Source organism: Monodelphis domestica, chromosome 2 (genome assembly GCF_027887165.1).
Source record: "Monodelphis domestica isolate mMonDom1 chromosome 2, mMonDom1.pri, whole genome shotgun sequence".
Taxonomy (NCBI): domain Eukaryota; kingdom Metazoa; phylum Chordata; class Mammalia; order Didelphimorphia; family Didelphidae; genus Monodelphis; species Monodelphis domestica.
The window spans coordinates 458,529,180-458,651,075 of record NC_077228.1 but is presented as its reverse complement, the minus strand read 5'-3'; the positions used below and the strand labels follow the sequence as shown (position 1 = coordinate 458,651,075).

General features: G+C 41.2%; 3 protein-coding genes, 1 long non-coding RNA gene, 1 other non-coding gene and 1 pseudogene across 6 annotated transcripts; 4 read left to right on the top strand and 2 right to left on the bottom strand.

Annotated features, from left to right (window-relative positions):
• The first annotated feature begins 740 nt into the window (after positions 1-740).
• GCLM (glutamate-cysteine ligase modifier subunit) lies at positions 741-30,697 on the top strand. Its single transcript, XM_003340459.4, has 7 exons — positions 741-1,282; positions 10,015-10,080; positions 13,730-13,814; positions 16,907-16,963; positions 18,120-18,322; positions 19,552-19,666; positions 27,474-30,697. Exons 1-7 carry the CDS (start codon positions 1,157-1,159, stop codon positions 27,641-27,643), a joined length of 822 nt encoding a protein of 273 aa, XP_003340507.1. The 5' UTR covers positions 741-1,156; the 3' UTR covers positions 27,644-30,697.
• Positions 10,454-13,782, top strand: LOC103098747 (ubiquitin domain-containing protein 2-like; annotated as a pseudogene).
• An 8,356-nt stretch (positions 30,698-39,053) lies between the features above and the next one.
• Positions 39,054-40,550, top strand: LOC130457493 (cold-inducible RNA-binding protein-like). The gene is given in 2 exon segments (XM_056819096.1): positions 39,054-39,552; positions 39,555-40,550. Coding segments are annotated over 2 exon segments (516 nt in total). The 5' UTR covers positions 39,054-39,149; the 3' UTR covers positions 39,668-40,550.
• A 965-nt stretch (positions 40,551-41,515) lies between these two features.
• Positions 41,516-55,327, top strand: DNTTIP2 (deoxynucleotidyltransferase terminal interacting protein 2). 2 transcript variants are annotated; one of them, XM_007484991.3, is made up of 7 exons: positions 41,516-41,757; positions 42,472-44,066; positions 45,311-45,449; positions 47,643-47,738; positions 49,185-49,349; positions 51,933-52,042; positions 55,154-55,327. In XM_007484991.3, the coding sequence occupies exons 1-7, from the start codon at positions 41,680-41,682 to the stop codon at positions 55,245-55,247; spliced, it is 2,277 nt and encodes a 758-aa protein (XP_007485053.2). In that variant the 5' UTR covers positions 41,516-41,679; the 3' UTR covers positions 55,248-55,327. The 2 variants fall into 2 exon arrangements, with proteins under 2 accessions (XP_007485053.2, XP_007485055.2); XM_007484993.3 differs by lacking the exon at positions 41,516-41,757 and adding an exon at positions 42,024-42,202.
• A 12,928-nt stretch (positions 55,328-68,255) lies between these two features.
• LOC130457492 (uncharacterized) lies at positions 68,256-85,747 on the bottom strand. Its single transcript, XR_008916736.1, has 2 exons — positions 84,925-85,747; positions 68,256-76,815 (listed from the first exon to the last, which is right to left on the bottom strand). It is a non-coding gene; the product is annotated as an uncharacterized LOC130457492 (long non-coding RNA).
• On the bottom strand, positions 76,288-76,372 carry TRNAR-UCU (transfer RNA arginine (anticodon UCU)). Its single transcript is given in 2 exon segments — positions 76,288-76,323; positions 76,336-76,372. It is a non-coding gene; the product is annotated as a tRNA-Arg (tRNA).
• Positions 85,748-121,896: the final 36,149 nt, after the last annotated feature.

Genomic DNA, 121,896 nt, shown 5'->3' with positions numbered 1-121,896 from the left:
ACTGAGCAAGGTTAAGAGGGTATAAATATAAAGTGAGGAAGCCAGCCCCTACCCTTAAGGAGCTTGCATTCTGGAGAGATTCAACACAGATGAGTCAATACAAGGTATATACAAGAGAACCAGAGACTGGGTTTGGAGAGGGCATTAGGAACCCAATGAGAGGGCTGCCTAGGTGGATGTGGAAGGGAAATGAGGCAGGACAATATTCCAGGGCTGAGTGCAGAGTGGTGCTGGAAGAAAGGAGAAGCTTGAACACAATGTCCTCCAAGGGAAACCTGCTTACACTCCTCCGCTAGGTCAAGATTCTTTGTCTCTTTTTCCCTCCCTCCCGGAGTCCTAACCTGAGACTAGGCCAGGATGGGAAGGCTGAGGCTGGGTTTTGATAACATAAATTTAAAAACAAACAAAAAAAAATCACGCGAATAAACAGGAAAAACCTTAGGTTTGACAGGAAGAAATATTCGTCAATACATTCATCCATCTGACGTCCCTCGGATACAAGCCTGAAGCCATACTGGCCACGCGCTGGGGACAGTCTCCCACCTGATCCCAAGACTTGCTAGACCCCATTCTGGACAGGAGGTGACCTCCCCCTCACACTTCCACTCTGGCCACGCCCCCGACCCTGCCACGGACTAGACTCCGCCTCTTTCCAGCCCAGCTCCACCTCACGGCCCAGCCCCTGTCAGGCTCCGCCCAGTCCGCCTTTGCCCCGCCTTCTTATGGTCGGGCTCCGCCTCCTCTCCGCCCCCAACGCGTCTCGGGTCCATCCCCAGTGAGGCTCCGCCCTCCAACCCAACCCGATCGGGCCCCCCTTCGGCGGGTGACTGGTAACGGTTACAAAGCATTTTCTCCCGCCGCCGTTTTTGCTTAGTCATTGCCTTCCAGGAAATAGCAGCTCCCCCGAGCCGGGCCCAGACTCCCGGCGGTCACGGTCACGGTCACGGTCACAGTTCCTGCGGCTACTGCAGCCACTCCCGCCTCCCGACCCGGCCTCCCAGCAGACCCTCCCCTCGCTCCCATCCCCTCCCGCGGTTCCTCTCTACCGCTCTCGCAGACCCTCCCTCTTCCCTCCCTCCCCTCCCTGGTGGCCAGAGTTCCGCCCGCCCCTCACTCCGGCGGGCCCGAAGCCGCCGCCGCCGCCGCCGCCGCCGCCATGGGCACAGACAGCCGAGCTGCCGGGCTCCTACTGCGCCGAGCCAGCACCCTGCACCTGCAGACCGGCAACCTGCTCAACTGGGGTCGCCTGCGGAAGAAGTGTCCGTCCAGCCACCGAGAGGAGGTGAGTGCCTTTCCGCCGCCAGGGTACCGGCCCGATAGGGGCGGGAGGAGGTGGCCGAAGGCCTCCCGGCCCCGCCTCTGGCTGTGGGGATGCTGGCTGCTACCCGGGCACGTCTCGGAAGGGCACGACCGCAGCGAGAAGCCAAGGCTGCCTTCCTTCTCCATCTTCTCTTATTCCCTTCTTCAGTAAGGCTCAAGAGTTCCCTAGAAGTGCCCGGACCCGAGCGTGAGAGTGTGCATGCGCGTGTATATGTGTGTGCATGCGTGCGTGTGTGTGCATGCACGGAAGGCGCAGGAAATGCGAAAGAATTTCTAGCGATCTTTAAAGGTGACAACCCCCACCCCCACTCCCACCAACCGCGCTGTACGGCGGGGAATTCAGGGATTCTGCCAACTGGTATTAGTTAAACGCTGCTTATCGCCCCGATTGGTCCTTTATGCGACTCCTTAAGGTTGGCAAAGCGAACTCCTTTCTTCTAAGACTTTTGCCCCCCCCCCCCCTTTCCCGCAACGGCTGTCTAGCCCCCTAAATAGACTACAACTGCCCACCTTTTCGGTAGGGCTGGTAAAACAAGTCCTCACCTCCACCCGGGAGTAAAAGGGAGGAAAAGAATTTAGGTATGCCAACGGCTTTGCAAACCCTGGAGGCATAGGGACTGCACCCGTAAGGTCTTCTTAGGGAATTCCCTCCCTCCCAGGAGCCAACTCTGCAACAGACTTCAGATCAGCGGAAAGAGTTCACCCAGGTAATTTACCTGGTCGTAGTTCCAACGCCAGCCTGCCTACCTCGTGTGCCCCTGTTAGCCACTGCCCTTGCGAGGCATTGCCTGGTGGTAGTGTCATTATGGTGCAAATGAGGAAAATGAGACTCCCCAGAATGGGACTTGCCTGCAGGGTCACAGCGCTGCTGTGTTCAGAATTCACACCCAGGACCACCCAGTTCCAAAACCAGGGCTCTTTATGTCCTACTACCTTTATGAGCTAGGCACACAAATATGATACTGTTTTTGCCCAGAACCCAGAAGATTGAGCATCAAAACTTGGGACTCCGATCAATCCCAGAGCCAGAGAGAGACCTGGAGTAAATGGAAGTGCTGCAGGTATAAGGCGATTGGCACTTTTTATAACAGGGCTTAATGTTTTGGGAAGTAAAACACTTCCCTATAGCCTCATTTTAATGCAGTACAAAAAAGGTGTGTGTTGTCTTTGGTTTAAAGGTGAGCTTCTCTGGAGCCTTTGTCAGTCCAGGTTTAAAGTAAATAAGAAAAAGACCATCCTAGCTGCCTTGCCCACATTAAAACATGCAAATGTGTCAACCCTAATCTCTGGTGGTGATGGCCTTGAAAGCAGATCTTTCCTACTTTTGTAGGCTTCCTGTTGAGTAAATGAAAGGGGGAAAGCCCTCAAAGCTCTAAAAAACCCTTCAGATGTCAGTTTTAAGCATATTTGTTAATTTTCATTGTTTCAAATATGATCTGTTTGTTCTTTCCACCAATTAGGATTCTTTACTATGGTTTAAAAAAAAATTATTACTTGGTGCCAAACTGGGTATTGAGCATTTCTGAACTTTGAGATTAGCAGGTAGTTGGCTGCTTCCACTAAGCCTTTAGCTCTGCAGGACCCACCAGAGCCTATCATTTTTTAAAAATATATGTATTTATTTATTTTAAGGTGTTTTTCCAAGTTAACATGATTCATGCTCTCTCCCCCCTCCCAAAGCTGACAAGCAATTCCACTGGGTTATATGTATAATATCACTCAAAAAACTTTCCATATTATTCATTTTTATAATAATCTTTTAAAACCTAAACCCCAAATCCTATGCCCATATATACAAGTGATCAAGCAGTTGTTTTTCTTGTGTTTCTGCTCCCACGGTTCTTTCTCTAGATGTGGATAGCGTTCTTTCTCATAAGTCCCTCAGAATTGTCCTGGATCATTGCATTGCTGCTAGTAGCAAAGGCAATTACATTTGATCATCCCATAATGTTTCGGTTTCTATGTACAATGTTCTGGTTCTGCAGAGCCTATCATCTGTTGGCATAACTACCCAGGGCACAGGCTCATCACCTATCCTTGATGAGACACTGGAGTAGAACTTTTTAATAGGTACCTGGTGACTCGAAAGAGTTCTGCTTCACATTTAGCATATAAAATGATTGTCCAATTAATGATCTTTTTCCATTACACAGTTTGATGCTTTAAAAGTTATTCTGTCCCATAACAGTGCAGGAAAGCTATAGAATAATAGTAAAGGGTTAAAATATATACATACACATATATATTGTTTTATAATGAATCACACTTAAATAGACATTTAAGTACTTGCTATTTGCTTTGCCAAGTCTTAGAGATATACAAAGAGATAAAGGACAGTCCCCACCCTCAAGGAGCTTCATATCTAATGGGGGAAACAAACAAACAAATAAAAGGATGACAAACCTCTATATGGGATAATAAGAAATAATTAACTCAGAGAAGGTACTAGAATTCAGAGGGACTCAGAACGGCTTCCTGTAGAACATGGACTGTTAGCTGGAATGAAAGAAATAAAAGAAAGTCCATAAGTGAAGTTAAAGAGAAAGAACATTCTGGGCTTGGGGGACAGGCAGAGAACATGGCCAGAGCCAAGAGATGGAGGGTCTTGTTCTGAAACTGCCAGGAGGCCAGGGTCACGGAATTGGAGTGCTTATTGGAGAGTAAGATTATGACAAGACTAGGAAGGTCTGAGGGGCAAGTTAGGAAGGACTGAATGCCAAGCAGTATTTTGCATTTAATCCTGGAGGCAATAGGGAGCCTCTGGAGTTTATAAGAGTAGGGGCATTACCTGGTCAGACCTGAACTTGAGGGAAATTATCAGGATGCATGGGAGAGAGGAGAGAGCCTACCCAGGCTGGACCAGAGATGTTGGGGGTGCAGGGGAAGGGAGGGGAGATGTGAAGGTGAAATTGACCAGCCTAGGCCAGAGACTAGAAGGGGGAATGGAGGAAGGAGGAGTCTAGGGAAACGCCCAGCTTTGAGCCTGAGCCTGAGGGATGGGCTTGCTCTCTACTGTAATCAGGAATATAGAGGTGGGGAAAGATTTGGGGAAAAGGCAATGGGTTCATTTGGACTTAGTGAGTTGAAGATGTCTCCCTGATGTACAGGTACAGTTCAAGATGTCTGAGAGGCAGTTGGAGATTCAAGATTTGAAGTCAGCAGCAGAAAAATTGGGGAGGTGAGAAAGGCTGTCATCTGGGTATGGAAGGCATTGAGGAGGGAAGGAAAGGGGTCTCTAGACAGCACTTACGGAGGGAGGAGAACCTAGAAATGGCCACTGGGAGCAAGCAAGCTTCCAGATCCTCCACCCCAGCTGCTGGGCTGGGAAAATGAGAGAAGGCACCGCCCTCAAGGGTGGCCAGAGGGCCTGTGCCTTGGGGCAGAGCCAGGCTTCTGGAAGAATGCAGGATAAAGGATTGTGGCCTAAATTACAGGCCTTCTGCGGGGAGGTCAGGGGTTGGACTCTTGAGAGGTGAGAAGTTGGAAAATGAGGGTTGTCTGATGAGCTCAGGTGTTCAGGATCCCCAGGATGGGACTGTGCTGTCCCGGAGTGATGGCCCTTCCCCTCTTTCCAAAGAGCATGGGAATTCCAACCATGCCATGGGTGATGGGAGACCCAGGGCAAATGGCCAGCAGGAGGCCTTGCTTCACCTCTTCCCTCTAAAGGGTGGAGATTGGGCACGAAAGGGTTCAGTGAGAGATGAAAGTTGAGCTTAGGTACATACTGAGGGAGTGAGTCCACCATTAGAATTTGACTATGGATAATCAAGACCCCATATATAAATGTTGAGGCTGTCAGAGGCTGTTAAATGAATTGTCAGAAATCACATTAGAGTACATATATGAAAGAAGGGAAGCTGACCCCATTACTGGACACCCCTCTTGTGTGTTCCCAATCCATACCTACTTCTTGTTGGACCCAAATCACCAATTGTATCTTTCCATTCTTTGTGTCTATAACTGATCAGATTGTTCTCCTGAAACAACCTCCGTTTGTTATGCTCCCTATAAAACTTCAGGTCCTTGGTATTCAGATCCAAATGTTTACACCCTCCAGTTGATTATGGATAATCTCAGAAGAGTCAAAAGACTTCTAGGACGGCTCATTGCAGGAGCTATCACCCTAGTGATCCTTATTGCCACTTCAGTCACATCCACAGTAGTGCTCCCCAACACTATACACACAGCCACTTATGTTAATAAAATGCCAGAAAATGTTTCTCATGCCTTAGAGTACAAGAAATTATAGACTCAAAATTACAGGCCCAACTTGATACTTTAAAAGGTACAATTTTTTATTTAGGAGAACAGATAACAGGTATAAAAATGAAAAATCACCTCCAATGCTATGGAGAATACAAATCAATTTGTGTCACTCCACTCCCCACCAGTTCCTCCCAATACAGGTGGAATAGCATTGTACAACATTTGTTAGGAGTATGGCACCACAAGAATATTAGTTTAGTCCTACATACCTTCCACCAAGAAGGAGTGGCTGTCCCAAACACAACTTGCCCTCACCTCACCAGAGGACGCTACAGCACAGTTCACAAGTGCTTTAAAAGAATTAGCCCCACACTCAAGTTGTTTTTTCCCTAATAGGAATTGGAGTATTCATTCATTCTTAGTCTCTCTCTTTCATTTTTAGTCGTCATCAAGTGCATTCAACTCAGAAAGCAAAAACTGATCTCAAGCATACTTACCTCTCATCTTACATACTTACATCTCACACTCCAGCTTCGTTTGTCTGATTTGATTAAAAAAGGAGCAGATGTGGGAACAGCATAAGAAGATCAGGGACTTCCATGCCCAGTGCACCGCAGAACACAAAGCTTCCGGGTAGTTTGTTATAGAAAGATCTAGGGCTTTCCATTCAGCAAAGCTATGTGGAAAAATGCCCAGTGCACAAGGCCTCTGGGTAGCCACAGTATAAGAATTGCCAAACACATAGCCCGCTCCTCAGCATGAGAAAAGCAAACTTTTCCCCTTCACAAATACTGTATGTTCTTCCAAGAAATCACTGGTGCAGGAATCCTATGAGAAACTTAGCCAGGTAGTTACACATTGACATATTGAAATATCACCTATAGAAAACTATTTAGAACCACTGAGTTAATCTGCATCCATTGTCTCTGTCTTGTAAATCATTGCTAACTATTGTCTCTGCAAAAGCTTACCGAATTCCTTAGCCTACGCCATTTTCCTATAAAGTATGTACCCCAAATCATTAAACGTTGTCACTGATCAGCAGGATGATCCTACGTGTCTGTCTGTCAGTTTGACCCACCTGTAATCCCAGAATCATTTCTCTCATCCCGGTTCATTGACCTATGAGTAATTTGTCGAGCAGGTCTTGTCAATGGACATGTAAGCCCTTACTGCCTTTTAAAAAGGAAAAAAAGCAAATTTTATACTATATTATTTCTTAGTATGATCCTACAAGGTAGGTAGTTCTAGTCATTGCTAAGGGACATCTACCAAAAATGATTGATTCTGAAATTGCCATATTCCACATTTGGGCCGGGGTTGAACCTAGCTAAGCTTAGTTCTGGTATTCAGTGCACTCTTAAGATTTTTTTGTATGTAGCTTTAATAGCCATAAGTGATCAAAACCTATACCTTCTTTCTTAACTAGTGTATGCTTATCTCAATAGTTAACTTTTTTTCTTAAATGAATATGTATCTCTAGATTCTAGTTTTGATAAATATTTTCATATTTTCCCATATTTGAGAAAATGTTATAAGATGAAAAAAGTTACCCTGTAAGTCTCATTGTTGTAAACTTCTGGGGACTCTGTTTTCTTTTGTTTTACTAGTGTGTAGTTTGATCTAATATTACATGAAATAAGTGGACCGAGATATGTGAGACTTTGAAATCCTTTTTTTTTTCCTATCCAAATTTTTTGTCGAAATGGAATTTGGCTAGTTGAAGCATGTCATTAGTTATGCATCAAAAGATCTCTAATTCAGTTTCTACACTTTAACAGATGTGCTTTTTATGTTTATGTGTTGTTTGAGGCAAAAAAAAAAAACCTTCATCTGGCAGCTAGCTTTCTCCATGATGAACTTCCCCGAATTTAACCAAGAAGGCTCTTAGATAATGGGTGCATAACTTAGCACCATCCTCACCTAAAAAAACCCAGGAGGAAAGTCTTCTGCATACAAAGAGTGGTATCTCTGATAGTATAGGCACCCTTTCTGGAATAGTTGGAGACTTTCTAATTCCACAGTCTAATCTTAATTAGACTGGGAACTCCTTGAAAGCAGGGACTGTTTGGGGGCTGTCTTTATATCCCCAGGATCTGGCACAGTGCCTGGCATAACAGTGCTCCCCAGAAAGCCATACCTACACCTCTTGAATTTTTAATAGGATTATGGTTTGGAAGAGAGATCTTTAATCTCTATTTTATAGACAAGAAAATAGAAGAACAAGCTCACAAAAAGAGTAATTGGCAGAAGCAGGATTTCACACACACACTTTCTACTGCATTATGTTCACCAAAGTACTCACAGATGAGCATGTAAACTTCCCTCAAAAACCTGTTGTGGTTGGCAAGTAAATAAATTATATACACTTTAAAAAAAATGATTAAACAATCATTTTTTCCTAAAACATTAGGAAATAATGTGATATCAACCAAGATTTTGGTCATGTGCAATCTCAGTCCAGATAATGAGAGTGAGGAACCCCCTATTCCTGGCTATACAATTGCTATCAAAAAAGGTGTCATATATCAGGACCTTAAGTCTAGTTTCACCTAACAACTAGTTATTGAGATCCTTCTCTGCTAGTGGGCATGAAACAAATTACAAAGATGAACAGGACATAGTCTTTGCCTTCAAGAAGTTTGTAATTCATTAATTTCAATGCTTGTATCTTTTTTTTCTGTGTATTGATTCCAGAAGTGGGTAAAGGCTAGGCAATGAGGATTAAGTGACTTAGCCCGGTTCACACAACTCAGTTGTGTCTGAGGTCACATTTGAACCCAGGACCTCCCATCTCTAGGCCTGGCTTTCTATCCATTGAGCCACCAAGCTGCCCCCAGTTGTATTTATTTTTAGGCATCAGTAGGAACATCATGTAGGAGTTTGTGTTTTTTGTTGTAGTTGTTTGGTAATTGTTTGAAATGCTGCCTTAATAGTGTAAACCTTAAAATTTCTTAGACTTATAAATGTTGGAAATTTCACCATTGGGAAATTTCATACTTGAAAAATTTCCTACTGAGAGTGGGAACTCTATTGGAATGTGAACCCCATTGACATGGGAGGTTCCTCCTCCCTTCTTAAGATTACTTTAGGACAGAAACCTTTTGCTGAACAATGGAAAGGGCTTTGACCTATGCTTAAGCATAGAACAGGAATTTCTTTGAGTCATGATTGATTTTAGAATTGATACAATAGAGATACTTGGAATGACAGAACCAGGTCTTAGAAAATACAATTTCCACCCCACTCAGTCCTAACAGGATTTAGGAAGAGCTGCAGCAAAGGATCAAGATTTAATTATTTGAGAATATGACCTTCAACAGACATGTGCAAAGCCACAGACCTCTGGGCGGTCCCGGGTTAAGCTAGAGCCACCATTGGCACAGTGAAGACATGGACAGTGATTGGTAGATGTGAGAACTGAGGGGAGGGAACTTGGATGGTTTCCTTAAAGATAGAGGGGTCTGAGGACTGAGGGGGGTTGGTTGGAGAGGTTTTTGGTCTGAGAGGTGGTGCTTTGAGAGTTGGCTCTGAAGGAAGCTGGAGGTGGAGGCCCTGAGACTGTTTCTCCATTTTGGTCACGTGAGTGATAGAGACTGATCTCTTTTCTTTGCCTCAGCTAACTAAGGGCTTGGGCCTTTTGGCCCAGCCTAAACAGAAGGGGTATTTAAGCCCTATTCCCTTCTCTCCCCTTTCTCTCTCCCTCTCCCTCTCTCTCTCTCTATCTCTAATACCTTTCTTCATCCTGTTTGTAATTAAACTCCATAAAAAGTTGACTGCTGACTTGAGTTTTCATTTAGGAATTACATAGCTGAATTCCTTGGCGACCTTAAATTAATATATATCAGTCTTTTAAAGTGATTTCCTTGTCACAATAGTCAGTGAATGACTCATACCTATTACCATGTATTATTCAAGTTGATTCCTCCATTTTAAATATTCCTATACAAAACTACAAAAAATATAATTTAACTAAATTCCCCACTTCTGATTCTAAAGTTATTCAATTTTAAGATGTTTAAAATATAATCTACTTGAATGCATTTACATATTTGAATGAGGTTTTTAAAAATTAGACATTTTAACTAGCATTGTTTAGTCTTTAAAAATAAAATGTCACAACTTCAATTCTAGAATGGTTTGTAAATAGGTACAGATTTGATTTGTATTGAAGGGAAAGAATCTTTAGATAAGATAAAGTCTGAGTTTATGGTTGCTTTTTATTCATCTTTTATTATTAAGCTTATTATTTTTCTGTCCGGACCCATAATTCCCTTTACTAGCTCAAGGAGAAATTTCTGCAGCCGATGATCTTCAGTAATTGTCTTGGGGGCACCAAGCTCACACAGCCCCGGTGTGACAAACAGGTCTCAGACCCAAAACTTGTGAGACCTATTCTCTTTATAAGACAAGGCTGCCTGATAGCTGATTTTTCTTTATATTTAAATATAGAATAATAATTTTAATGCCCAATGCATTACTTTACAGCTACGAGATTGTATTCAAAAAACACTGAATGAATGGAGCTCCCAAATCAGCCCTGATCTCATTCGGGTAAGTGAAATGACTTTTTAAAAGTTTAATTATATATAACTAAATATCAGTTCTGTGGTTGTTCACATCTTGTTCATATAAAGTGACAATAAGCATGAAGTTCATTATGTCTTTTGACTGAATTGCTTCTCATTATTTATAAGGAAGTCACAGTAAATTAACATAATACCAATTGATAATTTGTAATGACAGTTTCTTTTACTAGACTACCGTGGAGCAAAAGATCAACTAATCCAAAAATGTTTCACTAGAATTTGTGGTAAAATAGAACTCTTCAAAGGATATTCTAATGATGATATGGGAGTTTTATTTAATAGGAAGGATGTGTATGGGCAATGACTGAGGAGGGAGGTAGAGGCAAGCAGGCAGATGAGACCGCCCCCATGGGCAGGTGTGTGGGTGCCCAGCGAGAACTTGGAGGGCGCTGGAGGGCAGTGCTTTAGGTCATAATCAGCCTCTGAAGAAAGAGAAACCAAAATGGAAAAGGGATTATCCCATGACAGATGGACAATGGCGCAGCAAGAGAGATGAATTTTGGGATATGGCACCAGCCTTTGAAGGCCATAAAGAAATTTGGGACGCCCAGAAGGCTGCTGCACATGCCTTTGGGAGCAGTGATCCTGAACTGGCACAAGCAATCATCGATGGTGCACATAGGCCATTACCACATGGTGTCCTTACACAGTGTTAGGATGAACTGGGAGACAGATATCAACTTCTGGTCTAGTGATCTGGAGTCTCCGGATAGTCCCGACCCACCACCGAATCCTCGATATGAATGTCAACTCTGTTGACGTCTTTCCACAGGCAAAGACCACAAACTTTTGGCTTGTAGTACAGACACAGAATACCACATGGAGAGGAGGTTGAATGCCGTGGAAGGAGTGGAACCATGTGGTCAGTGCTGGTTCTTTTCAGGCAGGCCACTCACTGACAAAACAAAAGTGGAAGAATTGAAGATCCCAAAGGACTGTAGTACAGGTTATTGTGAACCAGCCCTTGCAAAATCCAACACCAGTGGAGAACTGAACTGGTTTTGTTGGCTGGTTTTCTCTTCCTTTGGTTTTTCTTCTTTTATGACATGAAATGTATTTCCACTGCCCTTATTTGCCCATGAATGTATTTAGTTCTGAGGAATGACCAATGAAAAATTCCATCTGTGATGGAGATCAATACAAAAAACAAAACACAAAGAGCTAGCCCTTGAGACTCATGTGATTGCCATTTCAAATGCAAGAATCAACAGATAAAATAGATAATCATTTATTAAGAAAACAAAACAAAACAGAAATCCAACATAAATGACTTTGTTTAAATGATTTGGACTTTGAATAAAGCAGCCTTCCATGAAGAACAGCACCTTTGGAATTTAGAATAATTTTTAAAAACAAAACAAATTCTGCTGTTTCAAAAAATGCCTACTGGGTAATTTGTCCCCAAATGCTGCTTCTTTGATGGCAATGGAAGTACAGTATTTATGATATTTCTGTTCTGTCTTTAACTGCTGTTATTGATAACTCATCCATCAAGAGGGAAAAGGGGGAAATATCCCTAGCATTGTGTTTAGCATTGCTTTCCCTTTCTCTGTTTGTTGAGTTTTTTTGTTTGTTTGTTTGTTTTTAATGTTCATACCAACCATTTTTGGTGCTATTTATCAAGCTGGTGGTGGGCAGACTTATGCTGTTACTAACTTCTGGAGCACTAGGCAATAATTTAGTAAGTATAATGAAATCTCACAAAAAAAAAAGATGTGTATATATGTATTCATGTGCACATATATGTGTATTTATGCATGTGGGGAAGGATGGAGAGAATGTAGACCTGTAGTTTCATTGGTATAGGGAATTAATAAGTAAGGAAGCTGTCCCTACCAGTGCAGTTTGGTATCTTCTCTCCTACTAATAGGCTTAGAGCCCTGAATGGAACACTGAGAGTTTAAGGGATTTGCCCAAAAGTCACACAGTGAGGGTAGGTCAGAGGCGAGCCTTGGATCGAAAAGATGTGCTCTTGGCCAGAGGCTGACTCTGCACCATAACATGATGCTTTAAGTCTCAGAAATCAGGGCCCCAAATGACCAGCAGTCCATGGGCTGGCTTCTGGTGGTACAATGACAAGAGGGAGACAGTTCAAGGGGGATATAGTCCATTTTTGAGTCTTATGCATGCATACAGATAAAACTTGTTTAAAACTACATGTATGTAGACATATGGCTATAGAGGGTATTCCAGTTTTAAGCTATTGAAGTCTAAGACTTCATTAAGACTTCTGGAATGCCCTGGATCTAACCATTTTAAACATTCTACCAGTCCACTAACCACAGCCAGAGGCCCTTGGAATATAAATTATAGGAGGTGTAGAAGAGGAAATGAATGGACCATAAGTCAGAAGAACTTATGAGTAATTGTATATGTTTCTTCTGGTTACTTCTAATTATGCCATTAATTGAACACTACTCATCATTTAATTTTTTTTACCTCTGATTCCGAGACCACATACAGTTTTCTGTGTGATCTATAAAGCAGATATAAATCTTAGCTCTCACTAGAAGAGGCCTAGGCTTGGTTGGGCCATATCTGGAAGGTGAGATTCAGTTCTAGGTGTCTCATTTTTGGAGGAGCACCGATGAGCCAGAATGTCTCATCTATGGGAGAACAAGCAGATTGGCTAAGAGCCTCAGATTCATCAACTCTAGATCAGTTGAAGAACCTGGAAATGTTTGGCCCAAGAGGGAAAAGATTTGGTGGCTATCTTCAAGTGTTTGGAAAACTATCAATGGGACAGGAAAGGAACTACACTTGTTTTTCTTGGTGTCAGAGGGCAGAACTAAAAGGGAAGGTTAGAAATTTCTGAGAAGTTAATTTAGATTTGATGGAAAGAAAAATTTCCTATCCAAAAGTGAAGTGGGCTGCTTTGGAAAGTAGTGGGTTCCATTTCCCTTGAGACATTCAAATGATCGTCCAGTCTTTCCCTGATGAGTCTGTTGTCCAGTGCTAGAGGTCAGGCTGTGGTTTCTTAGTTGGCCTCAGATATTTCCCAGTTCTGAAATTTGACTCAAATTTCAAATTTGACTTGAATCTGTGATTTGCAAAAAGTCTCCATATATGCAAGACACCTTCAAAGGTAAATGTTAAAAGTGTAAGCTGAGTGTGTTAAATCCGTGTTTGCCAACAATTTATTCCTATCACCTCATTTTAAATTACAATAAGATTACTTATTTTTATGAGCAGGATTTAGCATGAATGATTTAGCATGTCCAAGAATGTTAGAGGCACAATAGAACTTAAAACTCTTTTATGAGTTATACTATGTAAATGGTAAAAATAATAATAATAATATTGCTTTAAAGTTTCAATATATTTTATAGAGGATTTTCATACAGAATATATCTTTCCCCCCAAATAGCTTTAACCTAATGTGCCTATTTTGAAAAATACACAATTATTGAAAGGCTATTACTTTGCCTATGAATTTTTTTAGGTAAGTATAATACTTTAGTCAAGCTTTTCCATTTATTTTCATTTTGTAGTGATAAATTATTTGCTTATGGTACCTTGATTCTAAAGCAATTGACCTTAAGGAGGAAAAGCAGAATGATTCATTAATAATCATCTTCTGAACTCAACTCTCAAACCTACTCTCTTTGTTATAGGAGTTACCAGATGTTTTGGAATGTTCCGTAGCTCATGCAGTAGAAAAAATAAATCCGGATGAAAGAGAAGAGATGAAAGTTTCTGGTAAAGTCCATTCTTTAAAATCCATCTTACTGTTCCATTATACAGTGCCTGTCATGGCCAGATCTTTGTCAGGAACAGAATGAGCCCCTATTGCTTGCTTGTAGGATGCGAATCAGTCCACACATGCAGGTCATTCAGATGAATGGGGAAGCTGTGCACCGCCAGGGAGAAATGGGAAAATGAAATTTGCTGAAGACTTGGATTAATCGAGGGTCAAAAAGAGTTGTCTGAATTGGGTCTCCTATAAGGCCAGGCAGGGAGCACTCTGTGGGTGTGGGGATGCGTCTCAGTGTTGTGGATTTTAGGCTGCAGCTTAGCCCTGGATAATCAGGGAAGAGGGAGTTGGAGCAGAAGAAAGAGAGGTGAAATGGAAACTCCGTGTTCCTTTTCAGAGGAGCTAAAATCTGCCCTTCCTGTCCCTGTTGGGAGGCTGTCTGGAAGTCAGGCTCTGGGGAAGGAGCACCCAACATAGGATCATACCTATTTGGAGCTACAGGAGTCCTTAGAGGCCATTGAGTACAACCTCCTCATTTAACAGATGAGGAAACTGAGGCACAGAGACATTTGAGTGACTTGCCTAGAGTCAAATTAAATACGATTAGTAATAAATGCTCTTTGATTGATTTGCTAGGAGGCTGCTCTTCTGGCTTTGTCTTTTACTCACACGTTGAAAAGTTGAATAAGTAAATCACTTTACTTTAAATCATGAAAACAGCCTCAAAATCAATCAGTAACCATTTATTGAGTGCCTACTGTGTACCAGTCATAAGAACTAGGAATACAAAACCAAAAATATGAAACGGCTCCAGGTCTCGGGAAGGCTCCGTTGTGTTGGAAGAGCCTTATGCCTGCGACGGGATGTGCAGGGGAGCTGCTGGGGCCTTGCAGGTGCCAGAGGAGGGGGCTGCGGGCTCCAAGGCTGGGGCAGGGGGAGTGTGTGCCCAGCATGAAAGCCGATGGAGACAGGCCGAGACGTGGAGGATGGAGAGCGGCTGAGGGGAGCATGGCAGAGGGGCAGCGACCAGACACGCACAGCGATGCTGGAGGGATGGCTGGGAGCCAGTCTGGGAGGAGTCGGTCAGGGCACAAGCCGAGGAGACAGCTTCCCGAGCGTCGCTCCTGTGGGTTCCAGGCCCCAGCCAGCTCTGCCCCTTCCCTGGGGGTTCTGCATTGTTCCCGCCCTGACAGAGGCTGTAGGGAGTGTGAGAAAAGAGCTTCCCCCTTCCAAGCCTCCTTCTCTTCATTCTCTGCCTTTCGGGTCTAAAGCAGCCCTCAGCAACAGGGCTGAGGCCGGCACAGCAGTGGGACCAGCGGCCTGCACTTGCTGCTTGGTCTTTGGGGAGATGCCGGCCTCCCTGCTGGAGCATCTCAGCGGTCACAGGCCGGCCTCCGTGCCATGCATTGAAGGGCTGTATTCGAGCAGGCGCTCATGAGGACCTCCTGCGTGTGGGGAGGTGGAGGGTGAGGAGGGCTCCAGCCCTCAGGGCTCACCCAGACGGGCAGAGCCAGGGTGGGGGATCCCTGAGCCAGGCATGCAGGGATCCAGAGCTCGGATAGAACGAGGTGAAAGTCCTGGAAAAGTCTAGTTTCACTGGAACAAGAGCAGCGCCTGCTGGGAGGCCCGGGGGCCGGTGTGGACGGGTCATCAGAGCTGCTTTGGCTGTCCTGGAGAATGCTCTGCTAAGAAGGGAAGCTCCCAGCTAACACAGAGAGACTCCCAGGAGCCGGACCAGCCAGACCTGGACTCCCTGCAGCGCTGGGGCTGCCACCATGGATGCTGCCACACAGACACTTCCTGCACGCTCTTCCCTGAGGCCGACCAAATGAGGGAAGAGGTTCTGGTGCCCCGCAGAGGGGCCGAGCATGTAGTGATGGGCTCAGGAAAGCTGTGTGAATTGAATTGTGATCAGCTGGATACTTCCATATCAAAGGGTTAGTCATCACTTAAAGAAATTCTGCAGACGTTTTAAAATCAAAACTCTAATTTGTACCTAGGACTGTTAGTTAGACACATCGTTCCTGCCTTGGGGGAGCTGACCGTCCCCTTGGGAAAGGAGGTCCCTGCAGGAAGACATTAAGTGTGAGAACATGGTGGGAATTGTTGTTGAGAGTACTGGAGGGGGTCCCAGGCCTGGTGCCAGCCGGCAGAGCCTGCTTTCAGGATGGGCACCGGAACGTCAGCACGTGGTTATGGGAATGCTTTTCAGGCTGAGAAAGCCCTCTGTGTGGTTAGAGGCAAACAGGAAGGAAGTGTCAGAGAGAGAGACATTCAATAATGCTGGCCGGAGAACCGGGACCAGAGGAGAATGGACTAGATCACGCCTAAGAATGTGGATCTCTCTTCTCTTTCTTTCCTTCTTTCCTTTCTCAGTGGATCCCTTGAATAAATCTAGATTTTTTTATATCAGGTTTACTGAAAGTGAAGCCTATTGGTGATATTTTTATTGAGCTATTGAAAGACACAGACCTTGTAGAGTGAAAATAGCAGCCACTCTAGAGTAAATAAAAACCATTCCTCCAAAGAGTTTTTAACATTTTTTTCTCCCTTACTACTACTACTACTACTACTACTACTACTACTACTAACTTAAAATTAAATCTCAAGTAAACAGGTCTCCTCTTCCCTGGCTTACAAGCAAATTTTCCTGGTTTTAACTAAATTGAAAGTCAATGTCAAAAACTTTACCAAATCATTGAAATATAAAACTGAGTACCAATAGAAGCTGCTGATGACTTGTTCTTATCAAATAAAATCTAACTCTCATGATCTGAATTATTTGCTTAATCTGCCTTGTTCCAACTAATATAAAGGGAACCAACTTTTTTAATGAGAAGATTTCTTTTGATGTGACCTATCATTAAGGAATCATGTTATGGATGTAAAATTTATAATTAAAAAAACTAAATTCATTAAAGCGGTTAATGTGAAGTGAGGGTTGAAGTGAGGAAAACGGAAGAAAATTTCCTTCTATACTATTTAGAAAAGTTCTGGAGAACTTCAGGGTGTATTAATTTTTAAAAAGGTACTTTTTGTATTTAGCATTAAAAATTGAATACTTACTAACTTCTTTTGTTTTTTATTTGGCGGACAGCAAAACTGTTTATTGTAGGATCAAACTCTTCCTCCATGAGAAGCGCCATTGAAATGGGTAAGCAAGAACAGAGCTGCTTTTTTCCTTCATGTTGGGCTTTACAGGAATGTGGCCTTTACGTTGTTGCTGGCTGACATCAAAGAAAGGGCACTGATCTTGAGGGAAATCGTTTTCTCTTCTAAAGGCCTAGATAGATGGCAGGTGCAGGGAGCACAAATCGTTCTAATCCATAAGATCGAGAATGGATGCTTTTTTTGGCATATTAAAAAGGTACTCGGTCTCTTTTGCAAGTGAGTACGTGACGGCTCCTGATGGCCGGAGAAGCTGCCCACTGCGTGTGGCTCTCTGCATTCTGGCCCCACAGCTGCGTGACCACACGGGCACCTGGTGTAGACACGAGTAGTTTTCCCCATCACTAACAAAACGAGATTGATGTGGACACCAGAGAGAAGCAGCTTATACATTTCTGTTTCTGGAGTGAGCGGTCGGCTCTAAAAACATGCCGATCCGTTCTTAGGCCTTACGGCACCGTCACTTGCCTGTTTCTGGAAATGTAGATCCACTTGCCATATTCCTGGCTTCAAATAAGGCGGCTCAGCCCATGGAGTGCCAGGCCTGGAGTCAGGAAGACCTGAGGTCTGAGCCAGCCTCAGACTTCCCAGTGATGGGCCCTGTTTGCCTTCATCCCTGGGGGAAGGAGATGGCGCCCCACTCCAGGGTCTGTGCCAAGAAAGCCCTCAGGCAGCATTGGAGGGCCGGGGCCCACGGGGGGGCCAAGAGTGGGGTGTGAATGACCAAACAACAGCCACTCACTCCCAACAAGAAAGACTCAAAATATTGGGAGAAGAGCCACCGGGGGGCTCAGTGGTTAGAGAGCCAGGCCCGGAGACAGGAAATCCTGGGTTCAAGTGTGACCGGAGACCCTGAGCAAGTCACTTAACCCCCGCACCTTAGGCCTCCCCTGCTCTGCCTTGGAGCTGCTCCTTGTTGTTGATTCTGAGACAGAAGGGAAGGGTTTTTTATATATATATATATACATATATATGTAGGCACACCCTGGGGGTCGCCCCGGGAAGGGAGAATTTTTGTCCATTCTCCCCTGGCAGCAAGAGCAGCGATAACCGGGAGGCCTCGAGGAGGCCGGGGGGAAGTCCGGGCTGCAGGGTCCTGAGCCGCCTGAACCTCACACCTCACGCGCTCTCTCTGCCGCCAGCCTGCTCCGCCCTGGGCATCGCGCAGCTGGACTCGGTGATCATCGCCTCGCCGCCCGTGGAAGACGGCGTGAATCTCGCCCTGGAGCACCTGCAGCCTTACTGGGAGGAGCTGGAGAACCTGGTGCAGAACAAGAAGGTGGTGGCCATCGGCACCTCCGACCTGGACAAAGCGCAGCTGGAGCAGCTGTACCAGTGGGCGCAGGTAACGGGCGGCTCAGAGCGGACCGGGAGGCTTAGTCAGGCGACGTCAGGCCCGATTCACGTCAGGGATGCACATGTTTGTGAATGCACGTACAAGTGCTCCTCGAGGAGCGGCGAGAGCTCCAGGGCCAGCCTCGAAGGGCCCGGGTTCCAGTGCGGACACCGAGGCAGGAGAGCGGGGTAGCATGGGCCGCCGTCTCGTGCCCTTTACGTGGAGGTTACGTTAGACCGAAGAGCGTTCTTCATGACGCCCTTTGTGGGGCGCGGCCCTTGTCATTCCTGGTAGAGTCGGATACGGGAGGGCCCTTAAGCCACACGTGTCAGCAGGAGAGCCGTGTTCCGGGGCGACTCCCTTACTCGCGTCCATCCTGCCCCTTTCCAAGGTTTTAGACTTCTCGCGGCTCAGAGAGCCCAGCCGGACGTGCCGTCCCAGAAGCCGAGGCCCGGGCTCTGCCCCTTCTGGCCAGTGTGACGTTGGGAGCGACGCCGCCTTGTTGGGCCCCGTGTCCCCTCTGGGCTGGATGGGCCCCTTCCACCTCCAGCATTCCATGCCTCGGTGTCCTCTTCCTTCCTTGAGAGGTTACTGCTTGCTAGAGCGTGGTTTATTGAAAACAAATGGGGCGTTCTCTCAGCGGGGCCTGCGGAGAGCCTCCTTAGCCACGGCTCATGAGCACCGTCTCCTTTCCTGGCCGTTTCCCCTGACTCGGTTATCTTGAACACAGACCAGGGGATATACTCACAGTTTTGACATTTGAAAACTTTGTGAGGAAGTGATTGCTTTTGTAGCTCAGATTTGGTGGGAAAGAACTCACTAGCCACTATAGAGGGCCATTGGTGTCGCTCCTTTTATTTTTCTGCAGCATTTGTAAACTTTTGGGAGATCTGGACATTTTTTTAAAAAAACGGATCGGGGTTCCCCTTTTTTTGCTGCTGCAACATTCTTGTACGGTGATAATCCTAGAGGGTGACAAGCAAGTCTGCGACGGTCCTGATCTTCCCATTTTGATTTGCACTTTCCCACTTTAGAAACGAAGCGTGTCTGTCGTTTGAGTTTTGGTGTCTTTGTGAGGCGAATGTTGACGTGCACCGGGGGCCTGAACTAGAACCTAAACAAAGCCCCTTGGCTGGGGGACAGGGGCATGTGTGATTGGCAGCCAGGACGCGGCCATGCCAAAGAACTTGAGCGGATCTAGGAAGTCACCAGTAAATGAAGATTCTTTTCATCCCTAGGTAAAACCAAACAGTAACCAAGTGAATCTTGCCTCCTGCTGCGTGATGCCGCCCGACCTAACAGCATTTGCCAAGGAGTTTGACATACAGCTGCTGACTCACAACGACCCCAAAGGTAAGCCGGACAGTTCCTGTAAGGACAGACGGAAATCTTGCATTTTTCTCACCCAGGAGACCCCAGAGAACACACTTAGGGCTATCTAAATGCGGCCTAACTAAAGATGGGTATCTGGCAAAAGTACTCGTAATTTAATCATAATTTAAGTCATTAAAAACTTAATACTTAGACCTACTACTAGAGAAGGTAGGTTTGTTGTGTCAGAGAAATAACGCTTCATGGAGCAATGAGGGCAGACATGGAGGAGAGAGCCACCCCCTGCCCTTAGGAACATGCCTACACGGATGGAATCACATACCAAGTATTCATTAGATGATAAAAATAAATCCCCTTTGAACTCATACTGACTCTTCTCTGTCCTCTATGAGTGTTTAAAATATAATCTAAACTTCCTACTTAAGAGAGTGATGATTTGACTTCATCACTTTTAAGTATGCTTCTGGATAATATCCTAAGATTAATTCATATTCATTCCCATCATTCAGTTAGCATTTATTTTTTTTAAGCCCTTACTTTATACTTTAGAATCAATACTTTGTATTGGTTCCAAGACAGAAGAGTGGTAAGGGCTAGGCAATGGGGGTTCAGTGACTTGCCCAAGGTCACACAGCTAGGAAGTGTCTGAGGCCAGATTTGAACCTAGGACCTCCCATCTCTAGGCCTGGCTCTCAAGCCACTGAGCTACCCAGCTGCCCCCAGTATTTATTATTATTATAATTTATTTATTACTCTGTGCCGGACACTGCTAGGAATGGAGAGGTATAAAGACAAACATCAAGTCACTTCTATCAGGGAGACACCCTAAACATGTAAAAGTAGATTTAATAGAAATAAATACAAAACAGTTAGCATAGACAGATTTATTTCTATTGAATATAGGTTTTTTTTTTATTTAAATTAATTTATTTAGTCAATTTAGAGCATTATTCCTTGGTTACAAGAATCATATTATTTCCCTCCCTTCCCTCCCCACCACCATTCCCACAGCCAACACGCAATTTCATTGGGTATTACTTGTGTCCTTGATCAAAACCTATTTCCATGTTGTTGGTGTTTGCATTAGGATATTCATTTAGGGTCTATGTCCCCAACCATATCCCCTTGACCCATGTAGTCAAGCAGTTGTTTTTCTTCTGTGTTTCTACTTCCACAGTTTTTCCTTTGAATGTGGATAATGTTTTTTCTCGTAGATCCCTCTGAGTTGTTCAGGATCACTGCAATGCCACTAATGGAGAAGTCCATTATATTCGATTGTACCACAGTGTATCGGTCTCTGTGTACAATGTTCTCCTAGTTCTGCCCCTTTCACTCTGTATCAATTCCTGGAGGTTGTTCCAGTTCCCATGGAATTCCTCCACTTTATTATTCCTTTGAGCACAATAGTATTCCATCACCAACATATACCACAAATTGTTCAGCCATTCCCCAATTGGAGGGCATCCCCTCATTTTCCAATTTTTTGCCACCACAAAGAGCGCACCTATAATTTTCCTTATTATCTCTTTGGGGTACAAACCCAGCAGTGCTATGGCTGGATCAAAGGGCTGACAGTCTTTTATCGCCCTTTGGGCATAGTTCCAAATTGCCTTCCAGAATGGTTGGATCAATTCACAACTCCACCAGCAATGCATTAATGTCCAGACTTTGCCACATCCCCTCCAGCATTCATTACTTTCCATTGCTGTCATGTTAGCCAATCTGCTAGGTGTGAGGTGATACTTCAGAGTTGTTTTGATTTGCATTCTTTGCAAATTTGATTTGATTCTTTGCTTATTCTGTCAAATAGTTTGTATAATATTAGGATTAGTTGTTCTTTGAATGTTTGATAGAATTCATTTGTGAATCCATCTGGACCTGGGGATTTTTTCTTAGGGAGTTCTTTGATGGCTTGTTCAATTTCTTTTTCTGTTATGGGCTTGTTTAGGTAGTCTATTTCTTTCTCTATTAGTCTAGGCAATTTATATTTTTGTAAATATTCATCCATATCACCTAGATTACCATATTTATTGCATATAACTGGACATAATAATTTTTAATGATTGCCTTAATTAACTCTTCATTAGAGGTGAGGTCTCCCTTTTCATCTTGGATACTATCAATTTGGTTTTCTTCTTTCCTTTTTTTAAATTAGATTGACCAGTACTTTGTCTATTTTATTTGTTTTTTCAAAGTACCAGCTTCTAGTCTTATTTATTAAATTAATAATTCTTTGACTTTCAATTTTATTAATTTCTCCTTTGATTTTTAGGATCTCTAATTTAATCTTCATCTGAGGATTTTTAATTTGTTCACTTTCTAGTTTTTTAATTTGCATGTCCAATTCATTGACCTCTGCCCTCTTTAATTTGTTAACATATGAACTCAAGGATATAAATTTCCCCCTGAGTACTGCTTTGGCTGCATCCCATAGAGTTTGAAAGGATGTCTCATCATTGTCATTTTCTTCAATGAAAGTATTGTTTCTATGATTTATTCTTTAACTAACCAATTTTGGAGAATCATATTGTTTAATTTCCAATTAATTTTTTATTTGCTTCTCCATGTACCCTTACTAATTATTATCTTCATTGCATTGTGATCTGAGAAGGTGGCATTTATTATTTCTGCTCTTTTGCACTTGTTTGCAATGTTTTTATGCCCTAGTACATGGTCAGTCTTTGTGAATGTGCTCCTGAAAAGGTATATTCCTTTTTTGTCCATATTTATTTTTCTCCACATATCTACTAACTGTAATTTTTCCTAAGATTTCATTCACTTCTCTTACCTCTTTCTTATTTATTTTTTTTTTTTTGGTTTGATTTATCTAGTTTTGATAAAGAAAGGTTCAGGTCTCCCACTAGTATAGTTTTTCTATCTATTGTGAGTCTTGAAATTTCTCAGACTTGTGAATGTTAAAAAAATTCCCCAATGGGGAATTCTCCATTGGAACAATTCCCTACTGGGATATTCCCCACTTGGAAAGTGAGAACTCTACTTGGATCAGAAATGGAAGGACCTCTACTCCACCCGTACTTAGGACTGCTTTAGGGGAGAAAACTCCTTGCTGAACAATGAGAAATGCTTACACCCATACTTAAGTCATGCCTATTTTTAGAATTAATATAAAGGGGTGCTAAGTACCTATTAAAGGTCAGGCAACTTGTAAACTTGCCAGGACAAAAAGGTGAGAAACTTACTCAAAGATTCTAACCTACTCAGGTGTGGATTGATAAAAGGATTAATCTACTCAGCTGTGAATTCAGAATGGGCTGTCCTTTGGAAAACGTCTATTGTGATTGGTAGATGGAAGAACTTAGGGGAGGTGACATAGGAGAAAACCCCCTATATAAGAAAAAAGATCTCTTGAGATGAAAAACAAGCTCTTGAGATATACAGGCTCTTGAGAGACAATCTCTAATGAGGTCTTTCAAGGGAGGCTGACTCTGGCTGGAACTCCCTCTGGGGAGACTCTGTCCCCCTGAATCCTCGCTTGAACAGATCTTATGGTGAGTGATTAAGGACTGACTGATCTCTCTCTCTTAAGACTCAGGTCTAGGACATGTTGGCTTAAGGCCCTTCATACTTATTCCTTTCTTACTCTTTCTCTCTTTAATTTCTCATTTTATTATTAATTAAAATCTCTATAAAACCCAGTTAACTTGGTTATATTTCATAATTGAGAATATTTCCCTGGCGACCACCTTATATATTTGATTTAAAAACAAAACACTGTAGTGAAAACATATTTCCTGCGGTCACAATTTACTCACCCACTCTTATATCTACTACAATTTATATCTTCCACTATTTTAATCACTACAGTTTACAACCTCAACCATTTTAACTCTTATAATTTATGGCTCCCACTCTTTTAAATGCCACACTATTTCATCCTTGAGCTCCTAGTTTCTCCTTTAGAAATTTGGATGCTATGCCATTTAGTGCATACATGTTGAGTACTGACATTTCCTCATTATCTCTACTGCCTTTTATCAGGATGTAATTACCTTCCCTATCTCTTTTAACTAGACCTATTTTTACTTTGGCTTTGTCAGATATCATGATTGTGACACCTGCCTTCTTTTTATCAGTTGATGCCCAATAGATTTGGCTCCATCCTCTTACTTTTTCCCTATGCGTGTCTACCTTCCTCGTGTGTTTCTTGTAGACAGCATATGGTAGGGTTTTGGTTTCTAATCCACTCTGCTTATTTGCTTGCTTTTTATGGGTAAGTTCATTCCATTCACATTCAGTTATGATTACCAGCTGTGTATTTCCTAGCATTTTGATTTCCACTCCTAGTCCTGCCTTTTCTTCTTTCACTATTTCCTTCTACACCAATGTTTTGTTTTTAATCAGTCCCCTTAATTCCCACCCTTATTTTACTTCCCTTTCTACCACCTCCCTTCTTATTTTCCCCTTATTTTCTTTACAGTCTTTTTAAACTGCGCCCCCACCCTCTCCCTCCATTGTACTGCTCCCCCCCCCCCCCCCATCAGTCCATTTGTTACCCTTCTGCTTCCCTATAGGGTGTAAATCAATTCTCTGCCCCAATGGATTGGATTGTTCTTCCCTCTTTGGGTCAATTTCAATGCACATAAGATTTGAGTATTTCCTATCTCTAACCTCTTTACCCTTCCAGTGTATTGATGTTCTCCCCCCACCCACCATGAGCTTCTTTGTGACATATATGCTTACCCCCTTTTGTTTCTTTTCCCATTTCTTTTAGTATTAACCTCTTTTTTTAGTTCTAGTTGTGTATATACACATATATATATGCCCATATATATGTGTTTATACATACATATATCTATATACATATTTATGTCTTGGCATTTCATCCTATACAGTTTGTCACTGTTCCCTCTAAGTGTAATTCTTCTAGCTGCTCAGGTGATAATAACAATTTTTAAGAGTTACCAATGACCTCTTTTCTTATAGGGATACATATCATTTTAACACATTGGGACTCTTAAAAAAAGTTTTTTGCTTTTGTTTTCCTTTTTCACCTCTTTCTTACTTACCTTTTGGTGATTCTCTTGAGTTCTGTGCTTGGGCATCAAATTTTCTGTTCAGGACTGGTCTTTTCTTTACAAATGTTTGTAATTCTTCTATTTTGTTAAACGATGATACTTTCCCCGTAAGAATATAGTCAGTTTTGTTGGGCATGGATATAGTTTTTAATGAAACTATTAGTTATAAACAGATTGAGCAGCTAGATGGTGCAATAGCTAGGATGCCAGGCCTGGAGACAGGAAGATCTAAGTCTAAATCCAACCTTAGACCCTTACCAACTGTGTGACCCTGATCAAGTCACTTAACCCTGTTTGCCTCAGTTTCCTCTTCTGTAAAATAAGCTGGAGGAGGAAGTGGCAAACCACTCTTTGGCAAGAAAACCCTGAAAGGGGGCCTGACTGAAGTGAACGAACAACAGATTATCTTGGCTTGGGAGCATCTGTCAGAGTCTGCCTGTCATGTTATTGGCCAGCTTTTATTTATCAAATCAATAAACATCCATCGAAGCCTCTGAAGGGAAAAGGCTGTGCCAGCAGAGCCCAGGCTCCCAGGACCTTCCTTTCTGGGCATGGGGACAAAATACATGGTCTTTATTGGTGTAATGAGGATTCTCTATTGAAAAAGTCACAGATCCTTGAGGTATTCAATAATTTTTAGATTTTCCAATAAATAATCCCTATTTTTTCAGTGATTCCTCTACCTTCACCTGAAAGTATGTCAATCAAAAAAACATGTACTCTTTCATAAAAGTTATATCTAAATGATAGAATCATAGCATTGTGAGCAACAAGAGAAAATAGCTCGTGTGGAAAAATTAGTATTTTCTACATTGGAAACTTAAAGAGGGAGTTTATCAGAGAATTAGTTTTAGAGATTTGAACAGACTTAATAAGTTGACCTTTCAGTAGAATACAAATAGGAACAAACACACACTACTCTTGCTGGTACAGTGCTTCCATATGACATTTTTTTCCTGTGACATTTAGTTTCAATTGTCATTCCATTATTATGGCAAAATAATCAGTTACTCTTAGAGTATGCATGTATGTGTGCGTGTCTGTATGGAAGGTCATTTTATATGTACAAAGCTGTGCAAACAAAAATACGGAGAGACGATCTGATCGTGTTGTTGGTGTATCTCCCATAGTGTGCTAGTGTGTGGCCTTGCACATAAATGTTTAATACATATATGGATGGATAAATGGAGTGTCTCTTATTGACATTCAGGCACCATGTTGTCTTTACATAATTTAAACCTTTAGGCTATAATTCTAAAACTTTGTCTAGACCATTTCTGGATACATTACTTAAAAATTCAGAAATTCTTCCCTTAAAAGGAATGTTAAAAATAGTTATTTTAGTCATTCCTGAGGAGTCAATGAAGAGTATAGTAATGAATAGTATAGCTCTTTGATGAAGATAATGTTCATTTTGTAACTTAGTTCCCACCCTGATGACATCACAACTTGAAACATTGAAAATTGGTTCATAAGCTTACTATACAAAATGAATTTTAGAATCCTGAGATTAGTTTAGATAAAGGCTAACTGCACTGTTGCAAATTATATAAAGGAAAAATCAATAGACCACAAAGACCATTTTGGTTTGGAAGCCGATTTTTTACTGACTTTATCATTAATTGATCTTGTACTTAGGAAAATACAGGTTCATTTGATGATTAATGTAAGTAATTTAGGAAGGTGGTTTGTCTGCTTTCAAAGAATATACAAAAATGTATATGTGAGTCAAAAGGGTTTTTTTTAATTAACTATAGTTTTAGCAATAACAATAACATTTGACATTTATACAGTACATTAGGTTTTACAAAATCCAAAGAGTCGGTATGAAGTAGTAGAAAGCTTGCTGGCCTTGGACCTGGGTTCACATCCAGTTCTGCCCTCTTCGCTGCCTGAGCTGGGGCAAAGCCTCTCTGGGGCTTCTGTTTCCTCATCTAAAAAAAAAGGAGGTTGAACTCAGTCTCTAAGATCGCTTCCAGTGCTAAAGCTATGACGGAGGATCCTGTCAACGTCATCCCCATTTATTAGACGGGGAAATGGCAGCTTAGCAGAAGCGAGAGTAGATCCACTTGCCGAGGTCACTTGGGCCAGGCACTCCTAGGCACCAGCCTGTGACGCCCAGAAGCAGGCCTGCCCGGCCACCGTACCCCCTGCCGCGTTCCCTTCCAAAGTCCAGGTGTGGCCGCGCCTCCGGGAGCGCACGCTGCGAGAGCTCTCATTTGGCCTTTGGTTCTGGAGTCTTTTCAGCCTCGCTCTTGTCTGTATTTTGAAATGATACGAACGTGGCTTGGGGCCCTCTCGGCAGCCGTCTTTGGCTCCGAGGTGGGTGTGCTTCGGTGTTTCTTCCCTGTTGGCTTCGAGCCTCGGTTTCCCTAGGACCGCCCCTTCAGAGGAGTCGTCCTTACGGGCAGTAAGCGGGGTCAGGGCTGCCTCTAAGGGCAGAGGTGTCACTTCCCCCAGTTTCTTTATCTGGAAAAGGAAGACTACTGTCTACCCTAACGTGGCTCGGAATGCATGGCACTTTGCACAGTCAGTGCTCAGCAGACGCTTAACTAGTTCACGTCGCGTTCTCTGAACTAGGTAATGCAGATGTAAATTGGTTCTCCATCTTTTGGCCTTGCGTAATAACGTACATGTCTACGAGATGTTCTCTAGGAGGCGATTCTGATAGCTGTCATGGCCATGTTCCACTCTACGTCCTTTTATTGTAGGTTTTATGTCACTGTTGCTTGTGTAGAGGCAGACGGGCTCATGTATCACTGCTAATCCTCTGTGATGATTTCTTTCTCTAGAACTGCTTTCTGAATCCAGTTTCCAAGAAGCTCTTCAGGAGAGTCTCCCTGACATCGGAGCAAATGAGTGGGTGCCCCTGTGGGTTCTTCGGTATTCTGTCATTGTGAAAAGCAGAGGGATTATCAAATCCAAAGGCTACATCATACAGGCCAAAAGAAGGGATACTTAAATTTCAGAGGAGGGTGGCCTACTGACTTTATACTGCAGAAAAGTCATTTTTTCCAAGTTGAGAATCCCTAAGATATAAAAACCAAAAGTGAGGCAAAGAGTCTAGTCCTATTTTGACAGTATGTTTTAAGTACTGTATGCTTCCTTCCTTGTCTCCAGACCAATTCATTCATATATGAAACATTGTATTGTTTTAATTAAACTATTGTTTTCTAATAGAAATTGTCTATAAAGAAAATACTTACAACATAGTCTTTATTTTTATGACTAATATAAATCAAGAAAATTGTTGCTAGGTATATTTTGACCATAGGCATCAGGGTGAGATATATAGAGATGGATGTACATATCTATCTCTCTATATATTTTATTTACCAAGAAAAATTGATTAATTACTTCTTAATTCTTAAATAAGGATGTTTAAGTACAGTTGTTAAAACTAAAACACTGGAGAATATTCCTATCATTGATTGAAATTACATCTAAAAGTAAATAGAGAAGTTGGACTCTGCTATATATTATAGGTATTTTTTTCTTTTCAATACATGAATAAAAATTTAACTTTTTCCCTGGCACTCTGATCCTTATAATAAAAATTGCCTTGTTCTTGTGCCATATTTCTTCTTGCTTATGTTTCCTACAAGAACAAACCAATGTAACCAAAAAGAAACTGGTGGCATTCTTAATCACAAGAGACAGCTTTCTTCTGGGGAAACATTCAGCTCCTGATAATCTTTACACCTCTTGAGCCATCTGGAATAATCTGCTGCCCCCAGATGATTTGGGTGCCCAGTCAGCTGAGTGTATTCTGTGCCATTCCCTACTAACGATAACATTACACCATTCGTGTAAATGACTACCTAGAAGAGGTGACTAAAGGCCACAAATGGGATTTTTTAAATGTCCTGAATTCAGAGCCAAAGTCATGTGTAATAACTCTTTAAAATAAGGTCTTACTATTCAAAAGCAAGGAGTCAAGTAATAGCATTTAGAATGGAAAGGACCTAAAAACAATCTAATTACATTTTATTCATTTGCTATTAGTTCTTAAACTAAATTTTTTTCATAGGCAATGCCTATAGCAGTTGGATTTTATTATGACCTAAAACTTTGTATTAATCCAATATTCTTGGAATTGCATTCAATATATTTGACTCAAGAACCCAGGGGAAATTACAGAACTCATTTTGCTTTAGCTTTCTCAGCTTAGCAAAAAAAGACCTACATATAAGTATTTAAAATACCTTATACATCCTTTCTAACCCAAGAATTTTTATGCCAATAGATAACTTATTTGATAATAGTTATTGCTCTGTTGAAATAAGATAACCTAATTTTTATTCCTAGAGATGTAATTGTTATTCTAGACTTTGAACTTGCTTGAAGCCTTATAGCGTTTTTATATTAACTTTTAATATAGTATGTTCTCAAAAATGAAACTAGTTTTAGAAATGCAAAACATTCTTCCCATCTAACATGTCTTTTGAACAAAAAGTTTACAAATAACTGTTTCAACCTGTAAAATGAATTATTCTCAAAATATAAAGAGAAGCTAAATGTTACATTAATTTTTTTAAATCTTGGTCTTGTAAAAATTGAAATTGTTAGGTTTGGGAGTTTTTTTGTTTGTTTTTAGTTGCCTTGCTAATGCTTCTGCTGAACTCTAGGTACATCTTGTCCTCTTTTGCTTTGAGATTTCTAAAGAATATAGACTCATTTTATGAAAGGAGGGATCATGTGTGTCATTTCTTAAATGAGCTTTTTGTTCCTTTTGTTGCTGAATAACAAATCTAGTGTAGCTTATTGAATTTTTTAAAAGCCTTTCTAGTTTTATTGTGCTTTATTTCTATTATCCTTTTTTCTAGAAATATTAGAACATGTGGGTTACCTTTCAATTTTTTTTATATTTAGGACTTGTTAGAGTGACAAAACTCCAACACTAAGAATCATAACACTATTAAAAAACTGGGCTTAAAAAATAGTTATCCATATTATACATGAAGGATTTGTTTCTGTGGGAGATATGGTTAGTGACCAAACATAAATAACTTCTATGACTACTCCCTTCTAATAAACTATAAAAGATGTTAGTTAGCAAGGTGGAAATTGGATTTTTCAAACTACTTTGAAGCTTTATGATAGCATGACTAGTGGAATTGTGGCATGGTGTGTATAATGGGTCTTTCTTGAACATCTTCCAAGAGTTTTTGGTTTCCAGAAGGACCAAAGTGTCATAACATTGATTCTGAAGACCACATTTATAATAAGGCTCCTAGTTAGAGACCTACTGAAAAGAAATGAAGTTAAATAATAATTGGAAGTTGCTATTTCAAACTGTGGTCATCAAAAGTAAGTCATTTGAATGACTAAGTGTAAAAAGATGAGGCATTTTTCTCTAGTGCATGAATGTCTTTTTTTCCTATTTCCTAGTAATGACTGACATAAATAAAACTTTGTTTTTCTAGAAGTACTGATTATGCACAGACCATTCAATTATGTATATTGATAAACAGATTTTCATTTTAGCATTCCTACCTATTAAATATTTTCTATATTTGGGCAATGTAAGCAGGTGATATAGAAGTGACATGCCAACGAGTAACTTTTCCAGTCAAGATGTACATTTAGAAATCATATTAAACTATTTAATTGTGAATTAAAACTCTCATTTTAATAGATTGATTTGTGTTCTTGCTATCATCTAGATATCCATTTTGACCACATTTTTTTCCAACATTAACTGTATAATGTATCAGAGCTTTCTTTTTCTATCAGCAGATTTATTAAGTTGATAAAGGGTAGTTTAGTTTGCTAGTGTGGTATTTAAAAAAAACATGTAACATGGCTTTCATGATATTTTTATAGTTCTTCAGAATGACAAATCTATTTAAGAAGGGGAAATGCTTTAATTTAGATAGTCCTGCATTTTCTTGTTATATATCTCTTTAGAGGTGTGCTATGAAATTAAGGTAAAATAAAACATATTACAATATTTATAATAGTTTTTAATTTTATTTCTTGAATTTAATTAAAATAAAAGTATGAATTGAATGTGTTTGAATTGTCTTGCATTTCAGTCGGGATAATTAGACAGGCCCTAAAGCATAGTTAACATTCATTCAACTGCCTACTGGAATTTAATATACCCCAAACAGATCTCATCTTCTTTTCACCAAAACCCACCACTTCACCAAATTTCCCCGTTTCTCTTAAGGACACCAGTCTCCTTCTAGTCACTTAGATTCTAAACATCACACATAGCCAATCGGGTGCCAAGTTTGGTCAGTGTTACTTCCACTCTCTCTTCCATCCCTCTCCTCCTCTCAGCCACCTCCTGAGTCCAGGCTTCTATGATTGGACTGTTTCAGTAGCCTGGCTGATTGGTTTCCCTCTCACACATGTCTCCACTCCAGTCTATCCTCCACTCAAATGCCAAAATGAGCTTCCACAGCACGGCTGACCATATCACTCCCTTTTGTAATCAGCCTCCAACCTACTGTTCTAGACTCGTCCTTCTCCTTCACAACTCTGCCAGCCAGCCACATCTGGCTTCTTACTATTCTTTGAAAGTCTCTGTGCCTTTGTCCTGGCTGTCCAGGGTCCTGAATGGACTCTCTCCCATCCCCTACCCCCACCCCCACCCCTCCACACACACACACACACACACACACACACACACACACACACACACACACACTCTATCTCTTTGGACTCTGCTTTCCTTCAAAATTAAGCTCAAGAAGTCTTTCTTGATTTCTCCCAGCTGCTACTGCCTTCTCCCCACAGATTATCTTTTATTTTGCATCTACTTCTGTGTCTTATTTATCTTGTCCTTCCCAGTGAAGGGTAAGTCTTCTGAGGATAGAAACTGTTTTACTTTCATCTTTGTATCTCCAAACGTGGCACCTAATGACTGCTTAATAAGTGCTTGTTGACTGACCAATTAGTTCAATCCATGTATTAAATCTGCCTACTAGCGAAGAGAGAAACAGCTTCAAAATCAGGAGATACAAATAAGTCATTGAACTCTCAGTTTCCCAGGCAGTTCTCTGACTATGATTTGTACAATACATATGCCAATTTTCATTGGGGAAAATGGAAGTTTTCCCTTCAACTATGAAATCATAGATATAGGCCAAAAATTGAGAAGAAAATAAAATTATAATAATCATTTGGCTTATGCTTTTAAAGGTTAAATGGAAAAATATTCTCAGAAATTCTAAAGGCAAATAGGGCCAAATAACTTGCCTGGGGTCACACAGCTGAGGCTGGATTTGAACCTGGAAAGATGAGTCTTCCTGGTTCCAAGCCTTGTGCACTATCCACTGTGCTGCCTAGCTGCCCAAATTTAAGATCTTAAAAGTATTCATCATAAAAACTTAAAAATCCTTAGTTGTTGCCTCTAGCAATGATGGCATGCTTAAATTAAACATGTTGAGAAGTCATGTCAAAGTAAAAACAAATGTAGACCTTAAAGACAGGAGACCCGGGCTTGGATTCCTCTTCTTATTAGCTGTGACCATAGGCAAGTTTCTTAGTTTTCTCATTTGTAAAAATGAGGACAATAAATACTTGCAGTGCCTCCCTTATAACATAATTATGAGCTAAATGCTAAGTCCCATATCCATGTCCTTTTGAAAGGGTTAAGCTACATGTAGAGCTATTAGAAGACACTGCTTTCAGTCAGTCAAGCAGCATTTATTGACAACTATGCGCCAGACTGTGCCAAGGTGCCACAGATACAAATGAAAAAATGAAATTTTAGTCCCTCACATTCTACTAGGGGATAGGATCCTTATAAATACACAGGGAGAAGGGCAGGGGCAGCTGGGTATCACAGCGGTTAGAGAGCCAGGCCTGCCTGGAGTCAGAAGGGCCTGAATTCAAATCTGGCCTCAGATACGTTCTAACGATGTGACCCTGGACAGGTCACTTAATCCCAATTGCCTAGCCGTTGCTGCTCTTCTGTCTTAGAATACTAAGACAGACGGTAAGGGTGGGAAAAAAAAAGTCAACTCACAAGGAGTGGGAGACAATAACCACCTGGTGACCCATGTGTTATATGAAGAACAGACTGACCCATTTGGCTGAACTGAAGGAATATTTCATAATCAGCTTGAAGGCAGATTGCAAAATATAGGCCATGTGTTAGCATTTCATCTGAAAGGCAATAGAGACCCACTGAAGTTTCCTGAGCAAGTGAATAAGTCAGACCTGTGTTTTATGAATATCAAGTTGGCCTCAATGTGGATGAATTGGAGAAGGGAGAGGCTGAATGTAACAACAGTCCAGGCTCTTGATGTCAAAAGTTTGCACAAAGGCAATGACCATGTGAGTGGAGACCAACGTGGATATGAGAAATGTTATGGAGATGGTCAATATCTGGCACTTGATTGGTTGGAGAAGGAGGAGTAAGTGAATTACTGAGGAAAGCTACGAGGCTTGTGACAAGGAAATCACTTTAAAAGACTGATTTATATTAATTTAAGGTCGCCAAGGAATTCAGCTATGTAATTCCTAAATGAAAACTCAAGTCAGCCGTCAGCCTTTTATAGAGTTTAATTACAACAGGAGGAAGAAAGGAATTAGAGATAGAGAGAGAGAGAGAAAGAGAGAGAGAAAGGGGAGAGAAGGGAATAGGGCTTAAATACCCCTTCTGTTTAGGCTGGGCCAAAAGGCCCAAGCCCTTAGATAGCTGAGGCAAAGAAAGGAGATCAGTCCCTATCACTCACATGACCAAAATGGAGAAACAGTCTCAGGGCCCCCACCTCCAGCTTCCTTCAGAGCAAGCTTCTCAGAGCACACTCCAACCACTCAGTGCCAAAACTCTCCAACCACCCCCCAGTCCTCAGACCCCCCTATCTTTAAGGAAACCATCCAAGTGCCCTCCCCTCAGTTCTCACATCTACCAATCACTGTCCATCATTTTCCCTGTGCCAAAGGTGGCTCTAGCTTAACCCAGGACCGCCCAGAGGTCTGTGGCTTTGCACATGTATGTTGAAGGTCATATTCTCAAATAATTAAATCTTGATCTTTTGCTACAGCCCTTCCTAAATACTGTTACCCTGAGTAGGGTAGAGATTGGAATAATTAAATTTTTTTTTTTAATTAAAACCCTTACCTTCCGTCTTGAAGTCAATACTGTGTATTGGCTCCAAGGCAGAAGAGTGGTAAGGGCTAGGCAATGGGGGTCAAGTGACTTGCCCAGGGTCACACAGCTAGGAAGTGGCTGAGGCCAGATTTGAACCTAGGACCTCCCATCTCTAGGACTGGCTCTTAATCCACTGAGCTACCCAAATGCCCCCGGAATAATTAAATTTTGATCTATGCTGCAGCCCTTCCTCAATCCTGTTAGGACTGAGTAGGGTGGAGATTGATTCCAAGTATCTCCATTGTATCAATTCTAAAATCAATCATGACTCAAAGAAATTCCTGTTCTATGCTTAAGCATAGGTCAAAGTCCTTTCCACTGTTCAGCAAAAGGTTTCTGTCCTAAAGTAATCTTAAGAAGGGAGGAGGAGGAACCTCCCATGCCAATGGGGTTCACATTCCAATAGCCAAGACCCACTATCAATAGGAAATTTTTCAAGTATGAAATTTCCCAATGGTGAAATTTCCAACATTTATAAGTCTAAGAAATTTTAAGGTTTACAGGCTGTGAACGCTGGGCTGACGGGAAGGGTGTGTGGCAGAGGAGGAGGGTAAGACAAGGAGTCCTCTTTTAGACAAGCAGAATATAAAATGCCTGTGGGATCCAGGTGAGAATATCCAATAGCCAGCTGGAGATTCCAGAGGAGACCTGCAGAGAATAGAGGGCTGCATGTGTAGATTTGAGATTTCTCTTCATAGAGATGATAGTTGAAGCTTGGTAAGATCGCCAAGATGAGGAAGAGGGAAGAGGAGAAAGAAGGCCAAGGGTGGAATCAGTCCTAGAATATATTCATGCAAGAGGGATAGGCTTGGAGAAGGATAAATGGGCATGGTATAAAAAGTATTAATAATAATCTACCCAACAGCAAAGGAAAAAATGAAGACCAGAGTGCCTTGAAAACTGAGGAAAGAGGGTAGATAGCAGGCCGAGAGGCCAGAGGTCCTCGGTTTGAATGTGATGTCAGATACTTCCTCACCAGGTGACCCTGAGCTAGTTCCTTATCCCTAATTGCCTAACCCTTACCACTCTTCTGCCTAGGAACCAATGCTTACTATCAATTCTAAGATGGAAGGGGAGGGTTTAAAAAAAAACCTAGGGAAGAAGCATCCAAAAAGTGAAAGTAGGGACTGACACTACATATTGAATTTAGCAATGGATTGTTGGTGATCTTGGAAAGAGCAGTTTCGTTTGGTAGAGAGGAAATCCCTATTATCAAAGATTAAGAAATGAAGGGAGAATCTAAGTGGAGGCAATAAGTATAAAGAACTTATAAGAGTTTGACTATGAAATGTAGAAAACTTAGGACTGATGTGGGCTGAAATGTCCCTCAAACCCTGCCAACTAGCAAAACACAATCAAAAGAACTAAGAAACAATAATAGCTGGTTGATTAGTATGAGGCTACCTTTTATATAAGACTTATGAGTCGCAATTACAAGAAAACTCTTCACATCAATCTTTTTTAAAAAATTAATTTAATTAATTTTAAATATTTTTCCATCGTTAAATGATTCATGTTCTTTCCCTCCCCTCCTCCCAACCTCCTCCCATAGCCAATGTACAATTCCACTGAATTTTACATGTGTCATTGATCAAGACCCATTCCCATATTATTGATATTTGCACTAGGGTGATTGTTTAGAGTCTATATCCCCAACCATATCCCCATCGAACCATGTGGTCAAGCAGTTGTTTTTCTTCTGTGTTTCTACTCCCACAGTTCTTCCTCTGAATGTGGATAGTGTTCTTTCTCATAAGTCTCTCAGAATTGTCATGGATCATTGCACTGTTGCTAGTAGAGAAGTCTATTACATTTGATTGTGCCACAGTGTATCTGTCTCTGTGTACAATGTTCTCCTGGTTCTACTCCTTTCACTCTGCATCAATTCCTGGAGGTCATTCCAGTTCCCAAGGAATTCCTCCAGTTCATTATTCCTTTCAGCACAATAATATTCCATCATCAACAGTTACCACAATTTGTTCAGCCATTCCCCAATCGATGTACATCCCCTTGTTTTCCAATTTTTTTGCCACCACAAAGAGTGTAGCTATGAATATTTTTGCACAAGTCTTTTTCCTTATCATCTCTTTGGGGTACAAACCCAGCAGTGCTATGGCTGGATCACAGGGCAGACAGTCTTTTAGCACACTTTGGACATAGTTCCAAATTGCCTTCCAGAATGGTTGGATCAATTCACAACTCCACCAACAGTGTGTTAGTATTCCAATTTTGCCACATCCCCTCCAAAATGTATTACTTTCCTTTGCTGTTGTTAGCCAATATGCTAGGTCCTCACATTAATCTTTAGATATTACCTGGGTCTTTGGTTGGGGTCTCTGGACAGCAAGTGCATGTGGTTCAGTTTCCCAGTCACACAGGACTAGGTTCAAGCAATGCTCAGTTTCTGTACTCACTGCCTTTCTTAAGAGTCTGCCCAGAAAAGAGCAAAAGTGAGACCCATTTACATTTCCCCACCTTCCCTCTGTCCCTCCAAGAAAACAGAGTGAACCAAGTGTATAGCCACACAGACCAGAGTTGACCATGGAAAAAAGTGACATTGTTTCCCTGGAAACAGGACAACAACGGCCCAAATGACCCCTTCCTTAGAAATTAAAAGCATTCTTAAGAATCCCTACACACATATTCTTTACTCTCTCACTATCTTTACTTATAACTCCTTACCTTACCTTAATTACTTATATACTAGCTACTCTTACTATATTCCCTTGTAATTAAAGCTTGTTTCCTTGGAATGGAGTCATCAATCAGTTCTTTGGACAAGACCCAGTAAGCATTAACCCGATCAGGATGATAGCTTTATGGAAAGTTGGGCCAAGTGAAGGCTTTTTAATGATGTGGGAGATTTGGACATGTCTGAATGCATCCCAGAAAGATTTATCATTTCAGAAAGAAGAAAAAGAGGCAGCTGTAGGAAGAAAGAGTAGGGCATGAGGTCAAGGTATAAGTAAAGAGATTGGCCTTGGCAAAAAGGCCCACCTCATCCTTTGAGACTGGAACAGAGGAGGAGAGATGGAGTTTGATCCCAAGATGATCCATAGTAGTATGGAATTGGGGAGGAATGCAAAAAGGATAGTCTCACCATTTTTATATGAAGTATAAGCTGATGTCCTCTAATAATGATAGTGTGAGTAGCTTGAGAAATAGTAGTATGAATAGCCTCTATAGTGATTTAATTGCCATATATATGTATTTATAGAGGCATGGAACTCAAACTTAGAAGGAAATTTAGAAATAAACCATACAGTCCAGAAGTGCTTAACTGCAGTCTGTGAACTTGTCTTACCAGTATGTTAGACTCAACACATCCAAATAAAAATTATTCTTTCCTATCCCATTCCTCTAAATGTCTCCATTTCTTCCAAGAACATCATAATCCTCCTATTCCATTACACTTAAAAACATTAATCATCTTTGATTCTTCTCCTTTCACACATCCAATCATTTTCTCTGTCCTTTTGATTCTACATCTCTTGCATGCATTCCCTTTGCTCCATTTACTGTTAAATCTTTATTTTAGATGCTTATCACTAACTTGGACTTGCTTTCAAGTGCTTCCCTATGCAATCCAGGCTCCACACAATTGTGAAAATAATCTTCCTGAGGAACAGGTATTGCTAAGTCACTCCCCTGCTCAAAAACCTTGGATTTAGAGCCAAGATGATCTGGAGTCTAAGCCTTCCAGTGTGTACCAATGGCAAGTGGTCTAACCTTTTTGGGCCTCAGTGTCCTTTTCTATAAAATGAGGAATGTGTGCTAGATTACCTCTAATGTTCCATTTAGTTCTAATATGATGCTATGCTCCTTCACTGGCTCCCTTTTGCTCCTGGAATAGTACAATATCCTAATCTGGTTATTCAGTCAGGCCTTTATGTTCCCCTATACTTTGGCTGTGACCTTCTATATTTCACACTGCTCCTCCTCATGCACCTTTGCATTCTGGAGAAACTAGTCTAGTTAGAACATAAACTTGACATTCCATTCCTCTGTCTCCAGGATTTTGTGTAGGAATTATATAGCCATTTGAGGGCAGTGAGGTGGCTCCAGTGGGTGGAGCCAGGACTAGAGATGAGATGTCCTGGATTCAAATCTTGCTTCAGATACTTTGAAGCTGTGTGACCCTGAGCAAGCCATTTGACCCCCATTGCCTAGCTCTTACCACTGTTCTGCCTTAAAAGGAATACACAGTATTGATTCTAAGATGGATGGTGAAGGTTAAAAAAAAAAAAATAAATAAATAAAGGGAGATGGCTGTATAGCCATCTGAAAATATGACAGTACTCTTAGCTCTCAGCCCATTTTAAAAAAATAGGTCAGATTGGAAATGTTTTAACTGAACATTTTTTTATGAAGCAGCTACTATATGTAAAGTTAGTCATATTAGTAGATATAAAATCAAAAATGAAACTACCAGCTCATAAGTTTACATTCCAGCTGTTATAATTGCATGTTGCCTCTTTTCTTCTTACTGCTATCTTTGTAATTTTGTTTTGACTGTTTATCTTAAATAAATTTGTCTGAATTTACACAAAGATGTGATTCAGAGATATCTCCCTTATTGATAAACAAATATTTCCTGTCAAAATATAGTTAGCTTGATTACTTCTTACTCTGTCTAGATTCTTCTGGTTGTGTTCCTTATGGAGGTATTCATAATATATAGGAATGGCACTATTAAGTAATCTATAAGCTTTTAACATCTGTTTTTCTTGTTGAGTTCTTGTAGGATTTCTCTTCATCCTTGGCAACATACAGTAGTTTATAAGTTGCACTGATCTTTAGATTGGTCTTTTTGCTTATACATAATGAATACAAGAAGAAAGAACCAAGAACATCATGTAATATTTCTTCCCACCTTTGATTGTAGGATGAAACTAATTCTGACAACTCTAATTTGCCTCTCTTGGGAAAATCTGTGAACAATCCTTTTATTTAGCTACGAATGCCTTTTATGTTTTGGTTTCACCTGTAGCAAAAATTTCATATTGATATATAGTTCAATTTCCTTCAATTACATTTTGAAAAACTAAACTGATTTCCTGTTATCCTTGTCTCTTTCTTAATAAGCCAGTTTGAAGGTCTTAAAGAATATGGTATATTGGACTTGGGTGTCAGGAAAATTTTAAAAGTTCAATCCCACCTCAGACATTTATAGTTACATGACTCTGGGCAATTAACCAGCTCTCTCAGCCTCAGTTTCTTCATCTACAAAGGCCCTAAAAAGGCCCTTCCACTTGTAAATCTGTGGTCCTGATTTTCCCGTTAGGAGGCTCAGGTCGTTCTGGTCTTTTCGCTGACACCGCTTATCCTTCCCGTCCTATCCTACACACCGGTCAAGATGGCATCAGATGAAGGAAAACTCTTTGTTGGTGGACTGAGTTTTGATACTAATGAACAGTCATTGGAACAAGTCTTCTCAAAGTATGGACAGATTGCTGAAGTTGTTGTTGTGAAAGACAGGGAGACTCAGAGATCCAGAGGTTTTGGCTTTGTCACATTTGAGAACATAGATGATGCTAAAGATGCCATGATGGCCATGAATGGAAAGTCTGTTGATGGGCGGCAGATTAGAGTTGACCAGGCAGGCAAATCATCAGAAAATCGGTCCCGTGGATACAGAGGGGGTTCATCCAGTGGCCGAGGCTTCTTCCGTGGAGGCAGGGGTCGAGGCCGTGGTTTTTCTAGAGGAGGTGGAGACCGCGGTTATGGGGGGAGCAGATTTGAATCCAGAAGCGGAGGATATGAAGTTCCAGAGACTATTACAGCAGCAGCAGGAGTCAAGGAGGCTATGGTGACCGGTCTTCAGGAGGGTCTTACAGAGACAGCTATGACAGTTATGCTACACACAACGAGTAAAAATCCTTCCTGAATCAAGATCGTCCTTCCAATGGCTGTATTTATAAAGATTTTTGGAGCTTCGCTGAATCGTTATTGTGTAGTACCCATCTACTTGTATTCACTTTTGTAGTATTATCAGTTCTGATCTTGTCAAACACAGCCTGACAGCTTCGGACATGAGATGGCCTAATTAGACTTTTCTTTTAAGAAAGCTCTTGTCTGTTCTCGAGTGTTTTTTTAAAAAAGCATTTTGAAAGCACTTCGGATTTTTTTTTCTTTTCGTCATGAGCCAAGGTGTGGTGGTTTTCTTTATTATTTTTTTGTTTTGTTTTTTTCTTTTGGTTTTGTTTTTAAGAAAAATTTTTTTTAAGCTTTTTACAACAAAACTTGTGAAATTGGGGGCCCTGGTTCGGTTTTCTTTGAGTTAGAAAAGGACCTTAAAATTCATTGTTCACGGGAAGCTGAACAAGCTGTGGAGGTTTGGCTTTTTTTTTGTTTGTTTGTTTTTGTTTTATTTTCTGTTTTATTTTTTTAATTTTTTTTTTTAAGTGCGTTACCTTCAACTTTTTGTAACCTTCCTTTAGTGTAGCAAGGTAGGAATGCAGCCGTGAGGGTTTGTGGAGAGGCAGACCACCTTGGTATATCTAAAGAGAAACTGCTTGTATGTTCACTCTGCATAAAGGTATTTTTACTGTATACTGTAAATTACCCAGAAATAGACTTGCAAACTTTCCATAAAAGAGGTTCTTGAAAATGTTTATTTATATTGTCCTTTTTTTACTGGAAGAAGTATGCATATTCCATTGATATTGTATTTGAAGTGGTTAAGGAATTCTTGTATACAGTTTTCTTTGGCTTTACGAAGCCTATTAAAAGACCGTCTGAAATGAAAAAAAAAAAATCTGTGGTCCTATACTTTTTAACATTAACCTATGTTTCTCTGCAACTTTTAAACATCCTTCTATTGCCCAGCAAAACAAATTCTCTCCTGTTGCATTTCAGGATTTGAAAGTTGAACTAAGGTTTTAAGAAATCTCATAGTCTGGCCCCCTCCGTTTTAAAATGGAGAAAAGAGGAACAACTAAAATGTATAAACATTATACGTAATTTTAGGCCAAGTACTACTAGGAAAAAAAGACAAAACAATTCCTTCCTTGTAGGAGCCTACATTCCATAGGGATAGGGGATAACCATCCAGTTCCACCACTTGTAACCCCTCTTAAGATGCAAGCACTATCTATCTTCTGAATAATACTTTTCCTGATTCCAAATACTAATGACCTCCCTCCCAAACTGCCTTGTATTTTAACTAGTTTGGCGCATGTTTGCTTTATGTTTTCCTACGTTATCTATCTCATTAGAACGTAAGCTGATTTCAAGTAGAAATTGTTTCATTCTTTGTATCTGTAAACCCAGAGCCTAGTCTGACAACATTCAGTTAGTCAATAGAAATGTAAAAAGTGGGGCGGGGGAAAGTGTCTTGACCAAGATCACAAAGCTTAGAAGTGGTCGAGCCAGCATTTGAACCCGAGCTTGCAGATTCAAGTGGCCTCTAACTGCAAGGGTTATCTAGTAAACACTGGGGAATAGGGAGAATTAGAGGCTTGGGGGGGTATGTTGGGCTAAACTTGAGGTGACCGTAGGATGAGGTGAGAGACACTCGTTCTTTCTGAAGGTGTTGCTCAGCACCAGAGTGCAGACTTTCTCTAGAAGTTCACGGAAGTACTCGGGGTGATGGAGCCACCAGGAGGGGCATGCCTTGGGTGATGCTTCTTCGCTCTCCTCCGCCCGCCCAGCTCAGTGACCTCCAACTACGGAAGCGGAACCAAACGGGGAGCAGGAAACTCCTGAGCGAGGAGGCGGGACTTCTGCTCTGCCCTCTCCGGAGTGACGTCACTCCGGAGGGGAAGCTCCGATACTGGAAAAAATGGCCAAGACCGGATTAGAAAACGTATTTCCGGGGCGTCTTAAAAGAAGGAAGTGTCAGAACGTGAAGGCTGCAATAGCTGGTGGGTGAGAGGCCCGGCAGGATGGTGGCAACCAGATCGATGCGGCTGGAGGGGCCACAGCCTAGGCGAATTCAGAAGAATGAATCCCCGAGGCACAGGGTAGGAAACAGGCATTCGCCATTACTCTTCTTTTATCTTTTACTGCCCCCACTTTGCAAACTGTTAGTCCGACCTGAGAAAGTGAGTCTCGATTTGGGGTAAGAGGTATCGGATCAGAGCGCGGAGGGAGACCTTTGAGTGACGTTGCGCGCGCTTGGACCCCGGCCCAACTCGGCGGGCGCGGTGAGAAGCGTGATGGCGTCAGAGCGCATGCGCCGGGAGGAGCGTGGTGGCGTCAGAGCGCGTGTGCAAGAGGCGTGCCGTACGTGGCCCCGCCTTTCCGTTAACCCCACCTCCTTCTGCAGCGTGGCCGGCAGCCAGAGCTGAGAATCTCTTCTCAGCTGAGATCTTTCAGGCTGCTGGGGATCCCAAATTCCCTCAGACCTGAGATCCGGGCTGTGTTTGAGTACCAGAGCTGGCCACGCAGAGAAGATATCCTCTCCAGGTGGGTTTGATGCCTAAACTAGCCCCTAGAGTGGCGGAGTAGCTCTTGAGGGGATCCCAGAGCTCATCTCATCCAACTTCCTCCCTTTGGCACATAAGTAAACTGAGGCCTAGAGCGTCCGGTAAGTTGTTGGGGCTTATCCAGGGAAGTGACTGCAAAACTGGCACCAGAATCCGACTTTGACTCTCATATCTGACCACATTTTTTCATGCCCAATTCCACACGTGTCCCTACATTACTCTAATGGATTTTTATTTCCTGCCTTTCAGGAGTCCCCTCCCGGAGGAGCAAGAAGTGAAAACAAACAGCCAGAAGACATGAAGGACTCAAAGACTGATGATTTAAGTGATGCTGATTCCAAGGCCCTCCTGCAGGATCCTCCCACAGTCAAAGCAGCCAAGAGTAGAAGTAGGAGTAATTTAGTACAAACCATTGATCCAGTGACAGATGGAGAGGTCTCAGAAGCTGAGTCCACTTGTTCTTATATGTCTGGGCTGCAGGAACCAACAGTAAGGGTCACTAGAAGAAGGCGCATCATCATTCCCTGCCAGCCAGAATCCAAACCTAGGAGCAGGCATAAGACTACTCGGAGTGAATCCATCAAATCTGGGGATGAAGGTGAAGTTTCAGAATCTGAGTCCTGCTCCTCAGTTCTTTCTTCCCTTTTGGCATCTCCTGTTAGAACCAGAAGGGCCAGACAGAGAGAAACAAGATTCCACGTAGATTCAAATTCTGCTTTATTGGCTGAAGAAACTTCTGATGCTGAGTCATGGTGCTCAGGTGTTTCATCCATTGGAAGCCGAAGAACTACTAGGAGCAAACAGATAAAATTAAAGAAAGAAGCTGAATCACAATCTGAAGGGGAAGATAATACACCCAAGCCAGAAAATGTAAACCAGAGCGAGCATACAGTTCCTTCCCAACTGGAAATCATCTTTGAATCCACATGTGTGAATACTCAGAGTTCAAATACAGAACAGCCTGCTCCTTCTCTGGGAAATAGGTCCAATCAATGTAAAAATGAAATTCAGGGATTTGGTGATAAATCCTTAGTGAAGAGTTCAGAAGAAAAGCCAGAAGTACAAATGAGAAGAAAGAAAGATGCCATTGCAGAAGAGTTTTCCAAAGGAGACTTAAGTAAATCTTATGTGGTGGAGGAGAAAAAAGAAACAAATAGTAAAGGACTTCAGCAAAGCACCTTTAAAAAATTTTTTACTTCTCAAAGCCAATCAACACCAGACAAAACCAAAGCAGAGCACAAAAAAACAGCTACTGAAAGAATAAGCGAAGCTTTTGTTCTTTTAGATGGATGTTTGGAAGGGATAAATGAACAGAATGAAAAGGCAGAGGATTTAGAGGAAACCAATGATGTTACACTTACAGAAATTACTGATAATGAAAACAGTGACTGCAAAGTCAGTGTCATTGAAGATACTTATGACAAAAAAGAGCATTTAAATGGTAATACCATGGTAAGGTCCCCTTCTGTTACCATGGAGTCTCAAGATAACAATAATTCTGGCTTCTTAGTTCTCAGCAGTGATGAGGAACAGGTGTCTGAAGATAGTGAGAATGAAGAAGATACATTGTGTTTTGTTGAGAGTAGTGAACAAAAGCTTTCATCAGAGAAAAATTCAGAAGATAACCTATCCAAGGATCTCTTATTTGTCATTGACAAAACCCCTGGATTGAATTCTGATAAGAATTATTACTTGGAAGAAGAGGAAGAAAAAACAAGTGAAATAGCCAGTGAGCAGGAAAATGATGAAGAGGAAAGTGAAGAAGAGGAGCCTATAGACAAAGAAGAAAATGAAGAGGAGTTCATAGATGAAGATGACTTACTGAGTAACACCAAGTCTAACCTGTAAGTTTTTATATTTATTTGAAGAATTTGGGTTTCTTGCTATATGTTATATTAAATCCCTTGAATCTTACCTGCAAATGATAGTCTAATGAGTTGGGCAGTGGGTTTACAGGATGAATATTTTCTGCTTCAGAGTTGCTTATTCTGTCTTGTTTCTGGCCTTCCTTGACGTATTGTTTGTAGAGGAAGAGATGTCTGAAGAATGTCCACAGTGACTTGGGGATTTTGAGTATGATTGGAAGGAAGTGTTGTTATTTGTAATGATGATTTTTCTGCTCCAGAGTTAGGACCAACTTAAAAAGAAAGGTAAACTGTTGGGTTTTGGCTCCATTATTGAGTTTGGATTCCTTGACTGCAGTATAAGTTCCCGGAAATAGAGGCAATTAAATAGGAAGCTATACCACTAAGATTGGTGAATTGAAATAGAGAATAAATAGTTCTTTGGAAATTTCCCCCTTGATTATTATTTCCTTCCTTGGTCTCTTGATGCACTCACAAATACCTTAAGGTGTTTACAGTGAGTAAATATTTAGTAACAAATAACTTGATCTCAAAGCAAAGAAGCAGTTTATGCCTGATGGTTTGTGAATACTTTATCTGTTTGTAATTAATGGGTCTGGCCCTGCTATCTCCCAGTCATGAATATGGTATAGGTGCCCAACATTAGGATTTATTGTGAAAGGGATCATGGACTGAGAAAAAGAGGTGGGCCATTGTCTAATTGCATTTTGGAGTCAGCACAGTAAAGTGAAGTGGATTATTTAGAGGTTTTCTTTTTCCCATTTATGTGGTCAGAAAAAAATTAGCTACCTGAAGCTTCCAGGTAAGGTCAAGTATAATCTTCTTAATTTGAAGAATTATAATAAAGCAGAAAGTACCATACTATTCCCAAAGTGGTTATTTTTCCCCCATGGCATTTCAAGGAATAACAATTTCAAGTGTCTTTCAATACAGATGAATTAAGAATTTTAAAAATTGCTAATTCTCTTTAAAGGCATTTGAATTGACATTTTCCAGTAGAATACATTTATTTCAAAAATTCCATTCATGTAGAATTTTGAGACAAACCAATGTAACAAATTTAATTTGCTTGTAATTTGGGAGTAATTTGTGACATTGAAAGTAAAATGGGCAAAAGAAGAGAAAGGCATTTTTTTTTAGCTCTATGCACAGTGCTCTGCCCATCTGTTTCCATATTTCTTTAATGATTCAGTGTTTTAATTAAGTGGCAATTTCTTTTTCAGCTTGAAGTTGTCAAGTAGCAGCATAGATCCTGGTCTGAGTATTAAGCAACTTGGAGGCTTATATATTAATTTTAATGCAGAAAAAATGAACTTCAACAAAAATGCCCTTACACAAATAAAGGAGAAAAATAAAAAAGAGGTGAGTTTCATGACATATGCTCTTATATTTTCACATACCTAAGCCTCTGACTTAACAACAATATTTCATATTTCACTTTTCCTCCACTGATACTAAAAATGTGGGGCTAATTTTCTTTCTCTATGGTATTTAGAATCAGTACTCCAATTTAAATCAACCAGTGTATTGGTTCCAGGTCAGAAGAGCAGTAAGGGTTAGGCAATGAGGGGGCGGGGCAGGGAGGGGGAGAGGAGAGGGTGGGGAGAGTAAGTGACTTGCCCAGGATCACATAGCTAGAAAGTAGTGGTTTGAGACCAGGTTTGAACCCAGGATCTCCTAGCTCTAGGCCTCACTCTCAATCTACTAAGCCACCTAGTTGCCTCTGATATTTATTTTTAAGTTCTAGTGAGAGAGCCTTACTGTTTGCTTTCAGCTTCTTGATACCCTCTGTTCTAGAAAATTGTTATTCCCTTCCTTTCTATATGGAGCCTGGTTTCAACTACCATCTCAATGGAGAAAACTTCCAAATTTATATCTATAACCTTCAAGTTCCAAACCCATATTTCCAATTGTATGCTAAATGAATCTGCCTGGATGTTTCAACTGAAGAAAATTTCACTCTTACCAAAAATTAAGCTATAACTTGTCCTCATTTCCCTGGTTTTGTTCATTCTTCGTCACATGGACACACAGTTTATTTGGTGTGTTATCTTCAGCTTGCCTGTCTGCCTCCCTGAGTCCAGCCTCCACTCTCTCCCTTCTTATTTCCTCTGTCTTTACCAAAAACCTCCAAGAATCTATCTGACTGGATTATTTTAACTAGTGGATTCCCTTCCATTTTCAATTCACACATTGCTGCCAAAGTAATATAAAGCAAATTATTGTATTGCTCCCTTTGCTCAGAAACCTTGAATTAGATTTTTTTGGTCAGTTCAATAATACTCAGATTTTATACACTACCCAAGGCCTTTCCAGAACTTAATCTTTCTAGCTTTCTTTACTTTTCCTCTTCATATGTTGCATGTTAACCATTATTAACTATTCTCCACTTTCTGTTTTTGCTGTGTGTTTTCCTGTCCCCATCTTTTGCTCTTCTGTCTTTTCTCTCTATCTCTATCTCTTCTCTCTTATCTTTCAAGTTCAAGCCCTGAAGTTCTCTCTCATTCCTGTGCCCCAGGTATGCCTTGCTGCAGTTGCCTCTTTACCTCTTGTTTCCCGTTATCTCTGGGACTGCGCTCTCTCTAGCTTCCTTACCGTCACCAAGAATATTAGACTCACAGGCTCTGACCTTTACTCACCCTGACCTGGGACAAGTCTTGGTTCTGAACCTGTACGATGTATATAATGATTATTGTGGTCCGCAAAGCACATGCTCTGTAATGGATAAGTAGGAACTGGGGTGTTTCCCTCATAGCCTTTAGCACAGTATCTTACACAAGGCCTCTTTAAGATATTTTGTTGGGACTTTCCCCCTCTGAATCATTAACTAGAATTCTCTTGTACTTAGGACTTGACGTGTAACATCACATCCACCTTTAGAAGTGCCTGCAAGTTCGTTAGCACTGTCCTCAGATTTGGCCTCTCCTGTCCATCTTTTCTGACTCCTCTTTAGCCATCTGTTGCATTACTCTGAAATTTGGAAAAGCAGAAGGGACTTTATGATGTGGAGCAGTAATACTGTTTATATAATTATGAGTAAATATGTCCAAAGAAACTTTAGACTTTTTTTTTTTGTAAACCCTTACCTTCCATCTTGGAGTCAATACTGTGTATTGGCTCCAAGGCAGAAGAGTGGTAAGGGCTAGGCAATAGGGGTTAAGTGACTTTCCCAGGGTCACACAGCTGGGAAGTGTCTGAGGCCAGATTTGAACCTAGGACCTCCTGTCTCTAGGCCTGGTTCTCAATCCACTGAGCTATCCAGCTGCCCCCTAAACTTTAGACTTTTAAAAGTAAATCAGCTATAGATGGAGAAATAAAATAGTTTAGGCTCTATAAAGAATTCATGGAATTTTTAGAGCTGGAAATAACAGACTCGGAGTCTAAGGTTTACCTGAGTTTACAGCTAGTCAGCAGTAGGGCTAGGACTAGAATCCAAGCCTAGGGATTCCCAGCCTGGAAGATATTTAAATGTCAATTTAAAACACAAAATCTATCTTGGTGTTGTATAGCTTACTCTGACAGCATTCAAGGCCTCATTCATTTTCTTTTTATCAGCTCTTGCAGAAAAGCATTATTACTCCTGATTTTGAAAAAAAAGATTGCATCCCACCATACAAGGAGTCACAATTTCAACTTAAGAAAAAACGCAGGGTAAGTACAGAACTCTTGGTAATATTTTAATTTTAAGACACTGGCCATAGAAGACCACAGGAACATTTCCCAAAAAATTATATTTTATAAAAACCAAGGTGGCCCCCAAAATGGTAAACAATTGTGTGCTCTTGGATAAGGCGTGGCCAGACACATAGCATGGGAGAAACACATCTCAATTCATGTTAATCAACTAGAAGCCATTTCTTCCCCCCTTTTAAAAAAACTCTTACCTCTTTCTTGTAATCTACCCTAAGAACTGGTTTAAAGGCAGAAGAGCAATAAGGGCTAGGCAATTGGGGTTAAATGACTTACCTAAGGTCACACAGCTAGGACGTATCTGAGGCCACATTTGAACCCAGGACCTTCTACCACTGTCCACTGAGCCACCTAGCTGCCCTGACTGGGAAACATTTCAACAAAGGTGACTCTGATTTTGTTTTTAAGGAACATGGTGGCAAAATGTGCCATTTTCAACTTTTCCCCCTACATTTGCACATGCTCTGTATAAAGTCCAAGGACCATGTCTTAGAGTACTATTATGAATACCACAGAGCTGTCATAAACTGTAGATAAAGGTTCCTATCACTAATGTAAAACATAAGAGGAGGGGGTATACAAACTTAATATCTTGCCCCTAGGTATTTTTGGAAGAATAGTAATTTCTATTATTTTTATTTCAGTGTTTGGGGGATTTTTTTCTACGCTGTTAAAAAAAAATAGGAATGGGGCAATGAGGTAACTCAGCAGATAGAGAGCCCGGCCTGGAGACAGTTCCTGGGTTCAAATATGGCCTCAGATACTTCCACCTCTGAGCCCTGGACAAGTCACTTAAGCCCAGTTGCCTAGCCCTTACCACTTTGGAATCTTAAGTACTGATTCTAAGACAGAAGGTAAAGATTAAAAAAAATTTTAAATACTAGGAATAAATGACTTTCTAAAATATAGGAGATTGAATGAAAAATTCATTTAGATTTTCTTATACCTCTGAGTGTTTTTTATTATATTTTTATTTTATTATATTTTTAGTATTTTAATTTAATTTAAATTTAATATAATAAAATGACATTTTATTATAATATTATATTAATTGGTTATTTATTAAGTGGATAATAGTGATAGTACCTGTTTAATGGAAAAACTTATTATAGAAATAATGCTATTCTTTTTCCATCTCCTCCTTTAAGGAATCTTTTCCAGATAGTGTACTTGATTATCTGAAAAATTCCTTTCCTATACCTGTATTCATTCTCTTTTTATATAAAATTAGACAAATCTTGTTTTTGGTATTTAGGGTTTGTTGTTTCTGTTTGTTTTTCAAATTTAAATCTTATTAATTGATGCCAATTCACAAAATATTTGAAAATGTATAATTTAAGGGAAAATAGTGTTTTATACTGAGACATAAAATATGTAATGGTTTCAATTCTGCCACCCAAATTTCAGGAGGAACGAAAAAAAACAGCAGGAGATGGCTGGTTTGGTATGAAAGCCCCAGAATTGACAACTGAACTGAAAAATGATCTCAAAGCCCTGCAGATGAGAGCCAGTATGGACCCTAAAAGGTTTTATAAGAAAAATGATAGAGATGGTTTCCCTAAATATTTCCAGGTAAGAAGCACTGTTCCTTTATTTTAATTTGGACAAACTGTTGCAACTGGTTTGCTTTTTACTGGCTTCAGAAGGTTAATGTTTATGGTGTATATCCCAAGAGAAATAGCCAAAATTACAGTTTTAGGTGGCTCGGCTCAGATATGGCCCGTCTTGGAATCATTCCCTTCAGGTAATTAATAACTTACAAAGGGATTGTATTCCGGAAGTTTTTAATTAGGTTGTTATGAATTTCAGGGGCATTCCTGTAAAAATGGGTCAGGTGACTAGTGGTGGTGGTCTCTCGGTGACTGATAGCAACTGAACAATAATGCTGAGAGCAGTCGGAGGAGCAGGGAAGAAGAGGGGAGAGTTTCTTCTTTGATTTAGTAGGTAGTTTTGGTTACCACTAGAAAATAATAATAAAATCCATCTGTAATCAACCTGGTCATGAATGAGCTTTTCCAGTTTTAAAATTCCAGAATTTTAGTCCAGTTCTCAGACGACATACATGTTAACAGCCCAACATCATCCTAGGACAGAAGCTTAGTTGGGTGTGGGAGAGGGTGATCCTTGTGCCCTTTGGAAGCAGGAGCCTCTTCTGTCCTTCGGCCTGAGGGTTGTCCGCAGGCTCACATCCCTCCATAGCTGCCTCCCCCAACGAGTTGGTGCAGTCAGATGCATGCCATCTCCTTGCATGGGGCATGCCTTGGGGGAAGTCACAGGCTTGGCACGTGTCCAGCAGACAGTGATGCTCACTACGTGCTCGCTGGTAGACTTGACCTCACTCCCCACCCAACCTTTTTTTCTCCTCGGTGCTTCAGTTCCGAGCTCCCAAGAGTAGCTGTGAGTCCGGCAGCCCTAAAAAAGACATGCCTGTGCCTCTGCCTTGTCCTTGTTTCACACCAGCATCCCAAGTGTCTGGCTGTGATCCTCCTCTCCCCATTCTCTGCTCAGTTTTCCCCCATTCACTTTTCCTCCTCAGCCTGCAGAGTCCCCAGATAAACTTTGCTTTGCTGCTTGACACCTGGCACTCCAGGCCCACCATGCTCCCCTCCCTCCTCATGTCCTTGGCCTTTCCCAGGCCCTCATGTGGCCCCCAGCCTTCCCTCCGAAGGGCCCTTCTGTCTGCCTGCTGCATGTCTCCTGGGTACAGTTGCCCCTTTTATCACCTGTTAGAAAAGGAGCCCTTCTAGGGCAACAACTGGGTTTTTGCCTTTTTATCCCCAGCCCTTGGCACCCAGGGCCTAGCACAGAGCTGTAAGAATTAAATATAAGATACTGGCTGTAGATGAACATTTTATTAAATCAAAATTAGTAGTAGGAAGAAGAGGGAAAAATAGGAGCAAGCGAGAGAGGTACTTAGCTTGATAATCTGCGGTCCCCATTTTGGGCCCCTACCACACTGACACTGAGGAGAGAGCCAACATGTGGAGCTCTCCTTCTGCCTCCATTTATCCAGCTCAATCTGCCCATTAACACGTGACATCTCAGGAGCCAATTGTGAGAATTAAATTTAATATGCAATAACTCAAGTATTATATTTATAAGATTTATTAAAATAAAAACTAGAGTTAAAAGGAGCTAAGTAACTCAAGCCCCAATCTTGAGGAAGAAGATGAAGGGGGAGGAGCCCCAGAAAGTTATATACAAATGTGACCACGCAATGTGGTGGAGAGAGGAGCAGAATTCTGGGAAATACTGAAGGACTTCTGGGGGATGAAGTCCCAAGGGTTCAGAATTCTAATACGCAATCATGGTTTTCTAATTTGCCTGGACCACCAAAGGGCAGTCCAGGGCCAGTTGTAGGGAAAACCATCCTGCCTTCCTGGTCTGGCCAGATTCCCCCCCTTTCCTCTCTCCTCCAGAAGCTGACAAACAGTTCCACTGGTTTTACATGTATCATTGTTCAAAACCTGTTTCCATATTATTCATATTTGCAATAGAGCAATCTTTTAAAGCCAAAACCACAATCATATCCCCATCAAACCATGTGATCGATCATGTGTTTTTCTTCTGCATTTCTGCTCCCACAGTTCTTTCTCTGAATGTGGATAGTGTTCTTAAGTTCCTCTGGATTGTCTTGGGTCATTGCCACAATGTATCAGTCTCCGTGTATAAGGTTCTCTTGGTTCTGCTCCTTTTGCTCGGCATCAATTCCTGGAGGTCTTTTCAGTTTACGTGGAATTCCTCTAGTTCATCATTCCTTTCAGCACAATAATATTCCATCACCAAAAGATAACCACAATTTGTTCAACTATTCCCCAATCGATGGAAACCCCCTCATTTTGCCACCATAAAGCGTGCAGCTATAAATATTTTTGTACACTTTTTTTTCCTTATTATCCCTTTGGGATACAAACCCAGTAGTGGTACACATCTCGCCATATTCTTGACTCCATTGCTCCATTTTTCTGGTTGTTGTTCTACCCTCAGGACTAAATATATCCAATGATTTTCCTCACAAGAGTCCCTGTTTCTAGCCAGAATTCAAACTCATGCCAGGTACCTATAGTTGAAAAGGTGAAAAGAACAAATTCCCTTTTCACAAAGTAAATATTTAATCAATGCTTCTGAACTCCTATTTCAACCCATATTTTCCAGGTTGGAACAATTGTCGATAGTCCAGCTGACTTCTATCATTCTCGAATTCCTAAGAAGCAAAGGAAAAGAACGATTGTGGAAGAATTGTTAGCTGATTCTGAATTCAGAAGGTAAATTGATTTGTTTGGGTTTTAATTGCAAGAACTTGAGAGAAGCAGTACCATATGGTAGACAGAGGCCCTGAGTTTGGCTTCCCCCTAATGAATAATAACTGGCATCCCCATGGCCAGCCCCTTAGAGTGGGTAGTAACTCTGGGAGGGGGAAGCTCTACAGGCATTATCCCCGTTTTATAGATGAGGAAACAGGGTCTGTAAGGTTGAGAATTATTTATGAATCCACAGTTTTACACATTCTCTTGGTAGGTCACTTCACTTTTCTGTGGGTATCTCAGTTTCTCATCTGCAAAATTAGAGTATCGAACTAGTTGATTTCTTGGTCTTGTTTATATTTAAATCTTACCATCCTATCAATATATTCCTATTTTGAAAGTATGGAATTAATTTTTGTGATTCGTGTCCTTTAAAATAGAGGAACTTGAGAGTCGAGATGTATAATTATTGTTTTAAGTGAATGGCTACTTGACAGTGTTTCTTTATTGAAATGTACATTTTCATTACCTGTTCCCCCCCTCCCCCCCCCAGTAGTCTGGGCCTATAGTTTATAGGGTCAAAGAGCCATGAATAAATGTTGGGGTCTGACCCAGGGAGAAAGAAGGCAAGAATAATTCTCACAGAGACACTGCTCCTGTCGGCCAAAGGTCACGTACAAAGCTGTTACTGTGAGCTGCAAGGGTCTTAACTGGGGATGTATTCAAAGAAATGTTTTTGTTCGTCTCTGGGAAAGATTGAGATCTCCTGTACCAACCCTCTTGCGGGCACACGTCTCGCCAATATTCGTACATCTTGACGTGTGGATCTAATTGCCTAATAGAACTCTCATTATAAAAGTTTGCCTCTTTGTCATCATAAACAAAGGTGGTGACAGCCCCCCATTTGGCCCTACTTTTGTCTTGGTGTATTGGTGAATATTCCATCCCATGAACTGATATTCTGCCTTCTGGGTGTCCGGCTCCATGGCGGGAGTTAGGAGCTCTGGATGTGCATTGGGGGAAGATTTGTTTAAATAACAAATCAAAGTGAGGGTGAGGAGATGTGAAAAGAAGCTAAAACTGATTTGTACTTACTATTTTTAGTTCAATTAAAAATAAAAGCCTATAATTTAGAGCATTTAACAGTACATAAAGTTAGTGGCAAATTCTGGTCGGCAAATATTTTCTTGAGCACCTACTTGTTCTGGGCTATAGGAATGAGAGGGAAAAAAATACCTGCCCTTGGCTTACATTCTACTGAGGGACTTACCCAAAGAAGTAAATACAAAATAATGAGTTTTGCCTCAATCGGGTGTGGGATCCACCTCTTTGGAGGCCTTAGGCGTCCTGGGTCTGTTGTCCAGGGGATTCCTTCAGATGTGGATGCTGAGGTTCCTTCCAACTCTTGATTCTGTGATCCTTTGAGGATGGAAAGACAGACAACTAGAAGGAGGAGGAAAGATTGTGCCAAGGCGCTGGGTGTTCTGGGGGGAGAGATGAGAAGGCAGAGACTGCAGACATGCCGAGCATTGTGTGTGACAGCCCAGAGCTCCATGGGAGGTGGAAGGGGGAGGAGACCAGTGCCAGGGAGAGTCCCCCAAAAGCTAGCAAGCTATCAGATTCATTGTCTTTGAAGATGACCTAGATGGCCAAAAAGTGAAAATTGGTCTTTTTTTATGAATTTCCACCAAAATATGTCACTTTATATTTGGTTGAAATGACCCTTTCCACACATACAAGATGAGACTGGGAGAGCTTCTTTGGTCTCAAGAGATCAAATGTTTGCAGCGTGGAGTGTTACAAGTTTATTCAACTCAGTTTCATGTTTTTTGTTAGAGATTAGTAACATGTTGCTTTAGAGCTTTGATTAAGCTAATTTCATTGGACATTTTGAGCAAATTGTTGCTAAAAATGGCCGCTATTACAAATTGTTCTACTACTGGACATCTATGGTGAAAGTTGCACTTGTATTCGCACTGTAGGTCAGAATTGGTGGGTGGCGTGCCACGCTCCAGTATACAAGGAGGTCCTGGGACCAAGGAAACCAAAGGCAGTGGGGAAGCTAGGCCAGTAGCACAATGGCCGGGCGGTTTAGAACTTCAGAAGTAATCCTGTTAGAGGAGACAATTGAGCCAAGAGGAAAGGGGATGGGTCCAGGTCTCGCTCCTCTCCTGTCCTAGTACCTGTCCACTGTGAAAATCTGTGCTCTTGGCTGTGGCTAGGCAGGAGCCCACAGGAATGATTAGAGAGTGTAGAGGAGCTGAGGCGTGTGTACAGAGGAGAGTTAGGGGCACATCACCCCTCGCTCCTCCTGGGTCCTTTCATCTTGCTTGATTTGGTTTGATTCGTGTTTGCTATTTTATCATGGAATGGTTGTGAATGGTGAGTTATACCAGCTGAATGCCTTCCTGAGAGCAAAAGCAGGCCCCCCAGCTTCTAGGAGAAGCGTCTGGAAATGCCTTTGTGATGCAGAATGTTTAATGACCTCTTAGGAATGGCAGCTATTTTAATTTATTTTTAAACCGTTACCTTCTATCTCAGAATCAGATTCTAAGGCAGAAGAGTGGTAAGGACTAGGCAAGTCAATTGGGGTTAAATAACTTACCCAGGGTTACACAGCTAGAAGTTCAAAGGGCAGATTTGAACTCAGGACCTCCTGTCTCCAAGCCTAGCCCTCTATCCACTGAGCCACCTAGCTTCCCCATGGCTATTTTTAGACTAAAATATTGGAATCCTTCTGAGATCTAGTAGAAAAAGGGCATTTGTAAATCTCAACAAGGCTTCACTCAGGGGGGAAGCTCCTGATTGTTACTCTTCAAAAAAATCTTTTCTTGGGACAAATCACTTAATCCCATTTGCCTAGCCTTGCCCTTCTGTCCTAAGAGTTGTTACTAGCATAGAAAGTAAAAAAAAAAAATTTTAATCATTTGTTTTCTCCAGTTTCTTTTCTGCTCTACTACCTTTTTTTATTTTTCTACATTTCATTGCATTTTAAATGGTTTCCAGCATCTCAAAGTTTGCTGAGAAACTGAAGAGGAGAGTTTTGATAAATTTAGAAAAATCAAGATCTTTTTTCTCTTTTAGTTTTATCTTATTGTGTTATGTCTCATTGGCATTTCGATGTCTTTTCAGGTACAATAAAAGGAAATACACAGAGATCATGATGGAAAAAGCAGCCAATGCAGCTGGCAAGAAGTTTCGGAAAAAGAAGAAATTTCGGAACTAAGACTGTTACCTAAATATAGCCTCAAGATTTTTATTTTCACTTTCCTTTGTCCTTTATTTACTAAAGATGTGTTGAAGGCTGCTGGTGTCATTCTAATGTGTGACAGGGCTGGCCTCACTTATGTAGCTCTTCCTCTGGGAAAAGTTATTTAGGAAAGAATGAGAGTTTTGTGTAGATTTTTATATTTGTAGTTGAAATGTGTGTTTTGGGGTGGGTTTTTTTGGGAGGAAAGACCCCAAAAAGGCTCATAATATTTTTTTAAAAAGTTTTATGTTAAAGTTTGCAGCATTTTTGCTTATCTAAGCAGGGTAGAGAGTGCCAATGTTTTCCAAGGATTCCTTGTCTCTTCTGCTCTGTTAGAGCTTTATAAAGATGAATGTACTTATTGTACGGCAATTTTTAGATTTGTGAGTCATAGTTATAGAATATCAAAATGAGAATATGCTTTCACTTTTTCACTTTGTGTGTTTTGGTATAAAATTTTTCAGATTACACTGCTGTACAAGAAAAATTAGAACTCATTAAAGTGAGTTTTAATTAAAATTTATTTTAATACTCCGTTGAGAGTTTAGAAGTTAAGAATTATGTTTACTGCCTGAAGTTTTCATCATCTTCAAGTTATGCATTTGAGAGACAAAACTGAGAAAGACAATAGACCCTGGAACTAGTTCTAGGTCCGTGGTTTGTGGCTGGATGGATGCGCCTTCAGCCCTTCCCTTCATTTGTCAGGTGAAGGTATTTGAAGCTCAGTGTAGGTTAGTGAATTGCTGGCATCATTATTGTTGAACTCGGGGTACACAGTAAAGAGTAGCCGTGATCTCACTCTAGGTCTTCTTAACTCAGAATCCAGAAATGCTGTATTGTCTGCCTAAAGCATGCCAAGTAAGGCTTGTTGGAAGACTCTGGGAATGCTTAGCCTGATAAAAGAAGGGGAAGGGGAGAAAATGTTCTTTGTCCTTGTCACTTAGATAAGAGTAGTGACCGATAACCCTGAATGATGAGCATATAGAGAGTAAGAATACTGGCAAAGTAGGAAGGGCCTTTGAATACCCAGTGGGGTTTTATGTTTGATCCTGGAGACTACAGGGAGCCATTGGCGATTATTGAGTTGGGGGGTGAAACGAAACCCTGTCTTCCAGTGGGTCCCAGCCAAAGTCTCACCTTTGTTCATCGTGTGTGACTCTTCATGACCTTGTTTTGGGGTTTTCTCGGCAAAAATACTGGAGTGGTTTGCCACTTCCTTCTTCGCCTCATTTGACAAATGAGGAAACTGAGGCGGTTAAATGCCACCACAGGTTTCTGTGGCCAGATTTTAACTTTTGAACATGAGTATTCCTGGCACCCACCGCGCCACGAGCTGCCCTAAACAAAAAACCAGCCCCAAACTCATCTGTGAGGAGGCTTGTGATTTTCCCTGTGTCAGTTATGCCCAATTTACACACAGGCATTGTCCGTTGTTATTTGTGTTGTCTTCCCCCATTAGACTAGACTTAAGAGTGATGGGGCACAGGGTGGTGAAGGGCAGTAATAGGACAGGGACCCTCATACTTGGAAATCTTGTGTTTCTCACCAGTTAGCACTAGATAAACTAGCATTAGTCAAGTAGGAACCCCAAAATCTGTGTTCTTGATCAGTTACTCATTCTGTTCTGTAGTATTCTATCCTGGGCATCAGCTTTGTGCCTGGTCTGTTTTATTAGTTACTTAGATGGTTTCAGATTTGGAAGATATAATTACCTCCAGTGGTCCTCCAGTGTACGGGACCTCCCCCCACCCTCCCTCATTCTCATTCCAGAAGGCCAGAGAGACCTCCCACATTGACGAATGGTGACAAGGCGGGCCACGGGGGCTCTGGCATTCCGGGGAATCCCCCAAACCTGCTCATGCTTCTTATTCCCTGTGAAGAACGTGTCAAACCCCAAAGCACAGCTCCACTTGAACCTGGCCGGGCTTATTTTCCAGGGGTTGGGGGAAAGGCGAAGACTTCTCTAGAATGGGAGATGACAAGCTCTCGGACCCTAATAGGCCAGCCACTCCACACCCGGAGGGCTGCTAGTCCATCGGCTCCGGAGAGGCTACTCTACCAGCCCTGGGCTACCTAAATTAAACCTCAAATAAAATTCTTACTTCTAGGTTGAACAGAATTTAAGTCTCCTGTTCTCGGACGAGCCCTTGCTACAAATTTGGTGTGTTTCTCCCATGAGAGCAGGGGCTGGTTTTTGCCTTTCTTAGACTCCCTGGTGCATAGCGGTGGATGACCCCTCGCAGGGGTTTAATAAATGCTTGCTGACTCAGCGTGGTTATCTCTGCCCTTTGTCAGCTAAGTGTGGGGAGAAACGACTGCTCAAAACATTAGGAAACCTCCCTGGGCCAGAGATGATGAGGGTCTCTCCTGGAGATGCGAAAGTGGAAAGATACCAGTGGGCAACCAGGCAGCCCAGTGCATAGAGAGGCAAGCCTGGAGACAGGAGCTCCTGGGTTCCTGAGTTGAGGCCTTCAGCTGAGAGGATGGGAAAAGGGGGAAGCCAGGGAAGAGTTAAAGGAGGAAGGGGAAGATTAGGAAAAGTCACTGAGGCCAGTAGAAAGTGAATCCATCACCTCGCCCCAAGAGTAGACAAGATGATGTGTAACAAGTTTGTAGCAGCTCCAGCAAACGAATTCGGGGTTTTCTCCAACTTCCTTCAGCAGCCCATGAGTGAGATCCACAGTAACGATTCAGCAAGACAAGATCAGCAATTATTTTCTCTTATAGAGGACTCAGTTCACCCAGGGGTCACCATAGAATAGGGAAGAGGCCAGCCACTGCAGGTCTGATGAAGGCTGTCAAAAGATGGGAATACCATCCTGTTGTTTGGGGCACAAGTCTGCCAGGAACCAGTTCACATCACTCTTTAATCCAAGTTTTTCTGGAGAAAATGGTCTCACTGGCATAGCACTGGCCCATTCCCCCATGCACATCTCTAACCCAAGACAATCTAAGGCAACAGAGGAATCGTAAACAAAGAAAATACCTTGAAATACAGTTGTGTGTTAACATTCCAGAACAATAGTCATAACTGTACTTAATTCCTTCCTTGGCAACTCCTCTCATGGACTGGAAGAAAAGACTCCCAGCAGTGGCAATACGGTGGCATTAACAGCAGAGGGCACTTCTCTCATGGACCAGTTACTTCAAAAGATGGAGAAAGGCAGGCTCTAAACCAGACTAAAGTTGGGTTATCCTTCTTTCTTTTAAGTAAGAGGGAAGCCTTAGTTTTTGTTCCACCAGCCTTCCTAAAGGGAAATGCCCAAAAAGAGCTCCAGAAAGACTGGAGAAAATGATATTTTTATTATAACAAAGAGTTCTAGGTTTTGTTTTGTTTCATCATACTTACACATGGTTCAGGAAAGAACCGGGGGTGGAAAGATTGGCCTCATTTCAGCGTTTACCTCCTAAGTAATTGCAGGCTCTGTCTTGTTTGCCACTTAAAAATATTTTTGACATCTCTGTAGTGTGCTGTAGTTTGGAACCATTGTAAGATACAAAAGAATTATATGATGATTACTGCCCATAAGGTTTTAAATTTAAATCAAGAATTTATTATATAGTATATATACTTCTATGTTATATATATTATATATGCATAAATTATATGCTATATAACAATATATTCTATATAACAACAATTATGTTTATTATATTATTATATTAGAGATTACATTTGAGGGACAATTATAAAAAACAATTGTTATGTTATATAGAATATGTTATATATAGTATATATAAAACACCATGTGTTTTATAATTTAAATAATTATTAATCACAAAATAATTATTCATGTATAATTAGTGATATGTTTTATATTACATACAATAAGTAATAAATTGAATTTGTGAAGTTGTGTAGAACTATGCCTAGGATAGGGCAGCTGATACTTTTTCCCAGGGTGCTGAGCACTGACAACTCTTATTTTTCTTCAGCATCCTATGAACAGCTGAAGTTAACATCTAGTTAGCAAGAATAATTAGCTAAAATAGGGCACTATCAGATCAAGTCAGCCTGCAGACTTCCCCTGGCTGGCAAACCACAAGAAGCTTCCTCTCCACCCCATAGCAAAGCAGCCACATTCTGCCCATGTATCTCTGCCCCACAATTCCCCAAACTTGAGAATTTCATTCTTTAGAGCTTATCTCTTATATGCTTAGAGTTAAGTCCATTGGATCCTACCCATATTTTCTCTGAACCCCATAATCTGGAATGTACATTAGACTATGCCAATAGTTCCTCTCATCATGAATATATATGAGGGATTGAGTATGGTCATTTTACTCAAAGGCTTCCATTTGTTTTTTAACCCTTACCTTCTGACTTAGTATCAACTCAAGAGAAGAGTGGAAAGGGCTAGGCAACTGGGGTTAAGTGACTTGCTTAGGGTTATGCAGCTAGGAAGTGTCTAAATTTAGATTTGAACCCAAGACTTCCCATCTCTAGACCTGGCTCTCTATCCACTGAGAAACCTAGCTGCCCCACAGTCATAACACTAACGTCCCCCATCAAGGAAATTCTGCAGATCTAGTAAACTTTATGTCCAAAGCACTGCACTGTGCGTGCATGTAGAAAGGAGCTCGAATTCCAATATGGAAGTCCACACATGGAAAGTTTCATGGTCTTGAGGTATAGTGGCAAAGCCAAAAGGATGCCTTTTGTCATTTCCCCTGATAAAATGGCACCAGTTTCTGATGCTGAACCTTTTGACAATTATGAGGACTTTGATAGCAAGAATTTTCTTTTCTGGGTCTTCAGTTGCTGTGGCCGTAACATCTGGAGCAGTAACCAGGCTGCATCTCCACAAGGGATGCTTCCCAGAATGGAGGCTGCTAGCATGAAATGAAAGTCATTAGTCAACAACAACCAGAATTTAAGTGCTGGGCACTGTGCTAGGTGAATGGATAACTTATAAGATTATGAAATGGGGACAGGCACACTTGGTTGTTTGGGTACCCACTGGGAAAGATCAGGCAGTTGGAAACGGGGGAAGTCATCACACTTTCATAACCACAGAAGCCATAGAGATAGATGCACAGCAACTGGAATACCCCAGGAGATGGCATGGGTACAGGGGATGCGATGGGGAAGGGAGGTAATGGGAAGAAGATGGTGAAATGGAGAAACAATATCTACTCATGTAACCAGGGATTAAAGATTGGTCATAGTTGGTGGCATGGACCCAAATGGAAATGGAAAAATGCTCAGGCCCAGAAATGGGAGATCCTGGGTTCAAATCTCACCTCAGACCACTATCTAGCTGTGTGACCCTGGGCAAGTCACTTAACCCCCATTGTCTAGCCCTTACCACTCTTCTGCCTTAGAACCAATATACAGTATTGATTCTGAAACAGAAGCTAAGGGTTTAAAAAAAAAAAAAAAGAGGGACGGAAGCTTGAGGTCTCATTTTTATAGGTTTTTTTGGGGGGAGGGAAAAGATTCTTATCTGTGCCACCTTGGGAGTTCCTCAACATATCCAAACTGTCTCAAGTGATCAGTAAAACTCTGAAGTTAACTCTTCCACCTCAGGCCAAAGTTATCAGCCCTTTTTGACATTCTGCTGGTCTGGAATTTGTCTGGGATTTACATATCAGAGGACCAGAAGACACCCAGATGGCTTCTGCTGATTCAGCATCCATTACCTTACCTTGATGTGAACTTTGGTTCTAGAGTAGAACACAATTTGTAAATTGGGCTCCTTTGTTTGGGATGTTTTGTATGTGACTTCCAGGTTCCCCCTGGCAAACCTGCTTCCTGCTATTTCCCCTTTACACTGGCTATTTATAAAGGGAAAAAGGGGGCAGTCAGAAGAACCAGAACAAGATGCAATTTGAACATAAAATACAAGCAAAAAGACAGTTCCTGCCCTCAAGAGCTTAATGTTCTAATAGGCTAAGAATGCAAAAGGAAGGTGATGTGGGTGGAGGATGTGGTATGGAGGATGGAGCTTAGCACTGGGGCATGAGAAAGTCTGGGAGTAAAACCTGTAAAGGAATGAAGATCTGACTGGCCTGGGCACCATCTTTAAATGGAGGTTCTGGTAGGAGTCATCCAGCCACAGGGAGAGGCCAGGTACTTCCAATGTCTGAATTCCAAGGCTGGAGGGAGCTTCCACCACAGAAAGGTTTCTGGGTGCAACTTGAAGAGGAATGAAATGAGTTGCTCTTCCCAAGGCTCTTGGGTTCAGGGTCTAGAGTGGGTAAGGTTGTGGTGGTAAAGGTGATAGCCACTTCATGCTCCCAACTCTAATGCCCGGTTATGTGAGTGATGCTGTTTCTCCATTTCCCCATCTTCACACCATCTCCCTTCCCCATCCCATCCCCTGTTCCCATGCCATCTCCCTACGCATTTCTGATCTTTCCCAGTGATTTATCTTGTACACACTGCTGCCTGTCTCTCCCTCTGGGTGCCTCAATGTTTCAGCTACACTGGCTTACCTGCCTTGTGAGTGCCAGTTGGTTGGCAATTAGTGGGACCAGCTGGCCCTTTCTTCACAGGAGCTGGTCCCCTAGAGAAGAGCTGCAAGGGCAGGACTGGAAGCAAAAGGGGTAAGGGGGGTGGGGAGTGCCTTACCCACCCCTTGGTGGCAACTGGTCAACCAGGGCTACCTTATGGTGATGAGGAAATGAAGACAAAATAAAGCTTAAAGCTGAGAAAGAGATTTTGAATTGAGGGAGAGGCTGGGAGTAGAGAGGAAGATAGGGGGACATTCTGATCTGGACCAGAAAGAGCTGGCAGCCTAGGGGGCAACCAGAGCTCTGGCAGAGAAGGGCATCTCAGAGCAGAAGATGGAAGCTAACATGGCCACCTCTTTAAGGACTGAGGGAAATTTCAAGAGAAGTCTGCACTTTCCCCAGCTTCTCTCTTATCAACAGGCGTGTTAATATACTACGCTGCCTCTCTAATCCAAATGCTTCTTTGGGTAAACTGAATTTTTGCCTCAGTCATCAGGAGACCAAGGATTAACTCTCTCTCTCTCTCTGTCTCTCTGTCTGTCTGTCTCTCTCTCTCTCTCTCTCTCTCTCTGTGTCTCTCTGTCTCTGTCTCTCTCTGTCTCTCTCTTTCTCTGTCTCTCTGTCTCTGTCTCTCTCTATCTCTCTGTCTCTGTCTCTGTCTCTCTCTCTGTCTCTCTCTCTCTCTCTGTGTCTCTCTCTGTCTCCCTGTCTCTCTGTCTCTCTCTGTCTCTGTCTCTCTGTCTCTGTCTCTCTCTATCTCTCTGTCTCTGTCTGTCTGTCTGTCTCTCTCTCTCTCTCTGTGTCTCTCTCTGTCTCTCTCTCTCTGTCTCTCTCTGTGTGTCTCTCTCTGTCTCTCTCTGTGTGTCTCTCTCTGTCTCTGTCTCTGTCTCTGTCTCTTTCTCTCTCTCTCTCTCTCACACACACACACACACACACACACACACACACACACACACACACACACACAATTAATTAAGCCAGAGAGCCATTGCTTAAATATTGAGAATTTTCCTAGCTGGAAGTTCAGAGCAATTGTGAATGTGTTCCTAACTTTTCATCTAATCTCAACTCCATAAAGCACTGGAAGAGGGAACTTCAGGCACAAAAGGAGCTAATGGTTATAACGGGTGTCGTACTAATGGTTTAATTAAGGAATTATGTACAAGTATACCTAAGAGGGAAATTTCACAGAGATGCATTGGGGACTGAGTAAAGAGCTGGGTCATGATCCAATTGAATAATTCACATTGCTGCCGTAATACTGGCTCTTCAGTCAGAGGATCTGAGTTCAAAGCCTTGCTCTTCTTCTTGCCCCATGTATGACCTTGAGCAAGTAATTTAACTTACCTAGACTTCAATTTTTTCACCTTCAAATGAAGAGGTTGGACATCATGGCATCTGAGGTCCCTTCTAGCTCTAGATCTATGCACTTTGACTGATGAGCTAATTAATGCCGTGAAGTAACAGGAGAAAAGGGGGCAGATGGGGTTGAGTAGTTACAAGCACTGTGGAGGGAAGGTGGGTAGCTGGGTGGCTCAGTGGATAAAGAACCAGGCCTGGAGATGGGAGGTCCTGGGTTCAAATGTGGCCTTGGATGTATCTTAGTCATGTGACCCTGAGTAAATCACTTAATCCCCATTGCCTAGCCCTTACTGCTCTCCTGCCTTGAAGCCAATACTTAGTATTGATTCTAAGACAAAGGTAAAGTTAAAAAATAAAGCACTGAGCTTGGAGTCAAGAAGATCTGAATTCATATGTATAGCGACCCCCCATGGGAGTCCTACAACATTTATCTGTGGTTAATAACCTGAGGTGGAAAGAGGAGGCTGAGGAAATAGGAGAATAATAATGACTCAAGGACAGAAGTTGAAACACATGGGGAGTAACGGGAACTCCGAGGAAGTAAGAGGAACAAGAGAATAGGTGGGGAGTATCAACCCCTTGATACTCCTAGACAAGAGAGTCTGCTTTGGGGGCAACGACATCCCGAGGAAAAATGGGGAGTCTCAACTCCTTGGTGCTACAATAGACAATAGAGTCTAAGCCTTAGTAGGAGGCACTGGGGGCGTGAAGAAAGCACTCCTGATCACTCCCATGCAAAGATCTTTCTTTGGAAAGAATGGCTGGATCAGAGGAAATGATGAGAAGTTGGAGCAAGGGTCTGTGGTTAGGCTGGGAGTGGTGAGAGGTAAAAATTGGACATAGTTTTAGAGGGATAAGGAGGGGATTCTATAATAAAGAGAATAATAATAATACCTTGCACTTATAAAGCACTTTACTTTACAAAGCCCTTGACATTTATCTTCTGATATTCCCTTTGTATGATGAGCAGCAGCAGCAAACAGACCAGGCTTTCCTTCTGCTCCTCCTTTTCATTTGTCATAGGCGATGAGGAAGCTGGGGAGCTGTGTATTCTATGGGGACTTCTTCTCTTTTCCTTGTTCCACCATTTATCTATAGGGAATGGAGTCGGGGGAGAAGGAAAATGTAGTGTGTGCCAAAGAGCCATGGACTGTAAAAATGGAGACTTGAACCTGAGACTCCATTTCCCAGAAGTCCTTGCTCACTTCCCAAAATGCCTTGTAACCTCACCTGGGCGGAGAGCAAGATGGGGTATTTAACCTGGCTGTAAAGGTTACTGGGTCTTTCCTACTTCCGCTTCTGTAAACCTTAAAATTTCTTAGACTTATAAACGTTGGAAATTTCACCATTGGGAAATTTCATACTTGAAAAATTTCCTATTGAGAGTGGGAACTCTATTGGAATGTGAACCCCATTGGCATGGGAGGTTCCTCCTCCTCCCTTCTTAAGATTACTTTAGGACAGAAACCTTTTGCTGAACAATGGAAAGGGCTTTGGCCTATGCTTAAGCATAGAACAGGAATTTCTTTGAGTCATGATTGATTTTAGAATTGATACAATGGAGATATTTGGAATGACAGAACCAGGTCTTGGAAATTGCAATCTCCACCCTACTCAGTCCTAACAGGATTTAGGAAGGGCTGCAGCATAGATCAAAATTTAATTATTCCAATCTCTACCCTACTCAGGGTAACAGGATTTAGGAAGGGCTGTAGCAAAAGATCAAGATCTAATTATTTGAGAATATGACCTTCAACAGACATGTGCAAAGCCACAGACCTCTGGGTGGTCCTGGGTTAAGCTAGAGCCACCATTGGCACAGGGAAAATGATGGACAGTGATTGGTAGATGTGAGAATTGAGGGGAGGGAACTTGGATGGTTTCCTTAAAGATAGAGGGGTCTGAGGACAGAAGGGGATTGGTTGGAGAGTTTTGGCTCTGAGTGGTTGGAGAGGTGCTCTGAGAAGCTTGCTCTGAAGGAAGCTAGAGGTGGGGGCCCTGAGACTGTTTCTCCATTTTGGTCACGTGAGTAATAGGGACTGATCTCCTTTCTTTGCCCCAGCTATCTAAGGGCTTGGGCCTTTTGGCCCAGCCTAAACAGAAGGGGTATTTAAGCCCTATTCCCTTCTCTTCCCTTTCTCTCTCCCTCTCTCTCTCTCTCTCTAATTCCTTTCTTCCTCCTGTTGTAATTAAACTCTATAAAAGGTTGACGGCTGACTTGAGTTTTCATTTAGGAATTACATAGCTGAATTCCTTGGCGACCTTAAATTAATATATATCAGTCTTTTAAAGTGATTTCCTTGTCACACTTCCTAGCAGATGCGTCTCTTTCATGATGTAGGTGAGGTTGTCTAGGCCTCTCTGGGCCTAGACACCTGCTTTCTTATTCTGTATTTTCTTTAATCCTTAACCTTTAATAAACCCCATAAAAATATAATACTCCTTGCAGAGAGAAACTAATTTCTACCTGCCTCAGTTTCCCCTAAATTAGCTGGCACCCTAATTTTAACTCTTACAGGACTTACAATCAAAGAAACTGGTTTTGACTTTTGTGTAACTTACTGGAATGCCATGTGACATGGTGGATAAAGGACCTATTCTACACTGGAAAATCCTACCTCAGGCATTTGCTAACTGTGTGATCCTGAGCAAGTCACTTAAACTCTCTGAGATTTAGTTTCTTTTTTTAAATGAGGATAATTGTAATACCAAGGCTGTGCTGGAATCATTTAAATTTGCTTTCAAGAAGAGCTGATTAGTACATTTCCATCGTAAACATTTATACCTTGAAATTTGCAATTGGTGCAAGTTAAGGCTTGACTTGTTATCTTGTGGATGGTGAAGGAAGTGGCAGAAAATGTTAATGATGTAAATGAAACTTAAAAGTGTGTTACCTGTACTTTTGGTGGAAGAGCCTGTCATTAACCATTTACCAGCACTGCTGAATAATCCCCACATCTCGTGGCTGTTGTCTTCCACAAGGTTAAGTGTCAAAAGCACCTAATAAACTTTTTAGCCTGACATAAATGTGAGCAAAATTGTGCGTTGTGCTTTCTTGGGGTTGCCAAGTTAATAAGGATGCTGGTTTTAGGCAGAAATCCCCAACGCGTTCCCTCCCTTGTTCCTATAGAGTCTCCCCTGACTTTGTGACCTCTTCACTCAAACTTGAATCTACAAATTAGCTCATCCCATTCTAAGGATTCATGGAGAAAGAAAGCAGAGAGAAATAGATTAAAGTCATCGGAGTCAAGGAGGGATGATGCCCAGCAGTGGGAGCTGGGGCAGTACCAAGAGGTGCTCCAGCTTTGGGCTCCAAGACTGGAGCTACATGGGCAGATCAGCTCATGCACAAAGGGTGCGCATCTGTCTGAATGTCGGTCTCCATATGTGTCTGGTTGCGTCTCTGTGTATGTGCGTGTGTGGGGATGCTGTATTGTGGACAATCCACCATCCCATTAAAGATTCTTCTTTTCCCTTTTCCTTTTGGCTCCCTTACTCAGTTCCATGCCTTCTTCTAGCCCAAGAAGTTTTGCTCTTTTTCTGATAATTTATTCACCTTTTTTCACGTTGCATTGCATTATCAACTGATGTGTATCACTGCTTAAAGTAGTGAGTACAGTGAGTAGGAGGCAAGTGGAAAGCTCCTAGGAAGAGAGAGGGATTTAAAACAGCAGTGTATATATATCCATATATATATATATATATATATATATATATATATATATATATATATATATATATATTTGCCAGCCACCTGCTGTCTGGGGGCTCTGAGCTAAAAAAAGGGAATTATTGATTCATTCTTACAATGACTTAGAACACCAAGATATGACTTATGATTGAATCCTTCTAGGCAATGGATAAGTCAGCAATGGCTGGGATCATGTGGATGTGGTAGTACCAGGCTAGCTGGGCTGGTATTTGAGGCAGGACTGTTGTCATTTTCCTTCCCTTCTCCCCCAATTCTTCCACCCCCATGCCCAGCTAGGTTTAAGAGGAAAGCATTTTCTAGAGGAGAAGAAACTGGAGAAAATCATGCCAAAGGAAAGGAGCATATCCATTCCTCCAAGAGTGAGGGAATGCAACATAACACCACAGCATTAATTGATAGATAAGCTCTCTGGGCGTCATCCGCCTCATTTATAATATGAAAGAGTTGAACCTCTTTAGTATCCTGCAGGTTCTGAAAGTGTTGGAAGAGCCCAGCTGACAAGGAAATGGGACTTATGAGGTTCCATGTAAAAATGAACCACCCTTCCTTGTAGATAAGAAATAATGTAAAGACAACCTCTTACATCTCTCACAGTCCTGAGGTTATGGGATCTTTTGAGTCAGGTGAAAAATCCAAATATTGTATTAATTTCAGCTGCACACCCAAAGCAGAACAATATAATTAACTCCTTTCTCTCAGCATAGAGGTGTGGGACTACAGGTGCAGAATGAGGCATACATTGCTAATTAAGCCTGTGAATTTGTTTTGTTTAAATACACTTCTTGTGTATTAAGGCAGGGTTCTGTGAGAGCAGGGCACTAGAAAGTGACAGCTATGTTAGAAATGCATCATTAACATTTTAAAATATTATCTTAAGTATTAATTGGATGACATTTGGGATCAATTTGGCAGTAGAGAATGAGAGTAACCTAGAAATTTATACCTGTAGGGGCAAGCTAGATGGCTCAACAGATTGAAAGCTGGAGATGGGAGGTCTTGGGTTCAAAACTAGCCTCGGATACTTCCTAGCTGTGTGACCCTGGGCAAGTCACTTAACCCCCATTGCCTAGTCCATACCACTCTTCTGCCTTGAAACCAATACACAGTATTGACTTCAAGACAGAAGGTAAGGGTTTAAAAAAAATTAATGCCTGTACAGTTCTTCCCTTTCCCACCCAGTCTTACCTTCTCCTCTTCTCTCATCTCCTAATAAATAAATGATAATTTCATCAATAACAAACATTTATCATACATAATCTATTTAATATATTTTTTATGTTGTAAGTGCTATGAATAGAAAATTTATCATTTATATATTTATTATTATATTTATTAATAAGGACTAAGAATACAAAAAAATCCCTCAAAAAGCTTACTGTCTATAAAAGGGCCAAAATATATATACAAATAATTACTGACCTGGCTAAATTAAAGAATAAAGAAAAAGAGAATGCTTGTATTCCATGAACTACAATTTATTAATTTCAATACAAACCAGTGATGAAAGGATATAACAAGGATAAGTATAGAGAAAAAATTTCCAGTAGGATGCCCCAGGGAACTGTCCTTTATCTTGTACCATTTATAACAATGGCTTGGATAACGGCAAAGATTGAATATTTATGAAATCTTCAGATGACAAAAAAGCTGAGAAGAATGATGCTTTGAATAATAAAGTTGAAACTTCCAAAGGACCTAGAGCAGTGAGCCAAAACTAATAAGAGGAATTAAATGTCTTTAAGGCTTTAATAAAGTCTTACACTTGGATTAAAAAACAAACAAGCAAACTTCACAAGAGAAAAAGGATTATTTCCATATTATTTATTTTTGTAAGTGAATAATCTTATAAAACTCAAACCCCTAAACATATACCCATATACACAAATGATAAATCATATGCTTTCATCTGCATTTCTACTCCAACAGTTCTTTCTCTGGAGATGAATAGCATTCTTTGTCCTAAGTCCCTCAGGTATTGCTGTTAGTAGTAGAGTCTATCACATTTGATCAGCCCACAGTGTTTCAGTTACTGTGTACAATGTTTTCCTGGTTCTGCTTATTTCACTCTGTATCAGTTCATGTAGGCCTTTCCAGTTCTCTCTGAAATCATCCTGTTCATCATACAATACAATAGTGTTCTGTCACCATCATATGCCACAATTTGTTCAATCATTCCCCAAGTGAGGGACATTGCTTTAGTCTCCAATTCTTGGCCACCACAAAAAGAGCAGCTATAAGTATTTTTGTACAAACAGACCCTTTCCCATTTAAAAAAAAAAAATCTCTTTGGGATACAGTCCTAGCAGTGGTATTATTAGATCAAAAGGCACGCATTCTTTTATAGCCTTTTGGGCATAACTCCAAATTGCCTTCCACAATGATTGGATCAAGAACAAGGATTTATTAAAGCACCTACAATATTCCAGGAATTGTGCTAAATGCTTTCCAGATATCCTATTTGATTCCCCGAACCACCCTAGAAGATAGGTGCTATTATCATTCCCATTTTACAGATGAAGAAAGTGAAGCAAACAGAGATTAAGTGATTTGCCCAGCTAGTCAATGTCTGAAACTGAATCTGAATTCATCTTCTTGCCTTGGAGCTCAAGGTTCTGTCCACTTCAATGTCTAGCTGAATGGAGAGGCATAGCTAGGTAAGAACCTCCCTGGAAAAGATCTCTATATTTTAGAGAACTGCATACACTATCAGTCAATAGTGTAACATAGCAGCCCACAATGCTAATGTGATCTTAGGCTTCATTAAGAAAGGAAAAATTTTCGGGAATAAGGAGATGATAATCTCATTGTGCTTTGTTCTGGTCAGATCGCATTGAGTTCAGTTCTGGAAAGGACTTGTCAAGAAAGGCATTGATAAACTGGAGAGTATTACAAATGGGAAACTATTTGATTAAATGCTATATGAGAATTAATCAATTCAATCCATCAACAAGCATTTATTAAGCTCCTATAAGGTTAATAACCCTATTAAAATTTTAATCTGGGGAGTAGTTAAGTAGCACAGTGGATTCAGCCCAAGGCCTGGAGTCTGCAGGACCTGGTTTCAAATCTCACCTCAGGTATTTCATGGATATATGACCCTTGGCAAGTCACTTAACCTTAGGCTCTTCTGCTTTGGAATCAATACTTAGTACTGATTCTAAGACAGACAAGAAGGGTTTTAAAAAATTAGTTTAACATAATCTGTTCTTGATGAAATCTTGCAACCTTTTTGACCCCTTATCTAGATATCCATCAGCCATCTTCATTCTAGAATTTCTCTAGGAATGGAAATTGAGGTCATTGATTTAATTTGTAGACTCTGTTCTGTTTCTCTTAGTTGAAAATCAGAACATTTGCCTTTCTGCAATTGTGTGAGAGAGAGGTCTTATCTTCCACAATCTTTTAAATATTTCTGATAACGTTGACATTCTCTGAGGTCTCTTCTAATTCTGAGATCATGCAATCCTGAGAGTCACGTGAAAATCCAAACACTTTTAATTTCAGTTACTATAACAGACGTCCAGCGGCTGATATAAAAAAGAATTTTCCTTAGTGGGTTTGGGCTTGAGAAGGAGCAAGGAGTCTGAGAAAATGGGTGATAAATAGACACAGGCAAGTCCATTTTTAGTAATGGATGGCCTTGGTCCCTGATGACATTCTCCTTAGAAAAATAATTAAAGGAAAATGTGAGAAGTAATGGAACACGTGGAAACAAGAGTTCCTAGATAGAAAATAGGATAAAAGTATCAAGTGTGAGAATGAAAAATCCAAGAGAGAAAATCCAATATCCATACATCATTTATATTTCTTAGATGTGAATATGCTTGGAATGCTACAGTTACAAATCCAATGGAGAGCAATATAAACAACTCCCTTCTCCCAGTAGAGAAATAGAGGACCAAAGGTGGAGAATGAGGCATGCATTGTTGGCAAGCACAGCTTCCAGTCCTTTCAGGACCCAAGAATAGTGTTTAATTGGCTCAAGTGACTTGAAGCTATCTTTTACTTCCTCTTTACTTCTCTTGGGTATCCATTCCCTGTTCTCCATTTTTGTTTCATTTCCAGTGTGAAAGCCATCCGTTCTTTGGATAGAGAAAACAGGAATTCAGCATTCTGCCTGACTCTGTTGCTGGTTGTCAGGTCCCCCTACTTGAAAACAAGCTCCCACTAATTCTTTGTTCCTTTCCTTCCCAATTTAGCTTTGGGAGAAGAAAAAGTGTTCTTAGCTTACCTTATCAACCTCAGCACGTTCTAAGCTTTGGTTCTCTAGGCACTATTTTTATAGAACCATGACATGCTCTTATATCCTTCCACTATTACCTGATCTTGCTTCAATCTTCTATATGCTTCCTTGTTAAATCCAAGTTGGATGATGGGGTAGAACACCATCTTCCTGGGAAACCTGGGTTAGGTTAGTTTTTCCTCTGGAAGATGAAAACGCTGTCCCCAGGACTAGATTGGCCCAGGGACCAAGTTTTGAATTCTTCCTACTCAACACAGCTTCTCTGGTAGCCTTTGACTATACTGTTGGGGCTTCCTAGTCAGCTAAGGGCATAAAAAAAGGCTCCATCCCAAGGCCAAGTATATTGCCCCATCTTGCCCTGTTGACCAGATTGGTTTCCCAATGAAGATGAGAGGGGTTGTGTTTTAGCCAAGGTGAGTGCTAGAATGCCTCTGATGAACATTCCTTCCAGGGATGGTTAAGGCAACCTCCTTTTGTTAACTGTTGAATGATCTGAATGTCTCATTCCATCCAATAACTAATCAGAGATAACCTGAGCCAGACCCAGCCTTAAAAGTTAAGTTCTCCATACATTCATGAAGGTCTTGGCAGACAAATCCCATTATTTCTCCAGATTTCTCTTTTTTGTCCTGTGAATTTCCTTCTTGAACATCTCTCAGCTCTCCTGGAATGACTTTTCCTGTGAAATTTTATTCCATGGAATTCCTATTTGGCTAGACCTTCTATAGAAGTACTATTCCATAGTACTCAAAAAAAAATTCAACCAAAATTTATAAAGCATCTGTTATGTACCCAGGCCTGTGTTCACCTCTCCATAAGACCTTTTTTTTTTTAATTTTTATAAACTCTTAAGTTCCATTTTAGAATTAATACTGTGTATTGGTTCCAAGGGAGAAAAGTGCCGTGGTCTCGGGGTCCTACCAGCTTCAGGGGTCCTTGACTAGGTATGGCAACGAAGGTGTAAATGAGTGATGGAAGACAGTTGGAAGTGTCAGCCTGGGCCAGGCTTTGCACAGAAATGCTTTACTAGGCCCAGGGTTGGCTTTATTTTTATACCCAATGATTACATACTTTCTTGGCACACAGCTACATTATTCAACATGCATGTTCAAATGCAGATAATTGGATAAGTGATACATTAACTTTTAACAAATCATTTGATTAACATTCTGTGATCATTCTATATACTTATATCATTACTATTGATTCTGACAACCTACCAAAGCTTTTGCAAAAGATAAATGATTTCATTACATAGGCAGCCTAGCTAGAGGTCAGGTTTTTCATTAACCTATGAGGTGCTTTGGATTGTGGACAATCAAAGAAAAACATTTGTTACTTTTAATAAAATAATCAGAAATTCTAGGATACAAAAACCAAACACTGCTGCCAAGTTGTTTTTTTATATGAGGCTAATCATTTTTTCTAGTGTTTCATGGGGAGTTTCCAAGATGGATTTCAGTTGGTAAATCAAGTCACTGAGGCATGATGTTCCAACCTCTCACTAGAGTGATGGATATACTGGCTTAGGAGAATTTGTTCCAGGCCTGTACATTGAGTGGAGAATTTTGAGTACAGTATTGTTAGAAGTCAACCCATGAGTCTTTTTGGTTTGATTTTGTGTGATCTTTTGGTGATATTCTGGGGGGATGATGTGGAACATTAGTATTAATCCTGCAAGTATTTTGCTCTCATATTATTTTTCCTGAAGCTACGGAGAGAACAATATTCCTGTGATTATTCCAATAGTAAGGAATGTTAGTGAGAAAAGTCACACAGAGGGGGGCTGAGTGGGTATCTCTATCCTTCCTAGGAGCCACTTTGTGACCTCCTGGTTTCCACAGGTGACCATGTCAAAACATTGTGGCTTGATGGCCCAAAGCCGAAGAGCAGTAAGGGCAAGGCAATGGGGGTGAAATGACTTGCCCAGAGTCACACAGCTAGGAAGTATCTGGGGCCAGATTTGAAACCAGGTCTTCCTGTCTCCAGATCTGGCTTTATAGCCACTGAGCCACCCAGCTGCTTCCCCCTCTCCATAGGACTTCCAAAACCTAGAAGCTCACTGCATCTCTGGAGTACTTTTTTTTTTCTTAATCCTTACTTTTGACTTAGAATCAACACTGAGTGTCAGCTCCAAGGCAGAAGAGTGGTCAGGGTTGGGCAGTTGGGATTAAGTGACTTGAGCAGGGTCACATAACTAGGAGTTGGCTGAATCCAAACTTGAACCCAGGACTTCCCATCTCTAGGCCTCACTCTTTACCTACTGAGCCACCTAGCTTCTGCTGGACTTTTATATTACTGATGCAACCCTTCCCACTGGTTGGATGATTCCTCCCTGAATCTCTATTTTAAGGAGCATGAATAGCCCAACCACATCTTCATTCCTCTTCAGGATGCCCTCCTGACTCTAGAATTCCTTCAGGTATCCATCTTTCCCACCCCTACCCCTTTCAGCTTCCTTTGATAAAGAATGGAAGCTCCTTAAGGGCAAAGTCTTTCTGCTTGCATTTATATTCCCTGCCCTTAATATACTGTCTGGCACATAATTAGGGCTTAATGTTTGTTTAATTTGACTTGAAAAAGCAAAGACAAAAATGAAACAGTTCTACCCCTCAAAGAATTTAGAATCTAGTGAGGAAAAGAATGCTTATACTAATGGGAGAACCAAAGGACAATCTGTGAACTGAACTAACCATTCTGGGAGCTAATTAGGAACTATGCCCAAAGGGTTGTCAAACTGTGACACCCTTTGATCCTGTAATATCACTACTGGGTCTGTGTCTCAAAGAGATAATAAAAAAAGGGGGGGGACCAACTTGTGTAAAAATGTTTATAGCTGCTCTTTTTATGGTGGCAAAAAAATTGGAAATTGAGGGGATGTCCATCAATTGGGGAATGGCTGACAAATCATTCTATATGATGGAATACTAATGTGCTGTAAGGAATATGAACAGGATGACTTCAGAAAGAACTGGAAAGACATTTATGAACTGTTGCAGAGTGAAATAAGCAGAACCAGGAGAACATAACAGCCATTCTGTACCATGATCAACTGTAAAAGACTTAGCCACTCTCAGCAATACAATGATCTTGGACAATTCTGAAGGACTTATGACAAAGACTGTTATCTCCCTCCAGAGAGAGAACTGTTGGAGGCAGATGCAGATCAAAGCATCCTTCACATTAGTTTATTTATAGTTTTATTTGGGGGTTTTGATTTTATAGGAGTGTTCTCTTACAACAATGGCCACTATGGAAGTATGTTTTGCACAATAGTACCTGTATAATCCACATGAAATTACTTACCATCTCTGAGAGGGGGGGAGGTAAGGGAAGAAGGAAGAGAATTTAGATCTTATAATTTTCAAAAATGTATGTTGAAAATTGTTATGACATGTATTGGGAAAATAGAATATCTTTGAGTTAAAATTTTTTTAAAAAGAAACAAAGACAGTCTAAGGAGGAAGAAAAGAGGACTAAATCTAGGAAGACGGAGCCAAGTTTCAGGGAGGAGGGAATACATCACCTGAGGCTCAAAAGTAGCTAATAATTCTAAGGCAAAGGTAAGCCTGGAGGTGGAAGGTGGGAGACTGAGACTAACTGGGCTGGAATGTAGAATGTGAGACAAACTGTCATGTGAAATGAGTCTGGAAAGGTAGTTTGAAGTCAGACCATCAGAAATGTCAGTGATCAGATTTAGGCTGGACAGTCTGGCATGTAAAAGTTTTGAAATTTAAAGCCTACTGATAAGCTTGGAATGCCTCTCCAAGTCCTCTTAAGAGCATGCAATGAACTTCTTGGTCTTTTAAAAATGTGTCTTTTGGAACAGATACATGAAATTTTTACTCCTGGGGCTCCTCAGACTTCAGGATCACCACTTGCTCTCTCCTTCCCTTCTGTTCATTATCCTCATGGAGGCTAATCCCTCCACCTTCACTACTGATCTCATTCCATCCTGCCTCCTTCAAGATCTGACTCTAGAAGTCCCCCTCCATCTCTCCCTCACCACGGATCCCTTCCCATGTGCCTAGGATACATTCAGGTGTAGCCAGCCTTAAAAAAAGCAAACATCTTTCACCCTTTTGACCTATGGAGCTATCATCTCATGTCTCTCCATCTCCAGTACTGAAATTAATGGAAAAAAATTGTCTGGACTATTTTCTTACCATCTACTCTTGGAAAAAGTCTGGATGATTGGATTTAATGTTTAGGGGAAAGGTGACAGCTTACATCCTGATACTTTAGATCACCAGAATTTACAAGGATTGCTGAGAGCTTTTTGTTTGGCGCAGTCATTTTTTTTCAAGGTGGAGTATACACTTAAAAAAAAGCCAGTAGCTTCCACTTTAGAATTAATATTATGTATTGGTTCTAAGGCAGAAGAGCAGGAAGGACTAAGCAATGAAGGTTAAGTGACTTTCATAGGGTCACACAGCTAGGAAGTATCTGAGACCACATTTGAACCCAGGATCTCCCTTCCTTCTCTTTTTAGAAGGCAATTCTCCAAGGCCCATGAAAAGGGGAGGCTGGAGACCCTTGACAATTGCTGGCATACTGGGCAGCTCCTTTAGGATTTGGGCCAAGCACACATAATCACCATGGGTAGCCCACACCAAAGGATCTGCCTGTCCCAAGAAGAGAATCTAAAGATCAAGGCTGCCCCATTCACTGCCTGCATGGTCTTGGGAGTCACATACTCTCTCTAGGTCTCAGTTTACTGATCTGTAAAAGGGGGAGAGGATGTAGATTGGTTCTATGCTTGTAATTTCTTTAGCATCAGTTTGCTCATCTGTAAAAGGGGAGAGGATGTAAATTGCTGCTATGGTTGTAACAGTTTGCTTATCGGTAAAAATGGGGGAGAAGATGTAGATTGGACTCATGCTTGCAATCTCTTAGGCCTCACTTTGCTCATCTCTAATATGGAGAAGAGGATATAGCTTGACCAAGGGCTTGTAATCACTCTGGGCTGTGGTCCACTCATCTCTAAAATGAGCATCCCTTAGGTTGGCCAAGACTTGTGCTTGCAGCAGCTAGAAGGAGCCCGACACAGGCGGCAGCCTCCAGGCTCCTCCTTCCTAGCTCCGTCTCGGGTCCAGGTTGGTTGCGCGCAGGCCCGAGGTGCCAGGCCGAGAGCGGCGAAAGGCCAAGCGCGGCGTGGACTGGCGAAAGGGCTACCACGCTGCGGGAGGAAAAGTAGGGGAGATGGGGAAATAAAATTATCTAAAAGGAAAAAAAAAAGGTTGCGACTCCGCCGGGACTCGAACCCGGAACCTTTGAATCCCTTCACCCTCTAGAAGTCCAATGCGCTATCCATTGCGCCACGGAGCCACCTGTTGGATCCGCCGCGCAGCTGCTACATAAAGCCAGAGGCGAGGGCCCTGCTCCCGCCCGCCCGTTTCTGCTGCTATCGTTGCTGCAGTCTGTTGCCTCAGCTCATCGTGGCCGCCTAGCTGCCTGATAGAACCCGGAGTAGACGGTTTCATCACAGTCTCAATCGGAGCTTCATGTTCCAGGGAACCCCGCGAAACCCGAGCCCGCAGCAGCTCCCGCACCCCCACCCCCACCCTCTGGTTCCTCGCGGCTCCCGTCCATCGAACCCCCCCCCCATTCCACCCCTCTGCACCCCCCCCCTTACACCGCCTGCTCGTCAGTCTGGAGCGAGAGCGCCTCCGTGCGGCGACTGTTACGTTACCGCGGGCCGATGGCGCCGCCCCCGGCCTCCTCCTCTACCTCCTCCTCCTCCCGGACCGACGAGCCGCTCCCCACTGACCCTGGAACGATAAGCGGAGGCGGCTGTTAGTCGGGTTTTCGGGACCCAGGCCTCTCCCTTGCAGGCCACTGCGGCTTCTAGGTCAGAGTCAAGTCTGTGTCTCGGAAATGGGCAGTGAGCTCCAAACCGAGGCAGCGGAGAGTGGAGAGGAGCACGTGTGTGTGTGTGCCCCCCACGAGTGTGCGACCAAGATGTGGGGGTCGGATGTAACTGATGGGGCGGGAGGGGAGAAGAGAGGGGTCTTCCAAGTCTGCGAGGAGCTGAATGATGCGGGAGTGCGTGGGGTGTGGGAGCGTGATGCATGCGCGTGAGACAAGGCGCCAGCGGCCGTGCACGCGTGGTAGATAATGTGGGGAGACGGGCGTTATAGGGGACATCTGACCGACGACGTCTACAGGCGTGTGTCCAGAGGAGTGCGTAGATGCCCATTGTTTGCAGGAGGGCGAGTATAGAGACGTGTGCACTTCTGTGTCTGGTAAATCTAACATGGCCTGTGCGGACAGAGGTGCGTATGCACGTATGTGTGTATGCTCACAGTATAAGACGGCTGTAACGGATGACTTCCGGTGCACGCAGGTGCGCACGCGTGCATTTTATGTAACCTGATTGTCGTGTAGAGGGGTGTACCTACAGGCACGCCAGCATTTGCGCTGCACAACGTGACTAGCAACTCCGGGTGTGTGGTCATAGACAGAGGTATAGGACTAGGTAATCTACAATTTAGGTACCCGGCATGCATCTATGTAGAGGAGACATCTGTATATATCCTAAATAATGGGGTGGATGGCAGGAATGTGTGTAGATATTAACACATCATATATGCAGGGCAGTCAGTCAAGGTGACCCAGCGGAGTCAGGAAGACCCGAGTTCAAACCCAGCCTCAGACACTAGCTGCATGACCATAGGCAAGACTTTTAATCCTGTTTGCCTCAGTTTCCTCATCTTGTTCCTACCCCTCTCCCCTATCAGTTACAGAAATGAAATGGCCTTTGGGGATCTTCTTGCCAGAGGTGGTGGTAGCAGGCATTAAATTAACATGACTACGGGGTTACTTACTTCCCTTGTTACCAATAGGAATTTTCACATGGTTATTAAGGGTCAGTTTTATCATATTTTTATCAGGATTTGTGATTTTATCAGAATGGGGAATTTCCTGCATTAGAATTCCCCAAAGATAATTGGCAATTTCTTTGTAATTTACAATCTTGGGTCCCAATACAGCAAATATGACTGAAATAATGTCATGTGGGTTATATATTTACACATATGGGTTCAAGTAGATGTTATATATTCCTGGACTGGTGTGTACCAATGGGTGGAGTGTAGTGGTTTGTGCTTGTATAAGTGAATGGCTTAAAGCTAATAGATGTTGGAGATAAGGCTTCAGCCCAGTCCAAGGCTGCCTTGCTAGCTGCCATGCTGCCTCTCAGGGATAAAAATGTTTTCATTTTTATAGAAATAAATAATAATGCTACAACCTAAACAAAAAAACCCTTTAATGTCACCTGTCGTGGAATGGTCATCTTCCACTGTTCCAGAAGAATAATTTTAGATATCTACCTCCTCTCTACAAATAACAAAAATAATGAATGTAGCATTGTATAAATTCCTTATAAACATAAATATTGTATAAATATAAATGTAATAAATAATAAAATATAAATATTAAGCTGCCAGTTAGTTTGTGTGTTGGACATTTTGATGGTGCTAATTTTGCAGTAGGCTAATCATGTTCTCCTTAATAAAGTAATAGCAGGATAAAGTTCTAATTAAGCACTTTGGAAATCAAGATGTCCAACATACAGTCCCAGGGCTGCATGCAACCCACAGCACTCCCCCACCCACCTGGCCATGGGTTAAAATGCATTTGGGAATTATTTAACAAAATAAGGCCCCACCATGGTTCTCCTGGGATAATTTTCATATTAAATTTGTTCTAGATCTGGTTTTGTTGGTGGCACTGCTGTGGAATATGGGCATGTTATCTGACATGAGGAGAGAGACCTATTGGAGATAGAGCATTCTCTTTCTTGAGAATTGCTTGCAGCCAAATGACTTTTTTACTGACTTAAACCTTACTGAATCAGTCAGCATTTCCCCAACACGATGGCATTAATGTTCCTGACCAGCAGATGGTAGCAACACATTGGATATACATTTAATCCAAAGAGTCATCATTTGCTATCTGCAACATGAATTACTTAAGAAGCCAGGCTCTTTGCATTACTTCATTTTGCTGGGTTTTTTGGTTTTTTCTTTGTTTTTGTTTTTAAACCCTTACCTTCCATCTTAGAATCAGTACTGTGTATTGGTTCCAAGGCAAAAGAGTGGTAAGGGCTAGGCAATGGGGGTTAGTGACTTGCCCAGGGTCACACAAATAGGAAGTATCTGAGGTCACATTTTAATCTAGGACTTTCTTTCTCTGGGCCTGGCTCTCAATTCACTGGGCCAGCCCCCATTTTGTTGTTTATAAGTAAAAAAAAAAACACTGTATATGTTTGGGAGGTACATACTACACTACTGAGGTTTGCGCAGAAGGAACCTTTAAAAAAAACCCAACATGGTTCCTCCACAGATTCCAACTCCTATACCTCATCGGCAACATTGGGTCCTGAGGCTGGGGATAGCACTAGGAGAAAGCCAGGCTCAAGAAGAAGGAATGAGATTTATGGACCAAAAGATCTGTGGATTTCACAGAAGCCCCACATCTATGCCATGAACACTGAACAAAAAAACTAGTTGGTACTGAACACAGTGAGCACTAAGCACCATCAAGAATGAAACACATTAGATTTTAATGAACAGGAAAAGACTTGTTATTGATGTAGGAGTCATCTCTGAGTCAGCTACCTGTACAATCAGACCACTGACTCATCAGGGCAATAATGAGTTGCTGCTTTAAAAAAAAAAAGATTAAGAAAGAAAAGAAAAATAACGAGAAAAGTCTATGGCTATGGCATACAATTTAAATGACCAAATGGTAAATGGATAAAAGAAATGACTATGACGTTGACCATAAGTTTCTTCCACAAATTTAAGCAAATTCATATTGGCTGCTATAACAAACCGAGTCTAAAAAGTGCCTTACTGACTTGTCTTCTGACTTGTCAAGTAGAAAAAAGATGGTTACCAAAGACAACAATGGTTTAGAAGATAAAGTTATCTGTAAAATCTTTAGAAAAACAATGATGTATGATCCTGAACATCTGAGTTATCTCCTCCTAAGGCACAGAGTAGCTAGCAGTGAGGGAGGACTTCAATTGAAGAAAGTTTAGCAACATCTAAGTCAAATCATAGCAAGGTCAATCAAGAATGAAAATGGAAGGATTACAATGAGAAAGATAGCAGGAGAGGACTAGCCTTGAAATATATGCAGATATTCTCTGCCAGCTTCCAATCCAACCATGCAGAAACATTAGGGAGTTGGTTTCTGGCCATGAATTGGTTTGGAACTTGCTTTTGTTATCCAACACATTGTTTATTCCTTCAAGATTTGTGTCAGGTTGGCAAACAGATTCTCTATATCTTTATCCAAGTCATTAATAAAAATACTGAACTGAAATTGACCAAGAACAGAACCCTTCAAAGTTCCATTCCAGAACTCTCTCCAAACTGACATTAATCCATTAATCACCACTGTTAAATTCCAAGGGTTCATTCCTTTCCAAATCCACTTAACTCTATTATCATCCCACCCACATCTCTATATCTTATCCACAGGAATTTTACAAGACTTTGTCAAATGTTTGGCTGAAATGTCTACAGCATTTCCCTGTCCTGCCAGCCTAATATTCCTGTCAGAAAAATGAAATTAGATTAGTTTGGCAAGGCTTATTCTTGACAAAACTATGCTGGTGCTAAGTGATTGTCATTTCCCTTTCTAAATACTCATTAACTAGCCCTTTAACTATGCATTTCTTGAATTTTGTCAGGAATTTGGAATGGGTCCAGTTGGCAAAGGAGATCCATTTAGGTTGTAGGCTTTTGTGCAAGACCAGTCCCTAGACATTGCCTAACCTCCTGCTCTGTTGGCTGGGCATATGTGCAAGCTCCCCCCCTGGAGGACTTGCCTTTCCTATAACTTTCCAGAACCAAATATCCCTCCCTGGTTATAACGCCCCTATGTCTTGTCTCCCCCTATTAGAATATAAACTACTAGAGGGCAGGGACTATCTTCATTTTGATATTTGTATTCCTGGTACTTAGTACAGTGCTTAGCAGAAACCAAGCCATTAACAAATACTTTTTTATTCATTCAGGAGAATATTAATCTGGCAAGTGGTAAGGCTGAACTGGATTGAGGTTTAGTGGGTTGCTAGAGGTGGGGAGAAAACTTTTTGAATACTATATTGAGTTGTCCTTGGTTCTTTGTAGGTTTTCTTACATTCTTTTGCATAGGCATGGTTTATTTGCCCTATGGTAACCAATCTAAGACACAAAGTCACTTGTCTTCTCTTTCTTTTGTACTTTCCCATTGTGTTCAGTATTATTCTGCACTTGGTGAATCCTCAGTAAATGTCTGGCAGGCTGTTTTAGCCTAGAGAGATGTAGTTCCCTTATAATAAACCCAGTTAATTCTAGCCTCTTAGAATCCCTAGTGTCCTTTAAGACTTGGCTCAAGCACATGGAATCTTTCCTATTACCCATCGTGACTAGCGTCCTCCCTTCCAAAGTCATCTTCAGTCTGTTTCACACACCTATATTTGTACATGCTATATTCTAAAAACACTATAAGCTCCTTGGGACTGGTAATGTTTCACTTTCGTCTTTTTGTCCCCAGTGTCTAGCACCTAGCAGACAATTAATAAATGCTTATTGATTCGCTGATATTCTGGAAGGTTCAGTCCCCTTCAGTGTTTAGTCAGAACCTCCTGCTCACCATCAAATCTCCAGAACTGATCGACTAGGTTTTATCATTAATATGCTCCCCTACCCTCTCTTACCTATTTTGTAAGTCATTCCCTTACAACTTTAAGTTTCCCTCTGCCTTCCAGTGTGTCCACTAACTAATAGGATGAACTCATAAATATGCCAAGGGGATGGACTCTTTGGATCCACTTCTATACCATACATGCATCTTTTGTGTCTACAGCTAGGACCAATACATTGAGTTTTAATTAGCTAAATCCTCTAGGAATTAAGAAATAAGTCAGGAGAGGATCAATAAACATTTAGGTACTTTTCCTATTAAAATTAGGAGAGCTAAACTTTAAGTATTCATTAGAGCTTTCAGGACTTTGAATAAGGTTCTTAACAAACAGAATTAACAACTCTGCTGAAAGAGCAGAACCAATCTGATTTATTGTTTAGGGAAACTATTCCAGGAATAACCCATATTCCTCTACTTTCCACTAGTAAGTAATATTAAGAGAGGAGAATGTATCCTATTGAGGATAATCAGTAAGAGAATTCAGTGGGTATCAAAATAGAAAGAAGAAAAAAGCATGTCAGACTTAGTCATTTCTTTTGTCTGCTCTACATAACCTGGTGCAAATAGGCTAGAAAAAAAGGATATATAACTCAAGTTTGAAGATGATTGGAGCCATGCATTCATATCTGATTAAAGAGGAAAGTCTAGGTCAGAGGTTTACAAACATCCAAAGCCTTCAATATTTTTTTTCTATTGTCTCTGTGGAATACTTACCAATAGACCTTTCATCTGAGATACCTCCTCCAGACTCATTCTACACAACTCCCACTCTTAACTAGCTGGGCAAGTTTTCAAAGGGTAGCTGATACTTCTTTCATGGCATCCCTATGAATCTGGGATTTCTAGTACTATTGCACATTAGCCCCCATTAGTGCACTCCCCATTGCTTATTAGCTAGAGTTAGCTATTAGAAAAAGTAATGAGTAAGTAGGAACAGTAAGAATGTTTATTACAACCCCCCCCCCCCCAAACCAGGGAGAGTGGGCTCAAACTTAAGAGAATACTGTACATGTGGATAAAGTCTAAACTCAACTTCAGGCTACTAAAGGTCCTTTTCTGCTTTCATGAATTTCTCACAAAGTTTACCTTAGTGTTTATAGCTCCCTACTGGGCTCATAGGGCAAATCCTGGCTGTCTCCCTAGGCTTGGTCCTCAGACTTCTTATCTTTTCCCTATAGGCAATATTTATGAGTGATCTCTTCAGCTCCCATGGGTTCAGCTATTATCAGCAGCAGATTCTAATCCATATGTATCTATTCCTAGTTTCTTTACCAAATTCTAGACCAACACCACCAATTGCCTCTTAGACATCTCAAATTGGATGTCCCATCTTAAATTCAACATATCTAAAACTTCACTCATTATCATTTCTCCCTAAACTTTCCTCTTTCCCCAACTTTTCTGTTACCATCAAGAAGACCATTACCTTCCCAGTCATCCAGGCTTGCAATTTAGATGTCACCCTTTACTATTCGCTCATATACATCCCAAATATCCAGTCTGTTGTCAAATCTTATGATTTTTACCTTCATACCATATCTCCTATACATTCTTCCACTCAGCTATCACCAAAGGTATAGACCTTTGCATTTTTTTGTCTGACCTACTGTAACTGTCTTCTAATTTGGTTTTCCTGCTTCATCCCCCCCCTTCAGTCCATCCTCTATTCAGCTGCCAAAGTGATCTCCATAAAGCAGAAATCTGAAAATGTAACAAGCAAGTGAGAATAACATGTGTAAAATATTTTGTAAACCTTAGTGAAATACAAACAAAAGCTATCATGGTTTACTGAGGCAGTGTAACATAATGAAAAGTAGACTGGATTTTTTGTCACAGGGAATCTGTATTAAAATCTGTCTCAAAGATCTGCTAGTTGTGTGACCCTAAACAAATCATTACATTTTTCTGAACTTTTTTTTTCATCTGAAAAGTAAGTGTGGTATAATAACTAGTGAACTGACATCAGGGGCAAGAAGATGAGATCAAATCACTCTAGCGACCCCTGTTGGCTATGTGACCCTAAATAGTGACTTATTAAATGACTTTCATCTTTCAGTGACCCATTCAACTCAGTAAGTCTATAAATTGCAGGGCAAGTGAAGCTCTGCATTGGTGGAAGGAATTTCTTCCTTTGCAAATAGCAGTGACATCATAGTCTAGTCCCCCAAACGTGGGATAATAAAACCTTGAAGTACTAACTTAATAGGATTGTTGTGAAGATCAGATGAGATGATATATGTAAAGTGTCTTGGAAACATTTTGGAAAATGCCATATAAATGTCAGCCATTATTATGAGATGCATCCCTTGGGTGGATGTTTCTCTAGACAGGTTCTCCCATGGGCATCATGCCCAACCCTTGCGGATGTAGCTTAGGTTCACCCCAGAGCCTCCAGATAGATTCGTTTTGGATGAATTACACACATGTCTTGTTAAATCTGCCCAATCCTAATCAGACCATATGTGCCCTTTTTAGAAGCCTACCATCATGCCAATCTAGCAAATGCTCAGTTCTGAAATTCACGATTTAAAAGCTTAAGTTCTTCTCATGTCACTCAAGGCAGAATGGGTCCCCCAGAGATGCGATGCCTCACCTGGATCTGGAAGGGATAGAATTTTCCATTTGTCTGATCCAGAGTGGATTCTGGTACCCTGGTACAGGGGCTCTTTCTGACAATTCTCCGCATTGGTCTGAATCCTACCTGAAACCTACCATCTGGGAGGGAAATTCCTCCCCAGTGCCCAGGAACTGTTAGATGATCAACCCTTTGTCTATAGTCTCCCTGGGAAGGAAGCCAGTACCAGGCCAGGGGCCATCTCCTCCTCTGGCCCCTTCCTCCTGCTGTGAAGAAGGATGCCAGCAGCTCCCAGAATGACTGCAGTGATATCTTGTAGCAGCAAGCCATGCCAGAAGGGAGGAAGGAATACTGACAAGGAGGAGCCAGGGGGGATTTCTCTGGAGCTGCTAGGTTTGAGGGGAAAAAAATCCAAAAAACCAATCAGCAAGAAATTGTCCGGGCTCTTGGGCCTTAGAAAATGGAAATGGAAAGGTGGATGAGGGTGAGCATTTGTGGAGGGGGAGCAACTTTAAATGCTGGTGCGAACCCAGGAAAAATCATGTTGGCTGAATAAGAACCCTGAGAAAAAACGTAGCCATAAAAAAAGCAGGAAAGCGCTTACCTTGTTGGATGCATTATTCCTAAAGGCAGGGCTTGCCTAGTCTCCTTGGTCTGGGGAAGTGGCTTGCTTCGGCTGCAGCCGTGTGATGTTGTTGTCGAAGGCTGGCGCAGTGCAGACAGGGAGAGGGAAGGAGGGAGTGAGGGAGGGGGCGGCTGGGCTCCCCGCGGGGAATCGGGGCACGTTTTTCACACGTCTTTTCCACCGAGGGAAGGGCTTGGCAGAGGAGAGGGGAGGATGGGGAGGGTGACAATGTTTGCTTTTAATGAAGGCGATGGCGTTGGAGTCAGAAGCTTTGGAGCTCTCACCACCACTCCAATCCCAGTGTAAAATGCGCTCGTGGCTTTTCCTTCCTGAGAAAAATGTACCCCCCGTACAAAGTGCAATGTGCCTTCAGGCAGCAAGGGAGGAGGTATGGCGATCTGTCTCTGGAAGGAGAGCCCAGTGGGTTGGGGAAAGGGCATTCCCACTAGATTCTTCGGAACTGGGGGCCCACATAGAGGCCCCGTGCCCGTGATGCAGCTCACCCACTGCACCGAGCTTGAGGTGGGAGCTTCCCTTGCCACCCAGAAGGCTGTTGGAGTTCACTGAGTCCAGAAAAGGAGCCTGCAGAAGTTCCTCGAGGGGCTGTGTCCCTCAGATGGGAGAAACGGATTGATCTCTTAATTAGGTTCCCTCGTGGTCTCCTTACTTAGACTGTGAGTTTCTTAAGGTCAGGGACCACGTTCTAATCCCAAGAGGCTCTGCCACCTCCCTCTTCCGTGACCTTGGGGAAATCACCCTCTCTGAGCCAGAGGTCCCTCGTCTGAAAAACGAGGGGTTTGGATTTAATTTGGCCACTAAGGACCATTCCAGCCCCGTGATTCTATGTCCCATGAGAGACTTTCCTGTATCCCACAGCCTAGTAGGTCCCTCAATAAATGCTTGTTAATTGACTGATTAATGGGGAGATAGAACTTACAAATTTTTCTCTATCATAGGCCATTTCGTGGAAGAGCTATATTTACTGATGAAGTGATTATCTCTCTAAAAACCTAAGCACAGAAAATCAGAAACTCAGGAAGGAGTTTATGGACTGTGGTAAATCTAGCTCAAGTGGGCTTTTGCTGAAGAAGGGGGAGGAGGAGAAAGAAAGAACAAGAGGAATAGGGAGAAGAACAGAAACAGCAGGAGGAGGAGGAGGAGGAGGAGGAAAGGTCTCCTAATCAATGTCTCCAGAGAGTATGAAGAAAGCCAAATATAAGGAGTGAAAAGTGTAGGAGGAAAGGAAAGTCTCTGCTTAGGGAGTGAATCAGAGAACAAAGACTTAGTAGGGAGTTTGGTGGAGGAGAGAAGTCTTCTAAGGCCTTTCTGTGATGGTCCAAGTTCTCTGCGTATTTCTTGGTATTCGATGGGTCTAGGAATATAGGTTATGGGGATGCTGATAGTAGTCCGAAGGGCTTGGAATCTTCTGGTGCTTCCTGAAAAGTAAAGGCTCTCACCTGATATGCAGAGTCGGCACTACGCCCTCCAACATGGGTTTGCCCTCTATCACTGCTGGGCATCCGGCCCAAAGATAGCAGACATCGACATATGAATAACCACACTTTTTCTAGTAGCAAAGAATTGGAAACAAAGTAAATGCCCACGAATTAGGGAATGGCTAAATACATTGTATTTTATGAATGTAATGGATTTATTTTTCAAGTAAGAAAGGACATGAATACAGAGTAGCTTGGGAAGGCTTATATGGTCTGATGCAGAAATAAGCAGAACAAGGACAACATACACCACAAGAATGTAAATGGAATGAACCAAAAGAACAACAAAAAGATACTAAACACAAAATGGCCAAGTCTGACCCAGAAGGAGATGAGAAACGCCCCTAACTCACTTTCATCTGAAAGATGGGTGACTCTTAGTGTGGCGTGTCACATCTACTATCAGACTCAGCTCACGTCATTGACTTTTCTGAATTGCTTTTTCCTATTTTTCTCATCTTTTTCCCCCTCCTTTGTTAGAGTGGATGGCTCAACCCTATCATTATTTCACTCTGTGGGTTGGGGAGAGAGGATGGATAGATTTGGAAGTGAAAATACAATAGGGCAATATCTACCTGGGCTGCTCTGTGGCCCCCCAAATATTTGGCTTTTTCCCAGGATGTGACTTGAAAGTGGGATCTGTAAATCTTGAAATTTCTCAGACTTGTGAATGTTAAAAATTTCCACATTGAGGAATCCTCCATTGGAACAAATTCCCTACTGGAAACATTCCCCATTTTGATGTGAGAACTCGCCAGGATGAGAAATGGGAGGACCTCTAATCCACCTGTACTTAAGACTGCTTTCAGGGGAGAAAACTCCTTGCTAAACAATGAAAGTACTTGGACCCATGCTTATGATGAGGCAAGGAGTTCTTTGAACCAGGCTTGTTTTTAGAATTGATACAATGGGATGCTAGGTACCTATAAAGGTCGGGCAGGTTTTCTCTTGATGGGATTAGTCAACTCAGCTGTGTTTTCTCTGGTTCAGACTTACTGAGGGGATTAGTCGACTTAGCTGGAATTCAGATGGGCTGTCTTTTAGAAAACATGTACGGTGATTGGTAGATGGAAGAAATTAGGGGAGGTGACATAGGAAAAAAACCTCTATATAAGAAAAGGAATCTCTTGAGCAAGGGATCCTTGGAGACAATCCTTTTGGAGAAAGCTCGGATGAGGATCTTTTGGGAAGAATCTCTTGAGAGAGGCTCTGGAGAAGGGAAGGGAAGATCTTGGAGGACAATCTCTAAGGAGGTCTCACTGGAGCTCCTCTGAGGGGACTCTGTCCCTCTGGAGGCTCTGGAGAGAGGCCCTTTGAAACAGTCTCTGGCTGGATCTCTCTTGGAGGAGGACTCTGGCTGGAACTCTCTCTGATGAAGTCAGCTGAGATGGAGCTGGCCTGGTGTCACTAGAATCCTTGCTTAGACAGACCTTGTGGTGAGGGATAAAAGACTGACTGACTGATCTCTCTCTCTTCATACTTATACTTTTTTTTCTCTCTCTCTCTCTTTCTTTAATTCCTCATTGTATTATTAATTAAATTCTCTATAAAACCCAGTTGACTTGGGTATGTGAATAATTGGGAATATTTCCCTGGCGACCACCTTATATTTGATTTAAAACAAGACACTGTAGTGAAACATATTTTCTGCGGTCACAATTTACTCACCCACTCTTATATCTATCACAATTTATGCCATAAACCATTTTAATTATAACAGTTTTTGGCACCAACTATTTTAACTATTACAGATCCCTAAGTCAAAGGAGATAGATGGATAATTCCTTATTGCTGCCACATTTCCAGATGGCAAGAGCAATGTATGAAAGTTAATGGCAAATTTAAGTTTGAGGTACCTTGGAAGAGGGCTCAACTTGGAGTTATAGCTTTTGAGTTCAAATCCTAGGTGCCATTTAACCAGTGTGATTTTGAGCTAGTTACATAGCCTCTTGGGTTCTCAATTTCCTCTTCAGTAAGATTTAGGGACTTATTAGCTAGATCAAGTGTCAAATACAAGCCTGAGAAACCAGTGCTGGCTTGTAACACTCCCCAGTGGAGATTAAAGTGTAACTGGGAAATGTTTAACAATACAAATTAAAAAAAAAATGTTGTTGTTGTTGTTTAGTCATGTTGCCTTTTGGGTTTTTGGAGAAAAGATACTGGAGTGGTTTGAATCATTTCCTTTTCCAGTTCGTTTTACAGATGAGAAAACCAAGGCAAACAGGGTTAAGTGACTTTCCCAGGGTCACATTGCTAGTAAATGTTGGAGACTGGATTTGAACTCAGGAAGATGAATCTTCCTATACACTGCACCACTGAAATTGCTGTTGCAATAGGAGACAACATTAATATGTGGTTTGCTAGATCCTTATGTACAGTTTAGAGGCTAATGTTTCCATTTGAGTTTGATATCACTGGGCTAGATGACCACCAAAATCCCTTCCAGCTCTAGATATATGATGAGTAAGTGTGGAAATCCATGGAATCAGTCAGTTATCTCATCTCCACTTAAAATGACATTGTCTTGTGAGGATGACATCAGCAAACCAAGTAAATCAGTGATGTGAGCTAGGTATAAACAAGGTTGAGAAATGTCTATTGAATCAATCAATCAAGAACATGTTCAAGAAATCCTTTGGAAGAGATGGAGTGAGGTTGTATAGAAGGTACATTTGGATTGGCTAAAGAAACTTGGTTACATACATCCTTTAGGTTTTGTATAAAAGAATAGAGCAATTTAGAACCTAGAATACTTTAGTGACAGCAAACCTAAAGAAGAGAGCCCTTGAGAGGGAATCTTTTAAGGATGAATGACACACACACACATAAATGAGGTCCCTTCTAGCTCTAACGATATCAATTTATGGTCTGTTACACCATCCAAAATATGGAAGCAATTAATGTGAGTGATTAAGAACCAGAAGACAGAAGAAGGAACATTCTAAAAGAAAGCTAAGAAAAACTTCTGGCCTCCAGCTGAGAACTGGAACTGTCTCTGGATCATGTGGTTTTTGACAATGGGAAAAGATGATAGGAAAATGGAAGTAGGCCTGGAGAACTGACTTAAGTCATCCAAAGGTGTGTCTAGATTACTTTGCTATCACACCAGCCCAGTGGCCATCCTTCAGAGAAAGGACTCCTGTGGAGTAGGGGCTAGCTTTCCCCACCAACTGCTAGCCAGCTGCCACTTTTGGAAGAGTCGAGTCAAATTAGCTTATGTATCAATGCCCCCTAAAGAAAAGATAGGAGGTAGTATGTGCCAGGCAAGTCAAATTATCACCATCACCTCCTCCCTTTATATCCCAAAAGAAACAGCCCAGAACCCCAAATCCAACAACTTTGGGACAGCAATACCCCAAGTCTGGGAGGAATCACAATGGAGAAGGGACTCACTTTCCTCATCACTGAGATTTGGAGAAATATAATCATTGGTTTTCAGTTCTTGTCAGTGCAGATTTAAACCTAGATCTTTCCTATAGCCACAGTTAGTGCTTACTTCAGTAGATAAAGCTGCCCCTATAATTCTCTGATTATCTAATCATATAATTCTATAATCCTCTGAGGGAAGAAGAGGGGTCAGGTATTATTTATCAAGTACCTATTATGTGCCAGGTACTGTGTTAAGAGCTTTATAAATATTCAGTAAACCTGGGAGGAATGTGCTCCCATTTTACAGCAGAGTAAACTGAGACAGAAAAAAGTTGATTTGCCTACCTACGGTCAAATAGCTAGCAAGTGTCTGGAGTTAAAATTGAACTCAGATTCCAGACTTGGCACTTTGTCTAACATAACATATCACATCCTTTTTCAGTGATAATTCTGTTATGTTCTCACTTCACCTATTTGAAAGATGCTCTAGAACCACCCTAGAATCTACTCCACTGTTAAGGAGGTGTTCTGCTTTTCACAGAACCCTGACATGTCACCCCCAATTTTCCTCTCTTAAAAGGAAAGACCCTATTCAGTTACTCTGGTCTGTAGCACAGATAGATGGCTGCCTCAGTGTGAGATAGCCCCTCTTTTTTTTTTTTAAACATTATTTTATTTGGTCGTTTTCATACATTATTCACTGGAAACAAAGATCATTTTCTTTTCCTCCTATTCCCCCCCCCCCCCCCCGCCTTTCCCTCTCCCATAGCCAACGCATGATTCCACTGGTTATCACATGTGTTCTTGACTCGAACCCATTTCCCTGTTGTTGGAATTTGCATTAGAGTGTTCATTTAGAGTCTCTCCTCAGTCTTATCCCCTCCAACCCTGTAGTCAAGCAGTTGCTTTTCATTGGTGTTTTTACTCCCACAGTTTATCCTCTGCTTGTGGGTAGTATTTTTTTTAGATCCCTGCAGATTGTTCAGGGACATTGCGTTGATACTAATGGAGAAGTCCATCACCTTCGATTGTACCACAATGTATCAGTCTCTGTGTATGATGTTTTCCTGGTTCTGCTCCTTTCGCTCTGCATCACTTCCTGGAGGTTGTTCCAGTCTCCATGGAATTCCTCCACTTTATTATTCCTTTTAGCACAATAGTATTCCATCACCAACATATACCACAATTTGCTCAGCCATTCCCCAATTGATGGGCATCCCCTCGTTTTCCAATTTTTGGCCACCACAAAGAGCGCAGCTATGAATATTTTTGTACAAGTCTTTTTGTCCATTATCTCTTTGGGGTACAAACCCAGCAGTGCTATGGCTGGATCAAAGGGTAGACATTCTTTTATCGCCCTTTGGGCATAGTTCCCCTCTTTTTTAAGATGATGCCTTACTGTTATTTTCCCAGGTTTCTTTCTTTGGGACAGGATTTTCCATGGTGAGAAATTCAAGGTGTCTGCCAGTGGTTTCAAAGAATTCAAAGTATCTACTAGCACTTTGTATAGTGCCTGGCACATAGTAAATACTTAATAAATGTTTGTTGATTGATTGATTTTCCTCTTTCACCTTGTCACCTGTCAGATAAAGGGGTTGAGGACCTCTGTTAGAGAAGAGTCTCTTTTTCCCTTTTTGTCTTTCCTGTCCTTCAAAAATTCTGGGAGGGGAACAGTTAGATGGCTTAGTGGAAAGAGAGCTAGGTTCAAATATGACCTCTGGAATTTCCTAGTTGTGTGACCCCCTACAAGTCACTTAACCCCAGGTGCCTAGCCCTTTATCATTCTTTTTCCTTGGAACTGATATTTAGTATTGATTCTAAGACAGAAAATAAGGATTAAAAAAAAAAGGAATTCTAGGATTAAAAGAAACACAAAGGAGTCTCCAGATTCTTGCTGAGAATATTAGAATTTTCAGCCTCTAAAATTTCATTATGGAGATACTTATAATTCTCTGAGAGGCTTTAGGGCATATAGGAAAGAATGCTGGTTCTGGGATCAAAAGATGAAGTTTCAGATCCCAGTAATCTGTGTGATTTTAGACATGTCACTTCAAATCCCCAGGTGTCTCTGTTCTCATCTGTAAGCGAACTAGAACCAGGTGGCAACACCAGACGCAACTGGGGAGAAGGACTGGCAAAAGTCTATCCACAGAATGAAAGTAGAAGTTTAGTTTGGGGACACTCCTGGAGAGAAACCGGGGGCCTGGAGAATCATTGAGGGAATTCATTAGGAATGAATCGGCAGAGGTCAGTACTTGGCCAGGCTCTTTGCCCACCCTCCAGAATCAGGGGCGGTGTCGGATGCTGACCCCTGACTGGGAATATTTGGCCCCTTCATCTCCACGCCATCCCCCTTGATGCCCTTCCTAAGAGCTGGAAAAGATTCCTTAGTGGACATCCAGATGAAAGCATCCACAAGAAGACGAGGATGGGGAGAAAAAACACGCATACACACAAAACCCTCCCAGATGCCATAAAGCAACAGAGATTCCTCTTATTAGGCCAGTTTTCATTGACACAGGATGTGGCAGGACCAGGGAAACAGATGGCTGAAAATGTAACCGTGGAACAATGTGGGTAAAGTATAGGTCTTCAGGCCACAGGGAGGGGAATTCTATTATTATAGCTTCCCCCCAACCCCCAACATAGAGTTTCCTGGCCTGGCCCTGCCAGCATTTTCAGAACCTCAGCAAAATGCAAGTTTGCACCTGTTTTTGTAATTATAGCCAAAGCTGGCTTTTTTATCTTTGTCTTTTCTTGCACTCCAGAAGAATATTCACGCTGTGGTTGTTTTGACATCTCCCTGGAAGCACAAAATGGAAAACTATTCAAATGCTTTCATGGTGGTTACCATAATGCTTGCTTAAATAGAATTGTGATTTTGGAAGGATCTTTAGGGATTAGGGATTATTGACCAATGAAAGGAAATAGTGCCTGGAATATAGTAGACGCTTAATAAATGTTTATTGATTGAATGAAGCAGAAGTTGCAACATTATCCCAAACCATGCTAAAGGACATATAGTCAAAATAGCAAGATTCTTAACATGGGGTCTGTGACTTTTTTCCTCTTTTTTTATCCTTTGCTTTATTCCAAATTTTACAAAACCAAACAGAAGAAGTATTTCCAGATGCAAAGAAAAAGAACATTGTACATAAATGAAATCATTGATCCCTCATATGTTTAACTTAGTTTTCTTCGTATCTATATAATAAGTCCCATCTGCAACTGTCCCGGCCCCTTCCCATCCTCCCCACATCACAGAAGGGATCATTCGGCTGTGTCAATTAGTTTTTAAAATATTTTGATAACTGTATTTCAGTAGGATTGGTTTCCCTGATAATCTTATAGATTTTATTTTAAGCATTTCAAAACATTATTCTGAAAAGGAATCTGTAGGATTCACCTAGGAAGGGGTCTATATCTATATTAATCTATATCTGTGCTAATATATTAATCTAAATCTTTATGTTAATATCCATATAAAAATAAAATAAAAGGTGAAATTTCAACCTCTATAATAGAGAAAAGATACCCTAATATATTACCCATTCCTAATCTTTTTTGGGCTGCCATTCAGACCAGCCATAGGTGACGGTAACAGAATGAACTATGGGCATCAGTGGGGCTACATGCATGGTATACCTAATATGACACAAATCCATGATTTCATGACCATGGCCATAATAATATACACAACTCTTCTCTCTCTTAGTAAGTGGACTTTAAGAACAATTGTGGTCAAACATTCAGCCCTGGATAGGCTTGTCTCTTGAGGAGTTTTGCCAATAGATGTATAGTTTGTCCATGGTCCAGTACTTAAAGTCTTCTGGGGTTCTTAGGGCCTGGTCGGAATCTGTGCTTTGCTTGGCATCACCCTTGAGAACTCAGGGAGTTAAGATCCCAATGAGACATGAGAGGAAGACTTTTAGTAGAGGTTTATTACATTACTGATAGAGATGGAGACCTGACCTATTATTTCATTAGTGGTTGTTGTTCATTTATTTCACTCATGTCCAAATTATCATGACCCCTTTTGGGGTTTTCTTGACAAAAATTACTGGAGTGGTTTGCCATTTCCTTCTCTAGTTCATTTTGCAGATGAGGAAATTGAAGCAAACAGGGTTAAGTGACTTGCCCAATGTCTCACAGCTAGTAAGAGTTTGAAGTGTATTTGAACTCAGGTCTTCCTGACTCCAGACCCAATATGCCACCTAGCTGCCCTTATTTAATTATTATGTTGAAATGGAAACAAACCCTTTGTTTAAAAAAAAACAACAACTTACTTTTCATCTTAGAATCAATACTAAGCATCAGGAGAAATGTAGTAAGGGCTAGACAATTGGAGTTGAGTGACTTGCCCAGGGTCACACACCTAGGGAATGTCTGAGGCTAGATTTGAACCCAGGACCTTTCTATCAAGTAGGATATCTCGGTGCCTCAGTTAAGTATTATTCAAAGTATCTAGAGCTGGAAGGGAGCTCAAAGTCCACCTAGTTCAAACCCATCACTTACAGATGAGAAATTAAAGGCTGGGGAAGCTAAATGACCTGTCAAGACCACACAGTAATTATCAGATGTAGGATTTGAACCCAGATCCTCAGATTCCTGAGCCAGGGCTCTTTTTCCACTTCCACTGGCCTTCATGCCTGCCCCCTAATTCATGATAACATAAACAACTCATCCCATGGGGATAAAAGCTTTATAACAGTGATATTAGAGTGAGATTCTTCTCTGTTCTCTTCTGGTCTTTTTTTTTTAAAGCTGTCAACGTTCCTTGAGAAGCTTGTTTTATTTCCATCTGAAATCTTTCCAAACCTGAACACGATAGGTTACACATGCTCTATAGAACATCAGGATGTCTGGTTCCCATGGCAACAGCTAAGAATAATGCTGGCTCAGATCTGAGAGGAAACTCCATGGACCCTCCTACATTCTGAAGAACAAAGCTTCATAACAATCACATACCCTGTTGGTTTATTTTCATGATGAAACTACTCTTCTCTAGCCCTGGTCTCCTCAAAGATGTTCATTCATCCCTTTTTCTGAAATTTCCCCCCTCAAGGATGCAATTTAACTCTTATGGATTCAGATGCATATCTAAGACTGAGTATTCTTAGTTATATGTATGACCCATCCAGGGCTCTGGAAAAGACATAGACCTTGCAGTCTCAGGTTCTTGGGCATCTAGCTAGTATAACTGATAGATACCTGGATCAGAGTTCAAATTTACACCTCCCACCCCAACACTAACTGTGAACCTGGTCAAGTCACTTAGCATCTCTCTGTTGCAGGTTCCCAATGTGTAAGATAAGGATAACACATTTCTTGCCTTCTTAATGGGTGGTGAAGGGATGAGAGGAAAGAGAGAAATTGGAACTCAACTTAAAAAAAAGAGAGAATGTTGGGGACAGCTAGAAAACACAGTGGATAGGATGCCAGGCTGGAGTCAATAGGACCTGCATTTGAACCTGGTCTTAGACACTTCCTGGCTATGTGACCCTGGGCAAGTCACTTAACCCCATTTGCCTAGCCTTTGCCTTCTGTCTTAGAGTTATTACTAGGGCAGAAAGTAAGGATTTAAAGCAAAAAGAATGTTAAAGACAAATAATAAATTCATTAAAAAGAAAAAAGTAGGAGGGATACCTAAGTAGCCCAGTAGGCAGGGTGCCAGATCTGTAGTCAGGAGGACCTGGATTCAAATCTGGTCTTAAACACTTCCTAGCTATGTGACCTTAGGCAAGTCACTCAACCCCATTTGCCTAGCCTTTGCCTTCTGTCTTAGAGTTGTTACTAGGACAGGAAGTAAGGGGTTTTTAAATTGAATATTAAAAACAAACAAGTTTATTAAAAAGAAAAAATGAGAATAATAATAGCTCCTACCTCCCAAGATTGTTGTAAGAATCTGATGAGACAGCCTTAAAGCAGTATATAAATGCTGCAAGTAGAAATTTTTCTCCTTCATCTATATTTTGTATGGCTTATGCCCATGGCCAGAATATCTCTAGGAAAGATAACAATCTGGCTTAGTTTAGCTCTCCCTTAAGAATATTAAACTCCATTCCTGCAAAATGGTCCAAATCTTCAAGATAATTGAACGTTGAAAATTTAGTTGATGATAAAGAACTGAGTCTTTCACTTCAAAGCCTATATTAAAGAGAAGATGCGTCTTGGAGATTGGAATGAACCACCAGTCCTGAGGAATGTCACTGTCCTACCTCCACTTACAAGCCATGTGAAACTCACAGGAATAATAGGGAGAAGTCGATGCCTCCTGTGCAGACACAGATCCCAGGTCAGAGACTACTCCTTAACCACATCCCATTTCCTTCCTCCTGGATAGCTACAACTAACTGCTGCTGGCCATAATCTATGTAAGCCTCCTATCTCACCCTGCTTCCATCCCTGTGGTTTCTGTAATCCCCACTATCTGTATGCTCTGGAGAATCAAGAGCCCCAGCCTTACCCCACCTTATTTTATTTTGAAAAGTGTGAATTGCACCAGATAAACAGGCATGGCTGGGCTGTGGTCTTCATTGTTGATTCTATTCTTCTGTTAGTCAATTGATAAACTTGTATTAAGCATCTACTATATGCCAGGTACTGTGTCGAAAAGAAAGGCAAAAGCTAGTCCTTGCTGTTAAGGAGCTCACAATCTAACAGGGGAGACCACATGCAAACAATGAAGTACAACAAAGATATAGGATGAATAGGAAATAATCAACAAAGAGATGATCTGGAATAACAACAAAAAAAAGAGGGATTGGAAAAAGGTTACCTGGAAAAGGTGAGGTTTTAGCAGAAATTTGAGAAAAGTCAGAAGATAGAGATGAGGAAGGAAAAAATATTCCAGGCATGAAGGATAACCAGAGAAAACATCTAGATCATCCAGATCATTCAGATACTTCCTAGCTGCATGACCCTGGGCAAGTCACTTTACTCCATTAGCCTAGTCCTTGCCCTTCTGTCTTAGAATTGTTACTAAGATTGAAGGGAAGTGTTAAAGGGAGAAAGGAAGAGAATAAAAGGAGGGAAGGAGGAAGGAAAAGAAAGAAGCAAGGAAGGAAAGAAGGAAGAAAAGGAAGGAAGGAAGGAAGGAAGGAAGGAAGGAAGGAAGGAAGGAAGGAAGGAAGGAAGGAGGAAAGGAAGGAAGGAAAAGAAGGAAGGGAGGGAGGAATGAGGAAAGGAAGGAAGGAAAAGAAGGAAGGAAGGTAAGGAAGGAAGGAAAGGAAGAGAAGGAAGGAAGGAAAAGAAGGAAGTGAAAGAAAGAAGGAAGGAAGGGAAGGAAGGAAGGAGGGAAAGGAAGGAGGGAAAGGAGGGAGGGAAGGAAGGAAGGAAGGAAAAGAAGGAAGGAAGAAGGGAAGGAAGGAGGGAAAGGAGGGAGGGAAGGAAGGAGGGAGGAAGGAAGGAAGGAAGGAAGGAAGGAAGGAAGGAAGGAAGGAAGGAAGGAAGGAAGGAAGGAAGGAAGGAAGGAAGGAGGGAAGAAAGGAAGAAAAGAAGGAGGGAAAGGAGGGAAAGGAGGGAAGGAAATACCCAGAACAGAGAGATGCCTTTTGCAGAAGAGTAAGGAGGCCAATGTCACTGGATTTAAGAGTATATGGTGGGGTTGCTCAATGGATAGTCAGATCTGGAGACAGGAGGTCCTGGGGTCTCAAATACTTCCTAGTTCTGCGACCCTGGGCAAGTTGCTTAATCCCAATTGCCTAAACCCTTATTACTCTTCTGCCTTAGGACAGACACTTAGTATTGATTATAAGGTAGAAAATAAAAGTTTAAAAAAAGAAGTGTGGTAAAGTGGACAGTGTGAAGTGTGAAGAGGGAGGACTCAGTCATGAAAGGCTTTGAATGCCAAGTAGAGAGTTTTATACTATGTTTATATTTTATATTTTATGTGATACCTCGTACTCTTTTAAACTTCACTATTTCTGTTGAGAGCACCACCATCTCCTGTCACTTAGACTTGAAACTTTGTTGTCGTCCTTGACGCCTCACTTCTACTCATCCAGTACATCCAAGAACTTGCAAAATCTCCATGATATCTGTTCTCCTTTTCACTTTCCACACATCCATTACTCTAGTCAAACACGTCATCACTTCTCTCCCAGACAATTTTAGCAGCCTCCACCTAATTAGTCTCTCTCCTCTCTAAGCCATCCCTCACACATGGGCCAAAGAAATTTTCATGAAGCCTAGGAATGTCTATATCATACTCCCAAACACCCCCTTCCCAATCTACTCCATGAATTCCATTAGCCCCTTATTGATGCTAGGATCAAATGTAGACTATGTTTGGTATTTAAAGCTGGTTTGCAACCTAGCCTTAACCTGTCCAGGATTATTATACATCACTCCCCTTCCTGTACTTTAGGGACCAGCCAAACAAGCAAAGTGGCCTTCTTGATCTTCCTCTTAATCCTACAAAAATAAAAATAAAATAGAAAAGGAAAATAAGGTATAAAGTCATCTATGAAAGAGAACCATGTTAACAGGAGTCACTGAATTCCTATGAAATACTTTAGCCTGAGTTGAAATCAGAGACAATTAATTCTTGGTTGTACAGTGTATATTGTGAATATTTATATACAGAAAAGGAAGACTTTTGCTTCTACTGAATCTAACTCTGTTATGTTCACTGACTGCTGTGTTATTGTTTGAACATTGTAATTTATTATTTGAAATTTTAAATAATCTTTAAAACTAATAATGTTCCCTGTTTGCTAGCTACATTAATTAGATTAATTGAATTATTAATTATAAAAACAATTATCCTTTGAAAGGGCAATGAGGTGGTGTGGTAGATAGAGCACTGGGCCTGGAGTCAGGAAGACTTATTTTCTTGAGTTCAGGTATGGCCTCAGACACTAATTTCGTGGCCCTAGGCAAGTCACTTCACCCTATTTGTCTCAGTTTTACTCAACTGTAAAATGAGCTGGAGAAGGAAATGGCAAACTGCTTCAGGATCTTTGCCAAGAAAACCCCAAGTGGAGAAATAGTAAGTCAGAGAGAACTGAAATGACAAAACAATAATCATTTGTAAATTTACCCTCTCCCCCCAGGAAATCAGAGATTTTTATAGACTAATGAAGTACAGGTATCCCTCCCACATCTCATTTTTCCACATCTCATTTTTCCCCATCTCAGTTTCAATATATCCAGGATCAGCATAAGAAATTAAGAGGAAATTTGGGGGGGGGGGGTGTGGAAGCCACAGATAACACAAGAAAGCCAGCAGATGACACAGAAAAAGCTTAGAAACTAAAAAATGCAAAAAATATATGTTGTAATATATATCAATGTATTTTATCTTTTAATACATAAATATATATAATTTCTTTTACTGTAAACACCTTACAAAAGAACCTTCAAAATTCTCTAGTATGAAGGGGGTCCCAAAATTTTACATGGATTTTTTCCAGATTATAGGGGAGCACCTTATCCTTAACTCCCAAATGTGGAAGGGACCCCAATATATTCAATCATTTCTGCCACTAAAATTTACTATTAATTTTTTGTGAAAGCAAAGAGATTTTGGACTACTAATAAATGAAATATAAAAATTTTAAGTATTGTTTATTTTACCTTTACCTCATTTAAAAATTTTTCTAGTAGCTAGAACACCAGTCTTAGAATCAGGAAGATCTAGATTCAAATCCTACTAGCACTATGACTCTGGGAGTCACTTAGCTTTCAGGGACCTTGGTTTATCATCTATAAAATAAAAGGATTAGATTTCATAACCTCTAAGATACTTTCAAACTTTTCATGATTCTATGAACCTACCAAGGTGCCCCTTGTTCTCCTCACCCCCATCTTTTGGGACATACTCAGCTGGCATTCCAGAGAAGCATTTGCTTCTGGAGATATGTGATAAATAAACCCTTCTGCTCACGTCAGAGCATGCTCAGTATTTCCTACCTGGTTTCAATCCAACACCTGGAGATTGGTGAACTGATTGTTTAAAGAGCTGGAAGGATTGATGGTTCAAGAGAGGCTGAATCAGAATGGATTGAACACCCAAAAAGATTTAGCAAACAATCTTGCACTTTTCCCCTGGTAGGTTTCTAGGAAGGAAGACTGCAGACTATTTCTGTTGGGCATCCGACTTCCTGATCTTAGATAAATGATTGTCTTGGGACGGTAGTGCCCAGGTGACCAGTGAGACCAGGAGATACATTAAAACCATTGATAACCAAAGGTACTAGCAAAGTCAACTAGAGCCAGTAGCAGCAGAAGCTAGTTCCCCTGAAGGACCATCACATTAGCTGAGTGACCTGCTTGACCCAGTCCAGCTGTGGATTGATCCATCAGCTGAGATACCATGTCAGTACAACTGAGGAAGAGAAAAACTCCATCTCTGATGCCAACAAGAAGCAAAATTAGTTGGGACTTATGGAAGGGAGAAAAGGACTCTCAGGACTAGGAGTAATGAGTTACAACTTTGCCCCATTCATATTCTATGCATGTACTTCACTGGCATTGTTTGGGAATTTTTTGGAAGCCCATCTATGTCACCTGGTCCTAATTATCCATTCATTCTATGAAGCTCATTCTACCCATGACTCCTGTGGGGTTGTCCAAACTCAGACCTATCAGAAAATTCAGCTGACAGAATTAATTATTATGTAGTTGTTATCCCTAGAGTTTTTGGAGTCTTCAGTAATACATTAGGCCATTTGTGCATATGTATACGGTGTGTGTGCAAGAGTATAGTACACTCCCTGGTTTGAGGTGATTGTTTTATGGCCATTGTTCTTGCTATACCCTTCTCAACAAATTTCTTTTAGTAAAAAATTGATATTGAGGAACATCTCAGATGGGGGCTCATGAATAGAAGAGACCCTAGCCCCTCAGGGTTACTAGATTATAGTTCCCTGAAAGGAATAGTTGTCATCTGCCCTCTGTGACCTAGCTCTCTCCCCTAGCAGGAATGGGAAAGTAGCCCAAAGGGTATAATCTTAATAGTAAAGAAATGCCTGTATATAATTTCCAAATGTATAAATTCACACATAATGGGGGTATATAGTCCAAAACTGGGTAGGTAATAAAGAAGTTTGGAGAATTTATGGCCTCCACATTCCCTTCCAGGTCTAAATATATCATCCTCTTATGGTATTGAACCATTTGCTTTTAGTCGATCCAAGTTCCAGTTCTAAGATCAGCACCTATATTTAAATATAAACACACTATATTCATTGTAATGGCAACTGAAGTTTTCCCCATCCAAATCTGTTTTATAGAAAATCTGAATATAACCTGTATGATTCTGATGTAAATTCATTTCAGCTAATACATATTAAGAACCTACTTGGTTGGTTCGTTCTTGTCCTCTGTATTTGAAGAGGTCCAAAATGACATCACTGGTGATGCCTTTTTACTCCTTCATAAATTGGATTTAAGTGAAACAGAGTTACATAAAGTCTCTGGCCTCACTCTCCCTTCCAGATTCAAAGAAGTCCTATGGCAAGACAAAAGTCAAGATGACTGGAGATGGCTCAGGATACAGTGGATGATCTTGGCTTCTTTGATGTTTAACCAAGCTCTAAATGCTTCACAGTGCCAACTTCCCCTGCCTTCATGGCTATTGAAACAAGTTATTCTCTTCCACTCCTTCTACTTGGAAAAAATCTTCACATGCCTTCACACCCCCCTAAGTCACCCACAAGTTTGAGGTCTTTCTATTACACTCAACCTAGCTTAGGCCACCTGCTCAGATTGTTTACCATGCTGGGGCCACTGTGTATGCTATAGTTTTTTGGAGCCATAGATGAGATCTGGGTAAAAGAGGGACCACAAAATTGGAAGAGCAGCCCTGAAAAGGACTCAACAAGCCCTTACAGCAGAGGTACTAATCTTCCCTGGTGTGAGAGATATGACGAGAGAAAGGTTTTGCAGGACTTGTGGATCAAGATGCAAGAATGCAAGAGGAGATTCCAATGGAATGTCCGAGGTTGGTTGGCAGTTTGAGCTGACAGGGGGCAGGGGCTTTTGGTCTGTGTGTCTCTGACTAGAAGCCACCTTTTTCCTGGGAGGCTTTTGCTGGCCACACGGAGAGGAGAAACTGGGCTTTTGGTCTCTGTGTCTCGGAATGGAAGCCATCTTTTCCTTGGAGGTTTGAAGCTGGCTGAAAGAACTGGGGGGTGAGGGGGGGTGTGTGTGCAAACTTGGCTTTTGGACTTTCTCTGATTCTGAGCAGTTGAAGTTGACACTGAGAAGAGAAACTTGGCTGAAGAAGAAGAAAGAAGATCTTGAAAAGCCATTGTCCTCCCTCTCCCTGTCTAATAGTCATGGTTTGTGACTGGACTACTTTCTCAATCATTCATTTAGATTAGGGACTTCCTCATCCCCCTTACCTTAGTTTCCCATCCTGTTATCCCAACAAACCCCTTACCTGAGAAAGAAACTTAGAGTATTTTATAATTTGATCAGGAGGGAGGGAAGGAGCAAAGGCTTCAAGAAGATTTGGGAGGTGAGGGAGGCAAAAGGGAGAGGTTGGTTAAGGGAAGGAGTGAGGGAGGAACTAGATCAGCCATCGTTAGGGATCAATAGGCAGATTCCCCAGAGCAGTCCCTTGTGTACCCGTATCCCTGTGTGTAGCAGCATCCCCCAGCAGATATTTATATTATATAAATTATATAATATTTATATTAAATACCTACTTTGTGCAAGTTGTTTTAATAGGTGCTAGGATTACAAAATTCAAACCAAAATCCAATCTTTGTCCTTAAGGACTATATGCTGGAGTTTTCATTCTCCTGGGTCTTATGTGCTCTTAGTACTGGAGACACAACTTTTCCCTGGCCATCCCAGCAATAACAGAAACAATAGCAGTTATCTCCCCACATCCTGCATATTGAACTATACTATTCTGGCACAGTTTTTGTTAGAGATAGCAAAGTGATGCAGTGGATAGAGTACCTGGCCTGAATCCAGGAAGACTCATTTCCCTGAGTTCAAATCTGGCTTGAGACAATAGCAGACTAGCTGTGTGACCCTGGACAAGTCACTTAACAGTTTTTGCTTTACTTTTCTCATCTATAAAATGACCAGTCCAGTATTCTAGCCAAGAAAACCTCTCATTGGGTCATAGGGTTTCAGATACAACTGAACAACAATTTTGATGGTGCATTACTTAGATTTTTTTGTAATCTTCATATTTGTTATTTCTTATTGTGCAAGGATATTTATGCCAAGTCAACAAGCATTTATTAAGTATAAACTATGTGCTAGACACTGAACCTAACTACAAACTAGGAATACAAATATAAGTAGAAAGAAAGCCAGTTCCTGCCCTCAAGGAGCTTATATACTAATGGGAGAAGATCCTACCATAAAAGGAACCTGAAGTATCGACATAGGCAAATAGAGAAAGTCCCAAAAGTGAACAAAGAATCAGAGCCTAGAGAAGAAAGAAGATCTGATGGACCAAGCCATTTTCCTTTTCATTTTAACTTTCCTTCAGCTCTCCCATGGAATTGCAACAATCAAGATGAAAAAGTCTTACTGTATGCCTTTTGATCCAGCAATACCACTACTAGGTTTGTTCCCCAAAGAGATTTTTAAAAATTGTTGTACAAAAAAATTCATAGCCATGCTTTTTTTGTGGTGGCTAGAAATTGGAAAATGAAAGGTTGTCCCTCTTTTGGGGAATGGCTGAACAAATTGTGGTATGATGGTGATGGAATACCATTGTGCTATTAAGAAATGATGAGCTGCTTGATTTCTATAAGAACTGGAAAGACTTCCATGAACTAATGCAGAGTGAAATAAGCAGAACCAGGAGAACATTGTACAAAGAAAGTGAAACACCATGGGATGATCAAATGTAATAGACTTTGCTACTATGGGAGTAAAAATTAATGAAAATTCCAAGTATTTAAATTTATAGGATTCAATAACAACAAAGTGAGAAAGAAAGAGGTTCCTTCAGCCAGTGAGCAGAGCACAGAGCCAGAGACCCACATCTGCAGTGCTTTACCAAAGCAAAAACCCCAAAAGCCCCACAGCGTGGATTTCAGCAAAATTTATCTCCCAAATGACAGGACACAAAGTGAGGACTGTGACAGAGACTGGCACTAGAGAAAAAGTGCCAGACTGAAGAGTATGTGAAATTGATCACCTCAATGGGGGAGGGGCCCTAGGAAAGAATCCTGAGGGGAGAAGACTCTGGCTGGAGAACAGTGAGGGTCTCTCAGACTTGAGAAGCTGAAGAGAGAAGGTGGGAAAAAGACTTTCTTCCCTCAGGGCACAAAATTTCCCTCTTTTATTTTTTAATACAGTTGGCACCCCAGATTTAAAAGAACCCCATTTATTTTTTTAAAAACCCTTTAGTGACTTTAGTGAGGACATAACTTAAAAGAATGCTGGGTAAATGTAGTTCATGTGTATCAAATTTCTATTTGCACACTACTAACAGCAATGCAAGGATCCAGGACCATCCTGAGAGACTTATGAGAAAGAGTGCTATCCACAACAAGAGAAAGAACTATGGGAGAAGAAATGCAGAAGAAAAACATGTGATTTGTCACTTGTTCTGTGAATCTTGAAATTTCTCAGACTTGTGAATGTTAAGAAATTCCCCATTGGGGAATTCTCCATTGGAACAATTCCCTACTGGGAACATTCCCCATTTAAATGTGAGAACTCTACTTAGATCAGAAATGGGAAGACCTCTACTCCACCAGTACTTAAGACTGCTTTAGGGGAGAAACCTCCTTGCTGAACAATGAAAAGTACTTAAACCCATACTTAAGCCATGCCTATTTTTAGAAAGGGGTGCCAAGTACCTATAAAAGTCAGGCAACTTGTGAACTTACAAGGAGCAAAGATGTGAAAACTTACTCAGAGCTTTCCTGATGTGAATTCCTCAGAAGTTTTAGTCTACCCAGAAAAGGTGAGAGCAAGATGTGAATTAAGAAGGTGATAGCAAAATGTGAATTAAGAATGGCCAGTCCTTTGAAAAACATCTACTGTGATCGGTAAATGTAAGAATTTAGGGGAGGTGACAAAGGAAAAAATTCCCTATATAAGGAAAAGAAAAACTGATTCTGAAACAGTCAGCTAGGAAAGGCTGAATTGAAGAGGTCAGCTGGGAAAGGCTGCTTTGAAGGGTCTCTCTCCAGACTCATTCTGAAACATTTCAGATTGAAGATTGAGCTGGTGAAGTCAGCTGAAATGGAGCTAGCCTGGTGTCACTAGAATCCTTGCTTAGACAGATCTTGTGGTAAGTGATTAAGATAAAAGACTGACTGATATCTCTCTCTTAAGACTCAGGTCTAGGCCATGTTGACTTAAGGCCCTTCATACTTATTCCTTTCTTACCCTTTCTCTCTTTCTTTGATTCCTCATTGTATTATTAATTAAATTCTCTATAAAACCCAGTTGACTTGGGTATGTGAATAATTGGGAATATTTCCCTGGCGACCACCTTATATTTGATTTAAAACAAGACACTGTAGTGAAAACATATTTTCTGCGGTCACAAATTTACTCACCCACTCTTATATCTATCACAATTTATACCTCAACCATTTTAACTCTTACAGTTTATGGCATCCACTCTTTTAACTGCCACAGTTTATGGCAGACAACTATTTTAAATATAACAGTTCATAAGGGTATATGATTTTTGAGTTTTGGTTTTACAAGATTACTCTATTACAAAAGTAAATAATATGGAAATAAGTTTTGAGTGATAATACATGCATAACCCAGTGGAATTGCTTGTCAGCTCTGGGAGGGGAAGAACATGAATTATGTAACCATGGAAAAATACTTAAAAAGTCTCAGGTTATTAGTATAGATTCTAAGACAGACGTAAACATTAAAAAAAAAATCTCTGGCTCTTAACACTTCCTGGTCACTTGAATATAAGGCAGCCAATAAGAATGCATTCTGCTGCTTGACTTGGCAGAGCAGGATGGTTGGCTCAGAAGCAGGGAGCTTCAATCAGCTGAATCCATACAGGGCATCCCCCCTCCATGTCCTTGTGGAATATCCTTCTGTTCCTGTGGCTACATAAATCTCCTTTTATTTACCATTTAATAATTGAGTGTCTTATTTTGTTTCAGTATGTCCCATCACTGGCCTGAATTAGACCCAGCCCAGAACAGAGTGAGTCACAGATTTTTTTGTGGGCATACTTTGTAACAACTATTCTTAATATGCCATCTTAAAAATATTCCTTTCTAAAAACTAGTGAAGGAGCAGCTAGGTGGTGCAGTGGAAAGAGCACCAGGTCAGAAGTTAGGAAGACCTGAGTTCAGATATGAACTCAGACACTTCCTAGCTGGGTGACTCTGGGCAAGTCATTTTGCCTGGCCTTTGCTGCTTTTCCATCTCAGAATTGATACTAAGATAGAAGGAAAGGACTTTTTTTTTAAAGCTAACAGAATTTGACTAATGAATATTAACTGATAATCATTGGAGGAGACTCAGAAGTGGGAGCTCTTAAGCTACAGCATTGGGGAAATACCCCTCTAAGTCATCCAGAACCCCAAAGGAAAAAGTTGTTATTTGCTCTTGGGGGACTTGATTTGCCAGTGTGTGAAGAAATTGGGAGAGTATCCCCAGAGCATATGCTGCATCATGAGCCTATAATTCAAAGCCATCCTGAGCAGAGTGGGCTGCCTTGGGAGGTAATAGATTTTATCCCTGTGGAAAGATTCAAGTAAAAGCTGGATAATTATTTGTCAGGTATGCTACTGAGAGGATTCTTTTTTGACCCTGATCTTCTATTTTAGAATTAATGCTGTGTGTTGGTTCCAAGGTAGAAGAGTGGTAAGGGCTAGGCATTGGGGGTTAAATGACTTGCCCAGGGTCACACAACTAGGAAATGTCTGAAGTCACATTTGAACCCAAGACCTCTTGACTTGGCTCTTAATCCACCGAGCCATCTAGCTGCCCAGTTCCACTCTCTCCTCTCCACCCCACAACCCTCATTCTTGTTTAGATATTGGTTGGTCTTACTTCTGGGATGTCTTCTAGGTCTAAGTTCCTGTGAGCCTGTACTTTCCAAAACCAGTTGAACAAATTTCCAGTTCCACCAGGAATGAATTAATGTGTCTGTCTTCCTATCCATCTCTCTTTTCAAAAATGTACTTTGCTGAGACATATTTTGACAATAATTGGTCTTAGGATCATCAATTTCAAGCTGGAAAGGATCTTAGAGGCTAAACATCTAATCTAACCCATTTGATACTTTCCCCACCTAAACCCCCAGAAATCCCTCCCCAAAGGACAGTTTCCTCAAACAGTTAAGCAGCACCACCTCATAGGACAAGTGAGACTGGTAACTACATCCCCTTTCTACTTTTACAATTTATAGATTTTTAAAGAAAACCCTTACTTACTGTCTTAGTATCAATTCTAAGATAGATGAACAAAGCCTAGGCAATTGGGGTTAAGTGACTTGCCCAGGGTCACACAGCTAGGAAGTATCTGAGACCAGATTTGAACCCAGATTATCCTGACTCCAGACTTGGCACTCAATCCTCAAGCTCTATCCCCTGATATTTGACAGAGAGGAAGAATGTGAGCTTCAGTTTGGATATCATGTTACCACTGGTCCATTGTATTGGTCCTGAATTTAGTTGCCATTTAGTGGCATCTTTATTTTTAACATTGTTCTATTTCTTGTTTCAGTGTTCTATTTGCTTCCTTCACTGTTATTTCATTTAAGACTTTCCATATGTTTCTAAATCCTTCATATGTATCATTCCTTAAATATTATGATTTTCCATCACATTCATTTACCACAATTTGTTCATTCCTCCCTCCATCGTAGGGCATACATTTTGTTTATTTTTTTTTATTATTACAAATGATGTTGCATGATTATTTTGTATATATGGGTTATGATGAATATTTTCCTACATTTCTGCTAATATTGAATTTTGATACCTTTTTATATATAACCAGTTTAATTTGTACAAGATAGTATTTCAGAGTTGTTTTGATCTGTATTACTCTGATTAGAGTTATACACCTTTTTGATGATTGTTTGTTTGTGTTTCTTCTTTCAACAGCTGCCTATTCATATCTCTTAACCACTTATCTACTGAGGGAAAGCTTTTATTCTAATAAATGCATGTCAATTCTCTATAAATTTTGGATGTCAGAATTTTACCAAAGATATTTAATGCAAAAATATTTTTCCTTTGGCCCATATTTTTTCTTCTTATTCTGAATGCATTCCTTTTATTTGGGTAAAATTCTTTGTAATCATGTGAGCATTACTAAAAATCATAATATCCAAGAGTTTGATTTATTTATTTATTTATAAAATCTGGAAATCTTTATTTAATTAGTTAATTTAGAATATTTTTCCATGTTTATAAAATTCATGTTCTTTCCCTCCTCTCCCCTCCCCCCTCTCAGTAGCTGACATGCAATTCCACTGGGTTTTACATGTGTCATTGATCAAGACCTATTTCCATATTATTAATATTTACATTAGGGTGATCATTTAGGGTCTCCATCCCCAATCATATCCTCATCGGCCCATGTAATCCAGCAGTTGTTTTTCTTCTGTGTTTCTACTCCCACAGTTTGTCCTCTGCTTGTGGATAGTGCTTTTTAGATCCCTGCAGATTGTTCAGGGACATTACATTGACACTAATGGAGAAGTCCATTACCTTCGATTGCACCACAGTGTGTCAGTCTCTGTGTATAATGATTTCCTGGTTCTGCTCCTTTTGCTATGCATCACTTCCTGGAGGTTATTCCAGTCTCCATGAAATTCCTCTACTTTATTATACCTTTTAGCACAATAGTATTCCATCACCAATATATACCACAATTTGTTCAACCATTTCCCAATTGAAGGGCATCCCCTCATTTTCCAATTTTTGGTCACCACAAAGAGTGCAGCTATGAATATTTTTGTACAAGTCTTTTTCCTTATGATCTCTTTGGGGTACAGACCCAGCAGTGCTATGGCTGGATCAAAGGGTAGACAATATTTTAGCACCCTTTGGGCATAGTTCCAAATTGCCTTCCAGAATTGTTGGAACAATTGACAACCAAGAGTTAGATTTAGAAGGGGCCTTAGAGACCATTGAATAAAATCCTTTTATCCTACAGATGAAGAAACTGAAGCACAAAGAAATTAAGGTAGTTGTCCAGAGCCATATGTCTAGTATGTCTGACCTGAAATGAGATTTGAACCCAGATCTTCTGGACTTTAAGTCTACCTCCTATCCACTCTAGACAAGCTACTCTCTTTTATCTTTTGAATTTCTTATATATTGTGACTGGTAAAGAATTTTCCTCAGCCACAGTTGCAAAAGATAAAATCTAGTCTCTGTTTTATGACTTTTTGTATTTGATCATTGATCCTTTTAGAATTTATGGTGGGGTATATTGTAAGATTGTGTTCTAGTTATTGTTGAATAATGAATTCCTTTCCTAGCAATTTGTGTTCTTGAGCTCATTACAAGGTAGCAAGTTGACTCAGGAAAGAGCTCTAGAACATGAGAGAAGACATGAGTGCAAATCTCAGACACTTCCTAACTGTGTGATCCTGAGCAAAGCATTTAATCTCACTCTGTCTCAGTTTCTTCAGCTTTAAAATGGGATAATAATAGAACTGTGAACTGATCCAACCATTTTGGAGAGCAATCTGGAATTATGTCCTGAAGAGTTATAAAAATGTGTATACCTTTCAACCCAGTTATACCACTATTAGATTTATTTCCTAAGATGGTCAATGAAAAAGAAAAAGAAAATATATGTTCTATAATATTTATAGCAACTCTTTTTGTGATGGCAAAGAACTGAAAACTGAAGGTATGTCCATCAACTGGGGAATGGCTGAACAAGGTATGTGATTATAATGGAAGACTATTGTGCCCTAAGAAATGACAAACCAGAAAAAAAATGGAAAGACATATGAAGTGATGCAAAGTGAAGAGAGCAGAACCAGGACAACATTGTACACAGTAACAAAGATAGTGTTTGATGATCAACTGTGAAAAACTTAACTATTTTCTTTTTTTTTTTTAACCTTCACCTTCTTTCTTAGAATCAATTCTATGTATTGGTTCCAAGGCAGAAGAACAGTAAGGAATAAGCAAGGGGAATTAAGAGATTTGCCTAGGTTACACAGCTAGGAAGTATATGAGGCTAGACTTGAACCCAGAACCTCTCATCTCTAGGCCTGACTCAATCTGCTGAGCCTCCTAGCAGGCCCAGACTCAACTCTTCTCAACAAGGCAAGGATCCATGACAACTCCAAGAGATTCAAGACAAAAAAGGCTATCCACCACCATAAAAGGAGCAGATTGAGTCTGAATGCAAACTGAAACATACTGTTCTTCAATTTATTTTTCTTTAGTGTAAGCAATATGCGTCTTGTTCTGCAATATGATGAACAGGAAAATATGTATTATATGATAATATACGTACAATCTAAAAAAATAGCACCTATCTTACAGGAATGTGGTGAAGATCAAATGAGATAATATTTGTAAAGTGCTTAGTCCTGGCCTTGATGATCTCATTTTCAAAGCCACTTGGTTTTTAAAATGAAACAAAAGCCCAACTACCTCTGACTAAGTCAGAAATGAATTTGTTTTGGAGGAGTACTGACCTCCAGATTTTACACAGTGTGGATGTAGGAGTTGGCTAAGATAACAGCCTACCAGGCCAGTGGAATAAAATGATAGTAATTGTAAAGACCTAAGGGAGGAAGGAAGAGACGACTATTATGACTAAACAAGCAGTTCAGAGAGCTTGGTCTAGGATATAAGGCTAATATTTTAAAATATGGAAGGATTTAAAAGACAAACAACTTTAATGAAGTCATACAGTTGTCTCTGAGCTCCTGACAATGACATGACTTTTCAGTTTTTTTATGCTGTTTGCTTAGAGTTGAGTCTGTGTGTGCCTATGTGTCTGTGAAGGGTATTAGGGGAGATTTGGGGACTTCTGGTAGGAGAGTGCCGGTCTCTAGAATGACATCAGGCACAAGATTTGGTTCTATAATAATCATACATTGCTTTTTTAAAATATAAGATAGTTTTGCCAATCTCTACATTATTTTTCCAAAGAAAGAAAACTAGATGATGAATTTGCTCTGATCCAGCCTCGGTTTTTCCCACCAGTGTTCTTTGTGACAGATGATTGTACTCATTCGACAAATTAGTTGTGACTTTGTTCACTGCTGTGTTTTAACCAATATGTCAGTCTCTATTTAATTTCTTCTCCCCTCTCAGAAAACCATCCCATCTAAGAAGAAGGCTCTGCCCTTACGGAGTTTGTTATCTATTAAGTGAATCACAGACTTCAGAAATTGCAAGGGACCTCAGTGGCCATTTAGTCCAACTCATGGAAAAGAATTACAGAATCAATCAAATGTGTAAAATGTATTTGGTGTTCAAAACTCTTTATAATCAAGTTCTACCTGACCTTTCCAGTCTTCTTCTTCTTTTTAAACTCTCACCTTCTGCCTTGAAATCAACACTGTATATTGGTTCCAAGGCAGAAGAGCAATATGAGCCAAACAATGGGAATTAAGTAACTTGCCCAGGGTCTCCCAGCCAGGCAGTGTCTGAGGTCAGATTTGAACCCAGGACCTCTTGTCTCTAGGCCTTGGCTCTCAATTGTGGAGAAGAGAGAAATTATAAGGCATGCAGCAAGACAAAAAGCTGGAGATAGATCAGCTGTCAATCAAAGGAAAATTCCATTTGGAATGTTACTGGGAAACAGTTGAAGGCAAGAGCCAACTACTGACTGATTTTCTGGGCTTCTTGGAGGATGGTGGTGACTTTGAAGGAAGAATCTGGGTTTACCTCTGGGACTTGGGATAATTAAATTGGAGGTGACCTGGCTGATTTGAAGGCAGAAGAAGAAGGACAATAGTCCATATTTCTCTCTCTGACTGGCTCCATTTCATGGTAGTGACTGAATTGCCATTTCTCTCAATATCCTCCAACCCAAGACTCACTGTAGATAATAGGGAAATCCCAAACCTCTTACCGTCATCCTCCATCTTTTCCTGTTTTCCCCAATAAACCTCTACTTGAGATAAAGAAGAGAAAAGAGTACTTCCTTTGAAATCTCATAGCTCACCCTGAGTGACTTAGAAGGAGGCTGAAGAAGAAAGGGGGAGGGGAAGAAGAAGAGGCTGGAAGAGGGAGAAAGGGAGATATAGAGGGAGGAGGGTAGGCAAAAGAAGATAACTACCTAATCTATTAGTTATCTAGTATCTATCAAATGGAGTGTATGGGGTGTTCAGGGAGGGGTAGTATCTCTTGTATGGAGGGCTTGTCGTGCCCTTCTAGGACAGCTCTCCAGCCTCTGACTCTCACCTGACACTCAGCTCTCACTTGTGGCTCCCAGTAGCTGCTAGCATGTGGCAGCGGCCACACCCTGGGCAACGGCTTCGACAGGCCGGCTAAACCTTGTGAGGGTAGCCATCGGGTCGTCGTGGACCCCTGGTGAACCAGGGCTTTGCTCACCCAGCATGTGAAGACTGCTTTGACTGAACAGACGAAAGAAACCAATAAGAACGTTCAACGGCTGAGATGGCGACACAGCAAAGCACTGTGGAGTGCTCAGGGCATGTTGGAGCACAAAAGACAACACGGCCATCCAATGCAGCTGAGGAAGTCTCCAGATGTAACGACTTTTCGTGCCACTGGACCCAGGCTTCCAAAGCCGAGAGAGTGGGACTGTCTCTGTGTATTGACTTTTCCACTTAAATCTTCATGCACAAGTGTCTTTGTGCACAAAAATGCACAAAGACAATAGTCATCCTCGGTTACTGAGAGACAACAACTAGACTAGACTAGATCTATCAAATATACCCCCTCCAAAATTATCTATTACACAATCCACTAAGCCACCTAGCTGCCTCCTTTTCTGGTCTTCTTATACCTTTTGCCATGCTACATATTCTTCAATCCAGTGACATGGCCCTGGTATTTATTCACTCAAAGGCACTCTATCTTTTGGTTCCAGGTATTTTCTCTGGTGTATCTGGAATGTTCTTCCTCCTGGCTTCTCTAACTTCTTTCAAGCGCCAACTAAAATCCAGTCTTATACAGGAAACCTTTCCCAATCCCCCTACCCCTTTTTATTTACCCCTTATCTTCTATTTTAGTATCAATTCTAAGATAGAAAAGCATCAAGGGCTAGGAAATTGGGATTAAGTGACTTGCCCATGACCACATAGCTCTGAAGGGTCAGAGGTCAGATTTGAATCCAAGTCCTTCTGACTCCAGACCTGGTTCTCTATACACTGTGCAACCTAGCTGCCCACCAATCCCTTTTTAATTCTAGTGTTTTCCAGTTTTTAATTATGTCCTCCTTATCCTGTATATAGCTTGTTTGTATCCATTTGTTTCTTTGTTGTTCCCCTATTAGATGGTAAGCCCCTTGAGGACAGGGACTATCTTTTGGCTTTCTTGATATCCACAGTGCTTAGTACAGTGCCTGGCACATAGAATTCACTTAAAAAATTCTTGATGACTAAATGACTAAAATAAGTGTGAATAATTCCTAGGTGCTGTGAATTTTAAAACTATTCCACCCTAATCAGACCATTCTTTAGAAGATCTGATTTAGCTATTTCCTGATCAATAACAATGGAGATACTTGGAATAACAGAATCAGGTCTTGGAAAACCTACATTCTCTACCCTACTCAGTTTAACAAGATTTTGAAAGGTCTGCATCAAACTCAAGATTTCATTATCTGAGGAGATGGGCTTCAACAGACATGTGCAAAAAAAAGGACAGACCTCTGGGCTGTCCTAAGTCAAGCTAAGTCCTCATTGGTACAGATGAGACACAGAAAAATGATGTAAAAACATTCATATAAGGCACATCAGTTTCTGCCTCTTGCTCCTTCCCTGGAGAGACAACTCTGGCTGGCAGCGTGCTAAGCATTCCAACATCTTGGAGTGTTGGGTGGTGAGTTTTGCCCTGGAGCTGATTTCAGGTTCGGGCATCTTAGCTAAGCCTCTTTGGAGGTCAAGCTGATACTTTCCTCCTTCACACTCAAAACCTTACTTTCTAGATCTCCTATCTTCCTGCCTGATATTAGCCCCTCCTTTCCTCCTTCTTCTTAAAATCTTCTCTACTATATCAATTAAATCACCATAAAATTTGGCAGCTGACTTGGGTATTTTATTATTTGGGATTCACCCTTTACAGTGCCTCTATTGAAACAATCAATTAAAGATATAAACTAGGTTAGAGGGGCTTCCTAGAGTCTCTGCATGAAATCAGATGAGGAAGTATGTTAGGGTTAGTTGAAAGGAGAGATGGGATTCCACTAGGAAAGCAGTTAAGTTGTGGGAAAGGTTTTGAGAAACCAGTCCTTTACATGGAAGATAAAAAGGAGGAGAAGAGAGAATATTCCCCTCCCTGTAACCCCTCCTTCTCCTTCCCCTTCTTCCCCCTTCTTCCCTCTCTCCCTTTTCTCCTTTTTCTTCTTTTTCCCTCTTCCTCTGCCCTTCCTACCCCTTCTCTTCTTCCTCTTCCTCCCCCTCCCACTCTTCTTCCTTCCTTTCCCCTGCTTACTCAACTCTTCCTCCCCCTCACTCTTCCTCCTACTTCCACCTTCTCCCTTTCTCTTCCTCCCCATCTCCTCCTTCCTTTCCCTTCTTCCCTCCACCTTCTCTTTCTTCCCTTCCCCCCTCTTTCTCCTTCTCCTCCCCTCTCTACTGACTGTGCCATCTCTGAGTCTCAGAGTCCTCATCTCTAATATGATGGCAAGGACTGATTGGATGATCCTCAAGGTCAGTTCCAGCTCTGAATCATTGATGAAAGACTAAGTTTGTAGTTAGAGAAATCAGTTTCAAGTCTCACCTTTGCTGTTTACTGTGAGTGTCCTTGAGCAAATCTCTCAACTTCCTTGGGTCTCAGTTTCCCTAACTATAAAATGAAGGGGGTTGAACTAGTTGGTCTCTAAGGTCCCTTCCAGCCTTATACCCATGACCTGTAATCCTCTGTCCTGGGCTCAGTGAATAATCGAGTGTCTTTGGGTTGCCAGCTCTACTCCCTTCCCCAATAATGGTAGAGCCTTCTTATTAGATGGGATGGCTTTCTGAGAGGGGAGAAGAAATAAAATAGAGGCTGACTCAGTGGTTAGAACACAGTATCGGACAAAATCATAACTAATCTGCCTAGTGAGTACAATCATCTGTCACAAAGAGCAACAGGGAATAAACTGACCCCTGTTTTAATGACCGAGACCTCAGGGATCCCTGGGAAGGGGGGAGTCCTTCCCAAATTTCAGAACTGACATTCCCTGGGTTCATGGTATTTTAAACATTTAAACTATATAATGAATAATATGTAATGTATCATTCCCAGCAAAAGTAAGAGGAAAGCTATTCTTTTCCCCAGAGTGCCAAAGTCAGACTTTGCTAAGGTCACAGCTTTGCCTCCAGCTAATTCTGCAAACAAAGACCTTCTCTATGGAACAGAAGTGGGCAATGTTCCCACCACCGAGGTCCTAACCCAGCTCTGGAGATTCCTCAGTTCTAGCAAGCCAGAGATAGAATATCTACTTTGTTCTGTGAAGGGGTCACAGTTGTGTTTCCAAAATGTCGACAGACAACTGTAAGTGTGGATGAAACAACAAAAAAGAGATCACTGAACAGAGAGAGCATTCAGACATTTTTTTTTATTAACACCCCACCCCTACTTCAGGAGATCCTGGGGTGGGGGTGGGGGACACTCAGAATGAATTCTTAAAAGCAGAATAGGGATATGGTGTCAAATGATTGTTGTTTAGTCGGTGTCAGTCATGTCTCACTCTTTGTGACTCCATTTGGGATTTTCTTGGCAGAGATACTGGAGTGGTTTGCCATTTCCTTCTCTAGCTCATTTTACAGAGGAGGCAACTGAGTCAGAGGGTTAAGTGACTTGACCAGGGTCACACCTAGTACCTAGGGCCAGACTTGAAACTTGTTCATGTTATCAACCTGAATAAAACAAAACTACAATAATGAGAATAATTAATGATAATAATGTAATTATGAAGGGCATTTAATCCAGGTGAGATAATAATCTGGGGTCCCCCACAGCACCAGAGTACCAAGGTACCCAGGAGGAGCAGAGGGCAGTAGGGTTGTATGGTTTCCTTGGGGGAGCAGCCTGGAGAAGGCACCATGTAATCCATAGAAGAGACCCAGAGAGGCTGGGGCAAATTGAGGGAGTGGTAAATGCCCTGGGGCAATCTTCAGCTCTGGAAAGGAACATGGTGGCCAGCAAGATTGTCTGCAGCTAAATTCCACAATGCAAATTCTCCTAAGTTTCTCTGAGTTCTTAATCAAGACAGCATTTATTAGTCATAATTTCTTATGATGAAATAATCTTACATTATGTTCCCATCCCACCATTTGTTTAGTCATCCCCTAACTGATGGGTAGCCACTTTGTTCCCATGTCTATACTATTATAAAAAATGGTGCCATAAATGTTTTTGTATATATGGAATTTTTGCCTCTCTCTTTGATCTCCTTAGGATATTGGCCTAGGATATATGATCAGGTCAAAAATTAGTGACTTCTTAGTATAATTCCAAATTGTGTCCACAATGGATGGACCAATTCCCAATTCTACCCATATTGCATTATCCTACTATTTTCCATGGGTACACCCCCCATTCATGTCTCTGGAATATTCTAGAAGCCTTCAATAGAAAATAACGTCTAACATAACCCCCCCCCCTCCCGCGAACGTATACAAAGTATTAACAATTACAAAACAAAAAAAAGTTCCTGGATAAAATTATAATTACATATGCATATTTGGGAAAAGGGACTATATTACTTTCTAACTAGATTTTGTCAAGGCCTTTAATAATGCATGACATTCAGTACTGTACCAAAAAATACCAGCTAGCCAAGCAAATTAAGAAGAGGTCCTAGGGCAGTGGATAGAGACAAGCCTGGAGACCATAGGTCCTGGGTTCATATCTGACCTCAGACACTTCCCACTTGTGTGATCCTGGGCAAGCCACTTAACCCAAATTTCCTAGAATTTAGTATAGATTCTAAGACAAAAGGACAGAGTTTTAAAAAAGGATTAAAAAGTTTTAATTTAAAAAAAGGAAGGGAGTCATAGAATTGAACTTGGATTGGATTTTATGAATGTTATTGGTTCACCTCCAAATAGTGACATATTTTTGCAAGCTCTTTGGTGAACTGCCACTGTTATAAAACGGTGAATCAAATTAAAAAAAAAAAACAAACAACCATCCAATATTTTAAATGGCTCTCTAAAGAGACAAGCTTTTCCTTCCAAAATATACATTGCTATCCTAGAAATTGATGAAATCACTTTGCTTATTGGACATTTCTGGCAAGGTAACAAGAACATTTTTCATTAAGCAGCAAAGAATGGGGGGGGGGGTGTTTCACCATCTTCATGGGGGAAAAATGCTCCTTCATCTTCTTTCTGAGGGCATTCAGGAGAATGGAGGACCTTGAGTCATATACTATTAGGATCATATGAAGAAACTAGGGATGTTTAGGCTAAAGAAGATAAGGAAGACTCAAGGAGTACATAATAACTATGCTCAAGAATTTGAGGAGTTGTAATGTGGAAGACTGATTATCCTTTTTTTTTCTATTTCAATTTACATATTAATTTGTTTGTTACATTAAAATACCCAGGTAACTCCCACCCTCCCCTGCCCCCATTAGAGAAGGAATCCTTTGACAAAAAGATAAAGATATATATATATATATATATATATAATATAAAAAACTATGTTTTATTCATTTCTGTTTATTAGCTCTTTCTCTGGAGGTGGACGTACATAGGTCATTCTTCAAACAATATTTTTGTTGCTGTATATAATGTTAGTTTGGTTCTGTTCATTTCACCCTATAATTTCATGTCTTTCTATTTTTTTAAACTAGCCTGCTCATTATTTTTTTACAGCTCAGTAGTATTCCATCACAATCATATGCCACAACTTATTTAACTATTCCCCAACTGATTGGACATCTCTTCAGTTTCCAGTTCTTTGCCACCACAAAGAGAGTTTCTATAAATACGTTTGAACATATAGGTCCTTTTTTTCCCCTCTAAACACGATAGCAAATAAACCTAATACTGGTATTGGTATTGCTAGGTCAAAAGGCATGCATTGTTTCATAACTCTTCAGGACATCATTCCAGATTGCTCTCCAAAATGGTTGAACCAGTTCACAGTTCCACCAGCAGTGTATTAGTATCCCCATTTTTTCCACATTCCTTCCAACATTTGTCATTTTGCCCTTTTATTAGTCATTCTAATAGGTGGGAGGGGACATCAAGGTGGCTCACTGGATTGAGAGCCAAGGCTAGAGACAGGAGGTCCTGGATTCAAATGTGACCTCAGCCAATACACAGTATTGACTCCAAGACGGAAGGTAAGGGTTTAAAAAAAAAAAAAAAAGAAGTGTCTGGGAACCCAGGACCTCCAATTTCTAGGTCTGGCTCTCTATCCACACTTAACTTCCCCCTCTATATATTTTAGAGATGAGACCTGGATTGATTATTCTTCTTGTTTTATTTGGTCCCAGAGTGCAAAAAGCAGACATGCTGGGAGGAAATTACAAAGGGAAATTGTAGGTTTATGATCTAATGATTAATTCTGGGCAAAAGTGAATTGAAATGGTAGTTTTACCTCACTGGAGTTTTTCAAAAAGAGCCATCTATTTGTCAGGGCACCTCTTTTTCTAGTATAGGCTTAGTTTCTCTAAGATGCTCTATTGTTGTTTAGTCTTTTTAGTTGTGTCTGACCCCTGTTGGCATTTTCTTGGCAAAGATACCAGAGTGGTTTTCCATTTATGTGTCCAGCTCATTTTTTACAAATAAGGAAACTGAGGCAAAGAGCATTAAGTGACTTGCCCAGATCACATAGCTAGTAAATGTGTGACACTGGATTAGAACTCAGGGTTCCCTTACTCCAGGTCAGGTTCTCTAGCTATTGCTCTATCTCTATCTCATCTAAGATGCTATGATTCTGTAATTTTTCTAGCTTAGCACCTATTTTTTTTTTAATCAAAGAAACAGTAGGAAAAAACTCACATTTGACTTTGTTCTATGACTAACTTCTGCAAAGTAAAACAGTTGAGAGGCTGGACCTGTCAGGACAATTTTTTCAACATGTTGTTCGTGAAGAGACTGTTGCAATTTCAAGACTATGACGAAAGAAAAAGGATGAGTAGTTCCTACATCCATGAATCTCCTCCCTTATGACCATCCATGTCTGAATAGGTTCAAAGGCAACTAAAGGAAAAAAATGGGATCTTGGAATCATAGACTTAGAAATGAAGAAAGGCAATATGGGATAGCAGATAAGGACTCAGGCTCAAATTTTATAGGTTCAGATTCTTTCTCTGGATCTTAGTCCAGTCATTAAATCTCTTAGTGCCCCCCAGCAACTCTTAAAGACAATATTTTTTTAGAGTGCTTTCTATTTGCCATGACTAATGGAGTTTCCTCTGGATAGTTCTCTCCACTTTTGAAGTAACAAGAGCCCCCAAAAGAAAGGAACTGATTGGCCTCAGTTTTTCCCTCAGGGTGATGTTCTAGGAGAGTAACCAGAGTCAAGATTTTCCTTGGCCTCTTCTACAAAATAGTACTGTAACCCAGGCTTGTCTTGGTATACCCAATTCACCTAGCAGCCCTTTGGAGCACGTCCACGTTGCCTAACATGGAGGCTTCTTCATCCCCTACTATGTAGTGGGGAAGCCTTCTTTGATTGGCTGCCTTTCCCTTTTAAACCAGCAGGACTGAACCCTTTCCCTCTTTTCTTTGGCTCTCTTTTCAGTCCTTCTTATCTGCTTCATCCAGAAGTTGAAGACCACAGTTAACCCAAACCCAGCAGATGACATCCATGAACTGAACTGGTGAGAAGGGAAGGACCTCCTTCTCCTGCTCCCTCTTTTACCCTGACTCTTAGACTCTGGGACTATTTGTTTCTGCTCTGGATGGTTTGTCCTTTTAAGTTGCCAGAGATGACCCTTATGGCACCTGGGAGACTGAGCTTTGCTGAGCCAGAATTGCAGGCAGATTGGTGTAGACAGCCAGCCCAACATGGAAGCCCTGGGTGTTTGGGGCTCCAAAGTGCCTGGAGCTTGAGCCTCTGTGGGGGGGGGGTTTGGACTTGGAACTGGGATTTCTAGGGACTGAGCTAAACTGTTCTCCTCTCAAGAGGATGAAGTGGTACAAGGGAGAGAGGGATTAGTCTTGCCCATGTTGGAGGAATAAAATCTTACTACTAGTGGCTCAATGGAATTTGGGTGCAGAGGACATCTCCTTACACTGGAGTAATAGCATTGGCAGAGGCTGGACACATTTGCGAAGAGCCTAGACACCCCAAATCTCTTTAAGGGTACAGAAGCATCCTGGAGGAGGGATAAAATGTAACGCACCTGGCCTTCAGTCAGTGAGGGCCAGAGTAATCAATGTTATGGTGCATTGCACCATCCAGAAGGCTTACTTCTGCACTGCATTGGTTTTCATGTAGAGCATCTCTTGCCAGACTTTAGAATTTCCTGGCAAGGAAAAGCAGCAGCTTAAGCAATCCCAACACAGACAAAGGCATTTGCTTTTAACAAAGCTTTGCAGGTGTCATGAAGATGTGTGAGAAACCAGTTAGGAAGCAGCGGCAAAAAAAAAGGGGAAAAAAGCCTTAATCTCTAATTGATGGCTTTTGGTTAAGCTCTTGCCATCCAGTTCCTAAAGTGGGAAAGGAAAAGTCCTTCTGAGAGGCTTATGTGTCAATAGATAGAGATCAGAAATTAATGGACTTTAGGGGAAAGGCTTTGGGGAGGGAGACAGCCTGTTTAAGTTTCTTTGTATCCCTGATGACTCGTCCATAGTAGGCAGTATACAATAAGCATAACGATTATATCATTTATATGATAAATAAATATAACAAATGCCTGTTGATTAGTTTGCCCTTGTTGCCTCTAGTTGTGAAGAAATGTGGGTAAAGGAGGTTTTACACTTGGAAGCTGAGGAAACATAGCCTTTGAGCCAGAAACATAGGGAGGGACCTGATAAATGATCACAAAATGGGAAATTCTAGAGTATTCCCTTTGCAGCAGCAGAGTCCTTATTCACTCTCTGGGAACATAAAAACATAGTCTTTGGCCTCATGAATAAGTAGTAGTATGAGGGGCAGCTGGGTGGCTCAGTGGATTGCGAGCCAGAACTAGAAATGGGTCAAATCTGACCTCAGATACTTCCCAGCTGTGTGACCCTGGGCAAGTCACTTAACCCCCATTGCCTAGCCCTTACCACTCTTCTGCCTTGGAACCAAGACTTAGTATTGATTTCAAGACAGAAGGTAAGGGTTTAAAAAAAAAGTAGTATGATTGTAGTGTTTTTAAAATAAATGTTAATAAACTTTCAGCATCTCCTAGGTGCCAGGAGCCATACTCAGTGCTGAGGATTTGAAGACAGAGATGAGGAAGACCTCACCCTTAGGGAAGAGAACATATATGGGCCCATATGTTGGAGGGAAAGATGGGTCAATGGAAGCTCCATCTCCAAATGCCCCCCCCCCCCAGCAGGCACAGTGTTCACTGCCTAGGGAGGCTGGGGAGAGAAGAACCTGCAATGGACGACTCCACTTCCCAATTCAGAGCAAGTACCTGTATTCTGAATGTTTCGGTTACCTTTGTCAGTAAAGAAGGGGAGCCTTTTGGCTGGCTCCTTTTCCCTGTGGCAAAGGGACTGGAAACAATCAGAATTATCTGAACTGGAGAGCAGGGCCCTTCCGTGATGGCATTGGCAGGCTCCTCAGTCTCTCACATGGACTGGTAGCAGCCAACATATATTGTAGGGGCAGTGCTTTGAGGATGGAGGTCCCATGGAGGGGAAAGGGAAGAGAAGGGAATGAGCATTTATTAAGCACCTACTCTGTACTAGCACTATGCTAAGCACTTTATAAAAATATTATCTCATTTTATTTTCACAAAAACCCTGAGCAAGTCGCTTAATCTCTGTCTACCTCAGTTTCCTCCACTGTAAAATGGGGATCAGAATAGCACCTAATAGCTCAGGGTTGCTGTGAAGATCAAATGAGATGATATTTGTAAAGTGCTTAGCACTGTGCCTGAAATGCAGTTG

Excerpts from the sequence above, each read along its gene's own strand:
- GCLM (XM_003340459.4), top strand. The coding sequence starts at position 1,157 with ATGGGCACAGACAGCCGAGCTGCCGGGCTCCTACTGCGCCGAGCCAGC. Across the intron at positions 13,815-16,906 it reads AGAAGAGATGAAAGTTTCTG|CAAAACTGTTTATTGTAGGA; the intron begins GTAAAGTCCATT and ends TTTGGCGGACAG. Across the intron at positions 18,323-19,551 it reads AGCTGTACCAGTGGGCGCAG|GTAAAACCAAACAGTAACCA; the intron begins GTAACGGGCGGC and ends TTTCATCCCTAG.
- DNTTIP2 (XM_007484991.3), top strand. The coding sequence starts at position 41,680 with ATGGTGGCAACCAGATCGATGCGGCTGGAGGGGCCACAGCCTAGGCGA. Across the intron at positions 41,758-42,471 it reads ATGAATCCCCGAGGCACAGG|GAGTCCCCTCCCGGAGGAGC; the intron begins GTAGGAAACAGG and ends CCTGCCTTTCAG. Across the intron at positions 52,043-55,153 it reads GCTGATTCTGAATTCAGAAG|GTACAATAAAAGGAAATACA; the intron begins GTAAATTGATTT and ends ATGTCTTTTCAG.